The sequence below is a fragment of the Macaca mulatta genome, chromosome 15 (genome assembly GCF_049350105.2).
Source record: "Macaca mulatta isolate MMU2019108-1 chromosome 15, T2T-MMU8v2.0, whole genome shotgun sequence".
NCBI classification, from domain to species: Eukaryota; Metazoa; Chordata; class Mammalia; order Primates; family Cercopithecidae; genus Macaca; species Macaca mulatta.
In genome coordinates this window covers 5199647-5326466 of record NC_133420.1, presented here as the reverse complement: position 1 = coordinate 5326466, position 126820 = coordinate 5199647, and the positions used below count along the sequence as shown (strand labels likewise).

The following is a 126820-nucleotide window of genomic DNA, read 5'->3' as shown; positions in this document are numbered from 1 at the left end:
ATTCCCCTGCCTCAGCCTCCCGAGTAGCTGGGATTACAGGTGCCCGCCACCACACCCAGCTAATTTTTGTATTTTTAGTAGAGACCTGGTTTCACCATGTTGGCCAGGCTAGTCTTTTTTTTTTTTTTTTTTTTGAGACAGAGTCTCGCTCTGCCGCCCAGGCTAGAGTGCAGTGGCGTGATCTTGGCTCACTGCAAGCTCCGCCTCCCGGGTTCACGCCATTCTCCTGCCTCAGCCTCCCGAGTAGCTGGGACTACAGGCGCCCGCCACCTCGCCTGGCTAGTTTTTTTGTATTTTTTAGTAGAGACGGGGTTTCACCGTGTCAGCCAGGATGGTCTCGATCTCCTGACCTCGTGATCCGCCCGTCTCGGCCTCCCAAAGTGCTGGGATTACAGGCTTGAGCCACCGCGCCCGGCCGGCCAGGCTAGTCTTGAATTCCTGACCTTAGGTGATCCACCCACCTCGGCCTCCCAAAGTTCTGGGATTACAGGTGTGAACCACCACACCAGGCCTCATTTCATTCCATGTCTTTTTTATTTTTTTTTATTTATTTTTTTTTTTTTTGAGACGGAGTCTCGCTCTGTCGCCCAGGCTGGAGTGCAGTGGCCGGATCTCAGCTCACTGCAAGCTCCGCCTCCCGGGTTCACGCCATTCTCCTGCCTCAGTCTCCCGAGTAGCTGGGACTACAGGCGCCCGCCACCTCGCCCGGCTAGTTTTTTGTATTTTTTAGTAGAGATGGGGTTTCACCGTGTTAGCCAGGATGGTCTCGATCTCCTGACCTCGTGATCCGCCCGTCTCGGCCTCCCAAAGTGCTGGGATTACAGGCTTGAGCCACCGCGCCCGGCCCCATGTCTTTTTTAGAGACACATTCCTGTTATGTTACCCAGGCTGATCTTGAACTTCTAGGCTCAAGCAATCCTCCTGCCTTAGCCTCTGGAGTAGCTGGGACTACAGGCGTGAGCCACTGCACCGAGCTAACATTTTTTTTTTTTTTTTCTGAGATAGAATCTCACTCTGTTGCCCAGGCTGAAGTGCAGTGGTGCAATCTCGGCTCACTGCAACCTCTGCCTCTGGGTTCAGGTGATTCTCCTGTCTCAGCCTCCCAAGTAGCTGGAATTACAGGCACTCACCATTATTCTTGGCTACTTTTTGTATTTTTGTAGAGATGGGGTTTCACCATGTTGGCCAGGCTGGTCTCAAACTCTTGGCCTCAGGTGATCCACCTACCTCGGCCTCCCAAAGTGCTGGATTTCAGGGGTGAGCCACCACACCCAGCCATAGCTAACATTTTTAATGAAATGGAAATAAAACACCGCATATCAAAATTTGTGAGATCTGGCCGGGCACGGTGGCTCACACCTGTAATCCTAGCACATTTTTTTTTTTTTTTGAGATGGAGTCTCACTCTGTTGCCCAGGCTGGAGTGCAGTGGCGCAATCTTGGCTCACTGCAAGCTCCACCTCCTGGGTTCAAGCGATTCTCCTGCCTCAGCCTCCCGAGTAGCTGGGACTACAGGTGCCTGCCACCACGCCCAGCTAGTTTTTTTTTTTGTTTTTTTGTGGTTTTTTTGTATTTTTAGTAGAGACGGGGTTTCACCTTGTTAGCCAGAATGATCTCGATCTCCTGACCTCGTGATCCTCCTGCCTCGGCCTCCCAAAGTGCTGGGATTACAGGCGTGAACCACCGTGCCCGGCCTGGTTTTTTTTGAGACTGAGTTTCGCTCTTGTTGCCCAGGTTGGAGTGCAATGGCACGATCTCAGTTCGCAGCAACCTCCACCTCCTGGGTTCAAGCGATTCTCCTGCCTCAGCCTCCCATGTAGCAAAGAATTACAGGCATGCGCCACCACACCTGGCTAATTTTTTTTTTTTTTTTTGTATTTTTATTAGAGACGGGGTTTCTCCATGTTGGTTAGGCTGGTCTCCAACACCCAACCTCAGGTGATCCACCCGCCTCAGCCTCCCGAAGTGTTAGGATTACAGGCGTGAGCCACCGTGCCCGGCCAATTCCAGCACTTTGGGAGTCCAGGGTGGGCGGATCATCTAAGGTCAGGAGTTCGAGACCAGCCTGGTCAACATGGTGAAACCCCGTCTCTACTAAACACACAAAAATTAGCTGGGCGTGGTGGCAGGTGCCTGTAATCCCAGCTACTCTGGAGGCTAAGGCAGGAGAATCGCTTGAACCTGGGAGGTGGAGGTTGCGGTAAGCCAAGATGGTGCCATCGTACTCCAGCCTGGCCAACAAGAGTGAAACTCGGTCTCATAAAAAACAGCAACTAAAAAACGTCGTGAGATCTACAGCGATGCTTTGTGGGAACTTTATAAGAAAACCAAATCTCACTTCAAAAAGCCTACTCAACCCACGTAACGCCTCCATTATCTGTGAGGAGCGCCTCCATCTGCTCAGTCCCTCAGGCCTCCCGCTCTGCCGACGCACCAGGTTCCTCACCTCCAGGCCCTGTGTCTTGTCACCTTCACGTCTCGTCCCTGGTCCTTTCATCTGGCATGTGGCAGCCCAGGAGCCTCCTGGCTGATTATCCACTTCATTCTACTGGTCCACACCCTCCAATGGCTTCACATCCGACTTAGAAGGAAGCTGATCCCCCATCATGGCCTAAAAGGTTCCACAGTGCCCGGCCCCGTGCCTTCCCTGGTCTCCCCCCATCTGCTTCCCCTGCTCCATGCCACGCACTCCTACCCCAGGGCCTTGGCACTCGCCACCTCCTCTCCTTGGGACACTCTTTCCTCCTCCAACATCTGCATAGCGTCCCCTCTCATCCATTCTGATATTTTCTCAAACAACTTTTAGGGGAGACGTTCCTTAAAGCAGCACCTGTATTGGTTAGTTGGCGGTCTAATGCTGCATAACGATTTACCCCACAACCCAGTGCTTTACTGTCCCTCCCAGTTTTTTTGAGACGGAGTCTCACTCTGCTGCCCAGGCTGGAGTGCAGTGGCCGGATCTCAGCTCACTGCAAGCTGAGCCTCCCGGGTTTACACCATTCTCCTGCCTCAGCCTCCCAAGTAGCTGGGACTACAGGCGCCTGCCACGGCGCCCGGCTAGTTTTTTGTATTTTTTTAGTAGAGACGGGGTTTCACCGTGTTAGCCAGGATGGTCTCGATCTCCTGACCTCGTGATCCGCCCGTCTCGGCCTCCCAAAGTGCTGGGATTACAGGCTTGAGCCACCGCGCCCGGCCTGCCTCCCAGTTTCTAGGGGCCAGCCACTCTGGTGCAGCTCTGCCTCAGGGCCCCTCATGAGGTCACGGTGAAGACATCAGCCAGGGCTGCTGTCATCTGAAGGCTCCACCGGAGCTGGAGGCCCTGGAGCGTCCCACATGGCTCACTCCCATGGCTGGCGCTGACCACTGGCATGGCATTCCCCTCCACAGTGGCTGCCTGAGTGTCCTCACTACATGGGGCCGGCCGCATCCCTCAGGGCAAGTGAACAAAAAGGAGAGCGGCAGGTGGACAGTAGGTGTCCTTTTTTTCTTTTTCTTTTTTTTTTTTTTTTTGAGACAGAGTCTTGCTCTGTCGCCCAGGCTGGAGTGCAGTGGCCGGATCTCAGCTCACTGCAAGCTCCGCCTCCCGGGTTCACGCCATTCTCCTGCCTCAGCCTCCCGAGTAGCTGGGACTACAGGCGCCCGCCACCTCGCCCGGCTAGTTTTTTGCATTTTTTTTTTTTTTTTTTTTTTTTTTTTTTATTTTTTGAGACGGAGTCTCGCTCTGCCGCGCAGGCTGGAGTGCAGTGGCCGGATCTCAGCTCACTGCAAGCTCCGCCTCCCGGGTTCATGCCATTCTCCTGCCTCAGCCTCCCGAGTACCTGGGACTACAGGCGCCCGCCACTGCGCCCGGCTAGTTTTTTGTATTTTTTAGTAGAGACGGGGTTTCACCGTGTTAGCCAGGATGGTCTCGATCTCCTGACCTCGTGATCCGCCCGTCTCGGCCTCCCAAAGTGCTGGGATTACAGGCTTGAGCCACCGCGCCCGGCCTGCCTCCCAGTTTCTAGGGGCCAGCCACTCTGGTGCAGCTCTGCCTCAGGGCCCCTCATGAGGTCACGGTGAAGACATCAGCCAGGGCTGCTGTCATCTGAAGGCTCCACCGGAGCTGGAGGCCCTGGAGCGTCCCACATGGCTCACTCCCATGGCTGGCGCTGACCACTGGCATGGCATTCCTCTCCACAGTGGCTGCCTGAGTGTCCTCACTACACGGGGCCGGCCGCATCCCTCAGAGCAAGTGAACAAAAAGGAGAGCGGCAGGTGGACAGTAGGTGTCCTTTTTTTCTTTTTCTTTTTTTTTTTTTTTTTTTTGAGACAGAGTCTCGCTCTGTCGCCCAGGCTGGAGTGCAGTGGCCGGATCTCAGCTCACTGCAAGCTCCGCCTCCCGGGTACACGCCATTCTCCTGCATTTTTTAGTAGAGACGGGGTTTCACCGTATTAGCCAGGATGGTCTCGATCTTCTGACCTCGTGATCCGCCCGTCTCGGCCTCCCAAAGTGCTGGGATTACAGGCTTGAGCCACCGTGCCCGGCCTTCTTTTTCTTTTTTCTTTTCTTTTTTGTTTTTTTTTTTTTTTTTTTTTTTTTGAGACAGAGTCTTGCTCTGTTGCCCAGGCTGGACTGCAGTGGCCGGATCTCAGCTCACTGCAAGCTCCGCCTCCCGGGTTTATGCCATTCTCCTGCCTCAGCCTCCCCAGTAGCTGGGACTACAGGTGCCTGCCACGGCGCCCGGCTAGTTTTTTGTATTTTTTAGTAGAGACGCGGTTTCATCGTATTAGCCAGGATGGTCTCGATCTCCTGACCTCGTGCTCTGCCCATCTCGGCCTCCCAAAGTGCTGGGATTACAGGCTTGAGCCACTGCACCCAGCCAATTTTTAATGTTTATTATTTAGATGGAGTCTTGCTTTGTTGCCCAGGTTGGAGTGCAGTGGCTCCATCTTGGCTCACCACAACCTCTGTCTCCCAGGTTCAAGCGATTCTCCTGCCTCAGCCTCCCAAGTAGCTGGGATCATAGGTGTGTGCAACCAGGTCCAGCTCATTTTTTAAAAATTATTATTTTTATTTTTCGCCGGACGCGGTGGTTCATGCCTGTAATCCCAGCACTTTGAGAGGCCAAGGTGGGCAGATCATGAGGTCAGGAGATCGAGACCATCCTGGCTAATACGATGAAACCCCGTCTCTACTAAAAATACAAACAATTAGCCAGGCGTGGTGGTGGGTGCCTGTAGTCCCAGCTACTCGGGAGGCTGAGGCAGGAGAATGGCGTGAACCCAGGAGGTGGAGCTTGCAGTGAGCCAAGATCGCACCACTGCACTCCAGCCTGGGCGACAGAGCAAGACTCGGTCTCAAATATATATATATATGTATATATATAATTTTTATTTTTAGTAGAGACAGGGTTTCACCATGTTGGCCAGGCTGGTGTCGAACTCCTGACCTCAGGTGATCCTCCCGTCTCGGCCTCCCAAAGTGCTGGGATGACAGGTGGGAGCCGCCGCGCCCGGCTGGGAGATGTTCTTTCTAGACCTCACCTAGGAGTCACACACCATTACCTCTGCCAGGTTCCATTCGTTACAGGAGAGGCCGTAAGTCCAGGCCATGCATGCCTGGAGGGGAATCGAGCTTCTCCTGCCGAAGGAGGTGGTGTTTAAACCACCACCGGTACCATCACTCTCCGCCTTTTATTCTGCATTCTGTTTCTTGAGACCACGCGCCGCTACGTGGAATGGTCTCAGGTGCTCGTGTGTTTGTGCTCCACTACGTCAGAAAGTCCAGCCTTTGCACTGCTGCGTCCCCACCCTTAGAACAGCGTCTGGCACACAGGAGGTGCTCAGTAAATGTGCCTAGTGGAGTAAATGTCGGTGTGCAGTACCGCCCACAGTCGGATCTGTGGGGACACTGTGATGAGGAAGATGGCTACCAGGAAAGGTGGAATTTGGAAAGTCAAGACAGGGAGAGAGGAGGGACTTGTGGAGGCAGGAAGGTATGGGAGCTGGACCAGCTCCAGGGCTGGTGGGAAAGCCTCGCTGGTGTTGGGGGCTGGCCTTCTGTGAGGGTCCCTGGGCTCCCCTAGGTCAGGGCAGAGATCCTGACCCCAGTCTAGCTCTTTAGTGGGGGTCAGGCCCAAGATGGCTAGCTCTGTTTCCCCTACGTGGCTTGGCAGCCCCTCTAGGAGCTGGCACGGGAAGCAGGCCTGTCCTCCACGCCCTTGGCCAGCCTCGGCTGGGGTGGGTGGGTGGAGACGCTTCTGCCCGCCCCTCCCGACCTGTCAGCCTCCTCCTCTCAAGCAGCCTTCCTCTGGACCGAAATGTGTCCTCAGGTGACTCTCGAGCCCCAGTTCTCAGGGTCTCCCCTGCAGGGGATGTAGAGCTGGGGTCCTGTCCCTGCTTATGATCTGCCCAAAATCCTAGGGAGAGCCCTGATTGGCAACCCCTCGGCCAATGGACTGAGGCCAGGGCGGGACTGCACCCGATTGACAGCCCTGACTAGAACTAGGCTGGCTTCGGGGTGGAGCAGCTCCCTCCCGCCGGGGCGGCAGCTGTCAGAGTAGGCAGGGAGGTCTCCGCAGAGGGGAGACTGTCCCACAGTGGCCCAGGGCAGAGCAGCACTTCCCTCCCCACCCAGCGCCTGACTGCTGGTCAGGGCCCATCCCAGGGCAGCGCCCCAGGTCTCTGGTCCTCCCCACAGCCTTTGTCCCTCCAGGTCTTAGAGGGGTCTGAGTCCAGGCTCATCTGTTGTGGCACCACTACCCCCTCCCTCATGGTTGTGGAAGAAGCCCATGGGGGAAAAATGCAGAGCAGAACCCAGGAAAGACTGCTGGCAGGAGGAGCTGCAGCCTGGAGGCACGGCCTCCACCCCGTCTCCGTCGTGGGCATCTGCCAAGGAGTCTTGAACAGAAGCTTGGGGACGCACACAGTCTGGTGGGGCAGTGGTGCGCTGGCAGACCGGCTCCCTGAGTAGAAAAGGAAAAGCCCTGGTGTGCGGGTTTGATGATTTCCCTGGCAGCATAAATAATCCCATTGTGGCTAATTTCAAGGCCTGACTGTAACAGCTGCTGGCAGGTGTCTGAACATTTAACAATCGGCTCTCCAGGGTCAGCGGGAGTTGCTCCAGCACCCCACAGGGTGGGGGTGGGTGGGTGGAGCCAGGGTCTCTACTGCAGCCTCCAACCCCTTTCTTCCATGCTGATGAGGAGTCATCTGGGCTCAGGTCTACCCCCACGCAGCTGCCAGGCTCTGGCCTGCCTGAGGCGCAAGGTTTTTGTTTTATGTTTTTTGTTTTTTGAGATGGAGTTTTGCTCTGTTGCCCAGGCTGGAGTGCAGTGGCGCAATTTCAGCTCAGGGCAACCTCTGCCTCCCACATTCAAGTGATTCTCCTGCCTCAGTCTCCCAAGTAGCTGGGATTACAGGTGCCTGCCACCATGCCTGGGTAATTTTTATATTTTTAGGAGAGACAGGGTTTCACCATGTTGACCAGGCTGGTCTCGAACTCCTGACCTTAGGTGATCCGCCTGCCTTTGCCTCCCAAAGTGTTAGGATTACAGGCGTGAGCCACTGTGCCTGGCTGAGGCGGAAGTTTGGAGATGGGCCACAAACTCCTGGAGTTTGGGAGTGGGGCCAGCTTCCTCCCCCTGAGCAACCCCCACGCACCTTCCTGAAAGCCCACAGAAGGGGTGAAGGGCCCAAGGCGGATGAGCCTTCCTCTGTGTGCCTCAACCCAAACAGGGAGAGGCGGGGGTCTGCAGCAGGGTACAGGCAGGTGATCCCCCAAGGAAAGAATTCCCTGGGCCGGGCGCGGTGGCTCAAGCCTGTAATCCCAGCACTTTGGGAGGCCGAGACGGGCGGATCACGAGGTCAGGAGTTCGAGACCATCCTGGCTAACACGGTGAAACCCCGTCTCTACTAAAAAATACAAAAAACTAGCCGGGCGAGGTGGTGGGCGCCTGTAGTCCCGGCTACTCGGGAGGCTGAGGCAGGAGAATGGCGTAAAAACCCGGGAGGCGGAGCTTGCAGTGAGCTGAGATCCGGCCACTGCACTCCACCCTGGGCGACACAGCGAGACTCCGTCTCAAAAAAAAAAAAAAAAAAAAAAAGAATTCCCTGTATTGAGAGAGAAGGGGCCAAGAGAAGGAGCTTGTCAAACACCGCAGCCCCTCCCCCTCCTCTCAGCTCCAGGGGGTCCCTGGTGCCAGTGTTTGGCAGATGGAGAGAATGGCAAGCGGGAGAGGGAGTGTGACCCCTGTGGGCACATGACTTCCCTCGCTGCACTGCTCCGGATAGCAGAGGTGTGGGGACGACCCTGCTTTGTCACCATTGGGGGCGTTTGCTGTTAGGTCTGCAGAATCCTCAGTTGCTATTGGAAATGGTGACATCACTGGCAGGGGCGGAGCTCCAGCCTTCCTTCAAGTTAGGGAGGGGGACGCACACTCCAGGGGTGAAGGGGGACAAAGACAGGGTGGTGTGGACCAGAGGGATGGGTAAGGCTCTGGAAAAGGGGGCGCTGGGAGCGTATTGCGAGGGACTGGAGATGGAGAGAGGAGCGGAAGCTGAGGGTGTGAAACGGCTGGCCCCGAACACACCTCGCGGGGCTCCAGTGATTCTTGGTGTCCGACCTCAGCCCCAGTCAGTGAGGGTCCAGTCTCCAGGCTCTCGCGGAAGGCCTGGCTGAACACATGTGGCAGCCACGGTCACCCTCCCTATTCCTCTTAGCCCGAGGAGGGGGGTCCCAAGTTACATGGCCACGTAGACGGAGCCTCTCCCTCATTTCTGAACCTTGTGGGGGGGCGGACCCAGAGGCATGGTTTAGGGCCTCCCCCACCCCTCTAGAGCTCCAGCCTGCAAGAATCAGGACCCGAAATATTGCTGACTGTGGGTGACGACTCGTGCGCGCACACACACATGCGAGCAGGCACGACACGTTCGGTCATATTAAAAGGCACGCAAGGGTGGTGCGGGCTGCACGCGGTGACACGGACCCCTCTAACGCTCCCAAACTGAGCTCCCTGCAGGTCCCCGACAGCAGAGGCCACTGTCCCAGGACCCCTCCAGGCACGCGCTCACACGCACACGCGCGCTTCCCAGCTCACGCGCGCTCCGACACACACGCTCACGCGAACGCAGGCGCACGCTCTGGCGCGGGAGGCGCCCCCTTCGCCTCCGTGTTGGGAAGCGGGGGCGGCGGGAGGGGCAGGAGACGTTGGCCCCGCTCGCGTTTCTGCAGCTGCTGCAGTCGCCGCAGCGTCCGGACCGGAACCAGCGCCGTCCGCGGAGCCGCCGCAGCCGCCGGGCCCTTTCCAAGCCGGGCGCTCGGAGCTGCGCCCGGCCCGCTTCAGCACCGTGGACAGCGCCGGTCGCGTGGGGCTGCGCCCGGAGCCCCTGCGCGCGCTGCCGCGCCCCTTCCCTCTGCCGACGTCCCGGGACCGCCGCTCCGGGGGAGACGTGGCGTCCACAGCCCGCGGGGCCGGGCGAGCGCAGGACGGCCCGGAAGCCCCACGGGGAATGCGCCGAGGGCCCCGCGTTCGCGCAGCGCAGAACCAGGCCCGCGGCCCGAGCCCATGAGCACCATGCGCCTGCTGACGCTCGCCCTGCTGTTCTCCTGCTCCGTCGCCCGTGCCGCGTGCGACCCCAAGATCGTCAACATTGGCGCGGTGCTGAGCACGCGGAAGCACGAGCAGATGTTCCGCGAGGCCGTGAACCAGGCCAACAAGCGGCATGGTTCCTGGAAGATCCAGCTGAACGCCACCTCCGTCACGCACAAGCCCAACGCCATCCAGATGGCTCTGTCAGTGTGCGAGGACCTCATCTCCAGCCAGGTGCCCTCCCCCACCTCCGTCCCCCACCTCCTCCTCCTCCATACTGCACCCCCACACCCCCAGTTTCATTCCATCCTTTCCGTGCTCCCTTCCTCCCTGGAAGACACCACCCCGGAGTCAGCTGGCTGCTTCCGGGAGGCCCTTGTCTCACTAGGAACCAAACACCAGGGTCTGCTGACTCCCCTATCTTGGCCTCAGACTAGTCACCTGCCACCTTGGCTGGTCCTCAGAGGGTCCCTGGGGCTCCAGGCCCTGACTGGTGTGTGCAGACGTGGGGCTGGAGTGTGTCAGTGTGGGGGTGTGTATTCCGGGTATGAGGGCAGAAGTGCCCGTCCAGCTACATGCCCGCCCTGCAGAGCTTTTAACAGGACGGGGCCTGGGGCCATCTTTGTTTCTGCTTCCAGGTTCTCCTGCCCTTTTTTTCTACCCTTCCCCCGACCCATGGGTCTGCCTGGGAAGGGTAATGGCTCAGGTGCCAAAGCAGGGCGCTTTGTGGGAGTGGGAGTGGGGGTGCACACGCGAGAGGCGTCAGGGCATGGGAGCTGTCGGCAGCCAGCGCTGCGGGGGAGGACGCGGCTCCTGGGATTTTGCCTGTCGGAGCTGTCCGCCCCTGGGCCGAGCGCCTGCTGAATTCCAATGAGACTGCAAGGATCTGCAATGCAGCCCTTTATGTAAGAGGCAGGACAGACATCCAGCCTAGCACTGCTCACACGTGCCTACTTGGTGGACACACCACATCTGTAGACATGCATGCTCACACACACACCAAATGTTACATCAGCACACACTCATGCACCTCAGCATCACACCATTTCATATGCTCACTTGCATACATGCAGATCCATGGACACCTGCTCATGTGCCACACACCGCTTGGCATGCATTCCCAGAGGCACATGCAAACATGCACACTTACACACACGGTTCCAGTCATGCACACGCATGTACACAAACAGACATGCTGGGGCATGTGATGCGTATAACCATACCCTAGCACATGCGCGAACGCCTGCATGGTCACACACGGATCTACGGGCCTTTGCCAGGCACCTCTGGGTGCAGGTTGGAGGCAAGAGCTGGGGGAGGGAGAACCACTTCAAACAGCTGCAGCTGCACGCCAGAGTTCTTCTCAGAAATCCTCCTTCCCCACCTCACAATCCACCCCCATGCCCCAGTCCAGGACACCAGGGGATGGGACTGGGGGGACGCGTCTGTAGCCAGTGGCTGCGGTCACATGTTCCATCTGGGACTGGGGAGGGACACGGAAGGTGGACTTGGGAAATCCGGGAGGGGCCATTCCTGGGGAATTGCTTCAACTCACGCCCGTGTTGCTGTCTGTCTGTGGGCATGGTCCCTGGAGCAAAGGCAATGCCTGTAGCTACCACTCACAGAACACACCCCCTGGTCAGGTACTGTCCTGCCACGTGGGGCCATGCAGTACACCCCGTCCCCATTCGCCGAAGCTCTAAGAGGCACAGGCAGAGCTGGGGACAGACTCAAGTCCTTGTTGTGTGAAGGTGGTGTGGACCCCACCTTGGGAGGGGCTGGGGAGAGAGGGAAGGTGTCAGTTCCAGGGGGCTGAGCCGCTGGCTTTAGATCTGCCCCATGGGGCCTTGGTCATGGGCAGGAAGGCTGGGCTGCACCCCCAATGCCTCCCTTCCCTTCCTTGACGATGAGGCCAGCACTCAAAGTAAGGGCTGGGTGTTGTTCAGACGGAGCCCACCTCAGGCCCCGCCCCTGGAGACACCAGCAGAAGGGACCTCGGCCTCTTTGGCGGCTCCTAGCTGCTTCCCCCTGAAGTCCAGTACTGGCCATCGGAGCTGCCTGCCCTGTCTCGGGATGTGAGCTGGCCCCACCCCTGGCCCATCAGGAAGGACGGGTGGGTTCTGAGCATCAGGGCCAACATGATGCAGGAACAGCTGTCCTCCCCAGTCCACCCTGGGTGCGTCCTGTGCTCAGGGTCCCCGGGACATCCCCAGGACAGGCCTTCATCTGGCCCTTGAGGGGCGCAGCCCCTGCAGGGCCCCGGTCAGCAATGTGAGAAGAGTGAGGGGAGGTCCAGGTGGGGTCTGCTCTCCCCTGTGTCCCCTTAGCCCCTGCTCTGCCTCTGCCCCTCTGCGATTGACTGATAAAGGATGATGATGGGGTCTCCCTCCCCCGCTCTGTGGGCATGTGTGCATCTGGGCCTGGGCATGTAGCATGTACCCAAATTGTGCCCCCACCCCTCTTAGCCTTCTGGGTTCAGCCTCTGCTGCTTCCGGATCTCAGCCTCTAGCCCAGTGCCTGGCCCACCCCTGGCTCAAGCTGGCCCTGTCTCCTGTGTCCACAGGTCTACGCCATCCTAGTTAGCCATCCACCTACCCCCAACGACCACTTCACTCCCACCCCTGTCTCCTACACAGCCGGCTTCTACCGCATCCCCGTGCTGGGGCTGACCACCCGCATGTCCATCTACTCCGACAAGGTAAGCCTGACTGCCAGACCAGGCCTGCCGGCCCTCAGCCCCAGTGCACAGCCCAGCCACTCCAGGAGCAGCGGGCCGACCCGCTCACATGGAACTCACACACCACACACTCACAGCCACACAGCTCCCCCATATTCATGCACGTCTGCACGCTCTCACGTGTCCAACTCACACATCTGCAAACACAGTCACACGCACACTCACATGCTCTTACACACACGATACACTCTCTCACGCATAAGGAGGGCTCACATGGAGCCCAGCACGTGCCCCCAGCCCAGAGCAGGCCAAAGGGAGGGGGCACACCTCACACACTCACACATCACACACTCACACATTCATACTCACAGCACCCACACACGACACTGCTGTGCTCACCCTCCCCACACATGCACACCGGCACACCCACGGATTCACACAAAGTCACACACAATCACTGGCACAGGCACCAGTGACACACCCTCAGAAGGAGAGGGCCCATGGGCTGGGAGAAGGGATGGCTGGGAGGCTTTCCAGACAGGTGGACTTTGAAGGGAAGTTTGGAGAGCTGGGGGTTGCTCCAGGAAGAAAGGGGTGTGCACACAGCCAGGGTGGTGGGGCCAGCCTTTCCCACTACAGGCATGGGTGGAGAGCAATGTCTGCGGTTGCATGGCGTAAATGAGGATGCAGCTCAGGGCGGGGCGCTGGCCTGGGGGCTTCCAGCCTCTAGGGCTGAGGGGACCTTTGCTCAGCGTCCTGCAGACCCTCCTGGCCCACAGGCTAGGAGGAGGGCCTCTGTCCGATCCTGGAACAGCCGCTGAAGAGGGGGGAGGTCATCCAGTCAGTTTTGCAGGAAACTCCAAGCCAGAGAGCCACGGGGGCTTGCTCTAGGTCACACAGCCCTCCGTCTACCCAGGATGCAAACTGGGCACTGAGAGGCTGACCAACCTGGGGCCACTGACTGACAGACCTGCAGGGCCACTTGGCAGCGGACACCTAGTTTGGTGCCAGTGCTGAGGAGCCAGAGGGCTGGGCTGTGCAGCCAAGCTTCCGGGTCCCCCATCTTCTCCAAATTCCTCCAGCCCAGAGTCCACAGCCCTCAGTAACATTGCCTTAAAGCACAGGGGTCGCCCCAGCTAGGCCCGGGCTTTTCTGGGAGGATGGAAGGCCCCGGAGGCAGGAGCTGAGAGAGACTGGAACAGCCACCTTCCTGAGGCTCTGAAGGCCCTGGCATGCCCCTCAGCACCCAAACTGCTCCTCCCAGGTGACTTCACCCCTGGCCATGAGAAGGAGGGGGTCTCATTCCTGTGCCCTCAGGCACGACCTCCTTCGCCTTCCTGGGCACCAGTTTCCTCACATGCGAAGGAGAGAACATGGCCTTACCCAGGAAAGCAGCCAGTGGCTCAAATGAAAGCCCAGGGAAAGGGATGCCCCAGGGCAGGGCCAGCCCAGCACGTGCCCCCAGCCCAGAGCAGGCCAAAGGGAGGGGGCACACCTCACAGCTACACCCTGGCCTTACTATGGTCTATACACTACAACCAACCTGTGCCCAAAACATGAACCGGCAAGGTCAGGTCAGAGCTAGTCCAAGATCTCAAGCACAACCTGCCTTGCAGCCACGTCACCAGGTGGACAGAGAGAGGCAGGGGACATTTTTGCACCCCAAGGCACTGCCCCAGGCCACAAAGAGGGAACAGGTGAAAAATAACCTGGAGGCCTCAGAGAACCACAAGATCAGTGTGAGTCCACAGGGACACTGAAGGAACCAGGGCTCACCTGGACAGACACAGAGAACCGAGGCAGAGTGGCGCAGAGCCTGCTCCACTCCCCGCCGTGCCACGGCACTCCCTGGCAGCTTGCGGCCAGGGAAAGCAAGCCAGGGCAAGCGAGCACCACGCTTTCGCCTGGGGAGATGAAGCCTTTAGCCCCAAGAGCGAATTCTCCTTCATACATAGAGTTTAAATTTGGGAGGACTCTGGGCAGCCCCAGGGGATCTTCAAGGCACTGTGTGTCATCAAGAACTTCCTGAGCTCAGCTTGTCCAAAGGTGGTGGGCTGCAGGGGAGGGGGTGAGCTCATCCCAGGAACGATTCCACAGAAACCCACGTCCCTTAGGGTGCTATGGGGCCAACACGAAACCTCCTCCATTTCCAAGATTATATGTGGGAGGAGAGGCTGGGGTGGGAGAAAGAGGGGTTCCCAGGGTCTAGAAAGTGTCCCCAGGGTCGTGGGGACAGGGGTGGATAAAAGGAGGGGGTCCCAGGGTCTAGAAAGTGTCCCCAGGTTGGCCGGGCACAGTGGCTCAATCCCAGCACTTTGGGAGGCCGAGGCAGGCGGATCACGAGGTCAGGAAATCGAGACCATCCTGGCTAACACGGTGAAACCCCGTCTCAACTAAAAATACAAAAAATTAGCCGGGCATGGTGGCGTGCGCCTGTAGTCCCAGCTACTCGGGAGGCTGAGGCAGGAGAATGGCGTGAACCTGGGAGGCGGAGCTTGCAGTGAGCCGAGTTCCCGCCACTGCACTCCAACCTGGGCGACAGTGTGAGACTCCGTCTCAAAAAAAAAAAAAAAAAAAAAAAAGGAAGTGTCCCCAGGGTGTTAGGGACAGGAGTGGGAGACAGAAGGGGTCCCAGGGTCTAGAAAATGTCCCCAAGGGAGTGGGGATGGGGTAGGAGGAATGGGGTCCCAGGGTCCAGAAAGTGTCCCCAGGGAGGTGGGGACAGGGGTGAGAGGAAGGGGGTCCCAGGGTCTAGAAAGTGTCCCCAGGGTGTTAGGGACAGGGGTGGGAGACAGGAGTGGGTCCCAGGGTCTAGAAAGTGTCCCTAGCGGGGTGGGGACAAGGGTGGGAGGAAGGGGGTCCCAGGGTCTAGAAAGTGTCCCCAGTGGGGTGGGGACAGGGTGGGAGGAAGGGGGTCCCAGGGTCTAGAAAGTGTCCCCAGCAGGGTGGGGACAGGGGTGAGAGGAAGGTGGTCCCAGGGTCTAGAAAGTGTCCCCAGGGTGTTAGGGACAGGGGTGGGAGACAGGAGGGGGTCCCAGGGTCTAGAAAGTGTCCCCAGCAGGGTGGGGACAGGGGTGGGAGGAAGGTGGTCCCAGGGTCTAGAAAGTGTCCCCAGCGGGGTGGGAACAGGGGTGGGAGACAGGAGGGGGTCCCAGGGTCTAGAAAGTGTCCCCAGCAGGGTGGGGATGGGGGTGGGAGGAAGGGGGTCCCAGGGTCTAGAAAGTGTCCCCAGGGTGTTAGGGACAGGGGTGGGAGACAGGAGGGGGTCCCAGGGTCTAGAAAGTGTCCCCAGCGGGGTGGGGACAGGGGTGGGAGGAAGGGGGTTCCCAGCCTCCAGCGGGTGTTCCAGCGGCGGGGGGCGGGTGGGAGGGCGGGTCTCCACGGGTCCCCCTCAGCCCGCCCTGCTCCCGATTCCCACAGAGCATCCACCTGAGCTTCCTGCGCACCGTGCCGCCCTACTCCCACCAGTCGAGCGTGTGGTTCGAGATGATGCGTGTCTACAGCTGGAACCACATCATCCTGCTGGTCAGCGACGACCACGAGGGCCGGGCGGCTCAGAAGCGCCTGGAGACGCTGCTGGAGGAGCGTGAGTCCAAGGTGAGGGTCGGCGCCGCAGGCGGGCGCCTGGCGGAGCCGAGGTGCAGGACGGGCCGCCGTGTGTCTGTGGCTCCGTGTGTGACACCCTCTTCTTTCCATCGTGCATGGTCAGCACCACCACGTCTGGCGAGCGCCCGCCCCAGCCTGTCCTCGGCTCATTTCACTCGCTTTTGCCATTAGTCGAAATCTCCTTCGTGTCAGTCCCTGCGGGGCGAGGGCCAGACCACCTGGAGCTCTGCAAACACCCCTGCCCCGCGCCGCCCCGCGCTGCCCCGCGCCCTCGTCCCTTCCTCCTGCCCGCGCCCCTCGCTCCCTGGAGGCCCCAGCCGGGCTCGGGACTCGTCACCCTTCCCGCCCACCCTGTCCTGAGTTCCCAGCAGCCTCCCTCTGGGCAAGGTCTCCCCTGTACATGGCCCGCACATACCGCCCCTGCAGTCCTGTCCCCTCCCGGCTGGGCCCATTCCCTGTCCTCCCCCGCGTGGCCTCCCCTGAAGCTCTGCAACTCACAGCTCAGCAAAGCCCCATCCACAGACACCTGCCCCCCAGCCCAGACAGCCCCGTGGGCTCCACTCCCCTCCTTGCCCCCACCACAGGGCTCCCTCGGCACTCCTCACCAAGACCAATTAGCCACCTGGTTCTAGGACACACTGACCCCAACACAGCCAGGCGTCCACTCTGTGGGGCTGCAGAGAGATCAGAGCTGGGATTTGAGGGGGTCCAAGAGACCCCTGCCCCCTTCCTTACCACTCCCATTTGCAGTCTGGGGCAGAGCTGGTGCTTGGCTGCAGGATCCCTAGAGCCCTGGGTGCTCAGCACCTGGGCCGGCTCCTGGTCAAGCAGTGGGAGGAGGCCCAGGCTGAAGAGGGCCAGACCTACGGGTGGCTGGGAGCATGTTTCGTGTCAGAGCTGGCTTCATTGAACTTAGGGCCAACCTGGCACCCCCAAAGCACCACAGGACCCGGGAGGGACCAGAGGGCACGGGTCGGGGATAAAGCCAGGGGCAGACCAGAAGGTCCTGGAAGTCCTGTCGTGGGGATTCTGCTGAGTCTTGGGTGGGAGGGGCATGAGCACCAAGGGCCTCACCCAAGACAGTGCCCCTCACCCCAGTGCCCGACAGGCCCCTCACCTTCTGGCGTGCCCACCCACGGCCATGGACTCCCATAACACACTCACCCCTGCACACCCAACCGCTTTCATTCACAGGTGCACGCAAACATTTCCATCACACTCCACACCTCCAGCCACAGGCTCAGGCCACGCTTGCCTCCATGCAGCTCCAGCGCCACACACACACCTGGACACATGCACAGGTGCACTCCTCACACACACGTCTGTACACACGCACAGGTGCGCTCCTCACACACCTGGACACGCACTCAGGTGCACTCCTCACACACACACCTGGACACGCGCACAGGTGCACTCTTCACACACACACCTGGACACGTGCTCAGGTGCGCTCCTCACACACACACCTGGACACACGCACAGGTGCGCTCCTCACACACCTGGACACGCGCTCAGGTGCACTCCTCACACACACACCTGGACACGCGCACAGGTGCACTCTTCACACACACACCTGGACACGTGTTCAGGTGCGCTCCTCACACACACACCTGGACACACGCACAGGTGCGCTCCTCACACACACACCTGGACACGCGCACAGGTGCACTCTTCACACACACACCTGGACACGTGCTCAGGTGCGCTCCTCACACACACACCTGGACACACGCACAGGTGCGCTCCTCACACACCTGGACACGCGCTCAGGTGCACTCCTCACACACACACCTGGACACGCGCACAGGTGCGCTCTTCACACACACACCTGGACACGCGCACAGGTGCGCTCCTCACGTGCATGCTCACCCTCACTTGCGCCGGCCAGCACACACACAGACATGCACGCACGCACACGCACACACACACATGCACACGCACACGCACACGCACACACACAAAGGCGTGCTCAGACCATCTGGCCCTTCCGCAACCTTCACAGGCTTTTGCAGACTAACCCCCCCATTCAGATACCCACAGGCGCATGCCACCCCTGCAGATGCACATATGCACACACACCCTCTTGGGCACATATGCGAGCCGATGGGCATGGGCACCCCAGTTAGTGAGGACACCTCGGTCTCTTGAGAGGCAGAGGGAGGCCAAGGAGAGGGAGGGGGAGGGACATGGGGACAGGCCCCAGGGGGCTGCTCACCTCCCACTCAGGACTGACACGGGTTGGAGTGGGCACTGCTGGGGCCACACAGCAGGTGCATGCAGGGTGGGGGTGGCAGGTGGGGCTCCCTCCGAATGGTGGACGCGGACAGGGCCTCCCTTTATCCTGAGAACGACCGTTTCCAAGAGCACAGCTTCGTGGCAGGGAGCCTCCATGGCCCCACCCCCACGACCCTCACCCCCCCCAGCTCCGCCCCCGGCCCCCAGCCCCGCCCGGGGCCTCGGTGTTTGCGAGCTCCAGGTAGGAGCCCGTCTGCAGACGTGCCGAGGAGGTGGTGTGATTGCTTTAGCGCCGTCATTTTCAACCGTTTATAATCTTCTTCTGTGTCTGCATATTTTCTCTGTGCACATTATTCATCAGAGTAAAAAAAGGAACTATGAAAACCTCGACCAACTGTCCTATGACAACAAGCGCGGACCCAAGGTATATATGCATGGACGTGCACGCCACCCATGGCTAGGGAGCCCTGGCCTCGGCGCCTCGGCCACTAGGGCCACTGTCTGGCCCAGCCGCCGAGCCGCAGGCCCAAGCAATGAGGAGAGGCAGCCGGCAGCAGGCAGGAGAGGGCAGGCAGGAGAGGGCAGGCGTGGCGGCGTGGGTGCCTGAGGCCCACCCGCCGTGACCCTAGCCTGCACCCTCGAGGCAGGCGCGGCTGCAGGAGGAGCTGCTCTCCGGGAAGTGCATGCGAATCTCCGGGACCCCCAGGGTTTCCTCGTGGAACCCGGGAGGGAGCCCGCCCGCCTGGCCACCCGCTCGCCGGGGCTGGGCTGCTCCTGCGGGGGCCTGCGGAATCAGACCTCAGAGGACCTCCCATGGTTTTGGAAAAGTCAGCCCCATCTCTTTTCCTGGTTGCATTCCAAAACTCTTTTCTGTTTCCCGTCCGCTGCACGCCTCCTGAGTCTGGGTCCACTTCAGCTTGCATGCTCAGTGCAAAGATGAGGACAGGAGTGAGGTGGAGAGAGAGACCCAGAGAGAGAGCAGAGAGAGCACAGAGCGAGCACAGGTGAGCGCACAGGCTGAAGACAGGACAGGACCGGAGAGGCGAGGCCAGGCCAGGCGAGGACTGAGGAAGGCAGGCAGAGGCGCAGGTGGCAGGCGCAGACCATGGCAGCCCTAGCTAAGCTGCCTCGGGGTTCCCAGCGGCTCCAGCCCGACTCTCACCCCTGAGGTGCTATGTCCCCTGCCCCAGCCGCCTGCTAACATTCTTGTTCACACCGCAGGCAGAGAAGGTGCTGCAGTTTGACCCAGGGACCAAGAACGTGACAGCCCTGCTGATGGAGGCAAAAGAGCTGGAGGCCCGGGTCATCATCCTTTCTGCCAGGTGAGGCTGGGCAGGGCCCTACACACTGCACACAGGGTGGTACCTGGCCAAGCACCCGCCATCTGAGCCAGAGCTGGGACATTCTTGGGCACAGTGACCTTCAGCTTCCAAAGCACCTTCACCAAGGACAGCCACACCCCACCCGCTCCCACGCCCACACTCCTATCGGCATGGCTGATGTGACACCCTCCATCTGTGCCTCCCTCCCTGGGCCCTTCCCCATTCCACAGTCACATACTGCCTCTGCCCTGAGCTGGGCTGTGGGAGAGGGAGATGGAGGAGACCCTGCCCTTGGGAATCTCCGCAACTCAAGGGGGCAAACCTGTGCAAACAAGGCCCAGGGCTGGGGCCAGGGACGAGGCCCAGGGAAGTGATGTGCAGATGTGCCAGGCGAAAAGGCCCATGGCAGGGAGAGGGCCAGACTTCCCAACGGAAGGGTTGCAACAACTGGAGCAGCAGCTTAAGGGGAAATCAGTTAGGTACCTGGGAAATCAGGCTGCTCTGGACAGGGTCCGGTGCCACAGATCAACCTCGGGAGAAGCCTACTGTAAAAAGCTCCCTATTTGCAAATGGCTAGGTTCTCCTGGGAAGGGAAAGGCTGGGTGTCTGGGAATAGGAAAAGCAAGAGTAGGGAAGGGCAGGGTGAGTAGCCTTGCCTCATGGGACAGCCAAAACCCCACTATCCCTGACCTAAAAGCTCTGCTAGGCTCCAACAGAGCGGAGCAAAACAGCATCGAAACGCCCAGAGGAACACAGCCCAGCCCTCCAGCCCTGCATATGGGAAAGAGCCAGCGACACTCTCAGTCCCAGGGCAGGCCACCATTTCCATGGGTCCGTCAAACGAACCTCTGGCACGGAGACAGGTGCAGCCCCCTCACCAGGGCAGAGCGCAGGGTGGGGCCAGCCAGGGCTCCTCGGGCTAGAAGGCAGGAATCTCCCCAGCCCAAGGCAGGGTTATTGCTTAGAGCTGCCCACGGGGCCTCACCTGCTTCTCCTGCAGCTGCTATAAAAAGGCACTAATCATCCCCCATTACGCCCCCCGCACTCAGCTTTAGGCTCATAGGTCTCTTGTCCACTCTACTCATCCAACTGTGGGCCCCAGGGAGGGATGGCCTGGCTCCAGGAAAAAAGATTTTTAAAGATTTGACCAGGCAAGGTACGCGTACGCACTGGTCCCAAGGAAGGAATGCCCCGCCCAGAAAAAAGCCCCGCCCAGGGAAAGACCCGCCCAGATAAAAGTCCCGTCCAGAGAAAGCTCTGCCCAGAAAAAAGAACTGCCCAGGGAAAGCCCCGCCCAGAAAAAAAGCCCCGCCCAGGGAAAGCCCCGCCCAGAAAAAGGACCAGCCCAGGGAAAGCCCCACCCAGAAAAGAAGCCCCGCCCAGGGAAAAACTCCGCCCCAAAGGAAGCCCCGCCCAGGGAAAGCTCCGCCCAGAAAAAAGACCAACCCAGGAAAAGCCCAGCCCAGAAGAAAGCCCCGCCAAGGGGAAGCCCCGCCCAGGGAAAGCTCCGCCCAGGGAAAGCCCCGCCCAGAGAAAGCCCCACCCAGAGAAAGCCCCACCCAGAGAAAGCCCCACCCAGGGAAGGCCCCGCCCAGGGAAAGCTCCTCCCAGAAACGTCCCACCCGGGGAAAGCCGCTACTAGGAAAAAGCCCCGCCCAGAAAAAGCACCACCCAGGGAAAGCCCCGCCCAGAAAAAACCCCCTCTGAGAAAAAGTCCAGCCCAGCAAAAGCCCAGCCAGACTCTCAGAAGTTAATTTTCTTTTTTCGTTGTTTTGAGAGGGAGGCTTGCTCTGTCCTCCAGGCTGCAATGCAGTAGCACAATCTCAGCTCACTGCAATCTCTGCCTCCCGGATTCAAGCGATTCTCCTGCCTCAGCCTCTCAAGTAACTGAGACTACAGACACACGCCACCACACCGGGCTAATTTTCATATTTTTAGTAGAGACGGGGTTTCACCATATTGGCCAGGCTGGTCTCGAACTTGTGGCCTCTTTTTTTTTTTTGAAACGGAGCCTCATTCTGTCACCCAGGTTGGAGTGTAGTGGCTCGATCTTGGCTCATTGCAAGCTCCACCTCCCGGGTTCACGCCATTCTTCTGCCTCAGCCTCCCAAGTAACTGGGACTACAGGCACCTGACCCCATGCCTGGCTACTTTTTTGTATTTAGAGTAGAGACGGGGTTTCAACGTGTCAGCCAGGATGGTCTCGATCTCCTGACCTTGTGATCCGCCCGCCTCAGCCTCCCAAAGTGCTGGGATTACAGGCTTGAGCCACCGACCCCGGTCACTTGTGGCCTCTTCTGTTATTTTCTGGATTGTTTACACTTCCCTCACTCATCACAGAGCTGGAGAGAGATTCTGTGGCTGTGATGGGATAAAAGGATGGATAGGCAGGTGAACAAATGAATAGACAGCTGGCTGGGAAGTGGAAGATTTCTTCATCCCAGATGGGGCAATTCAAGGAGTCGATTACCCTAAAACACACCTGTTCCACTGTTGGGCACTTTTGCAATAGACAAGTTCACATCAAGCTAGACCTGCCTGATCCCTACATTCTAACTGGAGTGACCAACAGGACATGGGAGAAAAAATCACATACAAAGCCAATCCACAGAACCCTGCCATGCCCAGGTCCCCAGAGAGAAGGGAGGGGGCATTTTCTCCACTGTTTTCTGTCGGCCAATGAGCCCCTGAGCCATGCACTACAGTCCCACAGGTTGACCCCATGTTGCCAGTCTCAGGGTTAAGGTCATGTTTCCAGACATGGCCCTGAGAAAAAGGCCAGCCCAGAGAAAGGGACATGGTCAGGGCAGACAGGTGCATGCACACAGGAACCATGTGCATACCACACATCCATGCACATGAGCACACTCCACACACCACCTGTGTATGCACATATCATACACACGTGCACAAATGCATGTACACACACTATAGTCATACCACACATACATCTCTACCCACACATGCAGAATCATGGACAGGTCATACACAACACATACACATGTACCCACATGCCATATACACACCACATGTACCATGCATACACCATACACACACGTGCACAAATGCATGTACACACACTATAGTCATACCACACATACATCTCTACCCACACATGCAGAATCATGGACAGGTCATACACAACACATACACATGTACCCACATGCCATATACACACCACATGTACCATGCATACACCATACACACACGTGCACAAATGCATGTACACACACTATAGTCATACCACACATACATCTCTACCCACACATGCAGAATCATGGACAGGTCATACACAACACATACACATGTACCCACATGCCATATACACACCACATGTACCATGCATACACCATACACACACGTGCACAAATGCATGTACACACCATCACACCACTCATACATCTCTACCCACACATGCAGAATCATGTACAGGTCACACACAACACATATGCATGTGCACACATGCCATATACACACTGCATGTACACACATGCACCATGCATACACCATACACACACGTGCATAAATGTATGTACACACACCATAGTCACACCACACATACATCTCTACCCACACATGCACTATCATGTACAGGTCATACACAAGACATACACATGTGAACATATGCCATATACACATCACATGCACCATGCATACACCATACACACATGAGTGCAAATGCATGTACATACACCGTCACACCACTCATACATCTCTACCCACACATGCAGAATCATGTACAGGTCATACACAACACATATGCATGTGCACACATGCCACATACACACCACATGTGTACACACATGCACCATGCATACACCACACACACGTGCATATACACATACAGGTAGAGGCACACACACCACCATATACACCACATACAAAGACACACACTGATATATGCACACCTACATACATGTACCCACAGTACACATGCACATACATCACAACACACATGTGCAGCACACACACCATGTGCACACCCATACACCCATGCTACATACATGCCATACCCCATGCATATGCATACACTGACCACAGCACACATCAACCACACACCCACCAACATACCTCTTTCTTTTTTTTTTTGGGACAGAGTCTTGCTCTGTTGCCCACGGTGGAGTGCAGTGGCGTGATCTCAGCTCACTGCAGCCTCTGCTCCCTGGGGTTCAAGTGATTCTCCTGCTTCAGCCTCCTGAGTACAGGGATTACAGGCATGCGCCACTGTGCCTGGCTAATTTTTGTATTTTTATTAGAGATGGGGTTTCACCATGTTGGCCATGCTGGTCTTGAACTCCTGAGCTCAGGTGATCCGCCTGCCTCGGCCTCCCAAAGTGCTGGCATTACAGGCATGAGCCACCACCCGTGGCGTTTTTTTTTTTTTTGGTGTGTGAGGCAGAGTCTTGCTCTGTCACCCAGGCTGAAGTGCAGTGGCACAATCTTGGCTCACTGCAACCTCGGCCTCCTAGGTTCAAGTGATTCTCGTGCCTCAGCCTCCTGAGCAGCTAGAATTACAGGTGCAGGCTACCATGCCCAGCTAAGTTTTGTATTTTTAGTAGAGACAGGGTTTCACCATGTTGGCCAGGATGGTCTCGAACTCCTGGCCTCAAGTGATCCACCCACCTCAGCCTCCCAAAAGACTGGGATGACAGGCGTTAGCCACTGCCCCCAGCTCCAACATACTTTTTTTTTTTTTTTAGATGACGTCTCACTCTGTCACCCAGGCTGGAGTGCAGTGGCGCAATCTTGGCTCACTGCAACCTCTACCTTCCAGGTTCAACCAATTCTCCTGCCGCAGCCTCCTGAGTAGCTGGGAATACAGGCATGCACCACCACCCCGGCTGATTTTTTTGTATTTTTTGTAGAGACAGGGGTTTCTCCACGTTGGTCAGGCTGGTCTCGAACTTCTGACCTCAGGCGATCCACCCACCAAAGTGCTGGGATTACAGGCATGAGTTACTGTGCCCAGCCTCCAACATACTTCTTGAATCCGTGCAATGGCTCTGGACTGTGAGGGCTGGAAAGGACTCTCCTCTCATGTGCTGAGCTCCTTGGAATGGAGGCCAAAGTCCCACAGCAGAGGCCAACTGGCCCACCCAGCATGCCCATCTCCCAGGAGTGCAGAGAGGCAAGCCCTGGGTAGCAGCAGGCACAGGCCTTCTTGACCCCAGATCTTCAACCTGTCACATTTTGGCTCCTCCTTAGTGAAGGTTGTTGAGGGTGTTTTGCAGAGAGACATGATGCCAATCTTAATTTTTGACCAATTTTCCATAGCATGCAGATAATTTGTTTCCAAAACTTTTCATTTTCCTGAAGTTGTCTTGATTGGTATCAGCTATTTCCATAAAATGATCGGATGAGTTTTGATGGACAGATCAGGCTTTTGTTTACAACTGTTTTGCTCCTAATAATTCCACCACATCACATGTCATAGACCCGAATTGTGTCAAGAAGACGGGCTTGTTCGTCAGGCCCTGGTGGGCACTTTGATAGCGGGCACACTGCTCCATGACATGCATGGTGTTGGGTCTTGCTGGACAAACTGTGTTGTGTTCAGTGTGCAGAGCCTCTGCTAGATACTTTCTTTTTTTTTTTTTTTTTTTTTTTTTTTTGAGACAGAGTCTGGCTCTGCCGCCCAGGCTGGAGTGCAGTGGCCGGATCTCAGCTCACTGCAAGCTCCGCCTCCCGGGTTCACGCCATTCTCCTGCCTCAGCCTCCCGAGTAGTTGGGACTACAGGCGCCCACCACCGCGCCCGGCTAGTTTTTTTTGTATTTTTTAGCAGAGACGGGGTTTCACCGTGTTAGCCAGGATGGTCTCGATCTCCTGACCTCGTGATCCGCCCGTCTTGGCCTCCCAAAGTGCTGGGATTACAGGCTTGAGCCACCGCGCCCGGCCTAGATACTTTCATTTGGGGCACTGGGCCAGTGCTACTGGGAGCACCTCTGTTTTGTGTTGCTGACATCCAATAGCATCATCATCTACAGCAAACACTGAAGGTCTGCATTTCTTCGTGAGCTTATTCTTGAGAAAATTGGGGGCAGACCCCTCCTCAGGGAAGGGAGGGCCACCTTGGTTTCCAGAGTCAAGCATTGTGAAAATTACCCAACACTCAGGCAATCCACCCAACCCCGCTGCCCATGCCTGGAGAAGCAAAGTATCAGGGGTAGTCCAGGACCCCTGGAGCCAGGACAGGCCCTGCAGAGAAAGGTCTGACAGATGGTGGTGAGGGAAGACCCCCAAAGGCTTCTAGAGTCCCACCAGGCCCCCAGGTCCTTGTCATAACCAGAGAGGCCCCAGCCCCAGAGGAACAGGTCCCCTGCTCCACTGTCAACAGGGGCCCGCCTGCAAGGACACCGGCAGAGCTCAAGACCGCACATGCCTGCAAGGTGAGGCCTGCCTGGGCTCTGTCCTCCTGCAGGCCCCAGGCCTGGGTGACTGGGCGAAGGCAGCTGCTTGTGCAGAGCCCGGGGGAAGCTGCCTCTCATCTCTGGTCGTCCTCAGGACGCTGGATCCCACCAGCATCTCACCAACCTGGAGAGTCCTCCAACCCCTCATTTCACGTTTGAACACAGAGAACCAGAGGGGTGTGGCTTGTCTAGGAGGTCTTAGGAGCTTGGGTCCTGACTCTGCCATTTACCAACTCTTGTGTGTCCGTGTGCCTCTGCTTCCCCTCGGGACACAGAGATATTGTGAAAGTTATATAAGATAATCCACATAAAACACTTCAAGCAGTGCCTGGTATCTGGCCAGCAAGTGATCAATGGTGATCCATTACCTTCCTGGGCCCCCATCAGGGCCTTCTAAGGTGGAGGGAAGGGCATGCTGGTGGCACAGGTGCAGGCCACAAGTAGGAAGTCAGTCCTATAAACCAGGTATCTAACCCCATCCCTGCTCCCGCAAGGTAAGGACCAGCATCCAACTCCATCCCTGCTCCCCCCAAGGTAAGGGCCAGCAACGGAGTCCTGGGAGGCTCCTGGGTTTTGAGCAGCAGCGCCTCTGCGGGGTTTGCAGGCTTCGATCTAGGAGGGGCTGGGGGCTGGGCAGGTCCCTGCTCCAGAGAAGGAGGACCTGGGCCTGTGGAGCGCCGCGGTGGGAGTGCTGGAGTCCTGGCCCGTCACCCCCGTCTGCCCCACAGCGAGGACGATGCTGCCACTGTGTACCGTGCAGCTGCGATGCTGAACATGACGGGCTCCGGGTACGTGTGGCTGGTCGGGGAGCGCGAGATCTCGGGGAACGCCCTGCGCTACGCCCCGGACGGTGAGTGCTGGGCCTTGGCGGGGTCCCTGAACGGGGAGGCCCCCACGGGCTCTGAGTCGCATGCTCTCCCCAGGCATCCTCGGGCTGCAGCTCATCAACGGCAAGAACGAGTCAGCCCACATCAGCGACGCCGTGGGCGTGGTGGCCCAGGCCGTGCACGAGCTGCTCGAGAAGGAGAACATCACCGACCCGCCGCGGGGCTGCGTGGGCAACACCAACATCTGGAAGACCGGGCCGCTCTTCAAGAGGTGGGCGGGGCCTCTCCCGAGCTGGGCGGGGCTGCTCTTGGGGCGGTGGGCGGGGTCACACTTCAGAGCTGGGCGGGGCCGTTCTCAGGAATGGGAGAGGTCCCTTGGGGGAGGTGGGCGGGGCCGCTTTTGGGGAGGTGGGCGGGGCCACTTTCCGGAGCTGGGTATGGCCGCTCTCAGGACTGGGCGGGGCCGCTCTTAGGGAACTGGGGGAGCGCTCCTCAAGAGATGGGTGCGGGCACTCTAGGGGGTGGGCAGGGTCGCTTCCAGGAGGTGGACGGCGCCGCTCTCAGGGGTACTGCAGTGGAGCCTGCTGCCAACATCCTCTGGACACTGTTACTTCTCTCCTCTCCCCCCACCCCTCCAGCACCACCACATCTAATGGCACAATCATCTGCCCTCTTCTCAACACTGACACCAGTGCCGGGACTGTCACTGGAGTGGGGACTGGCTCCACTGCTCCCGGCCCTACTTTCCATACTGCAGTTCACCCTGAAACAGCACCCCTCTCCCTGTGGGGCTGGCAGCCTTTGGGAGGAGGCTCTTGATGCAGATGGGGACTGAAAGCTTCCAGGGACCCAGGAGGCCAGACAAGGAGCCCAAGAACAGCACACAAACCTTAGAGAGCCAGGGCTGGCCTAGGTCCAGAGACCCAAATGAACATCTGTAGTGTGGCAGCAGTTAGCTCACAGCACGCCTGGACACCATGCCATGCCAGCTCACCCCCAGATCCCCAACCATTGAGTAGCATGTGCAGAGCCACCATTCACAATGCCCACATAAGTGCCGATGTAGGCAGCACGTGTGCACACACATGCATACACATACACAGAACCATGTGTGCACACAGACTCAGGTACATGACACACATGTGACACAGGCACATGCATGGGGTGCACCCCACATAGGGATCACGTGTGCACACAGGTTCACTGATGTGACCCGATGGGTACAATGCACACGCGCACACACAGCCAGACAGGACAGTCTGGTGGTTAGAGCCAACTCAACCTCTCCCCCACTTGCTGGCAAGAGGGCAGGCATCCTTCTGGGCCTCTGCCTCCCTCTCTGTAAGACAGGATGGCTGTGAGGACAACGTCCTAACCCATGGAAAGCCCTTGAAGCAGGGTCTGGCACCCAGAAACCACTCAGCTGTCATGAGTTGCACTGTCCATCTGGTGCAGGCAGACACCACGGTGTCCAGGGGCTGGCATGTGCTGATCTTTCTGTTCTTGGGACTGGGACAAGGGAAAAGCCTGAGCTGCTCAGCAGGCAGGAGAAGGAGCAAGGAGAAGGAGCAGGGAGAAGGAGCAGGGGGAAGGAGCAGGGGAAGGAGCAGGAAGAAGGAGCAGGGAGAAGGAGCAGGGAGAAGGAGCAGGGGGAAGGAGTAGGAGAAGGAGCAGGGGGAAGGAGTAGGAGAAGGAGCAGGGAGAAGGAGCAGGGGGAAGGAGCAGGGGAAGGAGCAGGGGGAAGGAGTAGGAGAAGGAGCAGGGAGAAGGAGCAGGGGGAAGGAGTAGGAGAAGGAGCAGGGGGAAGGAGCAGGGGGAAGGAGCAGGGAGAAGGAGCAGGGGGAAGGAGTAGGAGAAGGAGCAGAGGGAAGGAGCAGGGAGAAGGAGCAGGGGGAAGGAGCAGGGGGAAGGAGTAGGAGAAGGAGCAGAGGGAAGGAGCAGGGGGAAGGAGCAGGGGGAAGGAGCAGGGGGAAGGAGCAGGGGGAAGGAGTAGGAGAAGGAGCAGGGGGAAGGAGCAGGGGGAAGGAGCAGGGGGAAGGAGCAGGAGAAGGAGCAGGAGGAGCACCTCTGAGAAGCCTCAGCTATGCTTCCTCCCCTAGAGTGTTGATGTCCTCCAAGTATGCGGACGGGGTGACTGGTCGTGTGGAGTTCAATGAGGATGGGGACCGGAAGTTCGCCAACTACAGCATCATGAACCTGCAGAACCGCAAGCTGGTGCAAGTGGGCATCTACAACGGCACCCATGTAGGTGGGGGTCATGAGGGGGTGGGGGCTGGGGCCTTAGGGTCCTGGGGCCAAGACCCCTGCGTGGCCACCCTCCATCTCATACTCCCACCCCCAGGTCATCCCTAATGACAGGAAGATCATCTGGCCAGGCGGAGAGACAGAGAAGCCTCGAGGGTACCAGATGTCCACCAGACTGAAGGTGGGGGCCCCACAGACCTCCCTCAGGGTCCCCACCCAAGACAGCCCATCCACCCCCTATGGCCTGAAGGGGGGGGTGCGAGGTCAATGAAAGCCACTAAAGGAAGTGGGGGTGGGGCCTGCTGCCCCTGGACACCGTCCAGCACACCTGGCACAGCACAGGAAGCAGAGAGAGCAGGAGGGAGGAGAGGAAGCTGCCCCCATCCCACAGGGGCTCTCTGGTGCCCCTCTTGACCCAGTCCTACTTAAGTCTGGGGCAGTTGGTTGTCTGATAGGACCCTGCTGGGGAAGAGCAGATGGGAGACGGCAGGCCAACCTCAGCTTCAGCACTCGCTGTCCCCAGTCCTGGTCCTCAACACTCCTCATCCCTCCTCCAGCCTTCATGGCCTCCTGATGGTACCAGGTCAAACTGTCCTCTTCCACCATGTGGGACAGCCCTTCCTGACTCCCCTGGGCCTCTGAGAACCCCTGCCCTGGCTGGCTTCCTCCTCCAGAGCATCTTTCCCTTGGCTCCCTACTCCAGGGTGCTCTCCTGGCCGTTCCTCCCCCGGCAGAGCCACACCACCCCCACTCTACACACACTCTGGTCCCAGTAGCACCACAGACTGCCAAAGGCAAGGACCTCACAGGCAACATGCCCACCAACCTTCTCTTGGTCATTCCAGGCTCTCAAATGTCTCTTGCCTCTGTCTGCTTTCTGAGCCCACCCCTGAAGCCTGGTGCCAGCCCCTGTAGCCTCTCACCCAGGCTCCCTCCCCTGCTCTGCACCAGCCCCCGCAGCCTCTCACCCAGGCTCCCTCCCCTGCTCTGCACCAGCCCCCGCAGCCTCTCACCCAGGCTCCCTCCCCTGCTCTGCACCAGCCCCCGCAGCCTCTCACCCAGGCTCCCTCCCCTGCTCTGCAGACAGGGTGGGGTTTTCCAGTACCAGTGTGGGTTTCATTGCAGCCCAGACACTTCACATTGAAAAGTCTGAAAGCAGCCGTCAAATGCTAACGGCCAAAAGGCCCCATCTAGGCTGTGAGATGCAGATGGCTTTTTAAAAGTTTGTTTCTGGCCTCACTAATTTTTTAAAAGTACTAGCATATATATTACCTGTATAACAAGAAAACATAATGAAAGTTTTATTTATTTATTTATTAAAAAAAAATTTTTTTTTGAGACAGAGTCTTGCTCTGTTGCCCAGGCTGGAGTGCAGTGGCCAGATCTCAGCTCACTGCAAGCTCTGCCTCCCGGGTTTACGCCATTCTCCTGCCTCAGCCTCCCGAGTAGCTGGGACTACAGGCGCCCGCCACCTCACCCAGCTAGTTTTGTTTTATTTTATTTTATTTTTTGTATTTTTTAGTAGAGACGGGGGTTTCACCGGATTATCCAGGATGGTCTCAATCTCCTGACGTCGTGATCCGCCCATCTCGGCCTCCCAAAGTGCTGGGATTACAGGTTTGAGCCACCGCGCCCGGCCCATAATGAAAGTTTTATAAAGCAAATCAGGCCAGGCGCGGTGGCTCACGCCTGTAATCCTAGCACTTTGGGAGGCCGAGGCAGGCGGATCATGAGGTCAAGAGATCGAGACCATTCTGGCCAACATGGTGAAACCCCATCTCTACTAAAAGTACAAAAATTAGCTGGGCGTGGTGGCACTCATCTGTAGTCCCAGCTACTCGGGAGACTGAGGCAGGAGAATTGCTTGAACCCGGGAGGCGCAGGTTGCAGTGAGCTGAGATCGTGCCACTGCACTCCAGCCTGGCTACAGAGCAAGACTCCATCTCATAAAAAAAACGTAAAAAAAAAAAAAGGAAAAGAAAATCAACTTCTTCAATGGCTCCTGATCCCCCTGGGGATAAAAGACGAAATGCTGCCTGGAGGCTGAGGTTGGGCCTGCACCGCTCTCAGGCTCACCCTCCCTAGGACATGCCGGGAGGGTGCCTCTTCCACCACCCCCACGCCTCCCTGCCTTTGCAGTTCTGGACTGCAGGCTCCTCTGCTCCACCTGCCCTCGGGCACCTGCTTGATCCCTGCCCACCTTGAGGGCTCAGCTCTGATATCATCTCCCCTCAGAGTTCTGGCAGTGCGCTATGCTCCATTCCAGCCCTCTGTGCCCCAGCCCTGAGTGCCTCGGATCCCCTCCCCACCCCCAGGCCATGGTCCCCTGAAGGACAGACAGGAGGGCGAGCCCAAGAAGGAGTGTGGGTTGAAGAGGCCACGGAGCGGTGGAGCATGTCCACTCAAGCAAGAGGAAGGAGCCAGAGACCTATGCTCAAAGCCTGAAGGCTGCGGGGCTGGGGGCCGGGACAGTCAGGGCACCGAGATGAAGCGAGGCACGGGTGGGTGCCCCCTCGGGTCCCAGGTCCTGTGCAGGCGCAGGGTCGGCTTCGTGGACGTGCCCCTGTCCTCCTGGCACAGCAGGGTGGGAGTCAGCCTGTAGGCTGGGCGGTTTCTCACCCCGGGAAGATGGCTGGCATACAAGGGACATCAGCTGCTCCTCTGCTGGAGGGAATCATGTCTAAGCCAAGACTAGAGGAAAAGTGGCCAAGAGAAGGGTCTAGCGTTCCAGCAGTCTTTTCTGAGCCCCCAGCCCCCATCCCCCGGGGCTGCAGGCAGATGATGCTGACGGTGGGTGTGGCCTGAACGCCTGGGCTCTTGAAGAAGCTCCAAAGAGGGGCAGTGGCCCGCCGCGCAGGGCGGGGGAGGAGGGGGCGTCGGGGATTAAGAGGGGCGCCAGGGGAGGCTGGGAACTGAGAAGAGACTGCCGCCCTGGGCAGCCTTAGGTCGGTGGTCCAGGCTGGGTCTCCCCTTCCCCCCCAGATTGTGACGATCCACCAGGAGCCTTTCGTGTACGTCAAGCCCACGCTGAGTGATGGGACATGCAAGGAGGAGTTCACAGTCAATGGCGACCCAGTCAAGAAGGTGATCTGCACCGGGCCCAATGACACGTCTCCGGGCAGCCGTGAGTGCGCGGGGCAGGGCGTGGGGCGCGGGACAGGGCGCGGGGCGCGGGGCGCGGGGCGCAGGGCGGTCTGGAGCCCAGCAGTTACCGCCTGCATCTACTCAGCCCGCCACACGGTGCCTCAGTGTTGCTACGGCTTTTGCATCGACCTGCTCATCAAGCTGGCACGGACCATGAACTTCACCTACGAGGTGCACCTGGTGGCAGATGGCAAGTTCGGCACACAGGAGCGGGTAGGCTGGACGGCAGGGGTGGGGCCTGCAGGCAGTTGGTCGGAGTGGGTGGGGCATAGAGTAGGCGGGGCCTGCAGACGGGGGGTCCTGGGGTGGGTGGGGCATGGAGTGAGCGGACCCTGCGGGCTGGGTCCTGGGGTGGGTAAAGCATGGGGTGGGCGGGGCGTGAGGGCTGGGGAGGGGCCTGGTATGGGAGGGGCCTGAAGTGGGCGTCGGAGTGGGTGGGGCATGGAGTGGGCGGGGCCTGCAGGCGGGGGTCCTGAAGTGGGCGGGATGTGGAGTGGGCGGAGCCTGCTGGCGGTGGTGGGGCCTGCGCGGCGTGGGAGGAGCCTGCTAGCCAGGGCGGGGCTGGAGTGGGGTGGGGCCTGCGAGCTGGGTAGGGTCTGGGGGAGAAGACCCCCGTGGTGCTCTAGGGCGGCTTCAGTCGGGGGTACCTGTGGCGGGAGCTGGGTGGACGCTGCCTGCATCCCCGCCGGCTCTGTGGCCTCGCAGGTGAACAACAGCAACAAGAAGGAGTGGAATGGGATGATGGGCGAGCTGCTCAGCGGGCAGGCAGACATGATCGTGGCGCCGCTAACCATCAACAACGAGCGCGCGCAGTACATCGAGTTTTCCAAGCCCTTCAAGTACCAGGGCCTGACTATTCTGGTCAAGAAGGTGGGCAGGGGCCGGATGGCGGGGGGTCCCTGGAGGGCCCGGGCCGCGCTGACCTCGCGTCCCCCTGCAGGAAATCCCCCGGAGCACGCTAGACTCGTTCATGCAGCCGTTCCAGAGCACACTGTGGCTGCTGGTGGGGCTGTCGGTGCACGTGGTGGCCGTGATGCTGTACCTGCTGGACCGCTTCAGGTGAGCGCGACCCGGGGCTCAGACACCTCCACCGGGGGGGCGGGGCCGGCGAGGGGCGGGGCAGGGCCGCCTCTCCCGCCCCCTCTCCCGCCCGCCCTCTGCGCCCCGCAGCCCCTTCGGCCGGTTCAAGGTGAACAGCGAGGAGGAGGAGGAGGACGCACTGACCCTGTCCTCGGCCATGTGGTTCTCCTGGGGCGTCCTGCTCAACTCCGGCATCGGGGAAGGTAAGGCCCCGCCCGGCCCGCCTGGCCCCGCCCCGGCCCTCTAGGGTCTGACAGAGCCCCCCGCCCGCCCACAGGCGCCCCCAGAAGCTTCTCGGCGCGTATCCTGGGCATGGTGTGGGCCGGCTTTGCCATGATTATCGTGGCCTCCTACACCGCCAACCTGGCGGCCTTCCTGGTGCTGGACCGGCCGGAGGAGCGCATCACCGGCATCAACGACCCTCGGGTGAGGCCTGGCCGGGCTGGGGGAGGGAATGCGAGGTGAGCTGGGGTCGGCCTCGGGGAGGGGCCTGGGGAGCCGCCGCCGCGAGCCCTGCCCTCCGACCCTGCAGCTGAGGAACCCCTCGGACAAGTTTATCTACGCCACGGTGAAGCAGAGCTCCGTGGACATCTACTTCCGGCGCCAGGTGGAGCTGAGCACCATGTACCGGCACATGGAGAAGCACAACTACGAGAGCGCAGCGGAGGCCATCCAGGCCGTGAGAGACAAGTGAGGCGCGGGCGGCCACCCTGGCGGGGCGGGACAAGTGCGGGGCGGGGGAGGGCGGCCTCCGCCGGGCAGGAGAGCGTCCGGGCCGGGCACCCCGGAGGGCGCGGGCGTGGGTCTTCCAGGCCGGCAGGACCAAGGCCCCCGTGACCCCGCCTCTGCCGGCAGCAAGCTGCATGCCTTCATCTGGGACTCGGCTGTGCTGGAGTTCGAGGCCTCGCAGAAGTGCGACCTGGTGACGACTGGAGAGCTGTTCTTCCGCTCGGGCTTCGGCATAGGCATGCGCAAAGACAGCCCCTGGAAGCAGAACGTCTCCCTATCCATCCTCAAGTAAGTGTCCGTGCGCCCGCGTCCCTCCTCCGCTCCTCTCTGCCAGAGGTGGACGCCCTCCCCAGAGCCAGACCACTCCGAGGCCACCACAGATTTCCCACCCAGGCCAGGCGCTAGCTGCCCCCTCCACCCCGCAGGCCCCGCCCCGCCCCGGACCCGCCCCCAGCTTTCCCCTTCACGTCCTGGGCCCCGCCCCACTGCAGGCTCACTTGTTCCCACCCCCAGGTCCCATGAGAATGGCTTCATGGAAGACCTGGACAAGACGTGGGTTCGGTATCAGGAGTGTGACTCGCGCAGCAACGCCCCTGCGACCCTTACTTTTGAGAACATGGCAGGTGCGGCTCCCCTGACACTCGGGTGGGTTCTCCGTGGGCTGCGGCCTCCCTGGCCAGCAACTGAGGCTCTGGGTCCCGGCACACAGGGGTCTTCATGCTGGTAGCGGGGGGCATCGTTGCCGGGATCTTCCTGATTTTCATTGAGATTGCCTACAAGCGGCACAAGGACGCTCGCAGGAAGCAGATGCAGCTGGCCTTTGCAGCGGTGAACGTGTGGAGGAAGAACCTGCAGGTAGGGCAGGCCATCCTCCGAGGCCTGGTGCCCAGGGCCCGGCCTGGCCACGGCCCTCCTCCATCCCCGAAGGCCGTGGCACTGGCTCTGGCTCCGGTAGGCAGGACTGGAGCTAGGAGCCATGGCCAGGGGCAGTGGTGAGTGCTCCCAGGGCACGGGGGCAGCACTGGTGGGGGGCTGCCTGCAGGTGGCTGCCCACTGCAAAGCCGGGGCCGAGGGAGGCCACGCACCCTGCTCCAAGCCTCCGCCTGGCCCCTCTGTCTCCAGAGTCGCCCGCCGGTACCCATTCCATAGGAAGGCAATCAGGCAGGGTAAGACAGGGGCCCGCCTGTGTATGGCACGTGAGTCCAAGATGCATTTTGCCCTCCGCCGACCCAAGCCCCCTTGACGCCCTTCGGAGATCCCCCCCCTCGCTTTCCTGCTATGTCCTTGTGCTCGGTGATTCTAATCCGAATGGGGCCAGGCCGGGTCCTGCCTGGTGCCCAGGTCGTATCCAAGAGAATTTGCCACCAGCAAGGGCAGCCACGACCCACCTGGGACAGGGTGGGCAGTGGGCCTGTGCAGGCCTAAGGGCTCGTGGCCCGCGGTCGAGTTCCGGTTCACTCCGTCTCTTCTCTTTCTCTGGGTGCCGTCCTGGAGCCTGTGTCCTGAGATGAAGCCGACAGTGTGGCCAGGGCTGTTGGGGGATGGGGGTTGCTGGAGGCTCCACACCTCTCATCCGCCCGCTCTTGCTCTTGGCCCCACAGGTCCCCTGGGGACCTGGCCGCTGCCACCACTGGCGGGCACAGGCCACCTGGCCATCAGACCTGAGGCCAGAGTCCCGGGAGCTGCCTCTGTCACTCCAATTCCACCTCGACACCTGCCTCCAGCCCTCGGCCCCTTCCTGAATCTTGGTGTGTGCCCCTTGGGGGCCAGTGGCCTCCACGCAGACAGCTGGTGTGGCCTGAGGGGCAACTCCTCCAGTCCTCAGAGGACTCCTCCTCCTCGGGACGCCTGTAAGCCAGGGCCACCCAGGAGCCAGGGAGCCAGGCGGACCTCCCCGGACGAGCCAGCCGAGAGCCCCCAAGCCCAGCCCCAGCACGAGCAAGGTCAGGCCCAGACCCTGGGCAGGAGAAGAGGCCACCCTCGAACATCCGCTGTCGGCCCGTCTGTCCAGCACAGGGAGGCAGGCAGGAGCGAGGGCCCAAGTGGCCGGCCAGGCTGGGCAGCGGCCCATCCAGGAGCAGGCGAGGGCAGGTGTGGCCACCACCCTAGCCATCTAATCACTTATACATATTCATTTTAGGATAGAAAGAGTGGTAGAGCAGAGCCTGACCCTAAAAAGAAAGCCACATTTAGGGCTATCACCTCCACCCTGGCTTCCAGCTTCAAGAGGCGTAGGTCCTCCAAAGACACGGTAAGGGGGAGAGCACCCCAGTCCCGCGTCCGACTCCACCTGCCCTGCCCTGCGTGTGTCTCCCGCCCCATCACCCCGCCCCGGACCCTGGGCTCCTGTGGCCCACTCTGCCCCTGTCTCCCTGCGGCAGCCGCTCTGCCCAGCCCGCCCATGTTGCTCTCTCTCACTCTCTGGACCTTTCTCCCCGGTCCTCCTGGGTCCTCGGCTTTCCCCGTGTGTCTCCGTTAGTCTGCCCGCCCACCTCCCCTGCCATGACCCACACGCCATCTTGAAGCCTGTCATCTCGTTGGTCAGTCAGTCAGCCACACCACCTCTCGGGGCCAGGTCTGGGGCCCTGGGAGCCCAGCGTGGCCCCATCCTGGACTCCTCAGCTGCCGGGAGGCCACACCACTTCTCTGTTATGTCCCCGTTTCTCTCGCCTCTCCCAGAGGGGCCCGCCGCCCTCACTTCGCCCCTGCGACGGCCCTGGAGGGGGTGGCTGTGATGTCCCATCCCGTCCGTCTGTCTGGCCACTGGCCCCGCCCCCCAGACACCTGTCTTACCTGTCTCACCAGAGCCATGCGTGTTGCATCTTCATGTGGTCTCTGTGTGGGCCGGGGGCTGGGGGCCGGGCCTGGGTCCATCTGGGTGGACGGCTGGGGCCTGGAGTTGGAACTGGCCCTGGCCACAGGGGACTGTCAGGCAGGGAGTGGGGTGGGACCAAAAGGGGTGGCTCCCACCCCAGGCTGTGCAGGGGCCCTGCAGGAGGTGTGGCGGCAACTCCCAGAGGGTCTGAGAATGGGTAGGGGCGGCCCCTCAAGCCCCGGGCTGCAGAGCCCAGGACAACACTGAGGTTCCAGACAGGGAGGCCTCTGGAAGGGAAATGAGCACCTCAGTTCCTGACCCCAGCAACCCCACAGGGCCCACCCCAGAGCCAGGCCTTCTGCCCTTTGGAGCCCAGAATCCCCCTACCTCCTGCTCGGGGCAGCTTGTGGCTGTAGCGGATATGCACACTCGGACCAGAGGTCCCCAAAGTGAACCCAGCCTTGCTAGAGGCACCCTAGGCCCAGGCACCATGGTGGGGAGGGGCTGCCCAGAGAGGCAGCAGAGACCTCAGCCCAGTGGCCTCCCTGCAGTCCAGGGGCCAGTCTGGTCCACAGGAAGCCCCCAGCCCATAAGCAGCATCACCACAAAGATGCTTATGCCCCGGGGAGGAAGTGCGATTTGCAGCCACCCGCCCCTCAGTGCACCGGAAGTGGGGCAGACCTCCAGGGCACAGACAGGACTTGGCATCAAGCAAGCCAAATCCCGAAATGAAGCCACCAGGGTGCCCCAAGAGGGACCCATGAGGCCTGGCTGCTCAGCTTCCTGGGGAAGGGACTTGGCATGCAGGATGGGTGGACAGTGAGAGCCTGTAGGCCTGGGGGCCACTGGAGGCTCAAGGAGCAGGTGGAAGCACCATTCCCGGAGCCACCCCTGCTGCGGAGAGCAGGCAGAGCCGATGTTGCAAAGTCTGAGTCAGGAGTCCCGCAGGGAACAGGGAGGGGGAATAGCGCAGGGACCGTGGGTTGGGCAGGCTGGGGAAGAAGGGGTGTCCAGGCAGACAGGAGAAACAACGATTTGGGGCAGGCAGCCACAAGAGGCAAGCACAAATGTTGTGCAGGTGATGGGCCACTTTCAGAGGGTGACACTGGGTCCCAGGGCCCTGCCTGGAGCGGGGCCAGGTGCAGCTCAGAGACCCTCATGGTGCCCTTCTGGGGACATGTTCCCAGCGGAACCCTCACCCAAGCTCCCTGGGCACCAGGGACCATCCTCTGGGGCCAGTTCTGGCATCACGTGGCATCTGGGGCTGGCCCCGCCCTGCAAGGCTGAACTATGGGGGGCACTGCCAGCTGGGGGTCTGGGCATGGGAGGGCAGCCCAGCTCCCACCTGGTCTCTGGGGCTGTGAGCTTGTTCAGAGGGAGGCCTGGGTGGGGGGCTCCTTTGGGCAGGGTGGGGTCCGTCCGGCTGCGGAGATCCCCTGCCCCTGTCCTGTGGCCGGTCCGGGCCAGGGCGGCACTGGGCGCTGAGGGCTGGGGTCCCTGGCGGCCGGCGGGGCTAGCGGGTATTGATTGTTGGTTCTTATTTATAGAGCACCGGGGGTGGACGCGGCGCTTTGCAAAACCAAAAAGACACAGTGCTGCCGCGACGCGCTATTGAGAGGGAGGAGGGCCAGCTGCAGCTGTGTTCCCGTCATAGGGAGAGCTGAGACTCCCCGCCCGCCCTCCTCTGCCCCCTCCCCCGCAGACAGACAGACAGACGGACGGGACAGCGGCCCGGCCCACGCAGAGCCCCGGAGCACCACGGGGTCGGGGGAGGAGCACCCCCAGCCTCCCCCAGGCTGCGCCTGCCCGCCCGCCGGTTGGCCGGCTGGCCGGTCCACCCCGTCCCGGCCCCGCGCGTGCCCCCAGCGTGGGGCTAACGGGCGCCTTGTCTGTGTATTTCTATTTTGCAGCAGTACCATCCCACTGATATCACGGGCCCGCTCAACCTCTCAGATCCCTCGGTCAGCACCGTGGTGTGAGGCCCCCGGAGGCGCCCACCTGCCCAGTTAGCCCGGCCAAGGACACTGATGGGTCCTGCTGCTCGGGAAGGCCTGAGGGAAGCCCACCCGCCCCAGAGACTGCCCAGCCTGGGCCTCCCGTCCGTCCGCCCGCCCGCCCCGCTGCCTGGCGGGCAGCCCCTGCTGGACCAAGGTGCGGACCGGAGCGGCTGAGGACGGGGCAGAGCTGAGTCGGCTGGGCAGGGCCGCAGGGCGCTCCGGCAGAGGCAGGGCCCTGGGGTCTCTGAGCAGTGGGGAGCGGGGGCTAACTGGCCTCAGGCGGAGGCGCTTGGAGCAGAGACGGCAGCCCCATCCTTCCCGCAGCACTAGCCAGAGCCACAGTGGGGCCCATGGCCCCAGCTGGCTGGGTCGCCCTTCCTCGGGCGCCTGCGCTCCTCTGCAGCCTGAGCTCCACCCTCCCCTCTTCTTGCGGCACCGCCCACCCACACCCCGTCTGCCCCTTGACCCCACACGCCGGGGCTGGCCCTGCCCTCCCCCATGGCCGTCCCTGACTTCCCAGCTGGCAGCGCCTCCCAGAGGCGTTCGGGCTCCCGCCGCCTCGGGCCGCCTCCTCCAGACTCGAGAGGGCTGAGCCCCTCCTCTCCTCGTCCGGCCTGCAGCCCAGAACGGGCCTTCCCGGACGCTGGCTCGGGACTGTCTTCAACCCCGCCCTGCACCTTGGGCACGGGAGAGCGCCACCCGCCCGCCCCCGCCCTCGCTCCGGGTGCGTGACCGGCCCGCCACCTTGTACAGGACCAGCACTCCCAGGGCCCGAGCGCGTGCCTTCCCCGTGCGGCCCGTGCGCAGCCGCGCTCTGCCCCTCAGTCCCCAGGGTGCAGGCGCACATCGCCCACCCCCCACCTCCCGGTGTATGCAGTGGTGATGCCTAAAGGAATGTCACGCAGTTTTCGGTCTGTGTCGCTTGTTGACCCCGGCAGAGAGTGTAAAGGGAGGGCAAAGGCATGGGGGAAGCTTCGAGCGCTCCAGGCTGCCGCGGTCGCTCAGGCTTGGGCGGCAGCGGAGGGGCTCCCCGGGTCCGCAGGCGAGGCAGAGCCGTGGGGGTCGGGATCAGGGTTCCGGTCCGGCGGTCTCGGCGGGCGGAGGGCGGCGGTGCGGCAGCGGCGGCGGCGGCGCGCACGGCAGGCGGTGAGCCCGGAGCCTAGCACCAGGCAGGCGGCCAGGCTGACGAGGAAGGAGGCCGGCCCGAGCGCGTAGACCACGGCCAGGTCCCGCAGGGCGAGCGGCTGCGCGCAATGGCTAAACGCGGCGTCGGAAAAGGCAGTCAGGGGGCTGAGCGTCAGGCGTCCCGGCCACACGCAGAGCAGCGTCTCGGCCTCTGTGGGACACAGACAAGGGCGTGGCATCAGGCGGCAGCGGCCGCACCGCCCTGCAGACCCCAACCCGCATCCCTAACAGCTCACCTGACGCGGGCAGTGGGTGCCTGCGCAGCCAGGCGCAGAGCGGGCGCAGCGCGCACCCGCAGCCCCAGGGGTTGCCGCGCAGGTGCAGCGCGTCTAGGGCGGGCAGGCGGCCCAGCAGCCCCGGCGCGAGTGCCGCCAGCTCGTTGTCCTGCAGGCTGAGCGAGCGCAGCAGCGGGAGCGCGCCTAGCGCCGCCGGCTCCAAGCTCGCCAGTCGGTTGCCGGCCAGTGAGAGGTTGCGCAGCGCGCGCAGCGGCGCGAAGGTCCCTGGTGCCAGCGCTTCCAGCTGGTTGGCGCTCAGGTCCAGCAGCTGCAGCGCGCCCAGGCCCCAGAAGGCTCGCCCGTGCACCGAGCGTAGCCCATTCTCGCGCAGGTCCAGGCGCTGTAGCCCGCCCGCTCCCGCGAAGGCACCGGGCGGCAGCGCGCGGACGCAGTTATGGTCCAGCAGCAGCGCGCGCAGGCGCAGGCTCAGGCCTGCGGGCACGGCGGGCAGCGAGAGTGCGGAGCAGCTGGCCAGGCCGCCCGGCACGCACGTGCACACCTCGGGGCACTCCGGGGCGCCCGGGGACCCCGAGGGCGAGGCTGTGGCCGACACCTGGGCCCAGACAGGCCAAGGCGACAGCAGCAGCAGCAGCAGCAGCAACGGCCGAGGCCGCGACCAAGAAGGGCTCCGCATGGGGGCAGCCCCGGCACCCGCGGTGAGAGGCCCGCTGCCTGCGTGTCCCCGGAGCGCGTCGTCCGCGGAGCCCGTTCCTGCGGCGCCTGAACAAATATTAACTCTGGCCCGAGCGCAGACAGTTCCTGTCCCACGGCTGGATCCACGCTTGGGGCGGAGGCAAGGCAAACAGCCAACGCCCGGCACCGCCAGCCACCTGTCCCGGAGCTCCAAACTACTCTTGGCTTAGCGCCGGCCACAGCGCTATCAAGACCACCTCGCCCCGCCTTGTCCACCACCGGGCGCCCGCCGAGCCCTGAGCAGCAGGACACCGCCCACCTGCACCCACCCAGCTCACGGCTGCGACAGGCTCCCGCACGCAATGCAACCCAGAGGTCCTACTCCTCACCCGTCTCGACCCCACCCAGGCTCAGCAAAGTGATGCCAACGTGCACACGCGGAGTGGCCCCCACGCAGGGATGGTCCCGTTCCCATGGTGGATGGGGCCTGGGTTGGAGACAGGCTTTGGGATGGAGGGAGACAGCACACCCCAGGCAGGAGAGGTGTGCCTGCCCCACCCCTCCCCCTAGGACTCTCCTGGACCGTCAGAAAAACAGACCAGTGCAGTGGGGCAGCGGTATCAGCCCAAGTCCTCCTGTTAAACCCAGCGCCCTTCGGAGTTGCCAGTTTCAGGTCCTGTTCTAGGGGCTTTCCAAAGCAGGGTGTAGGGAGGAGCCAGGCTGACCAGCTGTGGTAGAGAAGGTGGAAACATTATGGGTTTGGTTTCCTGCCCTGGGGCAGAGGAACAGGGGAACCTGGTGTGGGGCCTGGGTGCCCTGCTTTGATGAGACCCATATGCGTGTGCACCCCCCATGATGCAGCCTTGAGGGGTGTGAGAGCCTGCAGGGAGGACAGTACACAATCACTAAATACACTTTAATTCCCCTCCCCCAGCTGCCCTCAGCCCTACTCAGGTGGTAGGGGCGGGGGTGGCGGCGGCTCCTCTGGAGAAGCCTCCATGGGAATGGCCACAAGGCTCTGATCCTCTAGTGGCGGCATCATGGAGACCTCCAGGTCAGCGTCCATTAGCTGGGACTCCACATATACCGGGTGCAGGTCCATGCGATTTTCCTGGACCCCAAAATTCTCCATCAACCTGCATGACAGGGGCCGGGTCAGCACAAGCTGGTGGAGTCCTGATCCTCCAGGGCAGGCCAGTGTCTGGGACAGCGCAGTCCCACAAAGGGCCTCCCCTGGGACAGCACCCCTCCTCCTCCAGGGACTCCCTTGGGATAGCTTCCTGCGCCAAGGGCCTCCCCTAAGACAGCACACCCCACCCCAGGACCTCCCTTGAGACAGCGCACCCCCCTCGAGGGCCTCCCTGGTGCTCACCTGTTGTCCACTAGTCTCGGGCATGTTTCACTGAGGGGATGAAGACCGACATGAGTCCTGGAACAGTGCTGGGCCCCCGAACCTCCCCCAACACACGCCTAGGAAACACCATTCCTACCCCAGGTGACAGCCCACCCAGGGGTAAAGGCCCCTCTTGCAAGACCGAGGGCCCAGGGCAGGCAGCCTGGCCTCACTCCCATCCACTCCCGGCCCCGGGGTTCACGCACCCCTTGGCCCGCAAGACACCAACTGCCACGATGACAAGGGCACAGAAGCAGCTGGCACTGACGCCCGCCAGCACCACAAGGAGGGCGATGAGGGCTTCGCGGCTGAGGCCAAGGCTGCATTCACAGTAGGTTCCAGCTGCAGAGACAGGGCCACATAGCCATGGGGCCGGTCACCTGCCTGTGGAGGGCCTCCAGGTCTGCCCCTGCCCTGGTGGCCACCAGAAGGACACCAGAGCTCCCGCCTTGCCTGGGAAAGGGGAGCCCTGGCTGGGAGCAGGGTGAGGGGGCAGGAGGAGGCACCTGCAGCAGGGATGAGCAGAAGAGACAAACATGTGAGGCCCAAGGGGCCGCCACGCAGGCAGGACGCAGGCTGGGGACCAGGGGCCATGTCCAGCCCTGGCCCCACTGCACACCTCTGACGGAACTATTGGAAGGCGCTGACTTCACAGTGGGACTGTGAGGTGGGGGTGGGGGGCCTCACGGTGCCAGTGTGTCATTTGCCCTTGGGCACCGCGATTCAGGGAGCCACTGACAAAAGCAGCCCTGGGAATGGGACAGGTAGGGTGGACAGAGGCCTGAGAGAATGGCCAGCTCAGGCCAGTTCTGAGGCAGAGGCAGCAATGGGGCTGGCCTGGTCTTACGGGCAGTCCTTCACAGTGGTTTCACCGTGTTCGCCAGGATGGTCTCGATCTCCTGAACTCATGATCTGCCCGCCTTGGCCTCCCAAAGTGCTGGGATTATAGGTGTGAGCCACCACGCCCGGCCAAGTCCTTCACAGTGAAAGGGGGTGGGCGGCACTCCAGGCTCTGATGTGGGTGCAGTGGCCTGGCAACCTTGGGGGGTGGGCGGTAGGCAGCCTCGGCCTCAGCTCCCTCCCAGCATAAGGACTGCGGCAGCTCAGCGTGTGGGCTGAGCCCCAGCTGGCTGCAGGTCACCTTCCTCCAGGGCCGGGGCAGGAAGGAGCCAAGGAGGGCTAAGCAGGTGGGCTTGCACTCAGCCTCCCTCACCACTGCTTCTGGGAGGGTCTGGCTCATGCCCTGGCAAAGCTCAGGTCAGAAGGGCTGCTGGCACATAAGGGAATCCCCCATCAACCTGGAAAGGTCTGGGGTACACTGGCCACCCCATCTGAGCAGGACCCCAAGCCTTGCCTCCCGGACATCCGCCATCCAAGGCTCCAGACTAAAGGCGTCACTGAAGTTGGAGCCCCAGGGGCTGTTTCCTCTGCAGAAAAGGCAAGTGTTGCCCAAGGAAGTCGACCACAGGCCAGCATGGCCAGGGTTAATTCCAGCCTCCTTCCTGAACCTGCTGTTCCAGGCTGGGAGAGAGGCCCCTGCCCTCCCGGCTTCCCCTCCTCTGAACCTGCCAAGCAAACCGCCAGGCAGCAGAAGGAAACACCTGCCCCACAGCCAACCAAGGCCAGGCCTCCTGCCAGCTCAGGACCCATGGGGCGCAGAGGGGCGGGGTGGGCACAGCCTGGCCCCAATGGACCTGGTCACCAGGGACCCCCTTGCCTGTTGACAGACACCCTCCTGCTGAGGTCCTCGGACCTCTGACTTGCTGAGTGACACCGTGACCTGACATGCACCTTTTACCCTTGTCTTCAGGACACATCCAGGGATGGAATCCACAGACACAGAACAAAAGGTGTGCCAGAGCCAGGCTGGCAGTGACACCGGACAGGCCAGCCCAACAGGTTTGTATCCTGCTTAGGACAATGGCACACCCAGCCTGGGGCCAGGTGGTGGCCATGGTCAGCGGGATCCAGGCAAGGCCACCGCCTGAGGGGAAACAGTGGGCATCAGAGCAATCGGGACCCCCCACACCAGAATTCAGGAGAGGGGTCCCTCTGTGTGACAGCAGCACAGCCAGCCTTGGAGTGAAGTGGAGCAGGTGGCAGGGCCCAGGGCTGGAAGGGAGATATAACATGGGCGGAAGCAGCCCTCCTTGGCGGGGCAGAGGCCTGATGGCCAGAGGCTGTGCATCTGACACCTGCCTAATCCCAACCACTTCCTCCTTCAAGCCCCGAGGCAAACAGAGTTCTCCAGAGTCAGGAGGGTGCAGGCATGTCCACGGAGCAGGACGGCTCAAACAGGCCAGATCTGGAGAGGTGGGAGGGTGCTGGGCGGCGGCTGCAGGAGCCCAGGACAGTGGACATGTGGGAACCAGCAAAGGTATCTGGGGACAGCAGCGGGAGCACTGAAGCCAGGCGCAGCACACAGCCTGGGAAGGTGCTGCAGCAGGAGCGGGACTCGAGGCGCCGGTTCAAAGGGCCTTTGTCCCCCGGGAGGACGGCACCATCGGGGTGGAACATGTCTGGCCTGGAAATGGCACCTCTGGGAGAGAGGCCCAGATTTTAGCAGCAGAAGAGCCCAGAGCTGGACCCTAGGGCCCTTGTTCAGCTTTGTGGCGTCTCCCTCTCCCAGTGCCAGCCTCTGGGACAGGCCTTGGGCAGCCTGCACACGCATGACCACACATGTGGGGGACATGGGGGCGACCTGCCTTTCCGAGGCACACCTGTGAGGCCAAGCTCTGCGGCCACCCTGCCCAAGTGTGGAGCAGGGGACAAGTGCCCAGTCCCTCTGGCCACCAGGGCATAGCTTTGAGCAGAGCTTTGCTGCCGGAGATGAGGTGTGTTGGCCAAGACATCATTCGCCAGTCTAAGCAATTCCAACTGAACCCATGCAACGTCCCAGCCTCGCCGGAGACCTCCTGGCCCGGCACATGGGGTGGGCACAGGCTGAGCAGAGGGTGACCCCAGGGCTCCTTCCAAAGGCCAGAGGCACAGGGATGGAGCTGGAGGTCTGGCAGGTAGCATCAAGCCCTAGGACGTGGCTGCCTGAGCCGTGGCCCAGGTGTGATGTGGGGTTTCACGCGCGGCTTCCTGAGCACCCAGGCGGGGGCGGCCCGGGAAGCTCTCAGGAGGCTGATTCCCAGTGCAGATGTGTAGGCCTGGGTGGCCCCTCGCCTACTGCTGAGGAGCAGGCCCTGCCAGGCTGAGAGGCCCAGGATAGAGGGGCATCTGGGGGGCCCCACAAAGCCACCAGGATAGAAAAAGATGACCTGACTTGCTTTAATTTGCACACTGTGGGGGTGGGAGTGGGCGTGCCCCTGAGCAGTGCATTCTGGGACACAGGCGGGCAGGGGCTGGCATGGGAGGACGAGAGCACCTGCAGGGCAGCACCTGGCGGGCAGGCGGGCGGGTGCATCAGCTGCAGTTCTTGGGCAGGCGGTAGACGCCGGCCGAGTAGACGAGCTGCTGGTCCCGCACCTTCTTCTGTAGGTAGCCCTGCAGCTCCTGCAGGTCAATCTCGGCCAGCGCAGGCCCGGTCACCACAAACATGCGGAGCATATTGTAGATACGATCCAGCGAGAGGCTCTCCAGGTTGGTCAGCATGGCCTGGATGTATGTCCAGAAGAGCTGCGGACACAGGCCAGCCCCCATCAGGCACCCGCAGGCCCTCCCCGCCACCCCCCACGGGCCCGCACACGCACCAGCAGCTCCTCCTCCTTCTGGTCAGCCTGGGAGGCCATGCCGGAGTCGCTCTCGTCGTCACTGTCCAGGAGCACCATGTTGTCCCGGTCCTGAGGCCGCTCCTCCTCAATGACAGAGAAGGTGCCGGGGGGCTCCTCGCGCAGCACGCCCTGCTGCAGCCACACAGACATCCGCCGCCGTAGCAGTGCCACGGGCATCTTCACTGCCTTGCTCAGTTCCTCCAGGGTCCAGCTGGCTGCGTGCAGAGTGACCGGGACACTGGGCAGACTGGGCACAGGCTGCACCTCCCCTGCCTCCTGTCAGCCCAGAGGTCGGGGGGCTCCCAGACCACCCTGCCTTGCCCGTGGGAAAGGGAAGGGTGCTGCCTGCTGGCGCAGCTGCCCCAAACCACACCGTCACTGGGGAACAGTCCCTCACCCACAGCTGGGCCGTGTGGCCGGGGCAGACTAGCTAGGGGCTGGTGGGCTCACCTTGGTCCTGAAAATACAGCAAGATCACCGCCTGTACCGGGGTGACCGCCACAGACAGCGTGCGGTCAGCCAGCTCCACGTCCATGGTCACCAGGCCCAGGGTGTGCTTCCAACTGAGGGTCCGCATGGCCTAAGGAGGGCTAGGGTCAGCTTGGGCAGCTCGGCTGCAGGGGGCTCAGGCCCATGGGCTCTGCCACCTGGTACCGCGTGAGAAAGGGGCTCCCAAAGCCACCTGCCCCACCCTACTCTGGCAGGCAGGTGAGCAGCGAGAGCACAGGACTGGGTGGGGTCCCTACCTGCTCAGCTACCATGAAATGGCAATGGGGCCAGCGTCACAAGGTGTGTCCCAAAAAGGCTACGTCTGCCTCCTAACCCCCAGTGCTTGGAAAGGTGGCTGTATTTACAACAGGGTTGATGCAGATATAACTGAGGTCACACTGGAGTGGGGTGCACCCTAATCCAAATGACCGGGGTCCTTCTAAGCAAAGGAAAGATGGGAAGACACAGGCAGGCGGGGAGGCAGCCCACGAAGACAGAGGCCGCCTGGAGCAATGCGGCCACAAGCCAAGAAACACCACGGGCTGTGGCAAACACCAGAAACTGGGGGGCAACAGAGGTCTCTAAGAGGTTTCAGAGGGAACGGGGCCCTGCCAATATCTTTACCTTGGACTTCCAGCCTCCAGAACTTAAGACAATCTATTTCTGTTTTTTTAACCCACCCAGTTTGTGACACTTTGTTACAGCAACCACAAGAAATGAACAGATTTTTTGGTACCAGGAAGGGCGCTGTGGAAACCTAACACCGAGAATGGTGGCAGCAGCTTTGGAAGTGGGTGATGGGGAGAGGCTGGAAGAACTATGGTGAGGGCCTGCGCGACTGTTGGTAGAAAGGCGTGAAGACAAGCCTGGAAATGGCTGGGAGAGGAGAGCTGCCGTCGTCTTGGAGAATACACACAGCATCACAGACTGGATACCAGCAGCAATGCCGACCCAACAGGTGCTTCCAGTGAGGTCTCAGGTGGAAATGAGTGTGCTACTGGGAACCAGAGGAGGCAGCAGAGAGCTTGGCTGGCTGGGGCTCTACTGTTGGGTACATGGTGGGGCCTACAGCTGATGAGCCTGGACATTCAGCTGAGGAGATTTCCAAGCAGTGTGGCAAGTGCCACCTGCCTTCTCCTTGCTACTTACAGCAGAATACAAGAGGGAAACCATCAGTGAGGCAGGAACCATTAAGCAAAAAGGCACCAGCCCTTGGGGATCTGAAAAATGTTGTATCCAGGCAGCTCTGAGATGTGGCCAAGGGTGTGGTTGGACCAGGGTTTGCTAGCGATGAGATGTGACCTGTGCATCCAACTAACCATCTCAGCAGCAGACAGGGACAGGTGGGGCCTCTGGGAAAGGGCTGCGGACCCACCTGTCTGAGCGCTTGGACACTGGTGAGCTGCATGATAAGCCAACAAGGTGTGTGAGAATTTTGTACCATCTGAAGTGCTGCCAGGCTGGACCGAAAGGAAGGCAGGCTCCAAGAGCAGAGCTGCAGAGGCCAAGGCCGAAGCTGACGAGGTGGGGCTGCCCCTGCAGGCTGAGGACGGAGCAGGGAGCCAAAGAGGATTCGCAGGCCTGGAAGTCAACTGGAATTTCAGCTGCTGGGTTTGAACTCACTTGGGACCTGCCAACCTTTTTCCTCCCAGTTTTCCCTTTTGGGGTGGGAATGTCTATGCTTGTCTTACGGTGGAACTTCTGAAACAGATCATTTGTTGCCTGATTTCACAGTGTCCCAGCTGGAAAGGAATGAAGCACACTCCAAGCCTCACCCGTGCCTCATTTAGACGGTATTTACATGCTGAGCTGTGGAACTCTGTGTGGACGATATTTAGATGGGATTTTTGGACTTGGAGTTGATGCTGAAATGGTGAAGACTTTTGGGGCTACTGGGGTTAACTGTCACTTGCATGCTGGAGGGACCCGCCATGGGGCAGACTGTTATGCACTGAATTGTGCCCCTCAAAAAAAGACACATGAACCCCTAACTCCCAGTACCTCTGATGGGATCTTATGTGGAAATACGGTCATTAAAGATATAATTAAAATGACATCACCCTGGAATAGAGTAAGTGTCCTTCTAAGAGGGAGACAGGAACAGAGACACGGGGGAACATCACGGGCGACACGGCAGAGACCAGAGCAAGCCACCCACAGGCCCAGGAGCTCCTGGACCTCCCAGAAGCTGGAAGAGGGGAGGAAGCAGCTTCCCCTAGAGCCGTCGGAGGGCCCTGCTGGCCTGACTTTAGACTTCTGACTTCTGTAAGATGATCGTTTCTTCTAAGCCCCCTGGTCTGTGGTACTCTGTGCCGGTGGCACCGGGGCACTGACACACCTGCTCTGTGGGCCAAGGGTTCCTGAGTCCTTCCAGGATCCGGCAGCTCTTAACAGAAACAAACCTCTCTTTACGGACAGAAAATGGAGGGGGAGTCAGTGGCTTGCCTTGGTCCTAGCTCTGGCTCCAAGGCCGTGACCTCCACAAACGCCACTGGTCAGCCTGCAGCAGGACAGCTGCAAGGGCTCAGAAGCAGCCGGCTCAGGGGTAGATGCTGAGGGCTGCATGGCCAGCCAGGTGTCCAGCAAGGTCCCTTGGCCAGGAGCTCTGCTGGTGGGACCCCTCAGCACAGCCCCGGGGCCTTCCTGAGCTACTCCTGTGTCCCACTGAGGTTAAGACACACTGGAATGTGGCTGTCCCAGCACTTCAGGCCTGAGCAATGGGCAGTGGCTGAGCCATGCCTGGGACCCGAGGCGGGACCCTGGAGGGAGGCCAGTGGGACCTCGCCTGGAAGTGGCGCTGGAGAGCCTGAGGCAGCCAGAAGGGGCGGGGAAAAGGGACCGAGCGTGGAGCCCGGCCACACAGATGATGTGTACCAGAACGCAGCAGGGCACGGTGCCTGCAGGCTCCAGAGATGCCAGGCTGTAGCACAGGCCACAGCTGGAGGTGCGGGGATTGCCAGGGCCCTCCTTTCCACCGGGAGCAGGCAGGAGCCACACAGACCCTCCACAAGCTGCAAGGGACACCTGGACTCTTCCAGAGCCAGGCTGAGGCCTGGAGGGAGGCAGCAGACACTCGCCACCGTGGTCAGCAGCCCGGCCCTACCAGAGCCCCGTAGCCTCCCGCCCTGGTGCCTCTGCCTGGCCCTCCTCTTGTCTGTCTCTGGAAGGAAGCTTCCCCCTTGGTTTCTAAAGTGGACGTATCGCCCTCCTCTCCCCTAGGAGTAAGTTCCCTTGGCCTGTCAACACAGCAAGGCCCTCTTACTTGCCAAAGAAAAAAAGAACACACATCTAGGTCCAGCCTCCTTGACAGCAGACCTGGAGAAGCTGCGGACCCTCCCTTGAACTCAGCCCCACCTGCCAGCCTCCTGGCGGCTCTGTCCTAAGACTGCTCCTCCGGCCCTGGCTGAGGCTGGACCATCCCCCTCCCGGGGCTCCTGGGGCACCTGGGGTTGGGGTTTGCAGCCTGGATGCCGGCTGTGCCCCAGGACCCTCTCCTCACATTTCCCCTGCTGGGGTGCCCGCCCCACCCCAGTCTTGATGGGCATACTGGAGGCCCCACAGGCCCCACACATCAGACTGAAAGCCCTGGAACCTGCCTATGATGGCTATCCTGACCCCTTCCTCTGCCAGCCGACACATCTCACCTGACTATGAGCTCAGGGAAAAAACCTCCAAGCCTGGTCCCATACCTCGGGCTCTGGACGCCTGTCCTGGGACTGCTGGAATCGGCAGTGCTGCCAGGGATGTGAGCCAAACACGGCCAACACCATCACCTGGGCACACTGTCCCCGTCTGCCAGTGACCTCCAGGCCAGGGCTCACTCCTCCACTCCCCACATCTGCTTCCCTCCTATTCCCACCACAGACCCACAGCCCCGGTCCTCAAGTACCGCCGGAACCTGCAAAGGTAGTTCTCGAGGAAACAGACCTGGAGAAGGGGGCAGGGCTGCAGTCCTGGGAGTCAGGTGTGCTTGGGAGCGCTGCCCTGGGCAGAGGGCAACTCTGGCTCCCCGGCTGCCTCCCTGCAGTGACACAAGGCACCCCAAGCCCCGGTTCTGAGAGGCAGAGGACGGATGGTGAAAGAGGAGGAAACGCTCAGAGGGCGGGGCCTGCTGTGGCCACAGGGGTCCCCGTAAAGCAGTCGAGAGACCTGGGCCCAGCAGAGCCCACCCAAGCTCCTGTGGGCCACAGGGACTTTCGCTCACAGGCGCACAGGGTTGCTGGGAGGAAGGTGGATGGAGTGTGGGCCAGACCCACTCCCTCTCCTGCAGGGGTGACTGCGAGACGGGACCAACCCAGAGACACTCGGGTGACAACGGGGCGGCCACAGGTACCAGGCTGCTGGGAGCCCTGCAGCGCAGGATGGGGGTGCCGAGGGCCCATGGGGCGGCCCGGCATGGAGGTACCTTGAGCTGCTCGTACTTCTTGCAGTAAGCCTCCAGGGCTGCCCTGATGTCCTCGGGGACCTCGAGCTTCTCGTCCTTGAAGGGTGGCCAGAACTCACTGGACAGGATGACAGCATAGACCCCGAACGGTGGCTGCTCCTCCGCCGGCCGCTTCTCGTCCTCCTCCCGGATGTTGGCGTTGATGCGGCGGGAGTCCGCCATGTCCTGAGGAGGAGCCAGTGTCACGGGGGACCTGTGGGGCAGCCGGGCAGTGGGCGGGGCTGGGACCCACCTTCAGCATGACCTCGCAGAAGTGCATTGGGGCCTCGCCAAAGCGCAGCTTCAGCAGCTCCACGTTGCGGATCTCCCTGGAAAGATGAGTGTCAGGGCAGGGTGTCGCGGTGAGCCCCAGCCCCAAGGAGCACCTGTGGCAGGGCACGGGGGTGCCCCGCAGGTAGAGCAGGGGTCCTGTGTGGGCACCCCGATAGCTAGCACACCTTCAGCCAGGAGTGGGGGCGGAAGCACAGCTCCAACCAGGCCCCAGGCACGGGATCAGGGCCCTGTCCCGACAGAGGCTTGGCAAAGGCCCCGGTACCCCTGGAGAGGAGCGGCACATCGTGGGCCTCACCGCTCAGGGCTGAAGCTGAGCTGGTGCAGCAGGCGGTCGGCCAGCAGCGAGCGGTACTCATTGATGAAGAGGTCCTTGCTGCCGTAGATGCTGACCAGCAGACTGATGATGTCTGATGAACGCCTCTTGGAGCTCGACTTCCCTGGCACGGTGGGGGCAGGGGTGTCACCTGACAGGCACTGAGGCAAGGACAGGGCTGCTCCCCTCCCAACCCGCCCAGCCAGACGGCACAGCCTGGCAGGGCTCTTCCTGAAGGCCCTCAAGGCTGGGAGCAGCCCGGCGCCTCCTGGGAGACCTAGAGTCAGGTCCTGTAGCAAAAGCTTCAATCCCCAGCCCCTCCCACCTCACAGGGACCTCCCGGGACCCCCATGCAGGCTTAGGGGACAAGCCAAAGGTCCTGGGGTTTTCCTCTGAGACTAAAGATGTGTTGAAGACTTACCATCTGTGCCAGGGCAGGGGCCAGGCCTGGGCCCCACAGCTCTGGGAGCCCTCGCAGACGAGGGCCAGGCACAGATGGGCCCTGAGCAGGAGCTGGCACCCTAACAAGACTCTGAGCCCCAAATCAGTATGGGGCTCAGGGGCCACCCACATCTTCACTCCTCTGCCAGGTGCAGTGGCAGGGCAGGAACACCTCACAACTCACAAGCAGTGTGAGGCAGGGCATCCCCCACGGCCACTGACTAGCCACGGAGGAACACAGCCCATCACGGGCCTGCCCAGGCCGGCGGGGGGGTGGAGCACTGTCCTGAACTTTGACACCCTCAAGCCTCTGGGACACTGGCCACACCTGACACAGCCAAGCTCTGTGACAGAGATGAGTCCAGAGCAGACGGCCTGGCTGAAGCCCCCACCCCGCTGGTGAACAGGGCCGTGCGGGGCTGACCTGGATCGGCATCCACGGGGTCCGGGACCCAGTCCTCCGGCTCGCCCGAGTCATCCTCACTGTCCTGGCCTGTCTCCAGGCTTGCAGGGTCGGTCTTGGACAGCTCAACAGCCAGGTCCCCTGTCCCGTCCGAGTCCCCTGTCAGCCCGGCCACAATCTGCCGCACCGTGTCCTCCCGTGTCCTGCCGACGTGAGTGCTGCTGTGGCCCACAGTGTGGACACCCTGCGTGCACCTCCCACCACTCACCCCAGTCCCGGCCCCATCTAGGCCAGCACCACCCACCCTGCCTCTACACTCAGTGTGACAGGCTGTGTATTAAAGACAGGCCCGTCAGACTCCTTAAAAACAAATAAACTCAACGCTACTCGGGAACAGCAGGAGCTGTGAGCGCGCTCCCAGCACTTAGGGACATTGAGCCAGGAAGACTCAGGCCCAGGTGTCTGAGGCTGCAGGGAGATAGGATTCTGCCTCCGCACTCCGACACAGCAAGAACCTGTCTCGGAAAAAAAAAAAGGCCAGGTGGGGTGGCTCACGCCTGTAATCCAGCACTTTGGGAGGCTGAGGCAGGCAGACCAGGAAGGCAGGAGATCGAGACCATCCTGGCTAACACAGTGAAACCCCGTCTCTACTAAAAATACAAAAAAAAATTAGCCGGGCGTGGTGACGGGCGCCTGTAGTCCCAGCTACTCCAGAGGCGGAGGCAGGAGAATGGCGTGAACCTGGGAGGCGGAGCTTGCAGTGAGCCGAGATCGCGCCACTGCACTCCAGCCTGGGCGACTCTGTCTCAAAAAAAAAAACAAAAACAAAGAACTGGCCCAGAGTGCTGATGAGTTACTGGGTACAGCACACTAACATGGTACATGTATACATATGTAACAAACCTGCACGTTGTGCACATGTACCCTAAAACTTAAAAAAAAAAAAAAAAAAAAAAAAGAAAGAAAAAAAAAAGAAGTTGGCCGGGCGCGGTGGCTCAAGCCTGTAATCCCAGCACTTTGGGAGGCCGAGACGGGTGGATCACAAGGTCAGGAGATTGAGACCATCCTGGCTAACACAGTGAAACCCCGTCTCTACTAAAAAATACAAAAAACTAGCCGGGTGAGTTGGTGGGCACCTGTAGTCCCAGCTACTCAGGAGGCTGAGGCAGGAGAATGGCATAAACCCGGGAGGCGGAGCTTGCAGTGAGCTGAGATCCGGCCACTGCACTCCAGCCTGGGCAACAGAGCGAGACTCCATCTCAAAAAAAAAAAAAAAAAGATATATCTTCTGAAAAAAAAAAAAAAAAAAAGAACTGGCCCAGAAGCCAGGCCAGTTACAGCCACAAAGCACCAAACAAGTCCAGACAGGCGCCAGATTCCCACCAGCTGCTACCGCTCGGCTTCTGGGGTCTGCAGTGCCTGCCGGCCCTGAGGAATTTCCAGGAGGCCACGTCAAGGTCCTCATTCCAGCACATTCTCCACCGAACAACCCCGGGCAGTGTCTGTTCCTTGTTGTAGGAAAGGCTGGGACAGCACAGAGCCCACTCTCCTTGCCTGGTCAGCCGGGGGGGCTGGTCAGCACCAAGGCGAGGCCAAGTGGAAGAGATTCTCTCTGCACTGGGGAGGAGGAGGCAGAGGAAGGGCTGCGGTGGGCCTCTGGCAGCTGCACACAGAGGGCACAGTGACACCGTGTGACAAGGACAGGTGCCCAGCACCGGCAAGAGGAAAGGAAAGAGCCCTGGGCCTGATCCTGTGCACTCCCCAGCTGGGGGAGACCTTGTGTCCTGAGGGCTGAGCACACCCTCTGGCTGCCCCCAGGACCACGAGGAGCTCAGCAGGATGCCGGGGGTCCCAGTGGCTCCCAGGCCGGCGCGGCCCTCACCTCAGGTAGCGGCGGATGGGCTCACAGGCGACCTCCAGGATGACCATGGAAGGGTCCAGCACACGCAGCGCCTTGATGGCAGAGATGTAGAGGGTGATGATGTCACACGTGTTGACGCCTAGAGACAGGGCAGAGGCCAGCAGTCATGCAGTGCCCGGGACCACAGCCTCCCAGGGGCCAACGCCCGAGTAGACAGCTGGCCATGCCGGTCAGGTGGTCTACAGGTCCCCACTGCAGCCTTGTTCCCTTGTCCCCCCATCCCCATCTCTACCTGCTCACAGGCCCTGCCCTGCAGGGTGGTCTGTTCTGAGAGAATTAAGTCTCATCACCTCAGACCTACCAGTCAGTCCCGACTCCCTTCAAAGAAGAAACAAGCAAGCTGATGGGCACTCGAGATCCCCTAAGGACCTCGCCAACTGCTTCTCCACCCATTCCTTCCTTAGACCTACAAGTCCAGGGCTAGCAGACTGGGCCCCAGGCTCCCTGGACATGGGCACCCTGGTGAGTGTCTAAGCCCCGAGCGCTGGGCAGCCAGGCAGCACACGGCACCTGGATGCAGGAGCCGAGTCTCCAGGGCAGCCTTGAGGGACACGAGCAGCTGCTGCCTCTGGTCTGTCCTCTCCAGGCAGTACTTGAGGTCCTCGATGGCCGGCCGGGAGTCTGGAAAGTCTACAAGAAGAGGAACATCCCTCAGGGACGAACACAGATGTGTGTGCACGTGCGGGCTGGTGCAGGGTGTGTGCAGTGTGTGAGAGGACATGCGCTCGCCAGCCCCAGGAAGATGATGAGACCACCTGCTAGGCACCAGACGTCCCCCCGGACACTTCGGCGTGCTGATGCATTTGACCACAATGCCACAGGGTGGACAGAGCAACACCCAGGGGCCAGTCCCCAGCAAGAGCCAAGAACAAGGGAGCATAGCAGTGGACACCTAGAAGCACCGTCCAGCATCTGCCACACCTGCCCTGATCCAGGCATAGGGGACACCCACGGTGGGGAGGGTCCCAGCCCTGCCCGGTGCACCCCCCTGCAAGAGCGACAGCGAAGGCACGGGGAGCCCAGACGCAGACACAGAGGAGACGCGGCGAAGGCCCTGGGAAGGCTCCCCAGACAGGAGAGAGGACCCGAGGCCGGGGCGGGACAACCTCGGATGATGCTGAAGAGCTCCTCGATGCGCAGGCTGGCGTAGATGCGGTAGAAGAACCTCTGCACGTGGCAGCGCCAGCGGCGCAGGGTGTTGCCAGCCTCAGGAGACGCAGGCCTGGCGGGGCCGTCCTGCAGGAACACCTTGCCGAGCCAGCCGACCACCCGCTCGATCCACTGTCGGGAGAACGCTAGCGTGAGCTGTAGGAAGGCACGGTGAGCCCCAGGCTGACTCACAGGCTGGGAGGAGCCTCGCAGCCACCCACTGTGTCGGCCAGGACCAAGGGGAGCCCGAAGGCCACCTGTGTCTGGAGGCGGAAGCACATCAAAACCTGCAGGGTGGGTGATGGCCCAAAAGGCAATGTCCCGGCCCCCCTCTGGTCTTCATGCCTCTCACACGCACCAGTGCCCACACTTATCACTGGCAACAGCAGCCCTAGCATAAGACGTGATGGACACACATGGCCTGTGCGCTGTGCCTGGCGGGCACATTTGCCCCCACTTAAATGGATAAACACGCTCTTGAGACCAAACATGTGACCAGCCCCCACTCCCCCGCCATGCAGATGACACCGTACATCGCAAGAGCGTCTCTGAGTGAGCACAAACCCCTAGACGGCAATTCCACCGCGGGGTCCCAGGCGTGCACACATCCCACAGACCTGCTACCCAGTAACAAGACCGCACAGATGTTCACCCTCTCCACCCGACTGCCCACTCTTGCCCACCGCTGCGGGGACGCCCTCTCTCTCTGAAAGCCTGACATCACAGCCAATCTGCACCTCAGTAGGTGGACTCCGAAGCACTGAGGAAAGGACAGGTGACATGTGGGAACAGGGTAGGGGGACCCACAGGGGTGGGCCCAGCTCCCCTATGGCCCTGGGAGCCCAGAGCAGAGCCCCAGACCACACCCCAACAGTGCAGAGGCCTGGAGGCCCCATGTGAGGGTGTCTCGCCCCCGCTGTGGTGCAGGCCGGCTGTAGGTCAGTCCATGAGGGACCGGCCAAGCAAGTCCACACTCAAGTAGGGCAGCAAACAGGAGAAGGGGGTCCATTCACTGGCCCTTCTGGTGGGCCTGGCTTCGTCACACCTGCCTGGGGCAGCCCCTGGGGACCCTGGCCCGGTATTGACTGCAGCCATGGGATTCTGAGCAGATCTGGTGAGCGCACCTCAGACGTGTCCTCGCTGTCACCAGGGCCCAGAAGTACTGGTCTCTACCCGACATCAAAACAGCTCCAGCCACCACCCGGTCCAGGCCAACCCAGGCCTCCACGCTCTGGATGCTTCCAAAGCCAGGTGTCAGGTTGGCCAGAAACCTACTCCCCTGTCCCCAGCGGGGCACAGCCCAAAGGAGGGGCCCTCACCTTGTGGAACTCACGCAGGAAGGAGCGCTCGTACTCGCCTCGGCAACGGTCCTCCATCCTCTCCCGGGTCACCTGGTGTAGGGTGGTGGTCACAGCCTCGGCACTGACCCGCTCCAGCAGACTGAGCCTGTGTCTAGAGGAGAGTCCTAGCCATGGGGCACCCACAGCACACACCGGCCCCTCTAGCCCAGAACAGCCCCATGCCAGGACGGTCCTGCCTGTAGAGTGCATGCAGCACACACACGCACACCCCCACAACCAGCACGCACCTCCCCACAATCCTCAGCTGTGGGGGCCACTGTGCCTGCCAGCCCCGAACCAGGGCCTCTGCGACCCCTGAGGAATTTCCAGGCAGCCATGTCAAGGTCCTCAATCCAACACATTCTCCACTGAACAGCCCTGGGGAGTGTCTGTTCCTTGTCAGGGGAAAGGCCAGGACAGCACAGAGCCACTCTCCTTGCCTGGTTGGCCTGGAGCGCTGGTACCAAAGGCTTCAAGAAGCCACTCGGAGCACAGAGCACTCCCAGGCTCTGCTGTCCCCACCCAGCTGGCCTCTGTCCAGGTAGGGACACTGGACTTCCCCATGTGATCAGTGGCAGCAGGTGTGGCTGTCAGGGGCCCTACCCTTATCTCCTAGGATCAACTCTGAAACGACACCCAGTTGCACCGCTGCCCTGGCCCCAGAGACACAGATGCCACTGTTTGTGCCTTTCAGTGCAGTCTGTGGTCTACAGTGGCAAAAAGACTCCAGAGGAGAATGAGAAAGGTTGCTGTGTAACTTTTGCTGGGATGAGCCCAACAGAAGCCCCTCATGGTCACCCTGACCTCTGCCAGCAACAGGACCACTCCTTTAGTCCACCTAAGACCTCTCAAATAGCTGCGTGGCCATACCTCTGTTCAATGTGACAAAGCCACCACAAATGGCCGAGGGTGTGACAATTGCTAGAGGACTACAACAGGACCTGTCTCTCACAACAAAACCCTCTCCTCTCCAGAGAACCAGACAGGAGACCACTTGCCCTCACAGTGACCTGATCTCCCTGGAGAGAAGCAGCAGCAGGCTTCTGTTCACAATTACGGGGCAAGGAATGTCGACGAGGGTGAGAATCATTCCTTGCCTCAGGGTCGACAAAAGTCACAGTGGAATTCTGCAGAGTTCAGAAAGTTTGGAGTCGCTAAGAAATTTGCTGCTGCAGACAAAAGCCACATAGGGCCTTACCACGGGCAAGGCATGAATCCGTGGGACTGCAGGTGAGTGACAGAAGAGAGACACCTGTGTCCAGGACACACTGCACAGGAACCCCAGGGACTCTCTCTCTGTCATGTTCCTGGTTATCAGGACGGCTCACCAGCTTTCTGCAGAGGCCAGCTGGACCCAGGGGAGCAACCAGTAGGAGCGAGAGCACGGCCATCAGGACAGACTACTCACAAGACCTGGCTGAGCTGATGGAACTGCTCCAGAGCCTGGCGACACCAGCACTGTTGCTTGTCACTGCTGCACCCTGCGCACAGCGGGCTCTGCAGGAGCCGGTAGTACCGGCGACGGGCATACCGGCTGTCCAGCTCCCCCTCCAGTTCCGGGTCTGTGCCCCCTTCCCCCTTCCTCTTACTCTGCATATAGACTCTCAAGAAGCACCCATACAGACGCTGGATCATCTCTTGGAAGGTTCTGGGGGTACTAAAGAACAAGACTCCGCGCAACATAGTGTGGACTTTTTCTCGCAGCCCCTGAGCACCAGTGCCCATCAGCAAGCCCAGGCGAGTCCATTTCTCCAGCAGCTCTAGGCTACGCAGGTAGGGATCCAGGCGGCTCTCCAGCAGGCCAAAAGCGTCAAGGAGCAGCAGAAGGCACTGGGGCTCATCCGTAGAGTTCTCGCATTGGGAGATGGCATTCCAGAACTCAGGGGAGATGTTGGCCTGCAGATCGTTCTGCAGCACCTCTACGAACCACTCCTCCAGGACCGAGTGCAGGCCGTGGCCCCTCAGAACCTCCACCGCCGCCCGGAGCTCCTCTTCCTTTGGCGGGACTGCACCGCTGGTCCGGGAAGACACCTGGAGCGCAGAAAACCGTGAAGCGAGGGGAACACAACATAGAGGTGGGGAGAGGCGGGGAAGGGAAGAAGCTGAGGGGTAGGCTGCAAAAACTCCGCTGCCCCCTGTCCGTGGTGTCCGGACGTTGGGCCGAAACTAGGGAAGGGCTGCCAGCGGAGCTGAACGAAATGAAGTGGAATGGCGGTGGAAAGCGGCAGGACAGGCCAGAGGCGGATGACGGACAGAGCTGTATGAACCCGAAGGTGGCCGCCCCAAAGTGCATAGGGTCCCGGAAACTCCGCGCGGGGCCGCCGCTCTCTTCCCAGGCCTCACCAGCCCCAGCGCAGCTGGCGGCACCAGGCCGGTGCTCACGGTATTCCAGGCCACTAACAACTCCTGTCCGGGCCGGGAGTCGCTGTCCCCCTCCGCCACCACAACTGCCGCCGCCATCTGCAGCCACCGGCTCCGAGATCCCCTCGGCACGGCGCAAAGCGATGACGCAAGTCTGCACGCGCAGCCATGACGCGCACAAGGCGCTCAGCGATGACGCGTAGTTCGGCGCGCCGTCAGGGAGTCGTGCGCAGGCGCGGACAGCGCTGGTTCCGCGTCGGTTGGGGTGGCGGGGCCCCGGGCGGCGTAGACCATGACCCAGCAGGGCGCGGCGCTGCAGAACTACAACAACGAGCTGGTCAAGTGTGAGCGGCGCAGCCGGGACGGGGAGGTCGGGAGGGCCGCAGGGCCGGGTTCCCGGCTCGCAGCGGGGTGCCCCTGGACCCGCCTAGTTGCGGGCATCGCGCAGCTGAGCAGAGCCCTCCGTGCCGGGGGCTGGGTGTCCGTGGCCCCGAGCCCTCGTTGGCTCGCAGGCCCCGCGCCGGGTGCTCGGGGGTGGTGCCTGACTCTGGCTTCCTCGGGTGGAAGGAGGCCCGCCCTCCGCCGCCGCGCTCCTGCCCTGGGCCCACAGCCCCGCCCCTCCCGGCCCCCCAGGCATAGAGGAGCTGTGCCAGAAGCGGGAAGAGCTGTGCCGGCAGATCCAGGAGGAGGAGGACGAGAAGCAGCGGCTGCAGAATGAGGTGAGGCAGCTGACGGAGAAGCTGGCCCGCGTCAACGAGAACCTGGCACGCAAGATTGCCTCTCGCAACGAGTTCGACCGGACCATCGCGGAGACGGAGGCCGCCTACCTCAAGGTGGAGCTCGGGAGGCCAGGCGGAGCATCAGGGGATAGCCGCGGCAGGGGTGTAGCCGCGGCAGGGCGTCAGGACCGTCTGGGGCTCCCAGCTGTGGGCAGTCTGTGCCTCGCTGGCATGTCGGGCAGGAGCAGCGTGGCCAGGCCCATTGAGGAACCCAGGCTGCTGCGGGAGTGACCGTGGGGCTGTCTGGGGGACCTGGGGCATCCTGGGTCCTGGTCTTCATCCGGTTCTCGCTAGCCATGTGGTTCTTTTTGCTTAGAGTGTGAAGAGCCACGTCTTGGGCCAGTGCTAACCCAGCCTGGCTTTGAGGGTGGGGAGGAAGTGTTCCGGGTCAGATTCAGGAGGGAAGAGGGCCCTGTTACCCCGTCTGCCAGTCCCCTTGGGCTTCCGCCTTCCCCCGCACAGGATCCCTTGGCTACAGCACCCACAGCCAGGTCCCAGAACCTGAGTGTGAGGACAGCTGGGGCTTAGGAACTTCCCAGCAGGTGAACAGTAACAACTTTCTCACTTCTCTGGCCCCAGATTCTGGAGAGCTCCCAGACTTTGCTCAGCGTCCTCAAGAGGGAAGCTGGGAACCTGACCAAGGCTACAGCCTCAGACCAGAAAAGTAGCGGTGGCAGGGACAGCTGACCAGACCACGGGCAGGGCCTGCCTCTGTGCGCCCCTCAGCTCAGCCCCGACAAGTCTGTCCTCAGAGCGTCTTTGTTCTTCACAGCAGCAGCTGCCTTCCCTCACTGTCCCCGGTGCCGAGAGGGGCGGCTGCCAGCCTCTACTGGCATCATTGACAAGCCAGGGCACAGCCCACCCAGGGGCTTCGTGCTCACACGGGCTGTGGGGATGGTGGGTTCCAGGTCAGCTCTGCAAAGGGCCTGTCTCTGTGGCACCCACACTCCTGCCCTGCTGGGGAGGCCCTGGTTGTCTGAGCACCATGGGGGCCCCCTCAGCTTGTCCCTCCTCAGCCAGCAGAGGCCCAGGGCAGGGGACAGGGGTTCTCCTTCACCCCAGAACCCAAACCTCAGGGCTCACCCCTGTGGCCTGTGATTATCAATAAAGATTATCTTTGTAAAGGTCCGTGCCAGCCTGCTGCTTGCCCGTGTCAACAGTGTGGGGCTGCCAGACACCCGCAGAGCCAGAGCCTGAGGCTCCCCCTTGGGAAAGGAGGGAGGAGGCGTCTGGAGTGGTCTCCCTATGACTGCCCAACTAGCCTCAGGGACACCGCTGAGGGTGCCCACCCTGCCCAGGCCAGCGCCACCCTCGGCCCTCCCCAGCAGGGCCGCTGGTCCTCTTCCCCTGACTGGCCCACGGCTCACCCTCCTCTCAGCTCTGCTCGCTCGTCCTGTTCTCTGCCACACCCTGGTGTCCAGCATAGGACCCAGCCCAGAGAGACAGCTAGGGATGCCAAGCATATCTAGCAGCTGCCTCAGACTCAGGTCTCTCTCAGCAAGGACTGGGGGGCTTCACACCCCCTACCCCCACCAGTTCCTCCTTGCAAGTCCTGCTTGGCCTGATGACACCACTGCTGCCACCAGGCCCTGCTGCCCCTTTCCCTGGCCGCATGCCAAGCACTGGCCACCTCCATCCTTCTGCGTGCCCTGGGGCCTCTGTTCTGTCCCTGCAGCAACCAAGCACTGCCTGAGGACTGGGCCTATTTGGGAAGCGTGTGTTGATCCAGAGGGTCCAGAAAAGAGCTGGGCCCACCCCCCAACCAGGGAAATACACCAAACTCTCCCACCGGAGTCTGGCCAGACAGCAGCGCTTTGCTCTATGGTTTGGTTCTCCAGGGAGGAAACGGGGCTTGGGTTCAGAGGGTTGTAAACAGCCCCAGATCTGGCTGCCCGGGCAGGTGCTGATCCCCACTTGCCTCATCCTGTGGGGGTCAGGGGGCACGCCAAGCCCAGCAGGAGACACTGTACCCTGTGCTGCCCTCATGCTGCCCTTCCCTTGGTCCCTCCACAGGCTCTGGGCCCCTCAGAGAAGTCACTTCAGGCCCAACAGCTGCAACACTCACCCTCCCACCTGAAGTCTAGGCCCCTGACAGCAGGCCTGGCATCCTACCTCCCACAGTGCCAGCTCTGGGAGGCTGGGGTGGAGGGGCAACAGGTTAACAGGCCGTAGAAGTTGGGGGGTCAGAGCCTTGGCCACTGGGACATCAAGGAGTGGGGGTACCAGACTGGGGTCCCCTCCCACACACCCTGGCACAGACGTGCAAGCTGGGGCCCACTGGACCCCATGTGGCCTCTTACTGCAGAGACCTGCCCCTGCTCCCCTCTCAGCCAAGGACCACGCAGTGGGGATGCCAGCAGCCTTGTCCAGTGCTGTTTATTGAGTCCATCGTCAGAGGCAGGAAAGATGCCACTCATCACAGAGGGCATGGGGGCTGCGGGCAGGGGCTTAGGGTCCTGCAGAGGACAAGTAGCTGGGACAGCCCTTCACCCCAGACCCCCCATGGCCGCTGGGAGGCAGGCTGAGGAGACAGGACAGGGAACTGCCAGGTGTAGAATCTGCACAGTCCCCTGCCGGGTTGCAGATGGCCACCACCCAGCAGACCCCTGACCTCACCCACAGGCAGTTCCCCACCCCACTCCCCGCCTGGGCCCTCCCAAACCAGGGCCGGGGAGTGAGACCCAGACCTGGTCCCAATGGCAGGAGGCACCCTGGCTGCTTCCAAGGCCAGGAGGGGTGGGTGGAATACGGTGAGACCAGACAAGGCAGAAGTGGGTGCAGTAGTCCCTGGCTACTGCCCAGCTTCCGGGACTCCCACAGCTGGGGCTCAGCCTTGGTCCTGGCAGTGCTGGGCTCAGAAATAAAGGGCTGGCTCGCTGCGGAAGTCCGAGAGGTCATTCTGACTGGCAGGTGTGAGCTGAAAGTGAGAGAACAGAATGTGGACACATGGGCTCGCCCAGGCTTCAGACTCCCCGAAGCGCTCCCCTCCCCTGCAGCTCACCATGGCCTCTGCGGGCGGGGGCTCTGCCTCCCTCGGGGCCTGCTCTAGTGCCTGCTCCTGCCACTTGCTGAAGGCCACAGAGTGCTTCGGGGTGTAGCTGGACAGGCCTGTGAACGGAGATGCACACGTGGACATGTGGACACAGACCAGGCTCCACCCCGCCCAGGCTGCCTGTCCCCCTAGGTGGGCACCCACCTGAGCTGCCCTCTGGCAGCCGAGAGCTCTCGGGTCTCACGCTGCTCACAAACGTGGCCCGGGGCAGGAAGAGTGCAAAGGGCTTCTCCTCTGAGCCGGAACCCTCTTCCTCCTCTTCCTCTTCCTCCTCCTCCTCCTCCTCCTCCTCCTCATGCTCCACCTCTTCCTCCTGTGCTAGGGAGCTCTCGGAGGGGTACTCAAATGTGGTCTGCAGGCTTTTGTCATTGAAGGAGATCTTCATCTGGGAGTGAGAGTCACATGAACCAGGGCTGAGGGCCCACATGGGCACAATGCCAGGGGCTCAGGTCCAGCCCTCAGGATGAGGCTGACCCAAGTGGGGCGCCGGACGCGCCGGATGCACCATCAACCCTTCGGGGGCTCCAGGAGGTGGGCAAAGACCTCTCCAGCTGGACCCTGCAGGCGTCCATCCCCTCCACCCTGGGGGCCAACTTCCCCTCCCAATCCCAGCCAGGGAGCAAACTCTGATCAGGACCAGAAGCCCAAAGCCTCTGGGTCCCCAGAAGCGTCTAAACCAGCTCCCGGGGCTACCATCTCAGGACCCTCCTGCTCTGCTGTCTGGGCAGAGCACCAGCTGGGGGGACACTGGGGTGGACACATCCCCTCCCACTAGAGCAGGAACAGGGCAGAAGAGAGGCTGTCCCCTCAGGGGTCTTGCCCTCTAGGCTCCAGGCAGCTCCTGCTGGTGTCTGGGGCCTCTCTCTAAAGCCAAGTTCATGTCCTGGTTTACTGGATGCCTGGACAATCCGGCAGAGCACGGACCCCCCATTGCTGACAAGGGCCTTTGTGAGGCGTCAAGCCGGGCGGTAGCCCCAGGCACCATCACCCACCGAACATAGTTGAGAGTTGGCCTGAGGGACTGTGCAGAGTGAGAAACCGCCTCCACTGAGCCTGGGTGCCAGCGACCCCAGCAATGACCCCTTCCTCACCCTGCTGTCCCTCTGGCCCTCGTCCTCCGTCCCCGCTTCGTAGGCTGCAGGATTTCACATCTGAGCAAATGCTTTCCTTTTCCCAGTGGCCTTGAAGCCCAGGCAGGCCTGCTGGTTCCCAGGGGCAATGGGAGCAGTGGTCAGGACTCTCCACCTCCCCTGACCGGGGCTTGCATGGGGCTAAGCTCCCCACAACAGCCGAGCTCCCACCGCTCAGCTGCACTCAGCCGGGCCCCAGTGGTCCCCCATGAAAATGAGCGGCCCCCACCTGCAGCAGATGGGAGCGGCCCTGCCGGAGCTCGAAATATTAAACTCTTCCTGGGCACAGGACACCAGCAGCTCAAGTTCCTCCTCCTCCCCTAGAAGGACCCAGAGGCAGGAGCCGGGCCCCAGGCAGAGAACCACTGCAGCCAGGCACAGTAGGATGAGACAGCCTCTAAGGAAGCAGCTGAGGCCACACAGGGCTGCCAGGACAGGGCCGAGGGCACACGCTCCCGCCATCATGCCCTCTCCCGCAGTGGCCACACGGCCCACAGCCAAGCGTACCCTTGGGTCCCTTCTCACCATGAACATCCCCACCTCCCACAGCCGGGGGGGCCACCCTTTGTGCCCAAACCTCCAGCTTCCCTTCTCAGCACAGCTCACACAGAGCCCTGCTGGGCAACTCAGCTGCCTGCTTGCATCCCTACCCTAGGCCTCAGCACCCCAGCTGTCTGCACGGATGAGCGGGGGAGGGGGAGGCCACCTGGATCAGACAAAACAAGGAGAAAGGCACCAGCTCCTGTCCCTTAACTGCCCCGCCTGTGGCTAGGCCCACCTGGCCCTCCAACGCTCATCCCACAGGAGACCAGGCAGGGAGAGGCTGGGACAGACCCTACAAACACCCACCCACTGCCAGCCCACTTGGGGATGCGGTCACCCAGCCCTCCCAGACTCATGCTTTGGGACAGATACCCCAGGTGGAGGTGCTCAAGGCAGGACAGGGCTGGTGGGCCAGAGGTCTCCCACAGCCCCAAAGTCCAGCAACAAATGGGGCTTCCAGTCGCCCTGGATACGTGGAGCTAACCCAGATGACCCCGAAGTCCTCAGGCCCAGCCCCCATGGCTGAGAACACAGAAGGGCCGGCTGCCAGGGCTGCAGGATTAGTGCCCTCGCTCGTGCACATGACCAGTCCCAGCAGGGGGGCTGCGGGGGCTGGGTGCACATGGGCCCTGAGCCTGGTACAGCCTGGCCAGGCAGTGGGGAGCGGGGGGTGGACAGGCAGCCCCTGTCTGCCCTCAGCTGGGGCCCAGGGCTCTGGTCACGTCCTGCCTCCCCAGGTCTCCTCAGCTGGGCTGGTGCACAGCCCTCCCCTCCCACTGTGGAGACAGGTCAGTGGGTCACAGGACACCCCGTGACTCATGCTGTGGGCAGCCTGAAGACCCCAGGACGCAGGATGGGCAGAGGGTGTGGCCAGGGGCTGGCAATGCAGCCTATCAGGGACTTCGCCTGGCGCAGCCAACAGAGAGCCCACAGGTGGGTCCCGGCTCAGCCCAGCCTCCCAGCGGAGCCTCCTGGCTTCTCAGGACCCTTTTGTTCTTGCTCCACTCACCCTGCCTGTGCACACCTAGCTTTGGTTACCAAAGGGCCTGGCCTCCACCCGGGACAAAGGGCCAAGCAGCCAGCCCCAACCTGCCCAGATGGAGGTGTGAGCTGAGCCCAGCCCTGCCCCTCCCTCCTCCCTGCACACGGCTACCTGCCTCCCATCCCCCACGCAGCCCCAGCCAACGCTCCCACGGGTGGCCGGACCCTAGACCAGGCTGCCCGAGTGCAACGTCCACAGCAGGCTCCCGGGACGCTGGGTGCTCCCTGAGTCAAGTGTGGCCCCAGCGCCAGGCACAGCCTCCACCCATGAGAAAGCTGAGGGAGGAGGGTCCAGGCAGCTGCTGGGGTCCCTGGCTTCAGAAAGACCACCTAGGTGGCACCTATGGGAAGAGCTGGTGGAGAGGCGGGAAGGAAAGGAAAGTTGACAAGAAGGGGCTCAGCCAACAACAGTGAGAGATGCAACAGCCGCTGGCCACCCAGGATCTGCGTTGCACATGGGGAGAGGCAGGGAGGAGCCCAGTCTGGGGCTTGGTGCTGGCCGGGAGGTGGTGTCAGCAGGAAGGGCAGATGTCAGGGTGGCACTTGGGTCTAAGGATCAGAGAGCGAGGCCTTGGGAGTGGAGGCGGAAGTCCCACAGCAGGTGAGGGCAGACGGCTCTAGGTGTCCAGGACTGAGCCCTGGGGACACTGACATGCTCCAGCTGGGCAGAGAGCCAGAAGGGGAGGAGGGGAGGAGGAGAGGAGGGCAGAGGGGAGAGGAAGGGGCAGCCAGACAGGTAGGAGCCAGGCCAGGTGGCGCTCCGCGAAGAGGAAAGGCTGCAGCGCCAAGTCCCACAGGCGGCGGGTGTGAGGATGAGAAGGAATGCCCCACCCTCCAGGAAAGCAGCCTGGGCGCGGCTGCAATAGCACACAGCAGTCTGCCCCAAGCTCAGCCTGCGAGACGGTGCACCTGCCGCTTCTGCCAATGGACAACTTAAATGGGCTTGTGCCTGCCAGGCGGCTCCCCCCACCCCCGGCACATAGGCCAGCAGCCCCCCACTGCCCAGAGCAGGGCGGCACCCCTCAGAGGCGTGCAAGGGCATCATACCCTGTGTGGGGACAGCCAGCCCCAGGGCAGGTGCCTCACAGACTCCCACCACCCAGACAACTCCACTGAAGAGCTGCCCTTCATCTGCACCCCAGGAAAAGCAGCAGCACCGCCAGTCACTGAGGCGCACAGTAAGCCGTTGGCCCACAGTCAGGTCCCGCTGGATTCTAAGCCCTGCAATCCCTGCACTCCACCCTCATGCTCTGGGGTCACACACAGCCAGTGGTCCCAACCAAAGGCTGGGGCCAGCACGGTGGCTCACGCCTGTAATCCCAGCACTTTGGGAGGGTGAGGCGGGTGGATCACCTGAGGTCAGGAGTTCGAGACCAGCCTGGCCAACATGGTGAAACCTTGTCTGTACTAAAAATACAATAATTAGTCGGGCGTGGTGGCACACACCTGTAATCCCAGCTACTCGGGAGACTGAGGCAGTAGAATCGCTTGAACCCTAGGAGATGGAGGTTGCCCTGAGCTGAGATACTGCTACTGCCCTCCAGCCTGGGTGACAGAGCAAGACTGTCTCAAAAAACAAAAAATAAAAAAAGGCTGCCTAGGGTGGTCAGGCAAGGCCAGGTACAGGACTCGCATGGGGCACCTTGCACCCCCACCTGTGAGTGCTCCTGGCCCAGGGGCCACAGAGTACATGGGACAGCCCTGCCCCGCAGCCCACTGTGCTGAGGCCAGCAAGCCATTCTGAAAGGCAGGGCAGCCCCATGCCTCCGTCCCCTCCTGATGGACATTCTGGCTCTTCCCAGGCAGGGCAGCTGGCCTGTACCCAGGCAGGAAGTCACAGCCAGCAGGTCATGCTGCTCTGGCAGGGCCCTGCCCGGGCCACCTGGCCATGCCAGGCATTGTCCATCTGGACTCCCACCCCTTCAGGCTGGCCTGAGCTCCTCCCTCCTGCTGGTCCAGGGCTTGTTTCCCAGGCTCAGCTTCTCTCCCCGACTGCATCTTTCTGCTCCTGTTGGCCCTCCGGCCCCCACCCTGCCCTTCTGATTCTAACCCAGCCACAAGTGACCCCCACAGTTCTGTCCCCCCTCCTTTTTTTTTTTTTTTTTTTTTTTTTTTTTTTTTTTGAGACGGAGTCTCGCTGTGTCGCCCGGGCTGGAGTGCAGTGGCCGGATCTCAGCTCACTGCAAGCTCCGCCTCCCGGGTTTACGCCATTCTCCCGCCTCAGCCTCCCGAGTAGCTGGGACTACAGGCGCCGCCACCTCGCCCGGCTAGTTTTTTGTACTTCTTTTTAGTAGAGACGGGGTTTCACCGTGTTAGCCAGGATGGTCTCGATCTCCTGACCTCGTGATCCGCCCGTCTCGGCCTCCCAAAGTGCTGGGATTACAGGCGTGAGCCACCGCGCCCGGCCTTTTTTTTTTTTTTTTTAAGACAGAGTTTCACTCTGTCGCCCAGGCTGGAGTGCAGTGGTGCCATCACGGCTCACTGTAAGCTCCGCCTCCCGGGTTCACACCATTCTCCTGCCTCAGCCTCCCGAGTAGCTGGGATTAAAGGTGCCTGCCACCACACCCAGCTAATTTTTTTATATCTTCTTAGTAGAGACGGGGTTTTACCATCTTGGCCAGGATTGTCTTGAACTCCTGACCTCGTGATCCACCCGCCTCGGCCTTCCAAAGTGCTGGGATTACAGGTGTGAGCCACCATGCCCGGCACAGTTCTGTCCCTTCTGAGGGCAAGATGGCCAGGCCCTAGGCAGCGGCCTCAAGTCCCAGGAAGAAGCCAGGCTCCCAGGGATGGCCACACAAGTTACGGGGAGGGGTTCTAGAAACAGGAACCTGAACTCAGTTCTCGCCCCACAAGCTCCATGACCTCATCTGACTCCTGAGCTGAGGTGCAGATTCCTCTCTACAAAGGGGGAGGTGTCCCCACTGCCACCTCTGGGGCAAGACCAGGAAGCACCCACCTCGCGTAGCCAGGGCCAAGGGTACGGACGCAGGGGAGGGAAAGGCAGACAGGAGCTGGGGGAGAGAGGCTGTGGCTATCAGACCGACCCCACCTCGATGGGCTGGGGTGATGCTCGGGCGAGGGTTGGGGAGACAGACCCATGTGGCTCCAGGAATGGGAGGGGCCCTGTGCCCAGCCCCAAGCCCCCACTGGAAGCACCTCAGGAGGGTTAGCACAGATGCCTGGGCCGGCAGACAGAGCAGGCAGGAGCACCAACGCCCTGGTTCCAGCAGGGGAGGATGGACAGGGAGAGGCACAATGCCAAGGCCAACCCCAGGCAGGAAGCAAACAGAGGGAGGCAGCAGCCTGTCTGCTGAGGGAGCCCGAAAGGTCCCATCCCCAGCCTGGGAAAACTGAGGCTGGAGGACAGCCCACCTCAGGGGTGAGCCTAGCCAGCACTGGCTCTGGGGCAGTGCCTGGACAGGAAGAGCCAAGGGAGACGCCCCAGGCCCCCGCTCAGTCCCCAGGGAAGGTACACCTGCTTCCTGACAGGTCACCGCAGATGGGGAAGTCACGTGGAGCTGCCCTTGGAATTTGCCCTGGGGAACAAATACAGGTGCAAGAATGACCAGGAAGAATCTGAGGATTTTCTTTTTCCTGTGCCCAGAGGGTTCCAGGCCACTGGCCAGGAGGGAGACTCCCCTGCCTGGCTGGCTCAGAGCCTCCAAAGTCCCCTTCTCCCCAGCAAGCTTCCCAAGCCCAGAACAGGCATATGCTAGACACTCACGCGGCACTCACGCGGCACTCCTGCCCAGCTCCCAGCCAGTGTGCTTTCTGGGGCATTGACAGCCCCCTCCAACTGGCTGGTGGGCTGCACCCCAGGGCTGACCGTGATGCAGGGATCCCACCAACCCCGATCACGGGCCTCTTCCCACTCACATCCTGGCGCCCCGCGCCCATGCAGCGGGCCCTCCAGGAGACCATGTGAGGCCACCCCCTCAAAGCCAAGCCTAGGGAGGAGCCCACAGGCCCAGGTCTGCTTCTTCCAACTGGACTGACAAAGGGACAGGCCCGCCCCGCTAATTCCATATGAGCCACAAGAACTGGCAAGAGGCACAGCACTGTCTGCCCCGGTGCTCTCCAGCAGCCTCGAAAGGCACACAGTAGGTCAGCTGTCCCCATGGCCCAAGTCAGGGGGCTCCACTGGGGCCCTGGACCCGGCACGGCTCACCCAGCCCCAGCTCGCCTCGAGTCCATATAGAAACCATCCTTTGCCCAGGCCAAGCGTCCTGGGATCAGGGCAGGTGCTGCCCACACGGTTGTGTGAGCTGTCACTCTCTCCCTCCTGGCCAGTGGCCCTGCCCCCACCACTGACCTTCTTTCTTGAGGAGCCAGCCTTGGTGAGGCAGGACTTCTGCAGGGCCAGGTAGCCGCCAATCACTTCGATCTCGTGCACGGTGGGGTAGCGCTTCTTCAGCGTGGGCCCCAGGAGGCAACCAGCCTTCTCCTCCTCGGCCTCCTGTGGCCGGGGCTTCCCGTTGGCCTGACTGAAGTTCTGGCCCTGCAGGGCCTCTGGCTTCCTCTTGGGCACCACTGTGAAGGTGTTGCTGCCCCGGGGCTGAAGCTCTGCCACGCACCCGGGTCTGGCAGGACGCAGGGAGCAGGGTAGTTTGGCTTCTTGGGGGGCCTCCTCCCAGTCTACCTCATCGATGAAGGTGACAGGCAGCCCTGGCTTCCCGTATTCCCGGCTACTCTTGTCCAAGCCAGGAACCCTGAGGCCCTCAGCAGGCTCAGCTTCTTCTGCAGCAGCCGGCAGGAAGGGGGGTGGTGAGGACGGCCTCTGCCACCTGATGGCCCGGTCAGTGAGGGCGGTGGCTGTCCTGGGACAGGCCCCCTCCTCGACTGCCCACTGTGCCTCGACCTCCACGGGGCTCTTCCCTTGGGCAGGCGCACCATCCCCTCCAGGCACCGGCTGGGATCCGAGCTCCTGGCTCGGGGAGGCCGGGCCCACGTCTCCCTTTGGCAGCTCCACGGACTGCGCCCCCTCAGGAGGAGGGGCCCCGGAGGCCTTGCTCTTGGGAATGAACATGAAGGAATTTCGAGAGTTTGCGCGGAGGCTGGCCAGCGCCCGGGCCTGGAGGTCCCCCGAGGGGATGGTCTCCATATCTGGCTTGGGGGCCGGCCGAATCTCGAAGGAGTCGTTGGCGCTGGTGGCTGCGGAGACGCACTGGCGCTGGCTAGGAGTGGCACTGGCAGGGGGCGAGGCTGGAGTGGCACTCGGGGTCCCGGGGCTGGGGGGCGGGTGGAGGGAGGGATCCCCCGACTCCACCTTTGGCTTCCACTGTCCTGACCCAGGCGGGGAGCCCGCGAGGCGGTTGGCAGGGCCGGCCCGGGGCTCCGGGACCAAGGGCCCGTTGGAGAGCAGGTGGGCGTCCGCACCGCGATGCAGACCCCGGGGGTGAACGGTGAAGGAGTTGCTGCCGGTCTTCTGGAGGAAGTCGCTGCGGCGGGCCCCGGGGCTCGCCCCTCCACCGCGGGGCCCGGGCGCGACGGGCGGGCTGGGGACGGCGGGCGGGAGCCGGGGCTGCGCGGGCGGCGGCGGCGGCGGCGGCGGGGGCGGGGGGCGGGCGCGCTCGGGGCTCTCGCGGCGGCGCGGCGCAGCGGGCGGGTCGAACCTCTCCAGCAGGCGGCTGACGCGGCCGGGCGGCGCCCCGTACACCAGCACCTCGGCGGCGCGGATCTGCGCGGCCCCTGGGGCGGGCGGGGAGGGCGGCGCGGGCGGGAAGCCGGGCACCGTCTCGATGATAAGGACGCTGTCGGCGCGGAGGGCGCGCACGCCGGGCACGCGGCGGTACCGCTCCAGCAGCCGCGCCCCCGCCGCGCCCCCGCCCCGCCGCCGCTCGGCCTCCAGCCGCATGAACGGGTTCTCGCGCAGCGGGCCCAGGCTCTCGGCCAGCACCCGCTGCTCGGGCTCCGCCGCCCCGGGCCCCGCGCCCCCGCCCAGCGCGGCCAGTTTGGCCCGCTTCCGCTCCAGGATCTCGCGCTTCCAGGCGGGCACCGCAGCGCGCGGCCCCGAGCCCGGCCGCCCCAGGGCGGCCATGCTTCGAACGCGGCCGCGGACGGCTGGACTGAGGGCCGGAGTGGCCGCCGCCGTCGCGGCAGACCTGGGCGCCGCGGCCACGCCCCCTCCCGGGCCACCGACCATTGGGGGGAAGCCCGCTCTCCCCGCCCCGCGCGGGACGCCCACCTATGGCAGGAGAGGAGGGCGGGCCCCTCAGGTGACCCTACCGATTGGACAACACTCTCCTCAACCCCGCCTCCCAAGGGACTTCATTGGACAACGCCTATCACCGGAGCCGGCCTCCATTGGGAAGGCCCCTCGGACACACCCAGGCGCCTCGCGCCGCTCACTGGCGGACCCCACTTCCGCCCCTGCGCTGTCGCCTCCCGGCGTCCCTGCGGGGAGCTGGGTGGGCGGCCCCTGGGCCCCGCGCCTCGAGTGACCTTGGCTGAGCTTGGGACTTCCTCACGCTGCCAGCACCGAGGCCGCCTGTTCCATCCGCTGAGGGTGCAGGAAGGGGGCTGCTCCAAGACCGAAGGCACCCGCGCCCATGGACGGTGCACAGGCCACACTCTGGCCCGGACCCTGCTTTCACCAGGGGCCCTCCGACCTCCGGCAGGTGCCTGCGGGGCTTCGAAATGCCAATTCTGGAGCCCTGAGCAGCCCCAACGAACCAGTTTCTCAGAAATCGCTAGTTTTTATAGGCTGCCCAGGTGGGAGCCTCTTACCCCAACCTTTCCATCCGTGGTCCCCACAAAGCATGTGCAGGAGCAGGCACAAAGGAAGCAGCCTCTCCCGCCACACGCAAGCAGGCTCACCAGGGCAGGGCCCTGTATGCTTGGACAGTTCTCCAATGCATTAAGAGCCAAAAAAAAAAAAAAAAAAAAAAAGCCAGGGTAACGGTGGGCCCCATAGGGCCGACCCCTGCGTCTTATCACTCCACCCTGCCGCCACGTTAAGGCTACTCCTCTCCCATCGGTTGAACTTCCCCCCATTCAGGCTCCAGATGCCATGACCCTGAGGGCACAGCCTCCAGGCCGACAAGTCCCTTCTGTCCCAGGGAGGGCTTCGGAGTGCTTCCACAGTCTTTCAAGCCTGCAGATAATAGGGAGATCGCTTGGAGCCATGGGGAGAAGGGGAATTGGAGTGCGGACATCACCGTTCCATCACCTGCCCTGCAGTCAGCAGCCTGCTCAGTAGACACTGCTGCTTCCCACACCACTTGCCTGTCAGGGACAGTGCTCCAGGGTCACCTGGGTCTCTGCGAAGACACAGAACAGGTTTTTCTTTTTTTAACTTGGGGATGCCCTCCTCAGCTTCTGTGCCCCATGACAGTCTGCAGCAGCCGCTAGCTTAATGCTGCCTTATTCTCCTGCCACTCCATTAAGCTGGAGAAAATAATTTTTTTTTTTTTTTTTTGAGATGGAGTCTTGCTCTTGTCACCCAGGCTGGAGTGCAGTGGCAGGATCTCGGCTCACTGCAACCTCCGCCTCCCGGATTCAAGTGATTCTCCTGCCTTAGCCTCCCAAGTATCTGGGGTTACAGGCACCTGCCACAACGCCCAGCTCATTTTTGTATTTTTAGTAGAGCCAGGGTTCTGCCATGTTGGCCAGACTGATCTCGAACTCCTGGCCTCGTGATCCGCCTGCCTTGGCCTCCCAAAGTGCTGAGATTACAGGCGTGAGCCACCGCGCCCGGCCAGAATTTCATTTCAGCCTTCCAGAAGCCAAGTGTCTCCTCCCATAGGGCCCTCCTCAAATCGCCTTTCCAAAGGAAGCATCCAATGTTCATCACTTCTACCCTAATAGGGTTGCCCAATTCTGAACTACCAAAATAAAACAGGGGAACACACAAAACACAAAATCTAGAAATAAATAACATCACGAGGAAACTCACTCCCACTGTTCAGCTTGAATCTGGCTTTGACAAAAGTTATGCCGACCCCAGGCTTGACACATTGTCGTAGCTGTGCAACAAACCAGATAAGCTGCCTCCAACACAAGCCCCTCCACGGTTTACACAACTAAGCATACACGCCAGGCAGAGGCGGACACTGCAATACGCTGGCCAGGCTGATGCATGAGAGCAGAGGTCAGCACACCTGTGTAACGAGCCAGATAGGACTTTTTTTTTTTTTTTTTGAGATGGAGTCTCGCTCTGTTGCCCAGGCTGGAGTGCAGTGGTGCTAGCTATCTTGGCTGACCGCAACCTCTGCCTCCCAGGTTCAAGCAATTCTCCTGCCTCAGCCTCCAGAGTAGCTGGGATTACGGGCATGCGCCACCATGCCCAGCTAATTTTAGTATTTTTAGTAGAGACGGGGTTTCACCATGTTGGTCAGGCTGGTCTCAAACTCCTGACCTCGTGATCCGCCCGCCTCAGCCACCCAAAGTGCTGGGATTACAAGCGTGAGCCACCGCGTCTGGCCCCAGATAGGAAATATTTTAGCCCACTGGTTTCTGCCAGGGACAGTTTTGTCCCCCAGGGCCCTTGACAATGTCTAGATAAACATCTGGTTGTCACAAGTGAAGGTTGCTACTGGCATCTATCCAGGAGAGACAGAAACACTGCGAAACAGCCTGCATCCTCACTAGAGAATCTTCTGGCCCTGAAGGCCAAGAGTGCCAAGTAAGAGACCTTGGACTCTGAGGGTCATATTCACTCTCTGTCACACGTTCTGCTTTTGCTTTTTTTTGCGGGGGGACAGAGTCTTGCTCTGTCACCCAGGCTGCAGTGCAGTGGCGCAATCTCGGCTCACTGCAATCTCTGCCTCCTGAGTTCACGCCATTCTCCTGCCTCAGCCTCCCGAGTAGCTGGGACTATAGGTGCCCACCACCATGCCCGGCTAATTTTTGTATTTTTAGTAGAGACGGGGTTTCACCGTGTTAGCCAGGATGGTCTCGATCTCCTGCCTCGTGATCCGCCCTCCTCAGCCTCCCAAAGTGCTGGGATTACAGGCGTGAGCCACCGCACCCGGCCTGCTTTTAATTATTTAGGGGTGTAAAAACCATCCTCAGCTCAAGGGTCACACAAAAACAGGCCTTAGGACATTGTTTGCTGATCCCCGCGCTACAGAGTGCCAAGGCCCACACAATACCACACACTGGCAAGAAGTCACGGGCTCTGGGGTCACAAACTATTCAACGGGTCTTCAACGTGAGCCTAGACTGTTGTCTTCACACAGGGTGGGGCGGGTGCCTGAGTTACCGGCCTCCTAGAGCAGGAAGGAGGGATTCTCCAGAACGAGTGATTCCCACCACCACCACCATCCACTAAGCTCTAGCCACAGGTTTCAACCCATCTGAAACTGCAGCTCTGTAACCAGTTACACCATGCAGCAGAGAGTATCTCAATATTCATCACATTTAACCTTTGAGGGGTACAGGCAACCACTATTCATTTCAGGAAAACATTCTCTTACTTTATTTGCATCTCAGCAAAGGTTCTCATTTGGCACCTGACTGGCATCAAACCAAAGTTCATAGGCCAACAAAGCTGGGCCACTCACAAGTTTCCCATTTGTAGGTCTCAGTGCCTATGAGTATCCGACACCTGTTCCTCTCTTCAGTCTCTCAGGGAGGCTTAAATCTGTCTCAGGTGTGCTAAGAGTGCCAGCCACAAGGTGGTGAAAAGGTCCACGGAACTGCAGTCTTCGCTGGGATAGGAAACCAAGCAGTGCCTGGACAGCAGAGCTCTTTTCGTGGGCAAGAGATAACCAGACAGGACCCTAATCGTGCTCTTATTCAACATTCTTCTCTCTCTGCCTAGACTGGAATAAAAAGCCAATCTCTCGTGGCACAGGGGAGATACAAGCTGGTTTACATTTGATCTAACAAAGGCATCTACCGAAGTCTGGTCTGGATGGACGGCACAGGGAGCTCTCAGGTCAGCGCTGCTGGTTGGAGGACATTCCTGAGTCCAGCTTTGCAGCCTCTGTGCAACAGTACTTTCCCAGGATCCACAGGAAATACTCAGAGTCCACCGGGACATTTTACTTATATTCAGCTTCCAAGTGTCAGAGGGGTTCAGGACTGCCTGGCCTGGGGGCCTCCTCAGGACCTCAATTCAGGATTATCTACTCAAAGCATTAAATAAAAAGAAATACATTTTCAGGATGAAGGCTGCTCTTTTAAACCCTGCTGAAGAAACCATTTCAGGCAGGATTGAAATAGGAAAACCGGGCACTCAGTTCGGCGCAAGCAGGAGTTGCCTTTAGACTAGAGAGCCTCTCCTCCGGTGCGGCGCAAGTAGGGCCTCGGCTTGAGGTCAGCATTCTAGCCGTCCAGCGCTCCCTCTCCGGCACCTCGGTGAGGCTAGTTGACCCGACAGGCGCGGATCATGAGCAGCTGCAGGAGAATGAAGACCGGGGACGTAATGAGGCCGAACCAGAGCTCCCGAGTCTGCTCCGCCAGCTTCTGGCACAACAGCATCTCGAAGACGAACTTGAGACTCAGGACCGTGAGGACCCAGAAAAGGCGGAGCACCGCCAGCCGCTTCTCTCCATCCTGGAAGAGGCGCACGGACACGATGGTGGTGAAGTAGGTGCTTAGCCCGTCAGCGGCGAAGAAAGGCACGAACACGTTCCACCAGGAGAGGCCCGGGACCAGGCCATCCACACGCAGTGCCAGCAGCACAGAGAACACCAGCAGGGCCAGCAGGTGCACGAAGATCTCGAAGGTGGCGAAGCCTAGCCACTGCACCAGCTCCCGGAGCGAGAAGAGCATCGCGCCCGTTGAGCGCGGGCCGGGACCCGGCCGAGCGTGCCACCCGCGGGGCTGCGTCTCCTCTCCCCGTGGCCCTCGCCCGCGCCTGCCGCCGCTGCTGCGAGCGAGAGGCAGAGAGCGGCCCCGCCACCCCCAGCCCTCGGCCCTGGTGCGCCGGCAATGCCCTGGCCCCGACCCGGGACTCAACCCTGGCCGCCGGTGGACGCCCGCCTCGATCGGACGCCATGCCCCACCGGGCGCGTCCCTAGTGCGTCACTTCCGGTCGACGGCGGAAGGCGGAGCGGTCCCTGTATCCCGGCCGGCGGGATCTACCTTCTAGTTCTTAGTCTCCGACCTGGAGCCGGGCGCGTCCAGATGCCGAACCCGCAGTTTCTGGTGCTCTTTGGCAGCCAGACAGGCACGGCTCAGGATGTGTCGGAGAGACTGGGTCGCGAGGCCCGGCGCCGGCGGCTTGGCTGCCGGGTGCAGGCCCTGGACTCCTACCCGGTGGTGAGGGCTAGCTAGGGCCTCGGCGTGGGGGACAAACAGGCCTGGCGTGCCCGCTTCTCGGGGTCATCGACCCAAAAGGCGTCGCATTATCTCTGAGAGCGGGTCTTTCCCTTATGGCGGATTTAGGGAAAGGGGAGGCTTGGGAAGAGGAGTTCAGTTTAGCACCTGGAGGAGGTTGGAACCTGAAAGAGAAGACGGTCTGGCCGCTCACATAAATTCCTCTGCCCTGTCAGCCTGAGTGAAGGAGAAGGGGGTCGAGTTTTGGGAAGGACGCCCAGTCCTTACAGCCGGAGGTCTTACGTGTGTGTGTCTTTTTGTTGAGGTGAATCTGATTAACGAGCCCCTGGTGATATTTGTTTGTGCAACTACAGGCCAAGGAGACCCCCCTGACAACATGAAGGTAAGGCTGGCCTGATGTGGCTCCTCAGATCCCTGCCCTCGACCCTCATCCCGTTTTCATTGCCTGGAGTCTAGGTGCAGTAAATAGCTCTCCTCTATCTCATGCATCTTCAGAGGTGGATTTGAGAGGACGTCCCTGAGTGGAGCTGGGGGCTCCAGTTGCTCTCTCTAATAAACGCTTCATAGCCACCAAATAGCCTTATTATCCATTTTAACCTTTCTTATCTTTCCAGGGCTATCTATATGTGCATCTAGTCTGGATCTTCTGTGTATTTCTAGACTGTATGACTCTCAGGGAACGTTGCTGAATTCTCTGACCATCTTTTAGGCACATATTCCATTCTTGGCACAGTCTGGTGCTGGGGATCCCGCTGTGAACCCAGTGCCATAGTTCTGTCCTGGCAGAGTTCATACTGTAGCAGAAGCACCTAATGGGCAATGACAGTGCCAGCGAACACCTGCAGCTGGGGAAAGTAGCATATGTCACAGGAGCACTGATAAGGGGCATCGAGCCTTATCTCACCCAGCCTTGGGGCCCAGGCAGAGGTTTCTGGAAGAAAAGAGTGTAAACTGAGTCACCGAAGAATGCGTGAGGGCTAGTCAGGCACCAAGAAAGAAGGAGCAGTCTGTGCAGAGGAAAAAGATTATTTGGCTTGTGTGAAAAGTGAAAAGCAGCTCAGGGTGGCCAAGCTGAGGAGTGCACTGGGGCAAGAGGGGAGGAGAAGAGAGGCAGGAAGCCAGGCCCAGTCCAAAGAGCCTGAGTAACCACGGCAAGGCAGATGGGCTTGAAATGAAGGGTTGTCGGAACTGTAGGGGTGACCCAGTCATGTTCCTACACTAGTAAGACCGCCACTGGTCAGCAGGAGAGCAAGAATAATGCCATGAGATGCACAGGACAGGCAGGAGATGCTACCAGTCTGAGCTAAGGTGGTGGCAGAAGATAGAAGTGGACGCGTTGCACGGGTGTTAGGAAGAGAGAGACCCCAGGACATGGAACAGACTCAAGAGGTCAAGCAGAATCAAGACAGGGATTTGGGCTCTGGATGGATGGTGGTTCCATCCACAGAAATAAGAGAACACGGTGGGAATAGGTGGTTGTGCAGGAAGGGAACCTGGAGACATTGAAGTGGAGAAGCGCAGTAGGACTAGCGCTCCAAGGAAGATCCTGGGGCACAGGGAGGTAGGTGTTAACATAGCCACAATACAGAAGTGTGAGAAGAGGAAGCTCTTCTCTCCCTACAGGACAGGCTGCCCAGAACGTTAGAGCCCAGGAGGGCAGGAGAGTGACCAAGCAGCTAGAAGAGAGGGTGCAGCATCCCCAAGGAGAGGCCTGAGGAGTGGGTGTTCCAGAAAGGGCTCCAGCATGTAAAGCTGCACAGAAGTCGAGTAAGATAAAGCCTGAGAGGAATCCATGGGATTTCTTGGCAAAGGGATTGTTGGTGATATCAGCAAGAGCAGCTTCAGTGGTTCGTGGGGAGACAAGCCAGGTTACAGGAGATCAGCAACTCAGTGAGTGAGTGGAGAGCATCTTTTTTTTCTTTTTTCTTTTTTTTTTTTTTGAGACTGAGTCTCGCTCTGTCGCCCAGGCTGGAGTGCAGTGGAGCGATCTCGGCTCACTGCAAGCTCTGCCTCCCGGCTTCACACCATTCTCCTGCCTCAGCCTCCCGAGTAGCTGGGACTACAGGCGCCCATCACCTCGTCCAGCTAATGTATTTTTAGTAGAGATGGGGTTTCACCATGTTGGCCAGGATGGTCTCGATCTCCTGACCTTGTGATCCGCCTGCTTCGGCCTCCTAAAGTGCTGGGATTACAGGCGTGAGCCACCGCGCCCGGCCGAGAGCATCTTTTAAGAATGTCTTGAGTGTGACCCAGGTGTAGTGGCTCATGCCTGTAATCTCAGCACTTTGGGAGGCTGAGGCAGGCGAATCACGAGGTCAGGAGTTCGAGACCAGCCTGGCCAACATGGTGAAACCCGTCTCTACTAAAATTACAACGATTAGCTGGGCATGGTGGTGCATGCCGGTAATCTGAGCTACTCGGGAGGCTGAGGCAGGAGAATTACTTGAACCAGAGAGTCAGAGGTTGAAGTGAGCCGGGATCGGCCACTGCACTCCGACCTGGGCAACAGAACAAGGCCCTGTCTCAAAAAAAAAGATGGGAGAAACCTGGCATGTTTTCTGTTTTTTGTTTTTTGTTTTAAGACGGAATCTTGCTCTGTTGCCTAAGTTGGAGTGCAGTGGCACGATCTCGGCTCACTGCAAGCTCTGCCTCCTGGGTTCACACCATTCTCCCGCCTCAGCCTCCCGAGTAGCTGGGACTACAGGTGCCTGCCACCATGCCCGGCTAATTTTTTGCAATTTTTTAGGAGAGACGGGGTTTCACCGTGTTAGCCAGCATGGTCTCGATCTCCTGACCTCGTGATCTGCCCGCCTCAGCCGCCCAAAGTGCTGGGATTACAGGCGTGAGCCACCGCGCTCGGCCGAAACTCAGCATGTTTAATTGCTGGCAGGGGAGAGACAGGAGAAAGAGGCTGAAGACTTGAGTAGGGACGGCAGGGGATGTGCAGTGGCTAGAGAGAGAGCTGAGCGTAGGTCAAGGGGTCTCAGATAGAGTGGGATGGAAGAGAAGGGGGTTCAGAGTGGAGCACAGGCAGGGGAGGGGAATGGTGGGATAGGGAAGCCCCAGAGCATGGGAGAGGAGAGGGACTGGGGCTAGGCTGGGCATTCAGCCAGCCAGTGGCAGGAAGCTGGTGCTCATGCTGGGACTCAGGTCAACAAGGAAAGGAAGAGTCCCAAGTATGGGCACCCACAGAGAAGACCAGGAGTTGGAGGGGGCAGCTAATGCCCACAGCAGGAACTGGGGGCTCCTTGAAGAGGCCATGGACCCAGAACCCATGGCCTTGGAGACAGGAGCGAGTCTTAGTGGCTATCCTAGCGAGACAGGAGGACCCTGGCTCCTTGCCGATGATGCTGTAGGTGAGGCAGGTGCCCCTTGCAGCAGACAGGAGAAAACAGAGGAACCACAGTCAAAGGCTGAGTGACCAGGTCCCTGCCCATCTGGTGAAGAAACCCACGGGGCACCAGGCAGTGGCTCATGCCTGTAATCCCAGCATTTCGGGAGGCCGAGGCGGGTGGATCACCTGAGGTCCGGAGTTTGAGTCCAGCCTGGCCAACATGACGAAACCCCATCTCTACTAAAAATACAAAAAATTAGCTGGGTGTATTGGCGCACGCCTGTAATCCCAGCTACTCAGGAGGCTGAGGCAGGAGAATCACTTGAACCCAGGAAGCGGAGGTTGCAGTGAGCTGAGATCTTGCCACTGCACTCCAGACTGGGTAAAAGCAAATGCACCACAAAGAACCACACCCCACCCGAGGAAGGACCCGCATAACAGGTAGAGACGGGCAGAGGCTGAAGCAGTAGTGGATGTGACCCCCATGGGGCAAGGGCAAAGCTGGAGACTCAGGAACAGGAAACAGTTCTTTCTGTTTCTCTTTTTTTTTTTTTTCTGGAGACAGAGCTCTCGCTCTGTTGCCCAGGCTGGAATGCAGTGGCACAATCTCCGCTCACTGCCCTCTGACCTTGCAGACTCGGGTGATCCTTCCACCTCAGCCTCCTGGGCAGCAGGGACTGCAGGTGCACACCACCACATGCAAGTAATTTTTTTTTTTGTATTTTTTGTAGAGATGGGGTCTCAAACTCCTGGGTTCGAGCAGTCTGCCCGCCTCGTCCTCCCAAAGTGCTAGGTTTGCAGGTGTGAGCCACCACACCTGGCCAGAAATAATTATTTAAATGGACATGAAAAAACTTTAAAAGATTAGAAGATTTGGGAGGCCGAGACGGGCGGATCACGAGGTCAGGAGATCGAGACCATCCTGGCTAACGCGGTGAAACCCCGTCTACTAAAAAATACAAAAAAACTAACCGGGCGTGGGGTGGGTGCCTGTAGTCCCAGCTACTCGGGAGGCTGAGGCAGGAGAATGGTGTAAGCCCGGGAGGCGGAGCTTTCAGTGAGCTGAGATCCGGCAGTTGCACTCCAGCCTGGGCGACAGAGCAAGACTCTGTCTCAAAAAAAAAAAAAAAAAAAAAAGATTAGAAGAGGCTGGGTGCAGTGGCTCAAGCCTGGAATCCTAGCGCTTTGAGAAGCCAAGGTATGGGAGGATTGCTTGAGCCCAGGAGTTTGAGACCAGCCTGGGCAACATGGCAAGAGCCTGTCTTTACAAAAATAAATAAATAAAAAATTAGCTGGGCGTGGTGGCGCACATCTATAATCCCCACTAGAGAGGCTGAGGTGGGAATATTGCTTCAGCCCAGGAGGTCAAGGTTGCAGTGAGCTGTGATTTCAAGACTGCACTCCAGCTTGGATGACAGAATGAGACCCTGTCTCAGCAACAACAACAAAAACGGCCACGGTGGCTCACGCCTGTCATCTCAACATTTTGGAAGGCCGAGGTGGGTCGGGCGTGGTGGCTCACGTCTCTCGTCTCAACACTTTGGGAGGCTGAGGCAGGTGGATCACTTGACGTTAGGAGTTCCAGACCAGCCTGGCCAACATGGCGAAACCCTGTCTCTACTAAAACTACAAAAATTAGCCAGGCATGGTGGCACACGCCTGTAATCCCAGCTCCTTGTGAGGCTGAGGCAGGAGAAAGACTTAAACCTGGGAGGCAGAGGTTGCAGTGAGCTGAGGTTGTGCCATTGCACTCCAGCCTGGGCTACAGAGTGAGACTCCATCTCAAAAAAAGATGAGAAGTCCTAGAAAATATGACAAAAAGCAAGATAGAAAATGGAAGGAAGCAGATACTAGAATTCGAAGATCATTCCAGTGGCCTCAGAATGAGAAGACAATGGTGGAGAAGAAGTTATCCAGGAAAGGAACAATGTCCAGAGCTGGGTCTGCAGCCAGAGAGCCCCATGCCCAGGAAGGGGTTAGCCTCTGGGGACAGAGTGCCCTACCCACCCCAAGGGCGGCCAGTGGGGCCCTGGCTCTTCAGCGGTGGTGCCGATCCCAGGACAGACCCAGCCGTATGCCAGTCGAGTGAGGGAAAAGTCGCAGAAATGATCTTTCCGGAACCCTTTTCTCGGGAAGGAAGTTCACCAAAGGGAGCAGCGAAGATCCTTTTGGGATTCAGGAAGCAAGGGTGTCTCAGCAGCAGGGCGCTAGGGAGGCTCTTGGGGGCAAGAGGCTGGGTACATTTGCTTGCACAACGTGGCCCAGAGAGGCAGCTGATGAGGCAGTGCGTTCCCGGGAGGCCAGGGGTGGTCAAGGGCCAGGGTCAGAGCTGTGGGCTGACAAGGCCAGGGCCTCTCTGTCCACAGAGGGGCCTGGGGCCCCTACTCTAGCCTCCATACTTGGCCATGGATAGGGGAGGTGGGTGGGTGGTGAAGACCACACACAGAGGCCATCTGGGATCCAGGTAGGGAGGGGGCAGTAGGCTCCTTATCGGGGAGAGGGGGCCTCCAATCAAGCTGGGAGGCCACCATGGAAGGCAGGGTGTGGAACCAGAGGATCTGGACCCTGTTGGCTCGAGGTCTTGCAGCCACGGAAGAAGGGGGATGTGTCTCAGCGACACTGGAACCTCAGAGGGCTGGGTGTGAGGGCCCCAGAGACACTAGGACCTCAGAGGTCCAGGTGTGAGAGCCTCTGGTACAGACCCATTGAGGGAGCAGAGGCCCATGCTTTGCTGGGAAATGACAGGTGGAGGTGAGGGACTCCTGGGGCGGTGGACAGTTTGGAGACCAAGTGCAGAGCTGCTCGTGGCAGCTCAGAGCATGGGGCAGAGGAGGGTGATGTCCCAGTAAGGGAGCCCTACACAGGCTCAGAGTGCACAGCATGCTGTCCGGCTCCCATGGGCAGGGTGGGCCCTGGTCTCCCCAGGCCCTGGACCAGCCCTGCCTCCCAGTGCCCATCATCCTGCAGGCTGGACCCGGGCCCTGCCTTTTGGTCAGATAGGTCCAGTTCCATTCTGCGTTTTGGTCAGATAGGTCCAGTTCCATTCTGCCCCCTGCCTGTTCCCCTGAGACCCTCCTCTCGCTCCCTGCTGTGGGGCTGGCCTAGAGGTTGAGGCCTCTGACTCAGAGTTTCCTCCGGCTGTAGAACTTCTGGAGGTTTATATTCCGGAAGAACCTGCCCACCACCGCCCTCTGTCAGATGGAATTTGCCGTCCTGGGCCTCGGGGACTCCTCATACACCAAGTGAGTAGGGGATGGGACAGTGAGTGGACGGAACAGTTCTGGGGGTTGAGCAACAGGTGTGCTGGCAGAGGGCAGAGACCAGCTTCCAGGGTCGGCCCCTGCAGGCCACAGGGCCCTTGCAGCAGTGCTGGCTTCTCGTCCACAACGCTCCCTGGTGGGCACCCCAGGCTTCACGCTGCAGGGAGGGAACAGGGGAGCAGGCAGGGTGGCAGAGGGCTGGGCTCAGAGCCATGCTGATGTCACACAGGCCAACCTGGCGCCGGTCCCCACTTTTACAAAAAGGTGTGCTGCGAGGTGTTCACGACTTCAAGCCTGGAGGGGGACCCTGTACGCTCCTGCCACCCCAGAGGCCGCCTCTGCCTTTTCTCCTGGGCATTTTCACAGTGCTCCTCTGCACCCTGAGCAAGGAGTAGTGTGTTCAGTGTGCAAACGGCATCTTTAGACCCCACAACAGAGAAAACCCCGACTGTCCACATAGGGCCCAGGTCCGGTGAGCACTAAGCATCAAAAGCTGTGTGCGTAGCGGGGTGTCAGTCACTTCAGATGAAAAACAGAGAATAGGAAGATCGGAGGCAGCCGCCACCCCGGTTCTGCTGGGAGATTTTGTTCCATGCATGATGTAGTTCCGTGCGTGACATAGTTTTGTGTGTGATGTAGTTCTGTGCGTGACGTTGCTCAGTGTGGGATGCAGTGTTCGTTCAGGCGAGGAAGGGAGCCTGGCTGCTGACGGCGTTCCCAGGGAGGAGCGTGACCCGCAGCCAGTCATGCCTCTCGGAACCAGAGTGAGAAGTGAAACTGACCCTTAAGAGGGTGCCTGGATCTTCCCCAGCACAGAGTTTCTTAGCTGAGGAGTGACCCACACCGTGGCTGGGGGCCTGGAGGCATCAGCTGCCTCAAGTCCCTGCCCAGGAATGAGGGCCCATCAGTGGGACGAGACCGCATGCTCCCACCTACACAGGCTCATTCTCCGCCAGCGGAGGACCTGCTGCTTGGGGCCCTGGCACTGCCTTGATCTCGGCAGCCCCTGGCGTGTGGAGGCCGTGCCCCTCCTAGGGTGTAGCCAGTGGGGAGCGTGTTTTCCACCCGAGGAAGGCCCTTGCCAGGCTCCACTCTCCACCCGGGCTCCACTCTCTTGGGTCCCACTCTGCCTGGGCACCACTCTCCGCCCAGGACCAGCCTCACTGTCTCCACAGGTTCAACTTCGTGGCCAAGAAGCTGCACCGACGGCTACTGCAGCTTGGGGGCAGTGCCCTCTTGCCCGTGTGCCTAGGCGATGACCAGCATGAGCTGGGGTGAGTCTGCGGGTGTGGTACCCACCTCCACAGTCTGGCCACACGCTGGGTCTGCTCAGGCCAGCACACATGCTCCCTCCCAGGCCCGACGCTGCTGTGGACCCCTGGCTGCGAGACTTGTGGGACAGGGTTCTGAGTCTGCTCCCACCGCCTCCGGACCTTGCCGAGATCCCTCCTGGAGTCCCGTGAGTGTGGGCCCCGGGTCATCCACAGGCGCAGCAGACCCAACCCGGCCTGGGGACCTTGCCCTGGGTCCCTTCCGTGTGGGTGGGCAGCCCCTGGGGAGGGGTCCTGGTCTGATAAGCATGCCCTCCCACAGCCTGCCCTCCAAGTTCACCCTGCTGTTCCTCCAAGAGGCGCCCAGAATGGGCTCTGAGGGGCAGCGGGTAGCTCACCCCGGCTCTCAGGAGCCCCCGTCAGAGTCGAAGCCCTTCCTAGCACCCATGATCTCCAACCAGAGAGTCACTGGCCCCTCCCACTTCCAGGACGTTCGGCTGATTGAGTTTGACATCTCGGGCTCTGGCATCAGGTGAGGCCTGAGCACGGCCCAAGACACCAAGCATGCAGTGGGGACTGCTGGGGACCGAGGAGGGCACAGTGAGGTGGGCCGTGGGTCTGGGGTTCAGAGGAGGCCAGGCCAGGCTGCAGAGGATGGCTTCCGTCCGGGGCCCTCAGCGTCTTCCTCGCAGAGTCCCCACAGCCCCGGTGGCTTCTTCCATACAGTTTTGCTGCTGGCGACGTGGTGCTGATTCAGCCCTCCAACTCGGCTGCCCATGTCCAGCAGTTCTGCCAGGTGCTGGGCCTGGACCCTGACCAGCTCTTCACGCTGCAGCCACGGGAGCCAGGTGAGCCCAGCCTCGGCCACCCTGACTCTCTGCCCTCTCCCGTGCCCTGGGCCCCCACCCCAAGGGCCCCGCCGCAGCCCATGGAGACCTGCCGCTCACCCTGCAGATGTCTCCTGCCCCACGAGGCTGCCCCAGCCCTGCTCCATGCGGCACCTCGTGTCCCACTACCTGGACATCGCCAGCGTGCCTCGCCGCTCCTTCTTCGAGCTCCTGGCCTGTCTATCTCTCCATGAGCTGGAGCGGGAGAAGCTGCTGGAGTTCAGTTCTGCCCAAGGCCAGGAGGAGCTCTTTGAATACTGCAACCGGCCCCGCAGGACCATCCTGGAGGTGAGGTGGGTGGGCGGCAGGCCCAGCCCCTGAGGCTACAGCCACGCTGCAGCCACCCTGAGACTCTCTTTGCCTAGGTGCTCTGTGACTTCCCGCACACAGCTGCTGCTATCCCTCCCGACTACCTGTTGGACCTCATCCCTGCTATCCGGCCAAGGGCCTTCTCCATCGCCTCCTCGATGCTGGTGAGGGGCCTGGTGGGTGGAGCCCAGGATCGGCCCTGGGAAAGCTGGGACCGTGGCTGTGGGGCTTTGTAGGCAGGGGCTGCCCTCTGAGCAGTTGACGCCCCCCACTCAGACTGCCCCTGGGGCAGGTAGGTGGGGCCCATGGCCCAGGCACAGGTGAGGGCAGCCTTGTTCCACCACCCCCACCCCCACCATCCTCCCCAGGCTCACCCCCTCACTGCCGTCCTCCCCAGGCTCACCCCTCACCCCCCTCCCGCCATCCTCCCCAGGCTCACCCCCCCCCGCCATCCTCCCCAGGCTCACCCCCCCCACCATCCTCCCCAGGCTTGCCCCTCACCCCCTCCCTGCCGTCCTCCCCAGGCTCACCCCTCACCCCCCTCCCGCCGTCCTCCCCAGGCTCACCCCTCACCCCCCTCCCGCCATCCTCCCCAGGCTCACCCCCCCCGCCATCCTCCCCAGGCTCACCCCCCCCCCGCCATCCTCCCTAGGCTCACCCCTCACCCCCTCCCCGCCGTCCTCCCCAGGCTCACCGCCCCCCACCATCCTCCCCAGGCTTGCTCCTCACCCCCCCTGCCATCCTCCCCAGGCTCACCCGTCACCCCCTCCCTGCCGTCCTCCCCAGGCTCACCCCTCACCCCCTTCCCGCCATCCTCCCCAGGCTCACCCCTCACCCCCTCCCCGCCGTCCTCCCCAGGCTCGCTCCTCACCCCCCCGCCGTCTTCCCCAGGCTCACCCCTCACCCCCCCCGCCATCCTCCCCAGGCTCACCCCTCACCCCCCCGCCGTCCTCCCCAGGCTCACCCCTCACCCCCCCCGCCGTCCTCCCCAGGCTCACCCCTCACCCCCCCCGCCGTCCTCCCCAGGTTCACCCCTCATCCCCCTCGCTGTCCTCCCCAGGCTCACCCCTCACCCTCCCTGCCGTCCTCCCCAGGTTCACCCCTCATCCTCCTCGCTGTCCTCCCCAGGCTCACCCCTCACGGCTGCAGATCCTCGTGGCTGTCGTGCAGTTCCAGACTCGCCTCAAGGAGCCCCGCCGGGGGCTCTGCTCCTCCTGGCTGGCATCCCTGGACCCTGGGCAAGGTGACCCCTGCTCCCAGGGTGGGGGCCGTGGGCCAGCATCCCCTTCTCGCCCACGCTCACGCAAATGCTGGGCTAGGGCCCTAGCAGACGAAGCACAGGTCTTTGACCCTCTTCATACCACTTCCCTCCTGCAATAGGTCCTGTCCGGGTGCCCCTCTGGGTGCGGCCTGGGAGTCTGGCCTTCCCAGAGACACCAGACACCCCCGTGATCATGGTGGGGCCCGGCACTGGGGTAGCCCCCTTCCGAGCAGCCATCCAGGAGCGTGTGGCCCAGGGCCAGACCAGTGAGCACCCAGGGTCCCAGGGCAGGGTTGTGGCCGGCACTCCCCAGCTGAACCTCAAGGACCTGTGGCCAAGAGCACCCTGCATTTCCCTAGGAAACTTCTTGTTTTTTGGCTGCCGCTGGCGGGACCAAGACTTCTACTGGGAGGCGGAGTGGCAGGAGCTGGAGATGCGGGACTGTCTGACCCTTGTCCCTGCCTTCTCCCGGGAACAGGTGTGTGTGCTCAGGGGCTGGGAAGGGAGGGGAGGGGGCTCAGACTCAGCTGTCGGCCCTGTTCTCTGCCCTACAGGAGAAGAAAGTGTACGTGCAGCACCGGCTCCGGGAGCTGGGGTCGCTCGTGTGGGAACTGCTGGATCGCCAGGGCGCATACTTCTACCTGGCAGGGTGAGCTGACGTTGGTGCAGCAGGACTGGGCCCAGTCCCTGGGTGCCGGGCCTCACTGAGCCTTCTGCGACCTACCCCTCTAGCAACGCCAAGTCCATGCCAGCGGACGTCTCGGAGGCCCTGATGTCCATCTTCCAGGAGGACGGCGGACTCTGCAGCCCCGATGCAGCCGCGTATCTAGCCAGGCTCCAGCGGACACAGCGCTTCCAGACCGAGACGTGGGCCTGAGGCCCGAGGCTGCCCGTGCCCCCTCTGATGGCCATCCTTCTGGGAGCCCAGGAAGGCGTCCACGAGGGAGCTCCTGGCCAGCAGCTGTCGTCCTCTCAGACCAGCCAGCTGGTCCTCTGGGAACAGCCAGCTCTTGAGCACAGCCACACTCCCGTTGACTCTGGATCCCACCCTTTGAACCCTGACCCCACTGCACCCTCTGCCCAGCCAGCCCTCCCCTCCCACACCCTGACAGTGAGCTGTGTCCTCGTCCCCCCTACCCCCTTCCCAGTCAAGGTGGTGACCTGGGCCCCTTCACCTCACCAGTGAAGTGACCCAGGATGGCATCAGCAGCCCCATGGGCACCAGGGGTGGCATAGGGCACCCATGAGGCTGCACTGCACTCCTCTGCCCTGGGGCCACCTCGGCCGCTGCAACCTGCCAAGCAGCACATTCCAGTCACTGCCCCCGCACCTCCACAGGGCTCAGGCTGTGCTCAGACGCCACTAAGATACCAGCTCCCTGAGAGCAGTGGGGGTGTCCCAGGCTAGAGCAACCTGTTCTCTCCTGGTCCCAGGAAAGCCCTTGCAGTAAATGGTGGCCTTTGAGTGGCTGCTTCTAGCACAGGCTTCTTTCCTCTAGCTCCTCCCAGTGCCCTGGGTGCTGGGTGGGTGGGTGCCATGGTGCACCCTTGCTGGGCTGCCTGTACCCCAGTGGCCTCTGCAGCTCTTCTGTCTGTCTCTAATGTGATATGCGCCCTGACTGCCTCGTTCTCAAGGGCTTGGTGGGTCAGCTAAGGTCTGATCGCCAAGACCAGGTTCCGGGCAGGTGCTGGGAAGGTGTAGCCAAGCCGTCCGTCAGTCCTACCAGGGAGTCGAGGCTGCCGGAAAGAGGAGCGGCGGGAGGGGGCGTGGTTGGTGCAGGCCCGCCCCTGGGAGGGGTTTTAGGCACTGGGAAGAAAAGTCCTGTTGGAGGAGTCCGGTGGCTGTTCACACCCGCCTCGCTGTCTCGGAGTCGCTATCTGTGGTCGGCGGGTCGCTGGCACAGTACTAAACATGGCTGAGGCTGGGTTCCAGCCAGATCTGACTGTGGACGGCACCGTGTGGGCCCAGGATCCACCCAGAGCAGGCCAGCCTTGCTGGGGCCCCAGTAAAGTCCAATTCCAGTGAGGAGAGCCAGCCGGGAGGTCAGTGCCAGAGCCCTGGTGGAGCCCAGACCCTGCTTCCCCTTGAGGGCCGCCCCTGTTGCCGCCCTGGGGTCCCTGCCCTCCTATCCTGACTCCTGCCCCAGGGCCACCACCCCTGAACCGTGCCCTGGGGCCCCCACCCTCCACCCGGCCGACTCCAGCTCTGGGCATGTCAGTCCACCTGGACCTTTTCTGGGCTTTGAGTGCCTGGACCCTGTGTGCCAAGTGCCAGCAAGTGAAGGGAATGACCTTGGGCCCCCCCAAGGTGCCGAGACTCTAGCCAGTGAGCCCCTGCTGGGGGCCGTGGCCATGGAGGGTGCCTGGGCCCTTCCAACGTGGAAGGAGGAGGGGAGAGAGCAGGCAGCGGGGCAGGGGGAAGAGGAGGAGTGCCCAATCTGCACAGAGCCTTACGGGGCCGGAGAGTACCGCCTGGCCCTGCTGAACTGCGGCCATGGCCTGTGTACGGGCTGCCTGCACAGGCTTCTGGGCTCGGCCCCCAGTGCCGACCTGGGCCGGGTGCGCTGCCCGCTGTGCCGTCAGAAGACGCCCATGTTGGAGTGGGAGATCTGCCGACTGCAGGAGGAGCTGCTACAGGCCGACGGGCCCTCACACCAGCCCCGCCGAGAGACCCCTGCACCCCAGCACCGCAACCCTGGGCCCTGGGGCTCCCTGGAGCACCGCTACCACCTGCGCTTCCTGGCAGGGCCCGCGGGCGGCCGGGGCTGCCTGCCCTTCCTGCCCTGTCCCCCCTGCCTGGGTGCCCGGCTCTGGGCCCTGCGGGAGCGGGGACCCTGTGCCCGCCGCCTGGTGCTGCTGAGCCTGCTGGCCCTTGAGCTGCTGGGGCTGCTGCTGGTCTTCACGCCACTCGTGCTGCTGGGGCTGCTTTTCATGCTGCTGGACCACTCTGGCCGCTGAGCAGAGCCCAGGACAACCCTGACGCCAACAGGCCAGGGGGCCCAGACTGACCCACGTCCCCATGCCTGGGTGCTGTGAGGCCTGATGACCAGGCTGAAAAACCCAAGGTTGGGTCCAGGGCAGTGGCCTTCAATCAAGACCTCCCATTGCTGAACCCACGACCAGGGCTACCCAGGAGCCTGACCCTGCCAGAGTCCATGGCTGTACTGCTGCCCAGACACTAGCTGAACCCAAGGACACTGGTGCCCAAGGACAGCTTCTGGAGGAGGCTGGACCAGCAGGAAGGTCTGTGAGCAGGGCCCCATTCACCCTGCAGTAGACGGGCACCATACTGGCCATGGGCCGATGCTGGCCACACTTCCCCCTCCAAGGGCCAGCCAGGCACAGCAGGCATGAAAGTGAACAGAGATACAGCAGCGAGTTCCTTGGAGAGGGCAGGGACTCTGCCCACTTTGTGTTCAGATAAGGGCCAGTGCATGTCCCTGAAGGTCAGGCCAGCCGGGGGAGGGGCCCATGCTGCGAAAATTCAGCCTGCAAAGGCTCCTCTCCCCACCTGGTCAGGCCTGGACCAGCCGGGGGTCGGTGCTGGCCTTTATTGCAGGGGACAAGGGCCCACCCAGACCTTGGAACATAAGCACCAGGCCCAGCTCTGCCTCTGCACACCCTCATGTCACCACACCTGGGATGGAGACATCGGTGGCCCAGCGAGAGATGGAGCACTGAGCCCGAACATGAAGCAGCTTTCAATAAACCAGCTCCTGGGGATGCCATTGTTATTGCTTGTCTTTGTTACCCCATTTTCACCATCTGGGCGGGCTCTTTTTTTTTTTTTTTTTTTGAGACAGAGTCTCACTCTGTTGCTCAGGTTGGAGTGCAGTGGCACGATTTCTGCTCACTGCAACCTCCACCTCCTGAGTTCAAGCAATTCTCTTGCCTCACCCTCCTGAATAGCTGGAATTACAGGCACGCGCCACCACACCTGGCTAATTTTTTTGTATTTTTAGTAGAGAAGAGGTTTCACCACGTTGGCCAGCCTCGTTTTGAACTCCTGACCTCAGGTGATCCATCCGCCTTGGCCTACTGAAGTGCTGGGATTTCAGGCGTGAGACACCACACCCAGCTTGGGGCGGACTCTTCCTCACACCCAGGTGGTCCAGGTGCCAGACAGGAGGCGCTGGGTCCTTCTTCCCCTACCACCCTCTCAGCCGGTCTTTGTCCCTAACCCCTGCACAGATGCCCATAGACAGATGCCCCTCACAACCTTGGAAGATCCAGGTGGGTGCTCAGGGCCAGGTGGGCACCAGGAGGGAAATCAACTGAATTGTCCCCCATACCATTGAAAATGTCCCTCCGCCCAGCTGGGGTGGCTCTGTACACCCACCACACAGCCCCGCCAGGCGCACATAAGCAGCCCACTGTACGTGTGGGGGTTTGCACCCACGCTCACAGCCCAGCCCAGCCCCCAGTGCGCAGAGCAGGCCCACCCTGAGCAGTGCTGGGCCTCTCTCTGGAAGCTCCAAGCTGGACCCTGTCTGGATTGCAGCCCTGGGTGCCCACCATAGGCCTAGGCCTGAGCACAGCCCACAGGAGCAAGCTTCAGTCCAGGGAACAGGTGCAAACTTTGGCAAAGAGTTTTAATGGCAAAGTTGGCTGCAGCGACAATGCCACTTGGGGTGGGGCCAGAAGCCATGGTGGGGAAGGAAGGGTCAGCGGGTGGCAGGGCAGGGCTGGGTCCCTGAAGAAGCGGCGAGTGAGGCTCAGCGGGCAGTGGCGGGCGGGCAGGCACTACTACATGATGGAGCAGGCGGACAGTGGGTTCCGCACATGGCAGGTGCACGCGGCCCCACAGTACTGCCGGAAGGTCTGGTAGCAGCTGCCCTCGGGCTCAGCCCCCCACTGACCCCCGGATGGGGCTGTCAGCGCCTCGGGCGGCAGGCGGCTCAGGATGGATGTGTTGACAGCCAGCGCGGCCAGGCCGTAGTCGGTGAAGAGCACAGTCTCGCGGCGGCAGGTGGGGCAGGAGATGAACTTGTACTTGGGGCAGGACTCGTAGAGAATCTGCAGGCACTGCTCACACACAGAGTGCAGGCAGGACAGCACACGGGGCCGCCGCTGGGTGACGTTGTAGGTGTGCCCACAGGTGGGGCACTCCAGGGGCTCGCCTGCCGCTGCCGAAGAAGCCGCCGAGGCCGAGGGGCCGGGCCGAATCACGTACTGATTCACAATGACCTCATCCTCTGGGGCTACACGGGGAAAGCCCAGCTCTGTGCTTCCCTTACGGGGCCGCCGCGGCAGCGGCGGGGTATGGGGTGCCCCTTCCAAGGCAGGCATGTCCCCCCCACATGCCTGGTTGACAATGATCTCTGTGTCTGAGGGCCAGGCACGCTTGGGTGCCAGAGTTGGGGTGGACCGGGGAGCAGGCGGGAAGCAGGGGGCAGCCGGTAGCTCAGGGAACTTTTCAGGGTGGACAATCTTCATGGCCTCCATCTTGAGGATGACATGGGGGCCCTTCAGGCAGGACATGAGGAGGCCCGGCCAGCCACTGCCCGCCTCGGGCCCGGGGTCAGAGGGCATCCGGCTGTCTCCAGTCAGACTGGATGTTCGGGTGGGTGGGGGCGTTGTGTGGGGCTGGGGGGCAGGTGACGGGGCAGCATCCTGGTCTCGCCAGGCCTGAGGGAGCCCCCGGCCAGCCCGTGGACTCCTACTAGGGGCAGCCGGCGAGAGTTGGGGGCGCAGGGCCCCCCCCAGTGGCCACAGTGGCTTCTCTGGTCCAGTCCTGGGAGGAGGAGGAAGGGGTGGGGGAGGGGGAGGCAGGCGGGGGCAGGGGGGTGTGGGAGGCTGCCCTGGGCTGGGGGTCTGGCCCAGGGTCTCACCCAGGGTCTCTGGCTGCTGAGGCTGGCGAGGGGGCGCGGGGGGGGCTCCCCCTGTAGCCGAGGTCAGCAGGCCGCGGGCCGGGACATCGGGGCAGGCAGGGGCTGGGTGGGCCCCATGGCTCCAGGACAGGGCGCCCAGGGAAGGCAGCTAGCCGAAGCGCTGGCTGCAGGAGGACCCGGGCGGCAGGCTCCGCGGCAGGAGCAGAGGCGAGGCCTGGACCAGGCCTGAGCTGCAGGTGAGAGACGGCGTGAGGGCAGTGCTCGGGCTACCTCCACCCTAGCCCTCGCCGGGCACAAAGGACCGGGCGCCCGACCTCTGACCCTGACCTCAGTCGTGGGATCCCGACCTCCGCGGGGCTTGGAACCCAACCCCCTCCCCGGTCCCCGCCTCCAAGGCCAGACGCACCTTCCCGAGGGCCGACCCCCGTCGCGTGGGGAGGGGCGCTGAGTCCGCCCCCGGCCCCCGCCCCCTGCGCTCACCTGCCCCAGCCTGGCGTCCCGGCCGCGCGCCGCCGCCGCAGAGGTTGTCTCAAAGGCAGGCCCGGACGCGGCGCCCGCGTCTTGGCCTGGCAGCTTGGGGGGCTCCGGCGGCTCCCGCGGCGGCCGCAGCGACCTCAGGCGATGGCAGGGCCCGGGCGGCACCGAGGGGCGCGGGCGCGGGCGCGGGGCGCGGGTTTCGGCGCGGCGGCGGCGGCGGCAGGTGCGTGCGGAGCGTGGCGCGCTCTGCGGCGGAGGCGCGGGGACCGCAGTGCGCGCGGCGCCCGCCCGCGCCCGCAGCGCCACCCCCCGTCTGGGGACCCGCGCGGGGTCTGCGGGGCGGGGCCAGCCTCCCGGCCGCCCCTCGGTCCGCTCCCGGCGTCGCCCTCGCTGGCGGACTGCGTGGGGGGCAGGACCCCCGCGTCTCCCCCAGTTCTTTCCAGGCTGACCCTGGGTCCTGGTCAAGCCTCCCGCCTCCAAATTCAGGAGGGGAATCCGGCTGTTCTCCTCCCTCACACTAGGAGGCCTCAGGACGCTGGAGGGAGAGGGAGGGGACCTGCGCGGTGGATCCCAGGGGAGCTGGTTCCAGAGCCCACCGGTGCCTGCCCCCGCCCCCCGCCCCATGGGAAGTCCCCGAGTCCTCCGGCTTCGCCCATGCCCGGTGCCGCAGCTCAGAGAGGGTGCTGTCACCCTAAGGGGCAAGAGCTGGGCAGGTGGAGCGGGTCAGAGGGCCGACGCCGGTGGACGGACGGGTCCGGTGGGAGTGCGCGAAGGACAGGCTGGCAGCCCAGTGCGGCGCGCAGGCGGCCCTGAGGACCGCACCTGCCCAGACAGGGTGGCCTCCGGCACTCCAGCGCGCAGGCCCGGGGCCTCTCCGCTTCCTCACCCGGGGCTTCCCTGCCTTCCTGGGTCCGCCTTCTGCCTGTGGAGCCCTCGGGCTTGCTGGTCACCGTGGGGCAGCGGACCAGGGCTTCGAGGGCCTCCGCTGCCACGCTGTGACCAGCTCTGGCCCCGCACCTGGCCCTGAACAGCCTGGCCTCCTTCAGCTCCTCTCTCCGCTGGACTGGCCAGACCGCACCTGCTCTAGGCAGAGCCCCAGGGCCTGCAGAGTGCTGAGCTCAGAGGGGACGGTGCCCCTGGTGCGGGAGCTCGCGTGGGCAAAACAGGCTGGAGGAGCGGCCCTGCCCATAGGGTCTGGCTTGGCCCCTCCATGGGGCCTCGGGCTAGTGTCACTCAGAAGAGCAATAGGGAGAGCTGTGCGGGTGACAGGGGCGCTGCTGGAGGGGTCCTTACGGGGCCCTGGCAAGATGGTGGGGCAACTGAGGCAGCCTGGGCCTGGAGAGGGCCGGGAGCCCAGCTCCGCCGCAGGTTCTGCTCGCCGACCCGGCGCGCGCCCGAGGAAGCACCAGGCCGCAGGCCCCGCCCCCTCCGCGAGACCCTGCCCCGTAAGGATGAGGCCCCGCCCCATCACAAGGCTCCGCCCCCCAGGCCCGGCCTTTACAGCTCCGCCATTCAGTGCTGGGGAACCCCAAGCCGAGTCTTGGTCACATCCGAACCGGGTCTTTCGGGAAACCCTGGAGCGCGGAGGCTTCTGGGAAATAAAATTTCCACGGCCTGGACCTGCCTTGTTAGCGCATGCGCTATAGGCGCCACGCAAGGGGCAGGCAGAGCGGTGAGCGGGGCTTCCGGCGCCTGCGCAGTGGACCTCTGTCGCCGGCCTCTTAAGTTTTGGGTCCCCACCAGCACCCAGTTCTCCCCAAATCGGGGCCGGATTGCCTGAACTCATGTCCCGACCGGTCTGACTGGCCCCACACAGGCCACGTCTGACTGGACCCCGCCCTTCCTGGTGCTCCCCTGGGCCCCAAGGCATGGGTCGCCCCCGCGGCACTCCCCGGTGCCCGCTGCACCCCTGCCTCCGCCGGTGCTCAGCTGGAGGCGGGGGGCCCAGGGTGGGGACGCTGGGGGGACGCGTGTGGCCCCCACGCCTGCCAGCCAGAGAGTAACTGCAGTTCGAGAAATGAGCTAAAAACGTCAGTAGTGTTTAAAGCCCGTGTCATTGATTGTAAGATAAGACCTGTGACAAAACGTGCAAATCAAACATTTTTTATTAGTGAAAAAAGCAGAAAAGCCACTGGGCACGGTGGCTCACGCCTGGAATCCAGCACTTTGGGAGGTGGAGTTTGAGATCAGCCTAGGCAACATAGTGAGACCTAGGTCTCTATGAAGAATCCGCCGGCCCGGTGGTGTACCTGTAGTCCTCCCAGCTACTCAGGAGGCCGAGGTGGGAGGATCACTAGAGCTCAGGAGGTTGAGGCCACAGTGAGCCAGATCATGCCACTGCACCTCAGCCTGGATGGAAAAGTGAGACCCTGTCTCAAACAGAAATCGGCCGGGCGCGGTGGCTCAGGCCTGTAATCCCAGCACTTTGGGAGGCCGAGGCAGGCAGATCACCTGAGGTCAGGAGTTTGAAACCATCCTGGCCAACATAGTGAAACCCTGTTTCTACTAAAAATACAAAAAATTAGCCAGGCGTGGTGGTGGGTGCCTGTAATCCCAGCTACTCGGGAGGCTGAAGCAGGAGAATCGCTTGAACCCAGGAGGCAGAGGTTGCAGTGAGCCAAGATCACGCCACTGCACTGCAGCCTGGGCAACAGAGCAAGACTCCATCTCAAAAAAAAAAAAAAAAAAAAAAAAAAAAAGCAGAAAGCCTCCAAGAGCCTAAGGCTCTCAAACATCTTGGTTTCTGCTTAAGTAGAGGCTCAGAGACTTAGAGGCCCTGCCTCAGCCGGGGCTTTGAGATGTGTGAGCAATGGCTGGGGACTGCAGGTCCGGGAATCTGAGGGCCTCACCCCACTTCCTTTCCAGAGCCATGACCTCAGGCTCACCTCCTGCCCTCCTCTCTGGCAAGTTGCAGATGCCCTTTAGGGCCCCGGCCATGCCCCAGATGTGAAGGTCTGAGTCACCGGTTTGGCAGTGCCCCTCAAAGCCCAGGCCTGGGCTGCTGCCCACCTGAGGAGGAGGAGTGGGCCAGCTGCCGTGCTCCCGTTGCTGGGGCCTCTTGGGGTCTTGGGAACCCCATCTCTGAGCCCCGCCCCATTGCCCCGCCCCTATCTCTGAGCCCCGCCCCATTGCCCCGCCCCTTCCAAGGAGGGAAAAGGCGGCTGCCAGTCGCTCAACTCAGGCACTGGGACCTAGAGCTCAGAAGACCGAAAGGACAGACTGCCACGCTGCTACCACAGGTGAGCCCTCGGCCGCCGGGACTGCCCTGAACTCAGGGGCACTGCAGGGTCAACCCCCTTCTCTCCCATCTCTCAGCCTCCACCAGCCATTCCCAGCTCCATCCCAGGACCAATGCTGCCAGGGCAGGGGGAGGATCCCTGGCAGGGGTGGCAGCTGGGAGACACCGGCCCTTGCTGCTCACTGACACTTGGCTCACACCCATGACACTAGCCTCGCACAGACATTTGGAGGTGACAGCACCCGAGGCACTGATGCCTTGGGGATGCTGGCCTAGGACAAGGCACGCCGCTCCTGGGTGGGGGCTTTCTTGGGCCGCAGGCTCGTGGGCAGCCTCCTACTCCGCTGAGTCCGTATCTGTCTTCTCTGCCCACCCCCTGCAGGCTGGACCATGGACCCCCAAGAGATGGTCGTCAAGAACCCATATGCCCACATCAGCATCCCCCGGGCTCACCTGCGGCCTGACCTGGGGCAGCAGTTAGAGGTGGCTTCCCCCTGTTCCTCATCCTCGGAGATGCAGCCGCTGCCAGTGGGGCCCTGTGCCCCGGAGCCAACCCGCCTCTTGCAGCCGACTGAGGTCCCAGGGCCCAAGGGCACCAAGGGTGACCAGAGGGCTGCCCCCATCCAGAACCATCAGGCCTGGCAGCAGCCTGGCAACCCCTACAACAGCAGTCAGCGCCCGGCCGGACTGACCTATGCTGGCCCTCCGCCCGTGGGGCGTGGCGATGACATCGCCCACCACTGCTGCTGCTGCCCCTGCTGCCGCTGCTGCCACTGCCCCCCGTTCTGCCGCTGCCACAGCTGCTGCTGCTGTGTCATCTCCTAGCCCAGCCCACCCTGCCAGGGCCAGGACCCAGGCCTCAGCAAAGGTGACTCAGGCAGTGCCCAGACATTCGGGGTGGCTGTTGTCAGGGGCGTCAGCCCCTTCCCACCAGGGACTGGGGCACGGACCCACCAGGAAGGTGGCCGCTCAGCCCGAGCTCCTGAAACGGAATCCCAGGCCCTAGCTGGAGAGGGACACTCTTGATTATCTTAAGGCCCAGGCAATAAAGCAGGGTGATCTTCCTCCCAGCAACTCTTCTTTGCTGCAGGCTCCTTTGGGAGGGGGTTGTAGCTGGACACAGGGCATCTGCTCCTTTATGCCGGCCCGAGGACACATACACACACAGTCACCGTGGACATTGCGGGGACAGGGATGCTACTGCCTCATGACATCCACACTCTCCCCTAGCCTGCAAGTCCTGGGTCTGCCCAGAGGCTGCATGGGGGCTTGCAGTGTGTCCACGGCCCTGGCTGAGCCAGGTCTGGATGTGAGCTGACTTGCGCTCCCTGGGGCTGAGGCTGAGACTGAGCTGGGGTCAGTCCATGGGTCGGACAGCAGGAGGATGCGGCGCACAGAACTAGGGGGACCCCACGAAAGGCCTCCAAGAGGAGGAGCGTGTTGGCAGGAGGGTGGTGGGTGCGGCACAGGTGCTGCAGGTTTCAGGGAGTGGAAGGTCGGGACAGGAGAGCTCAGACAGCCAGGACCACACCCTGCCCACTGGTGATTCACCTCCCAACCTTGGCTGGGATGTTTTTCTAGTTTCCCAGGAAATATCTAATTCCTGCATACCTGCTGTCCTGCCTCGGGGCCTGGGCTTCCAGGAGGAGGTGGCCTGGACCAGGCCTTGAGGACGAGGCAGGAGGAGGCTGGGGCCGTGGGTTCGGGGCCGTCTCCGGGTCGGTATGAGCAGGGTGGGGGCCTCTCTGGGGCTGAGCACGAGGCGCTAGGCTGCTCTGCACAGGTACTGCCTCACCGCTGTAGGCCAGGATGCCAGGATGCCAGGCAGGGAGTGAGTGTTGAGGCCAGCTCAGGATGCCCTGGTGTTCCGGGCAGGGCAGAGACAAGTGGAGGAGGCGGCAGCCGAGCTGGCCACGCAGGACAGACGGGTCCTCATGCCATGCCAGCCCTTCCCTGACGCATGGTGACCGGCCCCACAGCAGGGCAGGGCAGGCGCGTGGCATGCAGAGGTCTCCAGGCGTGGGACGGATAGGTCACTGCCCCGAACCTGTGCCAGGACTTAGCATGCCAAGCTCCCCGCCTTGTCCCGTTGCTGGCCCCCACCGGAGGGTGACCGCACCCAGGCCAGCCACAGGAACCTGTCTGACCAGTCCTGGGGGCAGACTGCCAAGAAGGTGGGCAGGGGTGAGGAGGGGCCGTTTGCTCCCACCCAGCGGGGCAGTGAGTGGTCCTGTGGTCCTGCCCAGCTGTTCCAACCCTTCTTGGTCCCCCAACTCTGCTCTGCCTGTGGTCCGGTGTGGACACACTGATCGCACCTCCTGGAACCTGGGCCTCCCGTGGTGGCCTGGAGGCTGCAGACGCGCAGAGCAGCCGGGAGCTGCCGGCCAAGGAGGGTCCCGGGCTGGAAGCGGGGATCCCCAGACACGGAGCTGGTGCGCCACCTGGAGGCCATGCGGACTGGTGCAGCCCCCTGCCGTCCGGTGGGCACCAAGGTGAGGCTGAGAAGTCAGCCACACAGATCCACAGACAAGCACAGTGGCAAAGTCTGCAGAGGGCTCTGAGCCAGCAGGGAACCCTGGCAGGCTTCCTAGAGGAGGAGATGTGAGCAGAGGCCAAGGCAGGAAAACATTCCAGTATGGAGTGGAGGTTAAGGGAAGGGGAGGGTAAGGGTGAGGGAGGAAAGGGGAAGGGAGGGAGAGAGTAAGGAAGGGGGAGGGGAGGAGGAGAGGAGGGGTGAGGGAGGTTTTGAGCGTGAGGAAGGGTGTGAGCGTGGGGAGAAGGCCTGAGAGTGGGGGAATGGACCGCAAGGCCAGCCTGGATGAGGTGTTAGCAGAAGCTGGCTGGGTCTGGACAGGAGGGGGTGGGCAGGGGCGGGGGGCACCTTATCTCTTGCAAGTGGGCGGTGCCGTTAGATCTAGTTTCAAGGCTTTGTGGCTGAAACGGGAGCCCACGCCCGCCACAGCTGGCCACCTGCCTCTCTCCTGACTCCCGTGCAAGGCCAGTAATGCAACCCAGGAGAAAGCCGCAGGGCGCCCTGGGTCCCCACCCCCTTCTCCGGCCACCCTGTGGCTGTGCATAGCCGCCCAGCAGAGCCCATGCAGGTAAGAGACCTGGGCTCAGGTTGGCTGGGAGGGTGGGGGCCCGGGGCTGGGCCAGGGGGGTCCTGCGGGAACAGGAGCCTGCCCGGCTGGCGCCCACATGAACCAGAGGTGCGCAGACCCTGGTGTCTGCCTGTGCCCCGGTGCCACCCTCCCTCCCAGGTCTGCATGCACCAGCCCCACAGACCCAGCGCCTGACCTCTGGGGTGGGCTCCTGGGGCCAGCACCCCATCCAGGCAGACGGTCCCCAAGGTGGGATGTCCACTGCTGGCTTCCCTCTGGTAGGATGCTGCAGCCAGAGGGCCCCCAGGCCTCGGAGGAGGGGGGCCCCCACAGGAGAGACTGCATCATCTGCTGCTCAGCCTATGACCTCTCCGGGCACCTGCCCCGCCGCCTCTACTGCGGACACACCTTCTGCCAGGCGTGTGTGCGGCGACTGGACGCCCCAGCACCCGAGCAGCGCTGGATCCCCTGTCCGCAGTGCCGCCAGAGCACGCCCACGCCTCGTGGAGGGGTGCCCATGCTGGACCTGGATCTGGCTGCTTTCCTGGCGGTCAAGGCTGAGCGGGAGCCGGCAAGACTGGAACCCCTACCCCTCACCTCCCTCAAAGGCAGCAGCATCACTCAGCAGCCAGCTGGGCTGTGCCCTGCCCTGGGTCCCCAGCCCCACTTCCCCCCTACCAGATACTGCTGCTGGGGCTGTGGCAGCCTCTGCTGCCCACCCCTAGGCAGCCCTGAGGTCTGAACTCTGGCCATTCCCACCCCTGCAGGGGAAATGCCTGCCTTGGAACCCCTGACCACGCACCATCATGGGCTCAGCCCACTCAGAGCAACCTGGCGGTAGCGTCCCGTACGCAGCTCCGTGGGGCCCAGCAGGGTGGTGTCATCCCAGCTGTGAACATCCCAGACCGCAGCCTAAGGTTGGGGGCTGGGAGGTTCCGCAGGAGGCTAGTGACCTCCCACCTGTCCTGGCCACAATTACCAGACCCCAAACTAGCCCGATCGGGTGTGCCTGGTGAGGACACTGCTGACTGGGTGGGTGGCAAGCCCGGCTTGGGCCTAGATGCAGCGCAAAGGATGGCTCCCAAGAGGACGCAAAGGCCAGAGCCGGAGGCCTGGGCTGCAGGCTGGAGGGGTAGGGCCGATCCAGCTACGCCTTGCGAGCTGCCCAGAGCAGGTCTCGCCTCTCCCACAGACATCCCCAGGGTGTACCAGGAGGGTGGCGAGACCACCTCCTTCCTCCCTGCCCTGCACGGCAGCCCTGTGAATTCACCCGCTCAACAAAGCTCATGGAGTTCCCACTGTGTGTCAGGCGCAGCTCCGGGAGGGTCTCGTACAGGCACGAAGCCGTGAGGGCATTGAAGAGGACGTCTCAGCGGGGCCTGCTTGAGGTGTCACAGCCCACTTGATCTCATCCTTGGCTAAACCTTTCCTGGCTCCCGGCAGCCACCACACAGACCCTTTTGAGGGGCCGGGGCCGGGGCTGGGGCCAGAGACTGGACAGCAGTGACCACCAAGTCAGTGCTGTAACCCCCCACACCCACTGGAAGGAGCTGTCACTCGGGAGCCCCAGGGAAGGACTGTGGCCCCCACCCCCAGAGCAAGGGCGCAGGAGGGAGACGGAAGAGAATTTGTCGGGAGCCCCAGGGAAGGACTGCGGCCCCCACCCCCAGAGCAAGGGCGCAGGAGGGAGACTGAAGAGAATTTGCTGAGCGGACACCCAGAAGTTTCTACCTTCTCCAGGGCAAAGTCCCCACGCACACAGCGGGGGCTGGGCGGCAAGCAGAGCAGGGCACCAGCAGCCCCTAGGCAGGGTGAGCCTCCTCCGGGGGAGCTACCCCACACCCCGGGGCAGGAAGAGGCCCAGTCCTCCTAGGGGACACCCCACAGGCGCTCAGGCCAGCTGGGATTTCTCTGGGGAAAGCTGTGCGATGGGCCAGGCAGTGGGTGGGGAAGGTGGCCTGGGGGGCTCTGTCCTCCTCCCTCTGCAGATGGAGGCTGCCAGCTACACCAGGGCCGAGCCCGCTAACAGCCTGCTGGGCCCAACCCTACCCTGAACCCGGATCTGAACCCTCTGACCTCGGGCTGGGTGCCCTCCCTGGCTACATGAAAAAGCCCATCCTCCACCACCACCTGGTGCAAAGGGCTTCCTTCCCCTGCTCTGCCGGTGGCAGGGATGACACTAAGGAGGTCTGGGGAGCCCTGGCCGGGCGCAGTGGCTCACGCCTGTAATCCCAGCACTTTGGGAGGCCGAGGCGGGCGGATCACCTGAGGTCAGGAGTTCGAGACCAGCCTCAACATGGAGAAACCCCGTCTCTACTGAAAATACAAAATTAGCCGGGCGTGGTGGCTCATGCCTGTAATTCCAGCTACTCGGCAGACTGAGGCAGGAGAATTACGTGAACCTGGGAAGCAGAGGTTGTGGTGAGCCGAGATCGTGCCATTGCACTCCAGCCTGGGCGACAAGAGCGAATCTCAAAAAAAAAAAAAGGTCTGGGGAGCCCTGAGATGCATGGAAGTGGGGGGCTGGCGTCTCCCGACCCCCGGGCAGCCCCAGCCATGCTCTAGCATCCTGCCTGGCTGGGTGTGGTGTGTCTCTTGGGTCACACGGATGCCTGCTGCAGATGCCCAGTACCGAGGGCCGGTGTCCCGCCCTGCAGTGCCCTTGGCCTAATTCGGAGCCCACCCCTGGGAGAAGCCCCACTCTGGGAGGGTTGGGCTGGGGTTTGGAGGTCTTAGCCACAGAGTGACAGGACGGGGACGAGGCCTAGGGCCCTTGGGGCCGGGGGGAACCCCCGTGGGGACCTGGGCTCTTGGGTAAACATTAATGGGCTCAGTACCCAGCAGATCATGTGCGCGATCAGGGGATCTTTGACCTGCAACTGCTCCCTGCAGGTGCCCCTCACCACCCACACAGGTAGGAGCTCCTAAGGCCAGGCTGGGGCCCAGGGACAGTGAGGCCGAGGCTGGGTGGCCTCCAGGCCCAGGGCTTGGGCCCCATCCTAAGCCTCCAGGACCCAACGGCAAGAGACGCCAGGCTTGGGCAGCAGGAGGGAGGGTGAAGCAGAGGACGCCTGGACCTGAGCCCAGGGCACTAGGTGGAGGGGTCCAGGTGGGGGACCCGAGGGGTGGGGTGACCAGGCCCAGGAGGCTGAGGAGGCAGCAGCTTCGGGGCCAGGAGCCTTGAGGCGGTGTGAGGACCCCACCTGCTCCCCATCACCAGGGTGTGGGGCCCTTATCAAGCCGAGACGTCACTGTTTAGTATCAAATGCCAAAGTCTAAGTCGGGACCATCCAGTGTCCCCGATGACACCTGATAGGAGAGGTCTTTAGGTTCCCCAGCTCACAGCCACTTCCAGCCTGAGCCCTGGAACCCTGCACCCTCAGCACTAGCCAGGCCTTACAGTCAGGACCAGCAAGGGAACCGGGGAGCCGGGGCCCCCTCGAGTCTACCCCTGAAACTGGACTGGGCTCGCCTGACAACTGCCTGAGGTCATTGTAGCCATCCCCCGTGGATGGAGGAAGGGAGGTGGTCACTGAGGCCTGCAGTGGGGAGGGAGAGAGGGTGGCCAAGGGCTCAGTTCAGGGGACCTGGGGCGTGAATCCAGCCTGTGAGGCCAGGGCTGGGGCACGGGGAAACGTCTCTGACACGTGCGTCTCCCCCAGCAGATCCGGGCCTGGGCCTGGGTCTGTCCCTGCCCGAAATCCATGCCGAGTTCCCTCCCGGGCAGCCAGGTCCCCCACCCCACTCTGGACGCGGTTGACCTAGTGGACAGGACTCTGAGGAATGAAGGTACCAGCAGCCCCCATGACCCAGGCCTTGACCAGTCTGACCACCCGCCCCCCAGGCACTGGGCAGAGACAGGCCAGGTTTCCTGCGGGCCTGCCGGGGAAACCACAGGGCTCATGACGCCTCCACTCAGGTCCTGCCCAGCTGGAGCCCTGTCTTCCCCGTTCCGTTTCTGTCCCTCACTCCGGGCCTCTTACGCCTCAGCCCCTCCTCCGGCCTGTGCCCTTGTGCCCCCATTTGGAGGGAGGTGGTCCTGGAAACAGCCACACTCAATCCCACCTCCGCAGGGACCTCCAGTTCTGCTCCAATCTTGGAGGAGGGGGACACAGACCCCTGGGCCCTCTCTCAGCTGAAGGACACAAGCCAGCCCTGGAAAGGTGGGTCTGGAGGTTCCGGGGGTGGCAGGCTGGCAGGCCTCTGTCCCCCACGGGACTGGGGAGACAGAGCAGGGTGGGGCCTGCCCAAACAGGCTGTGCTTGGGCAACCCCACCATCCCGGCCCCCTCTGGGGAGACACATGCCGCTCAGCCCGGCGTCTGTTCTGTCCTGGAGCAAACCGGCCACCTCTGCCTATCCGTCCTTCCCCTCCGGCTCCTGCGAGGGAGGGTCCCAAGGGCTTGGAAAGGAAGGGACCCAGGCCCTGCCCTGGGGGTTACGGAAGAGGAGGAAGTGGGACCCAGCCCTGTTGGAGACGGAGGAGAGAGGGGGCAGAGGATGAGGGGCCTGGGAGGGAGACCGGTCAGGGTGGAAGGCCAGCCAGGGACAGCCTGCCCTGTGTCCTCAGAGCTCAGTGTGGCCGGCAGGCTGCGCCGCGTGGCCGGCAGCGTCTTCAAAGCCTGCGGGCTCCTCGGCAGCCTGTACTTCTTCATCTGCTCCCTGGACGTCCTCAGCTCCGCCTTCCAGCTGCTGGGCAGTGAGTGACGGGGCAGGTGCCCAGGGCGGGGCGGGCAGCCAGCCCTCCGCAGCCTCAGCGCACCTCTCTTGCCGGTGTAGGCAAAATGGCTGGAGACATCTTCAAGGACAATGTGGTGCTGTCCAACCCTGTGGCTGGACTGGTCATTGGCGTGCTGGTCACAGCCCTGGTGCAGAGTTCCAGCACATCCTCCTCCATCGTAGTCAGCATGGTGGCTGCTAAGTGTGCGTGCACCCTCCCTCCCCGGGTGGTGGCGGGGGCAGGGTGGGCCTCAGGCTGACTCAGCCCCCCCACCGGCAGTGCTGACTGTCCGGGCGTCTGTGCCCATCATCATGGGTGTCAACGTCGGCACATCCATCACCAGCACCCTGGTCTCAATGGCGCAGTCAGGGGACCGGGATGAATTTCAGAGGTGAGTTGCCGGTGGAAGGGCTGGGCTGGGGCTGCAGTGGCAGCCGAGGCCCAGGCCCCCCCCAACCCCCCCGTCTGACCCCGCCTACTCTCTGCGGCCACAGGGCTTTCAGCGGCTCAGCGGTGCATGGGATCTTCAACTGGCTCACGGTGCTAGTCCTGCTGCCACTGGAGAGCGCCACGGCCCTGCTGGAGAGGCTGAGCGAGCTGGCCCTGGGTGCTGCCAGCCTGTCACCCGGGGCGCAGGCACCCGACATCCTCAAGGTGCTGACGAAGCCGCTCACACACCTCATCGTGCAGGTGAGGACGGCCGCCGCCTCTGCCCAGAAAGCCTGAGCAGGCCGGATGGGAGGAGGCGGAGGCGGCCCTGCCCTGATGGAGGGTCAGCGGAGGGTCTGGGCCCTGTCCTGGGACAGGGGAGGAGAGGGCAGCAATGGGCAGGGCTGGGCTGGACCCCATGGGCACCAGAGCCCCAGGTGAGCCCTGAGGGAGGGTCCAGCACACTCTCACAACCCCTCTGGCCCCCAGCTGGACTCCAACGTGATCATGAGCAGTGCCACAGGCAACGCCACCAACCGCAGCCTCATTAAGCGATGGTGCGGCACCACGGGGCAGCCGGTGAGGCACCCAACCCCAGGCCCTCACTGACCCCCAACCTCCCACCTGCTGAGTCATCCCTCCCCACCCTCCCTCGCCTTCAGTCCTCTGACCTCTTTCTGCCCACTGAGCCCATCCTGAGTCCTCCCTGCCCTCCCCAGACCCGGGAGAACAGCAGCAACTGTGGAGCCTTCGGCCCCTGCATGGAGAGGAACAGCACAGCCCCGGTGGACAGGTTGCCCTGTGAGGCCCGGCCCAGCCCAAGCCCCCACGCCCCCCACACTCCCCCTCACCCGCCCCTGCATGGAGAGGAACAGCACAGCCCTGGTGGACAGGCTGCCCTGTGAGGCCCACCCGCCTCGACCCGCCCCCCAGGCTCCCTCTCACCTGCCCCTGCCTTGCCCCCAGGCCGCCACCTGTTTGCGGGCACGGAGCTCACGGACCTGGCCGTGGGCTGCATCCTGCTGGCCGGCTCCCTGCTGGTGCTCTGCGGCTGCCTGGTCCTCATAGTCAAGCTGCTCAACTCTGTGCTGCGTGGCCGCGTGGCCCGGGCCGTGAGGACGGTCATCAATGCGGGTGAGGGCATGGGAGGATGTACGGTGGCCAGGGCTAACCCGGCATCCCCCACAGACTTGCCCTTCCCACTGGGGCTGGCTTGGGGGCTACCTGGCCCTCCTTGCGAGCGCCGGCCAGGGCTAACCCAGCATCCCCCACAGATTTCCCCTTCCCACTGGGCTGGCTCGGGGGCTACCTGGCCCTCCTTGCGGGCGCCGGCCTGACCTTCGCACTGCAGAGCAGCAGCGTCTTCACGGCGGCCATCGTGCCCCTCATGGGTGAGCAGGCAGGACAGGGGCCTCTGGAACGGGGGCTCAGGCTGGGGCCTTGTGGTGACCCCCAGTTCCCCCAGGGGTCGGGGTGATCAGTCTGGACCGGGCGTACCCCCTCTTACTGGGCTCCAACATCGGCACCACCACCACGGCCCTGCTGGCCGCCCTGGCCAGCCCCGCAGACAGGATGCTCAGCGCCCTGCAGGTACTGCCCCCCACGGTCCCGCTGCCAGAACTGGCCAGCTTCCTCCCAGCCCCACAGACAGGCAGGTGTCACCAGCCCGGGGGGCCCAGGCTGGCTGTGCCCCCACCTTCCCGGACCCCTTCCCTGGCCTCCAATCTCAGCCCTGCTACTCCGCCTCCTTGGACCCCACGGGTCCTGTGCACATTTCACACCCACCCTGCGCCTCCTCCCTTGAGACCTCCTCATTTCCACATTTTCTCAGCTCTTTGCTGTGCCCCTGGGGACCTGCCCCCGGAGTCTCAGGGGGCTCCAAGCCCCTCTATTCCAGCACCCTCCAATGCTCTCCCCCAACCCCTGCTCCCTTAAGGAGCAGCCACTCACCTCCAGCAGGTCCCCATCTGGACGACCCTCCAAGCCCCCATCTGCAAAGGCTGAGTCCCACCGGTGCTGGGCCCTGCCCTGCTGCTGCCCAGGCTGTGATTCCGCCTCCAGGACACTTCCCCCAGTCTGAGCCCCCAGCTCTGTGCCCCACCCCCGGTCTCAGTTAGTCCAGCTGGTTCTCCCTCTAAAACAGCCCGTCTGCGGCCTGCTGCTCGGAAGCCCAACAGGTTCAGTTCCCGAAACCCCGGGTTACGCTGTGCCGCCGCTGACAGGAAGAGGCACGCGCAGCGCCCCCTGGAACCCACCCTCGTTCTTGCCTCTGCCCTGTCTCTGTCCACTTAGACCCTCCCGGTGCAGGGTCCTGCTCCACCCCCTGCAGGAAGCCCCCCAGACTGCACCTGTGTGTGGACTCCTCCAAGTCTGGCAGCCCCTGGAGGGGCTGTGTGTTCTCCCCTCCTGTGGCCCTGTGCCTCCTCCCCCCAGGGCATGGGCTGTGCAGTCTCAGCACGCTGGGGGCTGAGGAGAAGGGGTCTCTTGGCAGGAGGCACAGGCAGAGCCAAGTCGGAGGGTGCTTCCCCCGGTGGGTCCCCCTTGAGGGCAGCAGTGATGCAGTCGGCGCCTGGGGGTGCTGGGCTGCAGCTCCCAGGAGTGTGCGGGAGGCGTGCCGGGGAGCGTGTCCACATCTGGCCACAGTCCGCCCCCCAGACGGCCATCTCAGCCGTGGAGCGAGATGAATTTCGAACTTAGGGCCCCTTCTGTAGGGTGGAGGAGGGCGGGATTCCTGGGCCCCTGGTGACCCCACCTCGTCGGGCCCAGGCCCCTGACAGCCCCCTCACCCCCAGGTCGCCCTCATCCACTTCTTCTTCAACCTGGCCGGCATCCTGCTGTGGTACCTGGTGCCTGCACTGCGGTTGCCCATCCCGCTGGCCAGGCACTTCGGGGCGGTGACTGCCCGTTACCGCTGGGTGGCCGGGGTCTACCTGCTGCTCGGATTCCTGCTGCTGCCCCTGGCGGCCTTCGGGCTCTCCCTGGCAGGGGGCACGGTGCTGGCTGCTGTCGGGGGTCCCCTGGTGGGGCTGGTGCTCCTCGTCATCCTGGTCACTGTGCTACAGCGGCACCGGCCGGCCTGGTTGCCTGCCCGCCTGCGCTCTTGGGCCTGGCTCCCCCTCTGGCTTCACTCTCTGGAGCCCTGGGACCGCCTGGTGACCCGCTGCTGCCCCTGCAATGTCTGCAGCCCCCCAAAGGCCACCACCAAAGAGGCCCACTGCTACGAGAACCCTGAGGTCTTGGCCTCCCAGCAGTTGTGAGGGGCAGTCGCTGCACAGACCACCCCACCCTCCCCGGCTGGGAGGGCTCTGGAGGGCCTTGGGGGAGGGGTCCCCGTGGCAGCTGACCTCCGGTCACCTGCTTCCCCTTCTGTGCAAATAAACCAGGCTGTTACCTGGGGTGGCAGTCCTCACTCCCCTAGACAGGGGCCTCCTGGGCACGTGGGGGAAGCGGCCCGGTGCTGCCTCCTGGTGGACACTCCGGGGTCTGGGGCTCAGGCACAGGAGCCCGCCCATCCCTGGGTGTGTTTCTCAGGGCGGCCGCTGGGGACAGAAGCTCCCAAGGAATGGTGGGCCTGGGGGGCGGGGACTTCCCACGGTGGGAGCTGGGACCCCTCCTGAGGGTGCAGGGGAGAGCCCAGCCAGCAGGGAGCAGGGCTGGTGGCGCGGGGTGTGGGGAGCCCCGGAGCCCCTCTGTCTCGGCGGAGGTCATGGTTGGGGTGCGGCTGAAGTCCCATCAGGTGTGTGGGGTGTGACAAGGGACCCCAACGGCTTGGAGGGCTGGGTGGTCCCAGAGGCACCCCCTGTCCGTCTGCCCTCTGTGTCTCTCAGCCAGTCCTGGGCTGGGCCCCTCGGGGACACTTCTCCACAGGGCTGGGCCACCTCAGGTGCTCGGCTCCCAGAACACACCAGGAGGCCGGTCTCGCCCACCAGGCTGGGGCTCACTGAGCCCTGGCACTGCCACAGAGAATGAGACCCTGTCCCGGGAAGGCCTGTCCGTGGGGTGGGCCCAGGAGGGCGGACAGCACCCATGGGGAGGACTTGGGGGCCAGGGTCCCTCCCTCCACTGTGTGGTCGAGTTTCCACACAGGAAGGCTTGTCTGCTGGTCAATGGGTAACTGGACACCTGGGAAGTCGGCAGGGTTGGGGGGGGCTCCTGCCACCTGTAGCCCAGAGCTGCCCACAGCCCTAACCCAACCCCCACTCCCGCCAAGGGAAGAAAGCCTTGGGTTACCCCGGAACTGGAGCATTCAGTCAGGCACAGAGACAGGTGGGTGAGGGGCCGGCCCCGTCAGGGACAGGTCTAGTTTGCTCATTTCTGAGTCTGCTGCTGTGGCCAGTCACGTTCTCCCGTCCAGAACTGCAGCCCTGCAGCCCTGATCTCTTCCCAGAGCCTCCCAGGATTGCCTAGTCAGACCCCACTAGGGGATAGGGGTGCAGCCGCTCAGGAAGATGAGGCCTGAGGGGGCCCTACGGCCATTTCTCCTCTGTGGCTCTGTCCTTTTCCACCCTCAGATTCCTTTAGCCCCCGCTCATGACCCCCAGGCCCTCTGTCCCCTTGGCCCCCAGTCTTCCCTGGGTCCTCTGCCCCAGCCACCCCTCAAACTCCTAGGCCTCCTGGGCCTTGATTTCACTCACGGAGGGAGGTGACCACCTGCTCTGGGAGCCAGGGGGGCCTCAGGGGTGGACTCCAGAGAGCGGGACCCCCAGCAGCTGGAGCTTTGGTTCCCACAGCCCTGTGATTCTTGGACACCCCTGTGGACCTGACATCAGCCTCATGGAACCGTCTGGCACCCATGTAGGGAACAGGCTTGGCTAGCTCCCTGGGGAGACTGAGGGGCCCGGGAGTTCCCCTGCCCTTTGGGGGGTATCAGTGAGGCCCTTGTGGAGAGGGGGAGGAAGCATCCCATGCACCTGTCCTTCCAGGGCAGGTGAGGTCTCCCACAAAGGCTGGGCACCGGGTCCTTTAAGGCCGCCAATACTGTCTGCCTGCTGCCCCTGCCTGGAGGTAACACACCCTCCCGCTGGGACCATGGCCACCAGTAAACAGAGCTTTCGTTGTGGATCCTCCAACAGCTGCAGGAGGAGGAGGAGGGCAGGCGCCCAGCACTCCCACAGCCACGCCTGCCCCTCTTCCCTGCCCTTCTGGCCCTCCTTGGACTGTATCCTGCCTGGCCATGGACCCCAGGCCCCAGGAGTTGATCTTCCTGCCCCATACTATCCTGCCTCTCCATCCTGCAGCAGGGCACCTTGGCTCAGGGTAGGGACCTGCAGAGCCTCCCCCAACCAGTTTTGTGCATCAGGGGTAGCTGCTGTCCTTGTTGGCCTCAGGCCCAAGCTTCAGGGTGTCTACTGCTGTCTTGTCCCCAGCCAGTGTCCACCTCACCAGGGCAATGCGAGGGCAAAGTGGGCCGGCTGGTGCCATGGCGAGCTCTGGGGCTCTCACCTGGGCAGGTGACGCCTGTGAAACAGGGGTGGCACACTGACCTCCCAGCCCTGTGGCACTGGTCACAGGAAGCAGAGGCCTTTATAGAGAGGGGTTGGGAGACTCTGACAAGGTGCAGGAATGCCACACACCTCAAAGAGCAGCCTCAGTCGGGCGCTCTGCACAGCTCACTGGGGAAAAAAACCCAGAGCTTCTCCTTCCTCCCCTTTGTGACAACTCAATGTTATGAGATTTCGACATGTCCCTGACTACTGCCTGGATAGCTGAGCTACTCCCAGGATGGCCTGGGCACTAGGAGAACCCTCGGGTGGCTGGCAGCAACCTGTGCATCCCTCAGGCCACTGCCGGACCCAGTCCCTCTGAGGGTCAAGGCCTGTGTCAGAGTGGTCACGGGAAGCCAGGCCCGTCTTCCTGGACTGATCTGTGGGGAAGGCCACCCTCCTGGACAGGATGGCAAACTGGCAACAGACCCCCGAGGAGTGAGCACAGCTGCAGGCCCTCGCCCCTGAAGGACAATGCTGATTCCCGTGCGTGCTCTGGTGCTGCGTGTCCCAACTTCCAGTATCGCACACTATGTGGTGAAGACGGAGGTGCAGCCCCTCCAGGCACAGAAAAATAAATAAGCAGATATTGTTTCCAACAGCCTCCAATTGGGGACAGATGCCCAGTGGCCACAGCACAGGAGACTCTCAGGGCAGACCTGATGGTGTAATTTATTTAAAATGCTACAAAAATACAGCCAGATGCAGTGGCTCACGCCTGTAATCCCAGCACTGTGGGAGGCCAAGGCGGGTGGATCACAAGGTCAGTTCGAGAGGAGCCTGGCCAAGATGGTGAAACCCCATCTCTACTAAAAATACAGAAATTAGGTGGGCATGGTGGCGGGCGCCTGTAATCATAGCTACTCGGGAGGCTGAGGCAGGAGAAACACTTGAACCCGGGAGATGGAGGTTGCAGTGAGCCGAGATCAGGCCACTGCACTCCAGCCTGAGCGACAGAGCGAGATTGTCTCAAAAAAAAAAAAAAAACACAAAAACAAAAATTAGCCAGGCGTGGTGGTACACGCCTGTAGTCCCAGCTACTTGGGAGGCTGAGGCAGGAGAATCGCTTGAACCCAGGAGGTGGAGGTTGCAGTGAGCCAAGATCGCGCCACTGCACTCCAGCCTGGGCGACAAGAGCAAAACTCTATCTCAAAAAAAAAAAGAAGCTACAAAAATACAGAAGGCATGGTGGCTCATTCCAGTAATCCCAGCAATTTGGGAGACCGAGGCGGGCGGATCACTTGAGGTCAGGAGTTTGAGACCAGCTTGGCCAACATGGTGAAATCCCATTTCTACCAAAAAAACAAAAACTGGCATGGTGGCGGGTGCCTGCAGTCCCAGCTACTGAGGAGGCTGAGGCAGGAGAATCGCTTGAATCTGGGGGGATCCGAGATCTCGCCACTGCACTCCAGCCTGGGAGACAGAGCAAGACTGTCTCAAAATAATAAATTAAGTAAAATAAAAATGCTACAAAAATACAGCACGTTTGTTTTCAAACAGACTGATTAAAGGCGCAACCACATGTAATTCATTTTGTTTAGAAGTTTCTTTTCCCACCCAAGTAGAAATCAAGTCTTAAATTACGAAAAGCACTAATAGAAGTATGTCTCAGCCCCAGCGCGCTGACCCGTGGTTGGGATACCGGCCCTGGAGCCCAGAGGTCGGGGCCCACCCGCCGGGGGAGGTCTGGGCTCTGTCCTGGTCTCCACGGAGCTCGCGCACTCCTGGGGCCGAGGTACCAAGGCGACCGGCGCACGGCCAGCGCCGTCTCCACAACAGGGCAGGGCGCGCGGCTGCGGGGGAGGCCTCGCCCCTCCGCTCCCCTCCCCTGTCCTCCGCCCAGGCCCTCGGGACGCGACGTCCCCCACGTGCTCCCCTCACCCGACAGCGAGGGCAGTGGGCCTGCGGGACCCCGGAGCAGGAAACTCCGCGGCCTCTGCGGCTCTGGGGTGCGCTCCCCTCCACCGCCGCAGCCCCCGAGCCCGTGTATCTTTCTGCTTTTAAGGCATCGCAGCCTCCTCGGCCTGGAGGCCCCGGGCTCGTTCCGTGCGGACCCCGCTCCTGAACCGGCCCAGCGCGCAGATGCCGTGTCCCGGCGCAGGACCGGCGACGGCGCAACTCTGGACGCGGAGCCGCGGCCGGGCCTGCCCTTCCCAGCTCCCGAAAGGACCTCCCGGGCTCAGAGCCAGGACTGCGCTTGCCCGAGGCCCGTCGGGCCCGCCCTTCCCCCGGCACCCGGCGCGCAGCTGCCCGCCGCCCGACCGGAAGCCCGCGCCTGCGCCCCACCCCGTTCGCGCGCCTCCCGCGACACTGCGGCGGTTACCAGGACGCTGACCCAGCGCAGCCAATAGCGCCAGCCTGGCGGCGTGCTCCCGGCAGCCAGCCAATGAGAGGGCAAATCAATCATTTGAAACACCCAATGGACGGAGCACTGCAGCGCCGGGGGTGGATTGTGATAGGGAGATAGGAGGCTGCGACTGACCAATAAAGATCAAACTGGCTTAAAAAGGCGGACCTTAGGCGGCTCGATGAACGAGGGCGAGGCCAATCAAACGAGGGAGCTTGCCAGCCTCGTTCTGGCAGCCCAATCCGAGGCTGGCGGAGGCGGGCGCGGAGGGTATATAAGCGTTAGCGGAGCGTCGGTTGTAGCACTTTGCGCGCCCGCTGCTTAGCTTCTGTTTCTGAACTTCCGCCCGCGTCCCAGCCGCCGCCGCCATCATGAGGGAAATCGTGCACCTGCAGGCCGGGCAGTGCGGCAACCAAATCGGCGCCAAGGTAAGTTGCCGGGCCGCTGGGGCCGGCGCGGGCCTGCCGGGCGGGGCGGGCGGGCAGCCGGGGAAGATGGCGGCAGCAGCGGCCGGGCGGCGTCCCCGCATTGCGGCCGCCGGGCCCCCTCCGCGGGGACTGGGCCGAGCCTGGCGACCGAAGCCCCCAGGAACCCGGGGGCCAAGGCGCGCAGGGCGGGGGAGGGGCGGGGAGGGCCGGGCTGCCGCACCCGTCCGGGGCGGGGCTGCCTCCCTGCGCACCGGCCGCGGTGACTCAGCCCCGACCCGCCCGGGCCCGCCCGCGTCCCTTGTAGTTCTGGGAGGTGATCAGCGATGAGCACGGCATCGACCCCACGGGCACCTACCACGGGGACAGCGACCTGCAGCTGGAGCGCATCAACGTGTACTACAACGAGGCCACCGGTGAGGCCCCGGCCCTTTCCCCGACCGCCCTCCGGGGACCCCGCGGCCCCTGCCCTGGCTGATGCCCTCCCGTCCCCGCAGGCGGCAAGTACGTGCCCCGCGCCGTGCTCGTGGATCTGGAGCCCGGCACCATGGACTCCGTGCGCTCGGGGCCCTTCGGGCAGATCTTCCGGCCGGACAACTTCGTCTTCGGTGAGCTGCGGCTGGGGGCTGGGCGGCGGCTCAAAGGTCAAGGGGCTGCTCCAAGGGCACCTCCGTGGGAACTGCGCAGCCCGGGCCCCTGGACGCTCTTCTTTGAACCACTCAATCCCCTCTCCTAAATCGGCTTTGAGAGCAAGGTCCAGCTGTCTGCCGAGGCGAGGAGTCGCCACACACGTAATCTCCCTGCAGGGAGCTGAGCTGGGGGCAGTGGCTGTTGCTCTGTCCTTGGGAATTGGCAGTGGCCCCCCCCTCTCCGGGGAGGGGTTTGTTAAGCTCTCAGGTTTGGCTCTTGACTTAATCTGTAGCAGGGCAGGCTGCCGTCCTTTCACTTTGAGGGGTCTGTTTGGTCTACCTGCAGGGTGAATTCTGGGGTCAGCTCACACCATGTCACGAGGTCCTTTTCGCATGGTGGTGGTGACCAGTAGTGCTGTCTAGTTGGCTGATAAATGACTGTTTTCTCACAGGTCAGAGTGGTGCTGGGAACAACTGGGCCAAGGGGCACTACACAGAAGGCGCGGAGCTGGTGGACTCGGTGCTGGATGTTGTGAGGAAGGAGGCTGAGAGCTGTGACTGCCTGCAGGGATTCCAGCTGACCCACTCCCTGGGTGGGGGGACGGGGTCTGGGATGGGTACCCTCCTCATCAGCAAGATCCGGGAGGAGTACCCAGACAGGATCATGAACACGTTCAGTGTGGTGCCTTCGCCCAAGGTGTCAGACACAGTGGTGGAGCCCTACAACGCCACCCTCTCAGTCCACCAGCTCGTAGAAAACACAGACGAGACCTACTGCATTGATAACGAAGCTCTCTACGACATTTGCTTCAGAACCCTAAAGTTGACCACGCCCACCTATGGTGACCTGAACCACCTGGTGTCTGCTACCATGAGTGGGGTCACCACCTGCCTGCGCTTCCCGGGCCAGCTCAATGCTGACCTGCGGAAGCTGGCTGTGAACATGGTCCCATTCCCCCGCCTGCACTTCTTCATGCCCGGCTTTGCCCCGCTGACCAGCCGGGGCAGCCAGCAGTACCGGGCCCTGACCGTGCCCGAGCTCACCCAGCAGATGTTTGATGCCAAGAACATGATGGCTGCTTGTGACCCCCGCCATGGCCGCTACCTGACGGTTGCTGCCGTGTTCAGGGGCCGCATGTCCATGAAGGAGGTGGACGAGCAAATGCTTAATGTCCAAAACAAAAACAGCAGCTATTTTGTTGAGTGGATCCCCAACAATGTGAAAACAGCTGTCTGTGACATCCCGCCCCGGGGGCTAAAAATGTCCGCCACCTTCATCGGCAACAGCACGGCCATCCAGGAGCTGTTCAAGCGCATCTCCGAGCAGTTCACGGCCATGTTCCGGCGCAAGGCCTTCCTGCACTGGTACACGGGCGAGGGCATGGACGAGATGGAGTTCACCGAGGCTGAGAGCAACATGAACGACCTGGTGTCTGAGTACCAGCAGTACCAGGACGCCACGGCCGAGGAGGAGGGCGAGTTCGAGGAGGAGGCTGAGGAGGAGGTGGCCTAGAGCCTTCAGTCACCGGGGAAAGCAGAGAGGCAGTGCGAACTCTTTATTCCCTCCCAGCCTGTCCTGTGGCCTGTCCCGCTGTGTGTGCACTTCTGTTTTCCCTGTCCTCATCCCATGCTGTACAGACACCACCATTAAAGCATTTTCATAGTGTGCGGTTTCGCCTCGCCCATTCCTTCCAGTAGGCCCTCCGGGTGCTATTGCCGAATGTCAGTGCGTAGTTGTCCTGCATGGCTGCGGGGAGCCAGGCTGTAGGTGAGCTGGGCTTATGTACCCAGGGACCAGCATGGGCTGGACACCCAGGCTTCAGAGAAGTGTGCAGCTGCCCTGGGCCCTGGGGATCTGCTTGGTGGGGAACCTGCTTCTTGAAGGCAGGCCTGACCTGTTCTGGGTACCCAACCTTGGGGCCCATTGGCCTGTGTCTGGGACTTTAGCCCCCTTCCGAAAGGGGTAGGGAGGATGGCAGACAATCCTACCCCAACCAAGGTGGGACCCTGGTTGGTAACGGTGGTCAGACAGGTGGTCCTGAACCAGCAATGAAGGGTGGGCAGGTACAGCTGCCCCTCCCCACGTTGGCCAGGGTGTGTCCGTGTGACCCTTCCCGCCCTGTACTCACAGGGGATGAACCCCATGTAGAAGGGGATCAGGCCTTGGCTGCTGTAGATGTGGTTGCTGGGCCAGTGTGTTCCAGGCAGCTTCTCACCCAGGTCACAGTGGGGGTTTCTAAATAGGAACTGGGGAGACAGGCAGGTGCTGACAAGCTGCCACCCCAGCAGGCAACCAGAGAGTAAACTCTCCCAGTGGGGGCCTGGCCGGAGGGCCGGCACTCTCCGTGGGGAAGCTGCTCGTGCTCCCAGCCTTCTGCATCCCCCTTCCCCCGACTCCCGAAACTTGAGTGCAGGGATCCAAGCAAGACTCAGGAGAGAGGGGTTGGGGTGGCACCTCCAGGGACAGGAGAGAGCCAGGCAGAGCCCCCTCAGGCTTCTCGGGAAACCTGGCCTTCAAGGCACTCTCCAGGGAAGCTACCAGGCAGGAGAGGAAGTGTGTGTGTGAGCTGGGAGCAGGCCCTGGATGGCGCTCTCCTACCTGGCTCTTGTCGAACTCGTCCATGGCTTGCGTGACGCCGTCTCGGTAATTCACCCCCATTACCCAGGCGAACCGGGGAATGAAGCCAGCATAGCCTGGGGGTGGGCAGACGTGCGGGCTACCCCAGGCCCCCTTGGCCCTCCCCTGGGCACATCCACCTGCCCCCAGACGTGTCAGGGAAGCCAGGCAAGGCTCCCTTTCCTTCCCTGAACGTTGGTGACTGCCTGATGTGGCCAAATGGGAACAGGCAGGCAGGGCACTGCCTTGTCTTGGGAAAAGCTGGGCTCCTGAAAGCAGCTGGGAGGCAGAGAAGGTCCCCCCAGCCCGCTAGCCCATTCTGGAGCAGGAAAAGTGGGCCCCTGTGGCAGTCTCCTCAGGGGCTCTCACACTGCAAGAACCTTGTGGGGAGGAGCATCCTTGTCCAGCCCAACCCGTGCCCGCACCCACCTGAGATGGCCTTGCGTTGGATCAGGTTGGGGTGGTCCAGCTGCGGCAGCCGCTGGAACCTGCCCACGTCTAGTGTCTCCTGCTGGCGGGCGGGGGGTGGGTACTCATCCCTCCGGCAGTGGTACAGCTGGAGCGGGGAGGGGGTGAAGGTCATGGTGCGGCTCCCACCTGGGGCTGAGCAGAATGGGCTTGGCACTGGTGTATCCCCCGGCTACCTGGGGCTGCCTGGGGGCCTCGCAGACAGGAGTGGTGCTCTTCCAGGCATCTTCGCAGTATGCTGGGTGTCCCAAGTCTCTGGACTCCCTCTTCCTGCCTGGTGGGCACGGAGGGTGCGGGGGGTAGGGCATGACGTCTGCAGGTAGCAGAATCTGTCTGGCTATGTTCTCTACCCCTGGCGGCTCCTGGGCGTCCACCTCCAAGGGTGGGAGCTGGCCAAGGATCTCAAAGTTCTTATAGGGCTTCAGACCTGTACCAACAGGGCAGCCTGTGAGTGCCAGGACAGGCAGGCGGGCGCAGGAGGGTGCAGGGTCGGGGACTGGCGGCTCACTGGTGTAGTGGGGAATGTAAGGCTCCATCAGCTCTCGGCAGGGAACCCTCGGGGGCTTGGACTGGCTGAAGTCCTCAGTGAACTTGGGCTTGGACATGGGGGACAGCACAGAGCAGGGGCTCTTCTGCACACTGGGGTCTGTGAGGAGCTGCCCCGTGGTACGCCCATAGGTGTTCCCCACCTGGTACCGCAGCTGTGGAAAGAAGCCGGCATAGCTGTGGAGGGAAGAGAAGGAGACAGGGCAGGTCTCAAGGGCAGCCCCAGCACTGGGCAGGGCCCCTTCAAGCCAGATGTGGATCCAGCCTGCCGGCCACTTAGCAGCAGCTTGGCCTGTGGCAGGTCGCCTGCCCTCTGCTCACCTGTAAATGGGGCTGCAGTGGCACTTGCCTTCCGGGGCTCTCGTAGCCTAAACGGGTGGCACACACCATGTGCTGGGAACACGTCAGCACCACAGTAGATGGCCGCCTGCCTTGTACCAGCCCCTGCAACCCCCTCCCACCCCTCATTCCAGCGACTCCGGGGTGCTCTGCCCTGGCAAGGCAAGTACAGGCACAGGATGTGTGGGCCAGGGCGTAGGCGAGGGACGGCCCTTGGACACACACTGGGCCCACCAGGAGGGTGTTGGGTGGGCTCAGCCTGCACCTGTGCCACTCCGAGAGGCCAGTAGCCTCCTGCACAGGACCAGGACTGGGAGGCAGGTGGCCTCCTGGGGCGTGGTGCAGGCGGTCACAGGTGGTTCAGCGCCTCAGGGTCTATGTGATTATTCAAGGAGTAAGAACTACCTTCCTTTTAAAAATTGCCAAAGGGCCGGGTGTGGTGGCTCACGCCTGCCTGTAATCCCAACACTTTGGAAGGCTGAGACTGGGGGATCATGAGGTCAGGAGATCTAGGCAATCCTGGCTAACACCATGAAACTCTGTCTCTACTAAAAATACAAAAATTAGTGGAGTGTGGTGGTGGGCGCCTGTAGTTCCAGCTACTCGGGAGGCTGAGGCAGGAGAATTGCTTGAACCCAGGAGGCAGAGGTTGCAGTGAGCTGAGATTCGGCCACTGCACTCCAGCCTGGGCGACAGAGCAAGACTCCGTCTCAAAAAAAAAAAAAATTAGCCTGGCGTGGTGGTGGGTGCCTGTAATCCCAGCTACTCAGGAGGCTGAGACAGGAGAATCGCTTGAACCCGGGAGGCGGAGGTTGCAGTGAGCCGAGATCGCACCACTGCACTCCAGCCTGGGCAATGACGAGACTTTGTTTCAAAATAAATAAATAAAAATAAAAATGGCCAAAATTAGCGCAGCCTTGTCAGTTTAAAAGCCGAGCAACCGGCCAGGCGCGGTGGCTCACACCTGTAATCCCAGCAGTTTGGGAGGCCGAGACAGGTGGATCACGATCACGAGGTCAGGAGATGGAGACCATCCTGGCTAACACAGTGAAACCTCATCTCTACTAAAAATACAAAAAATTAGCCGGGCGTGGTGGCGGGTGCCTGTAGTCCCAGCTACTCGGGAGGCTGAGGCAGGAGAATGGCGTGAACCCGGGAGGCAGAGCTTGCAGTGAGCCCAGATTGCACTACTGCACTCCAGCCTGGGCAACAGAGCGAGACTCCATCTCAATAAATAAATAAATAGCCGGGCGCAGTGGCTCAAGCCTGTAATCCCAGCACTTTGGGAGGCCGAGACGGGCGGATCATGAGGTCAGGAGATCAAGACCATCCTGGCTAACACAGTGAAACCCCGTCTCTACTAAAAAATACAAAACTAGCCGGGTAAGGTGGCAGGCGCCTGTCATCCCAGCTACTCGGGAGGCTGAGGCAGGAGAATGGCGTAAACCTGGGAGGCGGAGCTTGCAGTGAGCTGAGATCCGGCCACTGCACTCCAGCCTGGGGGACAGAGCGAGACTCCGTCTCAAAAAAAAATAAATAAATAAATAAATAAATAAAGCCAAGCAATGCTGAACCTCGGCTTCACCTGCCCCTTCCCCAGACGTAGCTGTTCAGAAGCAGGTGTGGTTTCTTCCCGGCCTTTCCCCTTTGCATGTAGCGTGTGTGTATGTAGCTGTGCACACACACGTTCCGTTCAGGGGTTACTTTTATTTTTTGTTCGGGGGGATATCTAGTGAGGCAGCCTGGCGTTCGCTCATCTTGTCTTTAAAGTTTGGAGTCCTGACCGGGCGCAGTGGCTCAAGCCTGTCATCTCAGCACTTTGGGAGGCCAAGGTGGGCAGATTACTTGAGGTCAGGAGTTCAAGACCAGCCTGATCAACATAAGGAAACCCTGTCCCTACTAAAAATACAAAATTAGCTGGGTCCGTGGTGGCAGGTGCCTGTAATCCCAGCTACTCGGGAAGCTGAGACAGGAGAATCGCTGGAACTCGGGAGGCAGAGGTTGGGGTGAGCCAAGATTGCAGCATTGCATTCCAACCTGGGCAACAAGAGTGAAACTCTGCCTCAAAAAATAAATAAATAAAATGAAGTGTGGAGTCCTCTCCGGAATGGGCGTCGGGCACTTACTAGCTGGCCTCTGCCGGATGCTTGGCTGCCCCAGTTTCTGCTCGACAGGTGTGCTGGCCACCTGGTGTGGTGTTCGCAGTTGTGCACCAGCGGGGAGGGTAAGGCCTGGGCCCCTGGCAGCCCCATCCCTGAGCTTCCCCTGTCCCAGGGCTCCCCAGCCCACAGACTGTAGTGCCCCATGGTGTGGCCCTCAGCTTCCTGGGGTCCAGCTCTGGGCCCCTCACAGCTGGCCTTCATGCCTCAGGCCCCAGCCATTCTTCCCCTCCTGCAGCCCTGGCCCCAGCCACCTCCAGAGTTCCCTCCCGGCTCTCACCCAGGGATATAGTGAGGCTCTGGCGTGAAGAGATCGTGTTTCTGAGTAGTTGTCATTTTGCTTTCACTCTGGCCTTGCTGGCTCCAGTCCCTCCGGCATCCAGCTCCCTTCCCTGAGGGCAGTCCCGTCACCGGGCAACCATTGTGAGGGACCAGCATTGTGGGCACCTCCTGGGCCAGGACACCTCACTAACCCTGTGAGGGCCCATACTGCACAGGTGAGACACTGAGGCCCAGACAGGTGCCAGGCTGAGGAGGAGTCGTGGCAAGACAGGGGGCCTGGGAGGAAGTCCCGTTAACTTCAGAGCTCAGAAAACAGACTGTCCCTCCAGAAAGGGCCTGGGCTCTTGCTGCCCCCAGGAGGCCACCAGCCCCAGTCTCAGGGTGAGGCTAAGGGAGTCCCCAGGCCCCCTCCTCTGACAGGAGGCCTTGCAGCTGCAGAGCCTCAGTTGGAGTCAGGGGCTTCCCGGCCCATAGGGCTGTGCGAACTCTCCCTCCAGCCCTTCATGTGGGGCAGGGCGTTATGTTTACGTTTTAAGCAAATTCTGAATTTTGTTCTTTTTTTTTTGTACAGGAAGGACTTCCTAACCATAAAAATGAAGGAAGGCAGCCGGGTGCCATGGCTCACGCCAGTAATCCTAGCACTTTGGGAGGCTGAGGCGGGCAGATCACGAGGTCAGGAGTTCGAGACCAGCCTAACTGACATGGTCAAAGCCCGTCTCTACTAAAAATACAAAAATTAGCCGGGTGCTGTGGCGGGCGCCTGTAGTCCCAGCTACTCGGGAGGCTGAGGCAGGAGAATGGCGTGAACCCGGGAGGTGGAGGTTGCAGTGAGCTGAGATCGCGCCACTGCACTCCAGCCTGGGCCACAGAGCAAGACTCCGTTTCCAAAAAAAAAAAAAGAAAGGCTGGGCGCTGTGGCTCATGCCTATCATTGTGGTGCTTTGGGAGGCTAAGGCAGAATCAGGTGGGCAGATTGCTTGAGCCTAGGAGTTCAAGCCTGCTGGGCAACATGGGGAAACCCCACCTCTACAAAGAAGAAAGAAAAATTAGCCAGGCGTGGTGAACATGCCTGTGATCCCAGCTACTTGGGAGGCTGAGGTGGAAGGATGACCTGAGCCTGGGAGGTTGAGGCTGCACAGAGCTGAGATCACACCACTGCACTCCAGCCTGGGCGACAGAACCAGACCACTTCTTTTTTTTTTTTTTTTGAGACGGAGTCTCGCTCTGTAGCCCGGTCTGGAGTGCAGTGGCCGGATCTCAGCTCACTGCAAGCTCTGCCTCCCGGGTTTACGCCATTCTCCTGCTTCAGCCTCCCGAGTAGTTGGGACTACAGGCGCCCGCCACCTCGCCCGGCTAGTTTTTTGTATTTTTAGTAGAGACGGGGTTTCACCGTGTTAGCCAGGATGGTCTCGATCTCCTGACCTCGTGATCCGCCCGTCTCGGCCTCCCAAAGTGCTGGGATTACAGGCTTGAGCCACCGCGCCCGGCCCTACCACTTCTTAACAAACAAAAAAACAACCAAAAGGCAAACTGAAAAACTGGAAAAAAGTTTGCAACAAGTGTTATGAACAAATGTGGTATCTGTCAGGCCTCTGAGCCCAAGCCAAGCCATCGTGTCCCCTGTGACTTACACGTATAGGCCCAGATGGCCTGAAGTAACTGAAGAATCACAAAAGAAGTGCAAATGCCCTGCCTGGCCATAACTGATGACATTCCACCATAAAAGAAGTGAAAATGGGCTGGGCGCAGTGGCTCACGCCTGTAATCCCAGCACTTTGGGAGGCCGAGGCGGGCGGATCACGAGGTCAGGAGATCGAGACCATCCTGGCTAACACGGTGAAACCCCGTCTCTACTAAAAATACAAAAAAAATTAGCCGGGCATGGTGGCGGGCGCCTGTAGTCCCAGCTACTCAGGAGACTGAGGCAGGAGAATGGCGTGAACCTGGGAGGCGGAGCTTGCAGTAAGCCTAGCTCGCGCCACTGCACTCCAGCCTGGGCAACAGAGCGAGACTCCGTCTCAAAAAAAAAAAAAAAGAAGTGAAAATGGCTGGTCCTTGCTTCCTGGCTCATCCTGGCTCAAAAAGCTCCCCCACTGAGCACCTTGTGATCCCCACTCCTGCCCACCAGAGAACCCCCTTTGACTGTAATTTTCCTTTACCTACCCAAATCCTATAAAACGGCCCCACACTTATCTCCCTTCGCTGACTCTCTTTTCAGACTCAGCACGCCTGCACCCAGGTGATTAAAAAGCTTTATTGCTCACACATAGCCTGTTTGGTGGTCTCTTCACATGGATGGGCATGACAGTATCAGCATTAAAAGCTCTCACAAAACAAAGATATAAACAACACCTCATGGAAAATGCAGACATGATATGAATTTTTTTTTTTTGTATTTTTAGTAGAGATGGGGTTTCACCGTGTTAGCCTCAAACTCCTGACCTCATGATCCGCTCGCCTCGGCCTCCCAAAGTGCTGGGATTACAGGCATGAGCCACCGTGCCCGGCCAATATGAACTTTTTAAGAAAAAAGACTGGCCAGGCGCAGTGGCTTAAGTCTGTAATCCCAGCACTTTGGGAGGTGGAGGTGGGCGGATCACAAGTTCAGGAGATCGAGACCATCCTGGCTAACATGGTGAAACCCCGTCTGTACTAAAAAAAAAAAAAAAAAAAAAAAATTAGCCGGGTGTGGCGGCGGCACCTGTAGTCCCAGCTACTCAGGAGGCTGAGGCAGGAGAATGGCGTGAACCCGGGAGGTGGAGCTTGCAGTGAGCCGAGATAGCACCACTGCACTGCAGCCTGGGCGACAGAGCGAGACTCTGTCTCAAAAAAAAAAAAAAAAGAAAAAAAGAAAAAAGACCACAGTCCGTTAAGTGTGCGGGCATCAAGTTGAACCATAATCACATACATGCTGATTGTGTGTTGAGAGCAGTTTCTGAGGCTTACTGCTGGCAGGCTCACGGTGAGAAGGACCTCTAATTCGGGTGGCACCTTCTGGAAAGCAATTTGGTACATACAGATCAAGTCCATACAAGACACTACAAACTTGGACCATTGCTTCCACTCCTAGGAAGTTGTCTGGCATTCTGGTAGACGCTGGTTCTCCTCCACCGCTCCTGGCTGGTAATTCCCACAGCCCTTGATAGGGCCTTGTGTTAGAATGTTGGGTGTACAAGGCCTGGGGGGGTGTGGGTGGGGGACTTTGACCTTCTCCTGCCCTCCTTTCGTCTGCCCCAACGCAGGATGCTAACATTCTTGCCTTTCCGATTGTGGGTCTTTTTTTTTTTTTTTTTTTTTGAGATGGAGTCTGGCTCTGTCGCCCAGGCTGGAGTGCAGTGGCCAGATCTCAGCTCACTGCAAGCTCTGCCTCCCGGGTTCACGCCATTCTCCTGCCTCAGCCTCCCGAGTAGCTGGGACTACAGGCGCCCGCCACCTCGCCCGGCTAGTTTTTTGTATTTTTTTAGTAGAGACGAGGTTTCACCATGTTAGCCAGGATGGTCTCGATCTCCTGACCTCGTGATCCACCCGTCTCGGCTTCCCAATGTGCTGGGATTACAGGCTTGAGCCACCGCGCCCGGCCTGATTGTGGGTCTTAAGACCCTCCCAGGAGAGGTCTCACCCAAGCCCCAGGGACAGCAATGCTGACATCAGGAAGCTTCTGTAAAATGCCAAGATGACTGGGGCTCAGGGAGCTTCTGGACAGCAGAACAGCTGGAGGTTCCCAGAGGGCGGCGACCAGCGAGCAAGGGCATGGAAGCACCAGCCCATCCCCATGCCTCTCACTGGTATCCTTTGCAATCAATATCCTTTACAACAAACCAGTAAACATCAGCATTTCCCTGAGTTCTTTTTTTTTTTTTTTTTTTTTTTGTTGAGACGGAGTCTTGCTCAGTCGCCCAGGCTGGAGTGCGGTGGCGCGATCTCGGCTCACTGCAAGCTCTGCCTCCTGGGTTCACGCCATTCTCCTGCCTCAGCCTCCTGAATAGCAGGGACTACAGGCGCCCGCCACCTCACCCGGCTAATTTTTTTGTATTTTTAGTAGAGACGGGGTTTCACCAGGCTAGCCAGGATGGTCTCGATCTCCTGACCTCGTGATCCGCCCGTCTTGGCCTCCCAAAGTGCTGGGATTACAGGCGTGAGCCACCGCGCCCGGCCTCCCTGAGTTCTATGAGTGGCTACACCAAATTAAACCCAAAGCGGGTGTCATAGGAACCCCAACTTGAAGCCAGTTGGTCAGAAGTTCCAGAGGCCCAGGCTTGCGACTGGTGTGTGTCTGGAGGCCCTGCCCCCGTCTGTGTCTGGAGGCCGTCTTGGGAGGGAGCTCTCACCCTGTGGGATCTGACACTGTCTCCAGGTAGATGGTGAAGGAAATGAATTAGAGGACACCCAGCTTGGTGTGTGGGGAACAACCCCCCCAACATTTGAACAAAAGCCTCCTTCTGTGACGGCTGTGGTGGTGTGGGTGCAGAGCCGGACACCACGAGAGCATTTCCCCCACGCACCTTCCGAAGGAGAGGATGGATGTCCAGCAGCGCCATTCACAGTGGCAATGTTTATTACAGGACAGGGAGGACCTGGAGGGGCCTATCTGTCCAATGACAAGGGCTTCATGAGCAAAGTGCACTCTGTTCCACTGGCAGCCAGTCAACTCTGAACCTGGCGCGACCTGGACAGGGGCTCCGGAGCTCAGGGCGTGAACCCTTCGCCCAGATAAATCCTGTGCTTCCTCAAGCATGTGTCCATCTGTCTGCCTGGCAGGCCCAGTGCTGAAGGGCAGGCATCCAGAGAGGGCGGAGGAGGCCCGAGTTGGCCCTGTTCACAGGCCCCGCCCTGGTGGATTCTGGGCCAAGGTCAGGGCTGGGACCAGCTGGCGGTCAGCTCCAGAGGCCACACAGCGAGGGCCTTGGTGCCCACATGGGCTCTTGCTCACGCAGGCTGGCTGTTCCTTTGCAGAGCAGGCAGCCTGGCCATCAGTGACACCTTCTAGTCTCTGTGTCCCCAGGTGAGAGGCAGGCCCTCACACTCCAGTCCTGGCTGGGCCCCAGGGCCGGGCCTGCCTCTGGTGTCAGACCCATCTGATGTGGCTTTGCTTTTTCCCTAAGTGGGAACCCAGGTGGGGTGGCAGCTCCTCCTCTTCCTCCAGGGATCCTTCCTGGACCCCTCCCTCCTACCCCCAGGGAGTCCTGGCTGGCCAGACACAGCTGGGCATCTCCTAGGGCTTGGCGGATGCCCTGGGTCCTGTTCCCTCCACCCCCTCTGCTGAGGCCTCAGTCCTCCCAGAGGACCTGCTAGAGTGGACCCCAGACTTCCAGGAGACCCCAGGGTGCAGGAGAGGGGAGGAATGCTGGGAAAGTTAGGGGGAAAGGGAGAGGGCTGGGCCAGGAGTCACTGGGGCAGGCTGGGGGTCCTGGCCCAGGCAGACCCCGTGATCATCTAGTTAGTGGGGGAGGGGCCCGCCCGGCGTGGGGGCCCGGGGCAGCCCCTCCAGGGCCAGACAATGCATCTTCCCCAGGAGCCCCAGCAACAGAGGGGCCTACCAGTGAGGTCACAGAGCCTGGTGGTGCCCTCGGGGAAGAGAGCCAGGAGACTCTGATGATGAATTTTGACCAGAAGGCAGTGAAATTCCTGGCAAATTTTTACATCAATGGAGGCAAACACTGGACCCACGGCCACCTGAGGCAGACGCCACCAGAGCCCAGCCAGTAACTTGAGGGGGGCGGTGGGGCGGGAAGGGGCAGGCCGGCTGGGAGTGGCCAGGGTGCTGAGGGACAGCGGTGGGGGGAGGGCTGTGGGACAGGCCAGCTGGGAGCAGCCTGGGAGGTGAGGGACAGAGGGTGGGGGCAGGCTCCAGGGAGCAGCCGGCGGGGGGGTGCTGAGGGACAGTTGGGGAGACAGACTTTGGGGCAGGCGGCTCGGGGGCTGAGGGACAGAGTGGGGGAGCAGGTTGCTGGGCTGGTGGCTGGGAGCAGCCAGGGGGCTGAGGGACAGTGTGGGGGACAGGCTGTGGGACAGGCAGCTGGGAGTGGCCGGGGCTGAGGGACAGAGTGGGGGACAGGCTGTGGGACAGGCAGCTGGGAGTGGCCGGGGCTGAGGGACAGAGTGGGGGACAGGCTGTGGGACAGGCAGCTGGGAGTGGCCGGGGCTGAGGGACAGAGTGGGGGAGCAGGTTGCTGGGCAGGTGGCTGGGAGCAGCCAGGGGGCTGAGGGACAGTAGAGGGGATAGGCTGTGGGGCAGGCGGCTCAGAGTGGTGGGGACTGAGGGACAGTGGCTGCCGGTCTCCCTTGCAGGCCCAAGGCATCTGTGCTGTTGGTGGGCCTGGAGCCAGGGCTGGCCTGGGATGAGACACGGCTCCCAAAGATGAAGGAGGTCCCAGCTGGTCTCAGGTTACAGATGGGCACCCCTCAGGAGTCCCTGCCCACCTACACCCAGACCCTGAGAGACCTGTGTGAGTGAGGGTCCCGGCCACCCCACCCCCACGCTGGTCTTTGGGGGTTGTGGGAGGGGCCTGCTGGAAGGAGCCCAGGCCCAGAGCTTGCTTCCTGTGGCCAGTGCTGGAGCAACGCCCCCCGATCACAGCTGACCTGGAAGTCCCCAGTCCCACCAGGTACCAGGTGCCCAGCCCGTCCATACGAGAGTCCTCCC

The 126820-nt window shown here is 61.6% G+C and overlaps 17 protein-coding genes and 1 long non-coding RNA gene across 125 annotated transcripts in view; 9 read left to right on the top strand and 9 right to left on the bottom strand.

Moving 5' to 3' along the window:
• The first annotated feature begins 9216 nt into the window (after positions 1 to 9216).
• GRIN1 (glutamate ionotropic receptor NMDA type subunit 1) lies at positions 9217 to 39557 on the top strand. Of its 50 annotated transcripts, XR_013405236.1 has the most exons (22): positions 9217 to 9803; positions 12133 to 12267; positions 15667 to 15843; positions 18449 to 18511; positions 19309 to 19409; positions 26546 to 26667; positions 26741 to 26915; positions 28744 to 28888; positions 28986 to 29069; positions 31871 to 32012; positions 32118 to 32245; positions 32738 to 32902; positions 32973 to 33091; positions 33203 to 33315; positions 33390 to 33538; positions 33645 to 33802; positions 33968 to 34129; positions 34355 to 34464; positions 34551 to 34696; positions 35982 to 36092; positions 38204 to 38807; positions 39274 to 39557. XR_013405236.1 is itself a non-coding variant. In XM_015116265.3 (21 exons), the coding sequence occupies exons 1-21, from the start codon at positions 9546 to 9548 to the stop codon at positions 38633 to 38635; spliced, it is 2832 nt and encodes a 943-aa protein (XP_014971751.1). In that variant the 5' UTR covers positions 9217 to 9545; the 3' UTR covers positions 38636 to 39557. The 50 variants fall into 50 exon arrangements, 44 of the variants coding, with proteins under 44 accessions (XP_014971751.1, XP_014971750.1, XP_077823070.1 ...); XR_013405238.1 differs by lacking the exon at positions 18449 to 18511 and having other exon boundaries at positions 38567 to 38807; XR_013405237.1 differs by lacking the exon at positions 18449 to 18511.
• A 1-nt stretch (position 39558) lies between these two features.
• Positions 39559 to 41882, bottom strand: LRRC26 (leucine rich repeat containing 26). The gene is made up of 2 exons (XM_001090425.5): positions 40075 to 41882; positions 39559 to 39989 (listed from the first exon to the last, which is right to left on the bottom strand). Exons 1-2 carry the CDS (start codon positions 40745 to 40747, stop codon positions 39655 to 39657), a joined length of 1008 nt encoding a protein of 335 aa, XP_001090425.3. The 5' UTR covers positions 40748 to 41882; the 3' UTR covers positions 39559 to 39654.
• On the bottom strand, positions 41642 to 42866 carry TMEM210 (transmembrane protein 210). Its single transcript, XM_002799920.4, has 4 exons — positions 42646 to 42866; positions 42346 to 42481; positions 42119 to 42148; positions 41642 to 41882 (listed from the first exon to the last, which is right to left on the bottom strand). Exons 1-4 carry the CDS (start codon positions 42731 to 42733, stop codon positions 41693 to 41695), a joined length of 444 nt encoding a protein of 147 aa, XP_002799966.1. The 5' UTR covers positions 42734 to 42866; the 3' UTR covers positions 41642 to 41692.
• A 2535-nt stretch (positions 42867 to 45401) lies between these two features.
• On the bottom strand, positions 45402 to 59137 carry ANAPC2 (anaphase promoting complex subunit 2). 9 transcript variants are annotated; one of them, XM_077965199.1, is made up of 15 exons: positions 58975 to 59137; positions 58040 to 58662; positions 56611 to 56743; positions 55249 to 55423; positions 54653 to 54772; positions 54104 to 54221; positions 52243 to 52424; positions 51360 to 51501; positions 51024 to 51099; positions 50753 to 50956; positions 50275 to 50368; positions 47723 to 47928; positions 46309 to 46438; positions 45838 to 46073; positions 45402 to 45763 (listed from the first exon to the last, which is right to left on the bottom strand). In XM_077965199.1, the coding sequence occupies exons 1-15, from the start codon at positions 59089 to 59091 to the stop codon at positions 45551 to 45553; spliced, it is 2769 nt and encodes a 922-aa protein (XP_077821325.1). In that variant the 5' UTR covers positions 59092 to 59137; the 3' UTR covers positions 45402 to 45550.
• Positions 59138 to 59214: 77 nt separating this feature from the next.
• Positions 59215 to 60572, top strand: SSNA1 (SS nuclear autoantigen 1). The gene is given in 3 exon segments (NM_001266384.2): positions 59215 to 59336; positions 59626 to 59825; positions 60351 to 60572. Coding segments are annotated over 3 exon segments (360 nt in total). The 5' UTR covers positions 59215 to 59284; the 3' UTR covers positions 60459 to 60572.
• A 1550-nt stretch (positions 60573 to 62122) lies between these two features.
• On the bottom strand, positions 62123 to 76493 carry TPRN (taperin). Its single transcript, XM_015116273.3, has 5 exons — positions 74957 to 76493; positions 69853 to 72799; positions 62968 to 63208; positions 62773 to 62879; positions 62123 to 62688 (listed from the first exon to the last, which is right to left on the bottom strand). Exons 2-5 carry the CDS (start codon positions 71680 to 71682, stop codon positions 62626 to 62628), a joined length of 2241 nt encoding a protein of 746 aa, XP_014971759.3. The 5' UTR covers positions 71683 to 72799; positions 74957 to 76493; the 3' UTR covers positions 62123 to 62625.
• Positions 72222 to 76493, bottom strand: TMEM203 (transmembrane protein 203). 2 transcript variants are annotated; one of them, XM_077965192.1, is made up of 2 exons: positions 74957 to 76493; positions 72222 to 72799 (listed from the first exon to the last, which is right to left on the bottom strand). In XM_077965192.1, exon 1 carries the CDS (start codon positions 76257 to 76259, stop codon positions 75849 to 75851), a length of 411 nt encoding a protein of 136 aa, XP_077821318.1. In that variant the 5' UTR covers positions 76260 to 76493; the 3' UTR covers positions 72222 to 72799; positions 74957 to 75848.
• A 43-nt stretch (positions 76494 to 76536) lies between these two features.
• LOC144334945 (uncharacterized) lies at positions 76537 to 81249 on the bottom strand. Its single transcript, XR_013405257.1, has 2 exons — positions 80468 to 81249; positions 76537 to 78518 (listed from the first exon to the last, which is right to left on the bottom strand). It is a non-coding gene; the product is annotated as an uncharacterized LOC144334945 (long non-coding RNA).
• Positions 76577 to 90810, top strand: NDOR1 (NADPH dependent diflavin oxidoreductase 1). Of its 6 annotated transcripts, XM_077967008.1 has the most exons (15): positions 76577 to 76748; positions 77071 to 77148; positions 81457 to 81599; positions 83245 to 83342; positions 84536 to 84634; positions 84718 to 84819; positions 84954 to 85163; positions 85358 to 85479; positions 85586 to 85806; positions 85884 to 85991; positions 86956 to 87070; positions 87208 to 87354; positions 87448 to 87566; positions 87643 to 87737; positions 87821 to 90810. In XM_077967008.1, the coding sequence occupies exons 4-15, from the start codon at positions 83299 to 83301 to the stop codon at positions 87963 to 87965; spliced, it is 1527 nt and encodes a 508-aa protein (XP_077823134.1). In that variant the 5' UTR covers positions 76577 to 76748; positions 77071 to 77148; positions 81457 to 81599; positions 83245 to 83298; the 3' UTR covers positions 87966 to 90810. The 6 variants fall into 6 exon arrangements, with proteins under 6 accessions (XP_077823134.1, XP_077823133.1, XP_077823131.1 ...); XM_077967007.1 differs by lacking the exon at positions 81457 to 81599 and having other exon boundaries at positions 77120 to 77148; XM_077967005.1 differs by lacking the exon at positions 81457 to 81599 and having other exon boundaries at positions 86977 to 87070.
• On the top strand, positions 87726 to 90810 carry LOC705933 (ring finger protein-like). The gene has a single exon (XM_015116277.3). The coding sequence runs from the start codon at positions 89440 to 89442 to the stop codon at positions 90043 to 90045; it is 606 nt and encodes a 201-aa protein (XP_014971763.2). The 5' UTR covers positions 87726 to 89439; the 3' UTR covers positions 90046 to 90810.
• An 854-nt stretch (positions 90811 to 91664) lies between these two features.
• Positions 91665 to 94162, bottom strand: RNF208 (ring finger protein 208). Of its 5 annotated transcripts, none has more exons than XM_077965189.1 (2): positions 93325 to 93648; positions 91666 to 93148 (listed from the first exon to the last, which is right to left on the bottom strand). In XM_077965189.1, exon 2 carries the CDS (start codon positions 92617 to 92619, stop codon positions 91834 to 91836), a length of 786 nt encoding a protein of 261 aa, XP_077821315.1. In that variant the 5' UTR covers positions 92620 to 93148; positions 93325 to 93648; the 3' UTR covers positions 91666 to 91833. The 5 variants fall into 5 exon arrangements, with proteins under 5 accessions (NP_001244584.1, XP_077821315.1, XP_028690124.1 ...); XM_028834291.2 differs by having other exon boundaries at positions 93399 to 93648; XM_077965190.1 differs by having other exon boundaries at positions 91666 to 93143; positions 93399 to 93648.
• A 1837-nt stretch (positions 94163 to 95999) lies between these two features.
• Positions 96000 to 97707, top strand: CYSRT1 (cysteine rich tail 1). Its single transcript, XM_015116263.3, has 2 exons — positions 96000 to 96634; positions 97016 to 97707. The coding sequence occupies exon 2, from the start codon at positions 97024 to 97026 to the stop codon at positions 97456 to 97458; it is 435 nt and encodes a 144-aa protein (XP_014971749.1). The 5' UTR covers positions 96000 to 96634; positions 97016 to 97023; the 3' UTR covers positions 97459 to 97707.
• Positions 97708 to 98904: 1197 nt separating this feature from the next.
• RNF224 (ring finger protein 224) lies at positions 98905 to 101032 on the top strand. The gene is made up of 3 exons (XM_077967073.1): positions 98905 to 99250; positions 99546 to 99734; positions 100017 to 101032. Exon 3 carries the CDS (start codon positions 100018 to 100020, stop codon positions 100474 to 100476), a length of 459 nt encoding a protein of 152 aa, XP_077823199.1. The 5' UTR covers positions 98905 to 99250; positions 99546 to 99734; position 100017; the 3' UTR covers positions 100477 to 101032.
• SLC34A3 (solute carrier family 34 member 3) lies at positions 98936 to 108277 on the top strand. Of its 23 annotated transcripts, none has more exons than XM_077967013.1 (13): positions 98936 to 99125; positions 103400 to 103523; positions 103808 to 103897; positions 104304 to 104432; positions 104513 to 104656; positions 104733 to 104844; positions 104948 to 105143; positions 105372 to 105461; positions 105602 to 105675; positions 105849 to 106016; positions 106157 to 106273; positions 106348 to 106472; positions 107675 to 108277. In XM_077967013.1, the coding sequence occupies exons 1-13, from the start codon at positions 99084 to 99086 to the stop codon at positions 108112 to 108114; spliced, it is 1851 nt and encodes a 616-aa protein (XP_077823139.1). In that variant the 5' UTR covers positions 98936 to 99083; the 3' UTR covers positions 108115 to 108277. The 23 variants fall into 23 exon arrangements, with proteins under 23 accessions (XP_077823139.1, XP_077823151.1, XP_077823145.1 ...); XM_077967025.1 differs by having other exon boundaries at positions 107026 to 108277; XM_077967014.1 differs by lacking the exon at positions 98936 to 99125 and adding an exon at positions 101859 to 102222 and having other exon boundaries at positions 105602 to 105683.
• On the top strand, positions 100672 to 115503 carry TUBB4B (tubulin beta 4B class IVb). Of its 9 annotated transcripts, none has more exon segments than NM_001194791.3 (5): positions 100672 to 100682; positions 113038 to 113140; positions 113445 to 113553; positions 113635 to 113745; positions 114219 to 115503. In NM_001194791.3, coding segments are annotated over 4 exon segments (1338 nt in total). In that variant the 5' UTR covers positions 100672 to 100682; positions 113038 to 113083; the 3' UTR covers positions 115280 to 115503.
• Positions 111017 to 113082, bottom strand: LOC144334887 (uncharacterized). Its single transcript, XM_077966732.1, has 3 exons — positions 112900 to 113082; positions 111590 to 112675; positions 111017 to 111414 (listed from the first exon to the last, which is right to left on the bottom strand). Exons 1-2 carry the CDS (start codon positions 113080 to 113082, stop codon positions 111974 to 111976), a joined length of 885 nt encoding a protein of 294 aa, XP_077822858.1. The 3' UTR covers positions 111017 to 111414; positions 111590 to 111973.
• On the bottom strand, positions 114218 to 120267 carry CIMIP2A (ciliary microtubule inner protein 2A). Its single transcript, XM_001089040.5, has 7 exons — positions 120176 to 120267; positions 117360 to 117574; positions 117028 to 117278; positions 116813 to 116939; positions 116366 to 116460; positions 115896 to 116013; positions 114218 to 115513 (listed from the first exon to the last, which is right to left on the bottom strand). Exons 1-7 carry the CDS (start codon positions 120229 to 120231, stop codon positions 115425 to 115427), a joined length of 951 nt encoding a protein of 316 aa, XP_001089040.3. The 5' UTR covers positions 120232 to 120267; the 3' UTR covers positions 114218 to 115424.
• A 4446-nt stretch (positions 120268 to 124713) lies between these two features.
• Positions 124714 to 126820, top strand: part of STPG3 (sperm-tail PG-rich repeat containing 3) — a 3467-nt gene continuing 1360 nt past the window's right edge. For 2 of the 11 annotated variants that reach the window (XM_077966915.1, XM_002799907.4), the window contains exons 1-3: positions 125375 to 125879; positions 126466 to 126623; positions 126728 to 126820. The exon at positions 126728 to 126820 is cut by the window's right edge and continues 42 nt beyond it. In XM_077966915.1, the coding sequence (XP_077823041.1) occupies positions 125770 to 125879; positions 126466 to 126623; positions 126728 to 126820 (361 nt within the window). In that variant the 5' untranslated portion in view covers positions 125375 to 125769. Of the gene's footprint in view, positions 126624 to 126727 lie in introns of all 11 variants that reach the window. The other 9 variants (XM_077966918.1, XM_077966916.1, XM_077966919.1 and 6 more) reach the window with 9 other exon arrangements.

Excerpts from the sequence above, each read along its gene's own strand:
- CYSRT1 (XM_015116263.3), top strand. The coding sequence starts at position 97,024 with ATGGACCCCCAAGAGATGGTCGTCAAGAACCCATATGCCCACATCAGC.
- TMEM210 (XM_002799920.4), bottom strand. The coding sequence starts at position 42,733 with ATGGCCCCTGGTCCCCAGCCTGCGTCCTGCCTGCGTGGCGGCCCCTTG. Across the intron at positions 42,482-42,645 it reads TCTGCTCATCCCTGCTGCAG|CTGGAACCTACTGTGAATGC; the intron begins GTGCCTCCTCCT and ends CTGTCTCTGCAG. Across the intron at positions 41,883-42,118 it reads CCGAGACTAGTGGACAACAG|GTTGATGGAGAATTTTGGGG; the intron begins GTGAGCACCAGG and ends CCTGTCATGCAG.
- CIMIP2A (XM_001089040.5), bottom strand. The coding sequence starts at position 120,231 with ATGACAACTACTCAGAAACACGATCTCTTCACGCCAGAGCCTCACTAT. Across the intron at positions 116,461-116,812 it reads CCAACGCAAGGCCATCTCAG|GCTATGCTGGCTTCATTCCC; the intron begins GTGGGTGCGGGC and ends GCCCACCCCCAG. Across the intron at positions 116,014-116,365 it reads ACGAGTTCGACAAGAGCCAG|TTCCTATTTAGAAACCCCCA; the intron begins GTAGGAGAGCGC and ends CTGTCTCCCCAG.
- LRRC26 (XM_001090425.5), bottom strand. The coding sequence starts at position 40,747 with ATGCGGAGCCCTTCTTGGTCGCGGCCTCGGCCGTTGCTGCTGCTGCTG. Across the intron at positions 39,990-40,074 it reads GCACCCACTGCCCGCGTCAG|AGGCCGAGACGCTGCTCTGC; the intron begins GTGAGCTGTTAG and ends TGTGTCCCACAG.
- TMEM203 (XM_077965192.1), bottom strand. The coding sequence starts at position 76,259 with ATGCTCTTCTCGCTCCGGGAGCTGGTGCAGTGGCTAGGCTTCGCCACC.
- LOC705933 (XM_015116277.3), top strand. The coding sequence starts at position 89,440 with ATGGAGGGTGCCTGGGCCCTTCCAACGTGGAAGGAGGAGGGGAGAGAG.
- RNF208 (XM_028834290.2), bottom strand. The coding sequence starts at position 94,019 with ATGGGGCGGGGGGCGGGGGCAGGCACCGGTGGGCTCTGGAACCAGCTC. Across the intron at positions 93,149-93,398 it reads GGGACGCCAGGCTGGGGCAG|CTCAGGCCTGGTCCAGGCCT; the intron begins GTGAGCGCAGGG and ends TCTCACCTGCAG.
- GRIN1 (XM_077966934.1), top strand. The coding sequence starts at position 9,546 with ATGAGCACCATGCGCCTGCTGACGCTCGCCCTGCTGTTCTCCTGCTCC. Across the intron at positions 9,885-12,078 it reads AGTTTCATTCCATCCTTTCC|CCCAGTGCCTGGCCCACCCC; the intron begins GTGCTCCCTTCC and ends CTCAGCCTCTAG. Across the intron at positions 34,465-34,550 it reads TACTTTTGAGAACATGGCAG|GGGTCTTCATGCTGGTAGCG; the intron begins GTGCGGCTCCCC and ends CCCGGCACACAG.
- TUBB4B (XM_015116205.3), top strand. The coding sequence starts at position 113,084 with ATGAGGGAAATCGTGCACCTGCAGGCCGGGCAGTGCGGCAACCAAATC. Across the intron at positions 113,141-113,444 it reads GCAACCAAATCGGCGCCAAG|TTCTGGGAGGTGATCAGCGA; the intron begins GTAAGTTGCCGG and ends CGTCCCTTGTAG. Across the intron at positions 113,746-114,218 it reads GCCGGACAACTTCGTCTTCG|GTCAGAGTGGTGCTGGGAAC; the intron begins GTGAGCTGCGGC and ends GTTTTCTCACAG.
- ANAPC2 (XM_077965199.1), bottom strand. The coding sequence starts at position 59,091 with ATGGCGGCGGCAGTTGTGGTGGCGGAGGGGGACAGCGACTCCCGGCCC. Across the intron at positions 52,425-54,103 it reads CCCATCCGCCGCTACCTGAG|GACACGGGAGGACACGGTGC; the intron begins GTGAGGGCCGCG and ends TCACGTCGGCAG. Across the intron at positions 50,957-51,023 it reads TCTGCGAGGTCATGCTGAAG|GACATGGCGGACTCCCGCCG; the intron begins GTGGGTCCCAGC and ends GCTCCTCCTCAG.
- SLC34A3 (XM_077967009.1), top strand. The coding sequence starts at position 99,084 with ATGCGGACTGGTGCAGCCCCCTGCCGTCCGGTGGGCACCAAG. Across the intron at positions 104,433-104,512 it reads CGCCTTCCAGCTGCTGGGCA|GCAAAATGGCTGGAGACATC; the intron begins GTGAGTGACGGG and ends TTGCCGGTGTAG. Across the intron at positions 105,676-105,848 it reads AGCACAGCCCCGGTGGACAG|GCCGCCACCTGTTTGCGGGC; the intron begins GTTGCCCTGTGA and ends CCTTGCCCCCAG.
- LOC144334887 (XM_077966732.1), bottom strand. The coding sequence starts at position 113,082 with ATGGCGGCGGCGGCTGGGACGCGGGCGGAAGTTCAGAAACAGAAGCTA. Across the intron at positions 112,676-112,899 it reads GTTTGATTGGCCTCGCCCTC|TGTCGCGGGAGGCGCGCGAA; the intron begins GTTCATCGAGCC and ends TAACCGCCGCAG.
- TPRN (XM_015116273.3), bottom strand. The coding sequence starts at position 71,682 with ATGGTCGGTGGCCCGGGAGGGGGCGTGGCCGCGGCGCCCAGGTCTGCC. Across the intron at positions 63,209-69,852 it reads CTGGCTCCTCAAGAAAGAAG|ATGAAGATCTCCTTCAATGA; the intron begins GTCAGTGGTGGG and ends TCTCACTCCCAG. Across the intron at positions 62,689-62,772 it reads CCCCGCCCGCAGAGGCCATG|CTCACACCTGCCAGTCAGAA; the intron begins GTGAGCTGCAGG and ends TCTCACTTTCAG.
- RNF224 (XM_077967073.1), top strand. The coding sequence starts at position 100,018 with ATGCTGCAGCCAGAGGGCCCCCAGGCCTCGGAGGAGGGGGGCCCCCAC.
- NDOR1 (XM_077967004.1), top strand. The coding sequence starts at position 76,614 with ATGCCGAACCCGCAGTTTCTGGTGCTCTTTGGCAGCCAGACAGGCACG. Across the intron at positions 87,355-87,447 it reads TGTGGCCCAGGGCCAGACCA|GAAACTTCTTGTTTTTTGGC; the intron begins GTGAGCACCCAG and ends GCATTTCCCTAG. Across the intron at positions 87,738-87,820 it reads GCATACTTCTACCTGGCAGG|CAACGCCAAGTCCATGCCAG; the intron begins GTGAGCTGACGT and ends CTACCCCTCTAG.